General features: G+C 41.1%; 4 protein-coding genes and 1 pseudogene across 6 annotated transcripts; 4 read left to right on the top strand and 1 right to left on the bottom strand.

Annotated features, from left to right (window-relative positions):
• The first annotated feature begins 26,970 nt into the window (after positions 1–26,970).
• LOC119736447 (monocarboxylate transporter 12-like) lies at positions 26,971–33,978 on the top strand. The gene is made up of 4 exons (XM_038210467.1): positions 26,971–27,187; positions 31,594–31,737; positions 32,111–32,926; positions 33,863–33,978. Exons 1-4 carry the CDS (start codon positions 26,971–26,973, stop codon positions 33,976–33,978), a joined length of 1,293 nt encoding a protein of 430 aa, XP_038066395.1.
• Positions 33,979–48,885: 14,907 nt separating this feature from the next.
• Positions 48,886–50,827, top strand: LOC119738499 (E3 ubiquitin-protein ligase TRIM71-like). The gene has a single exon (XM_038213403.1). The coding sequence runs from the start codon at positions 48,886–48,888 to the stop codon at positions 50,803–50,805; it is 1,920 nt and encodes a 639-aa protein (XP_038069331.1). The 3' UTR covers positions 50,806–50,827.
• Positions 50,828–57,736: 6,909 nt separating this feature from the next.
• LOC119738833 lies at positions 57,737–59,672 on the top strand (annotated as a pseudogene).
• A 3,911-nt stretch (positions 59,673–63,583) lies between these two features.
• Positions 63,584–80,485, top strand: LOC119736944 (cytochrome P450 4F4-like). Of its 2 annotated transcripts, none has more exons than XM_038210984.1 (11): positions 63,584–63,638; positions 70,022–70,210; positions 71,753–71,924; positions 72,376–72,560; positions 73,161–73,285; positions 75,468–75,527; positions 75,698–75,821; positions 76,427–76,707; positions 77,568–77,763; positions 78,532–78,614; positions 78,960–80,485. In XM_038210984.1, exons 2-11 carry the CDS (start codon positions 70,049–70,051, stop codon positions 79,129–79,131), a joined length of 1,560 nt encoding a protein of 519 aa, XP_038066912.1. In that variant the 5' UTR covers positions 63,584–63,638; positions 70,022–70,048; the 3' UTR covers positions 79,132–80,485. The 2 variants fall into 2 exon arrangements, with proteins under 2 accessions (XP_038066912.1, XP_038066913.1); XM_038210985.1 differs by having other exon boundaries at positions 63,585–63,638; positions 76,430–76,707.
• Positions 80,209–113,710, bottom strand: LOC119736943 (prickle-like protein 2). Of its 2 annotated transcripts, none has more exons than XM_038210983.1 (5): positions 113,511–113,710; positions 88,854–89,031; positions 87,878–88,129; positions 84,795–84,998; positions 80,209–83,807 (listed from the first exon to the last, which is right to left on the bottom strand). In XM_038210983.1, exons 2-5 carry the CDS (start codon positions 88,983–88,985, stop codon positions 82,569–82,571), a joined length of 1,827 nt encoding a protein of 608 aa, XP_038066911.1. In that variant the 5' UTR covers positions 88,986–89,031; positions 113,511–113,710; the 3' UTR covers positions 80,209–82,568. The 2 variants fall into 2 exon arrangements, with proteins under 2 accessions (XP_038066911.1, XP_038066910.1); XM_038210982.1 differs by lacking the exon at positions 113,511–113,710 and adding an exon at positions 91,291–91,513.
• Positions 113,711–114,969: the final 1,259 nt, after the last annotated feature.

The raw sequence follows: 114,969 nt of genomic DNA, 5'->3' as shown, positions 1-114,969 counted from the left end.
TGTATAACGGGAGCAGTATGATTCGTTCTCTTTTGATCGGATTCAACTTTTAATTGAATATACCGCTTTGGGAAATGCACCCGGGTGACCTTGCATGCGCTAACTAACGATCCGCGTCTTGAACTTTGTAACTTATAGATTATTCGGGTATACACACTTGGCAATTAACTGATTTATCAGTTTTCATTCAATGCAATCTTTCCTATTTTTGCGTAAACTTAGGTTAGAGGATCCTGGTAAAAATTTTCCATTCGGCTTCTGGAATTGGGTTGCCGCCTCACGTGACTGGAAAGCAAGACCACAATATCGAGTAAAATTGAGTACCAAGCTAGCTTTTTTTTCCTTTTTTTTTTGCTGGTCCTAAAAGGCCAGCCAGCCTATACAGGGTGAGTAAAAAAAACGAAACCCAAATGTCGGGACTATTGTTTTAGTGAAGTTCTGCATGTAGCACTTTCAAAATGTGGCATATGAAAGCCCAATTCATAAACCTTGTTGTAGTACAAGAATCATTCAAATCACTCATGTACTTTTCAAGTTATCACATAGGGATGTGTGTGAATTGTTTTCGTGAATTGTTTTCGTTTTGCTGAAAGAACACACACCTTTTTGGTGATCCGTGGACAGAACTTTAAAACGGTGGTTGTGTTTAAAATTCCGTAACTTAGAAATTACATAAGTGATTTGAATGATTCTTGTATTAACAGAAAGCTTATGAATTGGGCTTTCATATCCTAGATTTTGAAAGTGCTACATGCAGAACTTAACTAAAACAATAGTCCCGACATTTGGGTTTCGGTTTTTTTTACTCACCCTGTAGTGTCCTCTTTAAACCTATCTGACTTACTGACTGACTCGCTGACTAACTGCCACTTGTGATCCGGGCAGTGCTATTGTATAGGATTTCACTTTAACACCAATGAATGGGCTAAATCCGGCCGCCAGTGAATAGCCATTTTGAATCAATTGAATAGAGTACTTACTCCAATTCATATACAAGCTCTCAACAAGCACATATACAGAGCAATGCTTTTGAAGTCACGGTAGTGTGAAGAGCAAAATTTAGTTTTACAATTTAAATCTCCCAATGCAATATTCCATCAAAATCAAAAATAAAAACAAATTAAATTAAACATTTGAAATTTATTAAATAAATATTTTTTTGTTGCGATTGAATTTCACGATCCTCCAGGATTGAATATTTTGAGTGCGATAAACTTATAAAGATGCATCTAATAACAATAATCCGCAACTCATTGGTTTCTGCCGAAGTGTTACAAACTTTCCCCTTTCTGTTTATACCAACTTAAATGCTGGCGATGATCGGCACGAATGTAGAAGTTCACGAGGCGAATTTAAATTTGTATTTTTTGGGGGTCGTATTAGCATATCTTCGATACGCCACATAAAATAGTTTTTATTGATTTATTATGTGTACCCTGGGGTATTCCACAGGGCCCGGGAACTCAAACCCATTCAACGATCGTATTTTACAACACATGTGTTGAGCAACCACTCGTGTCAATCCTCGAGCAACGCTGTTTATTGCTCTCTTGTGGTCCTTGAATTGCCATAACTTTTGAGTTTCAAAGATTTTGCTTTAAGATAAAAATCATCGACCGCAACACACGTGGTTGAAAGGTAATACGCTTGATGTTGAACTTGAACATAATTTGACATAATGGACTTTGTAGGAAAAGGTAGACGGCACTTAAAGCCTGGAAGATTTCAAGGTCAATCTTCGCTGGTTCATTTATAAACTTGCGAATTCCACCAAAGTTTATTCTTTCGAATTGCTTTTGATATTAGCCTACATGTATCCTGATATTAAATACTGCAAATGAGAGGAACGTATACGTGTCTGAGAAAAAGTTGGCCTATAAGGCAAATGGTGCACCAGAAATAGGGCAATATATATGACTCAAATTCACCATATGAAATTTAACAATAAGTGCCAGCCGAAAGATGGCACTGAATTCACGTCATTATTGATGACACACAATGTCCATATATGGTCTGATGCAAACTCATTATCACCTATGACTTACAAAAGATGAAGACACTAAAATATCCCATTGAGGTAATCTCGGTATCGACATAGATACATCGATTACGGACTTGCGTGCGCGTGACGTCATCAACATTTTGCTATACTGCATGCAGCCACTTGACACTTTATCGCGACCCGCAGAGATTGTGCCAAATCATAATATCACAAAGGAACACTTCAAGGGATATGTTGCTATTTAATCTGTAGACGTACGGCAAGCCCAAACTTGATCTTTCATATCAAGTGGTTTCACCTGACCCAGAAAGCGTATCAGGGAGTCGCGTTGTGACAGGGATGAACAAGATATGAATGGATTTTTAAGGTTTATTGTATCTTGAACGTCTATTTAGGTCTCGCTATATGTACGTTTTAATTTAACTGAAAGGTACTTTTTACGATTTTAAAGTAACTCTCTAAATATGGGTCAGATGGACCTCGGAATCCGGGTTATATTTAGCTCGATCCTTTTCCGGGTCACAAATGACATTTTTCCGGGTCACAACTGACAATTTCCGGGTCATATATAACACTTTTCCGGTTCAAAATATCCCGGAAAAGTGTCCTTTCGACCCGGTAAAGTGTTATCATACCCGGAAAAGGGTTGAGCCAAAATGGATTCTATGTCAATCTGACTCGGATTTTTTAGAGTGTAACATTCGTCCGGAGATCGCCAAATTTTAGTGGAAGTTTTTGTTGTCTTCTAGTCGTGTATAGGTTCGTCTGAGGAGTCAGACATTCACGTGTGTGGAACCACACGAACGAATGTCTAATATACGTACATGCAAATTGTATGCGAACCCCACGCGCCAGCCAATCGGAGTCGACTTTAGAAACTGTGACGGCATTCCGATCAGAAATGTGGACTAACTGTTGATTGGTCAATTTAGCTGTCATTATTTTGTAAAAAAAACAGCGGGTTACGGAAAACTCCACAGAAGGCGCCCGCTGAATGGTCAGAATCTGAATGTCAAGACGCAGTCTTGTTTTACATAAAATCTCCGAATTGAATATCATAGACGCCTGTATGCAAGCGGCTATTCTATTATATGATTGTAAAGGTCTCGGTAACAGACAATTCACATAATATGTCTTGCATTAACACAGTATGTTGAAAAACATTGGCTCACATACGTAAGTTCCAGCAGCGAATAAAGCCATCAAAGCTGTCAACGTCAGCATCGCATATTATAAAGTGGCAATTGTGGAACATAAATGAGGGAAGCACTGCGTATCTTATAAATGTGACTGGAATCAAGACAATATCACTCGAACAGCTTGATTTTTGGAGACCAAAAGTTTCTACTCGAAAACTAAGTTCTTCGTGCGATATAATTATATGAAACGCAGTCTTTATAGCTTAGTTATGAGACAGAGTTCTTCTATATTCTTCTGTTAGGTAATACACTGTACATGCATCTTTCCATCTATTTTCAATTCGTTCCAGATAAAAACGCTCCTTTAATTTAAACCCCTTCTTTAAATCTGTGAATGCATGGTTTCTATAATAACAAACCTTCGCCAAACTTGTCATTGAAATGTGATGATGCGCAAATGCTGGTACATTTAAGCAAGGTACCTTCAAGTTGCCTTCTCTGTTCTAAAACGAGATTGTCTGATAAGTTTACCACGCTAGCACTTCGCCGTCAATAACGCATACAGAAGAGGCAAAGTTCAAGGGGTGACAACCTATGTACCAATACGAGCGTTATTCTCGCTTCAGTCAATTATTGAGCAGTCATTCAGACACTTGTACGTACGATGTGATTGCGCAGGGTCCAGTGTGCATGTTGTGTTTATTTCATTCAAGTGGGATGGGAAAACTTGACTGCGGGATTGGGCAATGGCCGCGGGCAACGTTCTTACAAGCATGGAATATCGCTCGCTTAGGTATTACGCATGCTGAACGTACATCTCATGTCACATGAAATAGACAGGTCAACCAACCCACCAACGAAACAGACAACCAAGCAACTAACCAACAAACGATCGAACAAAACGTATGATTTTTTTATATTCCAAAATAGGGCCCTCTGGACGTCAGATCAACTGAAAGTCTATTTGATAATTGGCGTTTTTGCTTGGACATTAATTGCTGGACTTGTCACAAGCATTGACATCATGGCGGCATTGGTCACCCCTGGTTATCCGATCCGCGCACTGTGCCCTCTTGCAGTGAAAGGGGGAGTGCGGAGAGAGGGCGCTAATCTGTACGTAGAAAATTCAGAAACCGATCACAAGCAAGTTCCAACTTGAGTAGGGGAGGGGGTGGAGATGCACCCGCCCGTCTGACACAATTTTATCTCTCTATAAATCACATTTTCGAAACGTTATTTACTTCAAACAAACACAAAAAAGGGGTTGATAGATAATAAGACTTCGTCCATGATTAGCACTGGTTTCGTTTCTGATGAGTCACGTGTGTTGTTCGATGATAACTGCGCGATTGGTACGGATATAATTTTTGCTTGGAAACAGTTTCTGGTAGGGAATAATCGTTTCTTTTTTTGAAATGTTAATCTATAGCGTGGCCTTCCATCCTTGAACGTGGAAATGGTTATGTTATGCTCAGTTTCTTTCAAGTTATAACACTTTTTTTGTGATTTAATTGAAGCCTATGGCTCTCAAGCTGTTTTTCTATCAACTCAATGAGATACCTTGTTGATAAGTTTTTGTCTTGACCAAGACGATCTGTTTATTAATATTGTGATATACGAAATAAAATAAATCAAAACAAAATAGAAAACCGATGTGCGTGGTATTACAGGTTTTTCCCTGCTATTTTTTTTAAACGTTTATAATTTGAATTTATCGTTTCTGATATTCAAATTCGTCCATCATTCGATTTAGTGTACTTCCAATGTTTAATTTCGTCTTTAATTTGACAGACAATTTCAAATCCAGTTTAAGCAAATTCAAACAACTGAGCACACGTTTTCATCCCGGAGTATATTCAATTGCATCTTGTTATTCAGAAATCAAATTCGTCTAGTTGATTAATAAGACGAACTCGATCTCTGAATACTGCCATTCGGCAACAGCTTTAACGAATTTGATCTGTAACGACGAATATTCTCGACCCGGTGACTAAAGATGGTGACCAAACTTTGAAATTGAGTTGTGAATAACTATAATTGATTTTGGTAAATTGAATGAAAATTTCGTTTAAAATAGCCGGAAAACCTATACTACAGCTGTAGAGGTTCCTCTTGTGTCACAAGTATTAGCCCACTACACTGAGAAAACTGGCACGTTCAGACCTTTACGTACCGGTAAAGTTGGCCGAATTATATAATTTTGTAACTTCGATTTTTATATCTGTCATGCATTTTATTGCGAAATGTAAGCAAGCCGTTTTAAAAAAGCCACTCGTCTTATCTGTTGAAGTGGCAGACGAGTAGTAGGGGAGAAGGGCGGATACCAGACTTTGCCATAGGTCTGGGGGTAGTACAGGGCCAGTGGGGAGAGGGGCAGGTACCAGACTTTACCCTCCCCCTTTCCCCACCCTCTGGCCACGCCCCCACCCCACCCGCCCCTCCCGATATCTCAGCCCCAAGCCAAAACCGGGGCTCAATATCTCTCGTCTTGAAGATCTCCCTCACCAGCCGGTGAGTCTGATTGCTTATAAATCCAAAAGTCTGACCTCTTAAAAAAAATTTAAAAAAATTATATTGATATATATAAATGATGAGTATGATCAAGCCAATCGTTAAGGGATTTTCTAGATGGAATAAAGCCACGCTGCGCGATTACGTCCAGCGATATAATATACCGTACGATCAAAATGTTGCTCTTACGCGTAAAGTCTACATCAACGGGATAAAAAAATACGAAGCTCAATTTAGAAACTTGAGGAAAAAGAAGCTACATGAGCTCAAACAGATTGTAGACGATTATGATCTAGAATATAACCCGTCGGGTTATAAGGGTCGATTTTTGAAAAAAGATTTACTCTCGGCGATTCAAAACTCTAGGCAACCCGAGTATTTTCAAGAGGCTGAGTTTAGAGCGACGAGGAGATTTAGAAATAACTTTAGAAACTGGGAACTGATTCCTAGACTTTTTAACGACGATTTAGTCAAGTTTTTTGATACGCACAAAGATCAAATTGTAAATAAAATCAAGTCAGAATTGAGAGAGCTGAGAGGTTTAAAAATGGAGCTCACAATCAAAATAAAATACGAAAAAACCAAACCCGATGGTACGATCGAAACGATCGAAGCTACACATTTTACCGATCAGAGAGTCGTTTTAAATCAAAGTCAAATAAAACAGGTTTTAAAAGAAGACATCGACCAGATATTTAGAAAGGATGAAAGGTATACGAATCAAGGATCGGGTTGGGTTTTAAAAAAGATAATGGCGTTGTATATCAACATCAACAGGTTTAACCCTGTGAGAGGTAGTTCTTATATTGACCTACCAAAATGTATCAAACAGAAAACGGCGATGATTAACATTAAAAACAAAGACGACGAGTGTTTGAGATGGTGTTTGAGAGCTGCTCTTGGGTTGTATACGGATAAAGTAAAAAATAACATAAAAAACGATCCTAAATATAAAATTCATAAAGAAGAACCTGTTGTATACACCAAAGACGACGGACTCAAATTTAAAGGCGTAGACTTTCCAACACCGATCGACCAGATACCAAAGATAGAAAGACAAAATAATTTAACGATAAACGTATACGGTTATGAGGGGGAAATATATCCGTTATACGTGTCTAAAAACTACAAACCAGAGTCACGACCTATCGATCTGTTTTTGTTTTCTGAGGGCGACAAGCATCACTACTGCTGGATAAATAACTTTTCGAGATTGATTCACAACGTTACAAAAGATAAAAGTAAGAAATATTTTTGTCGAAGGTGCCTGAGTCATTATAGAACGCAAGTAAAATTAGATAGACACATGGCCGATTGTAACGGTATAGATACACATCCGTCAAAGATTGTATTTCCTACCGCTAAGCAAAAATATGTAAATAACGAGTGGATAGTCGACGAAAACGATGTGCCAACATTAGAATTTAAAAACTACAGGTTTAAACAAAAAGCACCGTTTGTAGTTTACGCCGACTTTGAATCGATATTAGAAAAAAACTCGGACGATAAAAAGAACAACACGCAAAAGACAAACATTCACAAAGCTAGCGGTTACTCGTTGGTAGTAGTTAGATGCGACGGCACCAATGCGTATCAAGAGACTTATAGAGGTAAAGATGCTGTATCAAAGTTTGTAAATAAAATGTTAAAAATACAAAGCGACATAAATTGCATATTTAAAAAACCCCAACCCATGAAATTTAATGAGCGAGCTAAAGAACATCATGATACAACAAACACGTGTTGGATTTGCGAGAAACCAATTTATCCCAATTACTCGAGCAACTGTCAGTGCCAGAAACCCCAAAAACCAAAAACAGAAAAACAAATAAAAGAACATCAGTACGAAAACAAAAATGGATTTACAGAGTCTAAATGCCTCGAATGCAAAAAGAAAATCAACAAATTTAGAAAGGTGAGAGATCACTGCCACGTCACGGGTAGATATAGAGGTACCGCGCACGCCTACTGCAATCTAAAATTACAAGTTAAACCAGGTTTTACCCCCATACCAGTCGTCTTTCACAATCTGCAAAATTACGACGCTCACTTGATCATGCAGAGTATTTCAGAGTACGATGAAAAGGAAATACAAGTTATCGCTAGAAATTCAGAAAAGTATATTTCGTTTTCGATCGGAAATATGCGATTTATAGACTCGTTTAATTTTATGGCGTCTTCGTTGGATAGATTATCTAAAGCTTGTCCGAGAGAGTCGTTTAAACTACTCAGAGAACATTTTAATCGTCAAAATATCGACTCGTTGTTACAAAAAGGAGTTTATCCGTATGAATACATGGACTCGTTTGACAGATTTCAAGAGACCAGCCTACCCCCCATCGAACAATTTTACAGCAGCCTAAAAGACGAAAATATATCGCGAGAGGACTACGACAGAGCTAAACTGACGTGGAACGAGTTTAAAGTTAAAAACATGGGGGAATATCACGATTTGTACGTCACTACCGATACGTTATTACTGGCATGCGTATTTGAAAACTTTAGGAAAACGTGCATTACAAACTACGCGTTAGATCCGGCTAATTACTATACAGCACCAGGATTGTCGTGGGATGCCTTGTTAAAACACTCGGAAATTAAACTCGAACTATTGCAAGACGTAGACAAACATTTATTTTTTGAAAAAGCAAAAAGAGGTGGTATCTCAAGCGTGGGTGGTATGAGATACCACAAAGCCAACAACAAATACCTACCCGACCATAATCCAAACGAGCCGTCGAGTTACATCACCTACCTCGATGCAAACAATCTGTACGGCTGGGCCATGAGTCAATACCTGCCGTACAAAGACTTTAAATGGGCGTCTACAAAAACGTTTACCGAGTCTAAGATATTATCTCTCAGGAAAACGTCAAACACCGGTTACTGCTTTGAAGTAGACCTCGATTACCCGGATAATCTCCACGACCTGCACAACGATTATCCCCTAGCGCCAGAAAATATCGTCATACCAAAAGAATGGATGTCTGATTATCAAAACGAGTTATTGGATACCGAACCTAGTAGCAACGTGCAAAAATTAACGTGTACCCTTAATCCTAAACAAAAATATGTTTTGCACTACGTCACGTTGCAGTTGTATCTCAAACTCGGCTTGAAACTTAAAAAGGTACATCGAGTGTTGCAATTTAAACAAGCTCCTTGGATGGCATCTTACATAGACAAAAACACGCAACTCCGAACAAAAGCGACCTCTGATTTTGAGAAAGACTTTTTTAAACTGATGAATAACAGCGTGTTTGGTAAGACGATGGAAAACGTCAGAAACCGGATTGACGGTTACCTGCTCAGAGACAATAACGATGACGATCGAGATAAATACCAAAAAATTATACAGAAACCGAGCTACAAAACGACGACGTCATTTTCAGAATGCAAATTGTCATTTGTCGAAAAGTACAAGACTAAAACCGTGTTAAACAAACCAATCTATTGCGGAGTGAGTATCTTGGATCTATCTAAGACGCTGATGTACGATTTTTATTACAACCATTTGAAAGACAAGTACAAAGAGAAAATCAGGTTGATGTACAAAGATACGGACAGTTTGGTACTCGTAGTGCACACTGACGACGTGTACAAAGATATGCAGCAAAACGGGCAACAATACGACCTTTCGAATTATCCGACGGATCATCCTTTGTACGACCCAACCAATAAGAAAGTGATCGGTAAATTTAAAGACGAGTTTGGAGGTAAAATAGTCAAAGAAGTTGTTTGTATAAGACCTAAAATGTACTCCATTTTAACCGCTGACATCAACCTGAAAAAAGCCAAGGGTGTCACAAAATCGGTTACCTCTAAGAAATTAAAACACCGACACTATTACGACTGCATCTTAAACAAGAAATCTCATTATGAAACCATGACTCACATTAGATCGGAAAATCACATCCTTTACACCGTATCTCTAAATAAACTATCGTTGAGTCCGTTGGACACAAAGAGGTACATTTTACCGGATGGTATAAACACGCTGGCTTTTGGTCACTACGGCGGTAATTGCGTGTCCTCGGGTACGACTTGAAGCTCTTGTCTCACAAAACTCCTTTTTGGGCCGTTTTGAAGGTAATAAAGAGTAGGACCCGTCGTGACTTTTTTACCGTTAATCATTTTAAATTGACTCGTTCTTTTTTCCACGTTGAAGATGTCTACGCTCCAAATGGGGTCCGTGGCTCTTCTCGAGGTTCCACCCTCTTGCTCGCCCGGGTAATATAAATATCTAACCATAGCATCTTGCGGTAATTGTTGCGCTTTTGTTTTAACGGGGTTAGCCGGCGATTGCCGGACCTGTTCTAGTTTAACCGCCTCTGACGGTGCTTTAGCTATTAATCTCGTCGTTTCATCGTTTACAGCTTTGATCACGCTGGGTAATCGCTCGACCCATTGCGTGTTTCTACTCTCGGGATTTAACATTTCTTGAGCGTACTGATGACCAAACAGTCTCTCGGCTAGCGTTCGATTAAATCTTTCTACGATACCCTGCGATCGGTGGTTTCCTGGTTCACCTACGATAATCTCGACGTTTTTTGAGGTCATCCATTTTTTAAATGCGCCTTTAAATTCGGTACCGGCGTCTACTCTCAACGTTTTAGGGTAACTCAAAGGAGATCTCGCGTAAATCTTGACGATAGCATCTTGGGTGGAATCCGCCGTTTTAGAAACCAAAGGTTCTGCTTCGTGGTATCGACTCGCTACGTCGACAACCGTCAAAGCGTATTTATAAGTCTTGCGTTTTACTTTATCCCAGGGTAGGTATAGCACATCCATTTGGTGAAAATCGTTTGGTGTTTCAAACTCTTGTGATGTACTCGTAGGTCTGGGTACATACGCGGGACCCGGTAGATAAATTTGCCAGATCGCTTGTTTTTTAAGCCAATCTCTGATTACTTTTTTATCGATTTTTGTTTTATCGTGTAAATGGTCGACGGCGCTTTCACCTCTCCAATAACCGCTCGGGCTATAATACAGTTTAGATAATGTTTGCATATTATTTAATATAAAAGACGTTTATAATAATAATATGTCTGGCTTTGCTATGATGGTTGGAGGCGCGATCGTCAACGCTTTAGCTTTTACGGGTTCAAACTTTTTATTTTCAAGTCTGAAACAGAGTGATGCCGACGAGGAGCGTAAGAGACACGATTTAGCGATAGAACAACTCTCGGCCGCCAAAGATAAGTGGCAACGAGAACGAACGAAATATCTAGATTTTCTCAACGAACGTATCAGAAAACAAAATGCCTCTAAAGAAACATTTTCCAACGTAGACCGAGCGTTGCGTTACTACAACGAGGTGAGTGGACAATCTACCAAACTACCCGTAGGACTGCAACGCGAACCCAAACTCGAAGATTTTTACGAGCCTAGCGACCAACAAATAGAAAGAGAACTGGTGTTTATCGCGGGAGGAACGCTTTTGGTGGGTTTCTTGGCTTACAGATACCTTTAAATTTAAAACTCGTATAAATAAAATGAATGCGTACGGAAAAAAGCTCAATCCCAGTAGGCTATTAAAAATACCCAGATCTATCAAGGGTGAGAGAAAAGAGGTGGTCATTACCCACAATCCCAGTAGTATATCGGCGGGGCAAACGCTGAGAGTTAAGTTTCCTCAATTGGGCGTAGACGACGTGATCGTACCCGGCACTTGTAAACTAGCTTTTAGTTTAGAACTCGAAGGTGGAAGCGACGACAATAGAACCATTTTTAGCAATTTGGCCAGAAATTTAGTCAGCGAAATCAGCGTCAGGCTTCAAGGTCACGAAATCGTGAGTTATCGTCACGCCGACGTGTACCACAACTTTAAAGACAATTGGATCAACAGCTCGGCAACTCGAAACATGGCGTACTCGGGCATAGAAAAAGAAAACGTGTCTAAACTAAGAATTGGGGCTGGAGATGCTAACGCGGGCGCCAACAGCGGTAAAGATCAGGCTATCGCGGATGCCTATGGTAACAGATATTGTATTCCCCTAGACATTGACATACTGACTTCGCATCACCCTTTTTACCCCAGCGGTTTAAAACAACCTCTGACGTACGAGATAAAGTTTAACGATCACGAAAAAGTAGTCAACAGTTCAGATACGGCGGCGATGTATTCTATCTCAGACTTGTCTCTCGAATACGAAGTGGTGACCAACAGAGACCTAGCTATCACCATCAGGAATAAACACAAGGGGTTAATGCAATATCTGTTTGATAAAATCCACTCGCTAGAAGTTAGATCCGTCAACAAATCGGACACGCTTTGGAACGTCAGCGTCAATCAACCCATCAGGAGTCTCAAGGGTATTTTGTTTTTGTTTAAAGATCCCGCGGTCAAAAACCCGCAGCGATTTTACAATCCAAAAATAACCAAAACATCAGTGACCGTAGAAGGTAAACCCAATCAACTCTACAGTCAAGGCATGTTTCAGTATCAACACTGGAATGAAATCAACAAGTTCTTTGGAGACAGCGATACCGAAAGCGGGCGCGGAGTAGCTAAAGACTTAAATTTGACGGGTTTTGACCTCGGAGACTACCTAAAAGACAAGTACGGTCTGTGGCTCGATTTTAGAAGTAACGACGACAACTCCGCTCACGGATCTGGTAGGAAACTCGGAGACGGAGGAGGCATCAACATTCAATTTAACAGAGAAGCCGAAAGTCAAGGTGACCTCACGATGTACGTATTTTTAGTCATGGATGCTCAATTGAACTTGGAAGACGGAAATTTTAAATCTCTGTTAAGTTAAAATGACACAACCGCATTGCGCTTTAATCGTCGGCAAAACAAATTCGGGTAAAACCAAATGGATTTTGGATCTGTTAGAGTCAGACTATAAAAATACATTTGAAGCGATAGTCATCATTTGCCCTACCATATTTAAAAACAAAACGTACATCGAAAGAAAGTGGATTCAAGCAGATCTCGAGGTATACCTCTGCGATCCGGAATTGTACAAGATGACGCTCAACGAAGCGATCGATTTTTACAGTAAAATATTCGAAGGTGTTGCCACGCTGTTTATCGTGGACGATTGCTCTTCGGATCAAGAGATTAAATATCGTAAAAAGACGTGCGCTTTAAGCAAGATGGCGTTTAGCGGAAGACACGTAAATCACAGCTGTTGGTTACTGACCCAAAAGTACAACAGCGTTTTAAAAGATTATAGAGAAAACACGGCCTGGTTGGCTTTATTTTACTGCAAAGATAAAACATCGTTTGATCAAGCGTTAGACGAAAATGACGTCGTACCCATTGAAGAACGAGATTATATAAAACGACGTTTGAGAGATGTGAAATATAGTAAATTGGTCGTATACACCGAACCTCCAGTTAGTTACGAGCTACTTGAGTAGCTAGGTGAGTAACAATTAATAGCTAGGTGGGTAACAATGAATAACTAGGTGGGTAACAATTAATAACTAGGTGAGTAACAATTAATAACTAGCTTAGTAGCAACCTATTCAACAAACTACACAAGCGTTACAATTTGTTAATCTACAAACGTCAACAAAATTATATTTTGCTGTTAGTAAATGATAGCAATATTCGAGTATTTGCAGTTTTTGGCTGTTATCGTCATATCGATTAATTTATCGTTTTACACCTACGAGTACCTTTGCCTTTGTAACAAAGTTGCAAAAGCTACAACAAAATTAAATTCGTTTCTAATTAAATGGAGGACCTAAAACTGACTTTAACGAACGAACAAGATCACAACGCAGAACATAAAGATCGTTTGTGCGGTGTCGTAGCAGCTGGAAACTCTAGAAAGTACTTGGGAAAGGAATACACCGTTAAACAAATCGAAGCTCTTGACAGTAAAGAACTCGAAAAGCTGTATCATCTGTACGAAACTAAATTTGGAAATGAAATTGTTAAAACCGTTGGTAAATACACTTTAAGTCTATTTTCGAGAGTGTTAGCTGTGGTTACACCCGTACAAGTTTTAGGATATAACGTCACTATAGATTCTGAAGAAGAACTCACCAACGACTTGAGTTCCGATCCTATTATAAGCGCGAGTATGGCTGGTATGTTGAGCGACGTTTGTTACAAGTACGGAACTTTTATATCACCCCTAGTTGCTACGATAATCACAACAAAACATTTGAAATTTAATAAACCTAATATAATAAATGGAAGATCAACAAGCAGCGATCACAGCTCAACCAGCAGAGACAGAGACGCCCCAACCGATAAAAACAACGTCGTCACCGACAGTAACGAGAGTGACCAAGACTAAAAATCCTAAACGAATTCAGCAGGGTAAAGCTTTAGCCGAGCACAATAGACAGATGAAATTAAAATTAGCAAAAATGAACATAACATCGGACGAAGCTACGAGCTCACCAGACTACAACTCTTGGGCGATGTGGGGAGCTATAGCGTCTATAATAGGAGTGGGGCTGCTGGTACTAAAAAGGAGGGTGACTGCGCCGGTAGTACAGCCAGTGCCGGTAGTCACGCAACCCACTACACCCATCGCCCCCAAAACGCTAGACATGGAATAAACAGCAATTTAAAAACTGTTATATTAAAAACGATGAGTAACTTTGACACAAACGGAATAGCTAATACGATTTATCACGGAGCCGTCATATCGGGTCTGGTGATGGGATACGCCATGGTAGGAGCTAAACTACTCAAAATGAAAGCGCCGGATTTAAACAAACTAAGCGTAGAAGATGCGGCTAAATTGACGGGTATTATAAGTGGAGCTCTGGCCACGCAAAATTGGTTGGTAACCCAGGGTATATTACCGGGTAGTATAATGAAAACGGCATAATTTAAATAGGTTTATTAAATAAATGGATGAGGGAGGATTTTATGATCCAGACTACGAAAGAACAGATGATTATGACGATGATGATGTAGCAGAGACCAATGTAGATGACGACTTTGATACTACTACACCACCGCTAGACACAGAAAGCGTCCTGGGCACGGGTACAATAAGCAGATTATCTATAGAACTAATAAAAGAAGATGTTGATTCATTTTACAAACAAAATAATATAGACCCCGCGTTTATCGACCCCAACGATTTTGAAATTGGTAAAGACAGAAATCTATACGTTAAAACATATAAAGGTCGAGAACCATTATCTTATAGACGAGGTGGTCAAAGAATATATTACAAATTAAGTACCTTACAAAATAAATATGGTACCGCATTTATTCGCGACACCCTCAAAATCGCTGACTATAAACCAACACTACTTGCCAAACTAAAAGATAAACTCGAAAAAGTACAACCCGAGAGTATCCCCTTGACAGAACTACCCAGAGCCACCGATGAGGTAACCGAGATTATAGACGATTTACAACGCGACACCAGCGCTCAAACGGAAGGATTAAATTACAGAGAACTCCAGGGTTTAGACAAAAGTCTTCAGACGTTGAGAGGTAACCTAGAACTTAATTTAGCGCGTCTCACAGAACTAGACCAAGAGATATTTGATGCCGAACATGAATTAGGTGATCATAGGATCAGCGAAGAAGAACGACGAGAGTTAAACGATAAATTGAGCGACTTAGACGCTGAAAGATCCGCCAGATTAGAAGCCGCAAAAGCCAACGAACGAGGACTCAAAAGTCAGATCGCTAGAATCAAAGAAACGATTAATAAAATTTTAGGCGACGACACGACTCTGGCGGAAAAGATTAGAACTCTGTTTAGAGAACAAGGTGTGACCGTAGTGAGTATTTTAGCCGCTTTGAGTTTAGCCATCAGCACGATAGTGAGTAGCATCGTCGCTAGCGTGAGAGGTGCGGGTGCCCCAACCGCGCCATCGCCAACACCAACACCAACACCAAAAGGCGGTATCAAAGAGTGGATTTCAAAACAACTCGCTAATTTTGCATCTGCTCTTCAAAAACTCGGAGTGAGCGCGTTGGGTGCTCTGCCGGGTATCATAGGCAGCGTACTAAGTTGGATATTTAACGCGCTGAGTAAGTCCGTATCGTGGTTGGCCGAACACGTGTGGGCTTTGTTTTTGGGTGTGGGAGCCTTGGTGTTTGCATACCTGCAAAAACGATGGTAGTAATAGTTGTAATCAAGTTTAAACAAAAAAAAATAAGCCTTACCAGCACAAAGTTGGTAAGGCTTATTTTTTTTGGTGAGATTAGAGTGTGACTTATCGCGTTGCCTCGTAAGCTAAAATACCCATGCCAACGATAGCTAATATTCCTACCGTCAACGATAATTTTTCGTCTTGGTGAGTTTGTAGTTTCGTGGGTTCTTGGGTTAAAACTGTAGGTGTTGGTGTTGGTGATGGTGATGGTGTTGGTGTTGGTGTTGGTGTTGGTGTTGGTGTTGGTGATACAACATCGGTCATAGGCTCTGGGGGTGTTGGTGGCGCGACGTCATCGGTGTCATCAAAAGAGTCGTCCGGTTGAGGTTGTGAGTTTAAATCTGGCACCAAACCAGTTTTCATAATCTGGGTAGCGATTTGAAGATTGTTGTTATAGCCGTCGTGCGTTCCAACCCTCAAGTTCATATCCGATGGAATTAAATACAACCCCGGTTTCACGACAAAATTTAAAGGCGTTCTGGCATACTGCAAAGAGTCTTGAAATTGATTGATACTCGTTTCCATGTCGTCTACTGCATTGATGATATCTTCAACGATGACGTTAAATTGTCTCTGAGCGTCTAATCCGGTGCCTGGTGATAATACGCTCGTTTTTGTTTGAGCCTGCGCACCGAGTAAAGCGTACACGTAAGATCTGATCGATTCGTTGATCTTTATGATTCCCGCGGGGGTAAACGAACTCTTGGCGGGTATAAAATCTAACCAAGCCTTTTGTACCGATTCATTTTGTTCGATAAAGGCTACGGTATAATCGCTGTAACGCCCCGAACCCTTGGGTGGATCGTCCAGACCAAACCCCATTTTAGTTCCACTCATCATATCTTTACGATACTCACTATACTCGAGATTAAGGTCGGTTGTATCATAATCGTTTCCGGGTACGGGTACGTAAGACGTGTCCCAGTAATAAGCTATACCTAAACCGTTAGAGTTTGTGTCTCTCGTCTGTTTAAAAGATTTATTTTGATCGATGCCAAACAACAAAGAGGTATCGGTAAATGCTCTGAGATTATAACTGTTGTCTAGAGCTTTAAATGCGTCATCTCCCGGTAAAGGAGCGGCAAAGTCGTACAGGATCTTTCTAACCGTAAAATATAAATGAAAGTTAAAGATGGCCCAAACGTAACGGTTGCTCGCGTTTAAAAGATCGAATCCAACACCGCAGCCCGTAGTAGCGCAGTAGATCGCAAAATTTAACTGATTTTGATAAAACGACATGGGGTGTGATTTCCAACGATCTACATCCTCATCCGTTGTGATGCGAGGCAATTTATAGTCTGAGGTTAAGTCGGGGAACAAGGTTAAAAACCCGTTGGTATTATTAACTATAACTTCCAGTTCACTGGGTTTAGTGCTGTTTAAAAACTTTGCTTGGGGTGCAGCTTGATGCTTTAGCTCGGTTGCCTTGGCTACATTTTGATTTACTTGTTTCGTTACCTGATCGGCTATCGATTGTATCTGCTTTTTTAACGACTTAAAATCACTCATTATTTTAGTTTCAGTTTTAATATAAAAAGACTTTAAAATAAATGCATTCGTTTCACTTGTTTCAAAATGAGCAGACGTTTAAATTAGAAGACGTCGTAGATAATTTAAACGGTCAAAAATCTGTACGCGTAAAAAGGGTGCTGTTTAACCCCGGATATTTTAATATTTCCAGCGCCACGGAGATTGATTGGTTTACGCAAATAGATGGGAGACCCGCGTTTACCACAGATAAACCTCCCCCCATACCCGCGGAGTTTCTTTCAGATGTACACATAAGAACGCCAGATAGAGATTTTATAGAGCGATTGTTACCCGATATACCATACCACTTTTTAATTAACGATGAAAATGTTTTACAAAAAACTATAAACGATCTTATAAAAGCGTACGAAGACGATAGACTAGAATCCGTTTTAGAATCAAACAAAAGAAAAAGAGCTATTATAGCTGAACGGCGAGGGTTGATTTTAGCCGCCATGTCTTCAGAAATACCAAAAACTGAATTAGAACTTAATACGCTTCAATCTTTAGTAAGAATATTATATGTTAGAGAAAGGAAAATCTTTGAAGGTGAGGAATTGGCTTCAAAGTTTATTGAAGGAGAAATGGGTGCGAGCGAGTTGAGCGAGTTGAGAGATAGTAGAGAAGCAGGGGTAATTATAAGGGGAAGTCTTATCGTGACGGGTGATGATTTAGATTTTATTCCTCCGAGTCATTTAGCGCCGTTACCACTCGGAGTCACCGGTTCGGTCATCATAGCACCGGGGTGGTACGACGTCGATTGGTTCGATTTCATTTTAAATTCTATACCCGGGGTAAGTTTTCGAATATTTAGAGAATCTAAAAAGGTGACATTGGTGATAACCGACGTAAATCTCAAATTGCGCTTGAACAGAGAAGTATCTCGATTACTCAATTTACCCAAAGGAAGACTGGTACCCAAAGTGGTGTATACGGGGTCTTACGACGTTAATCCGTTTAAATTTTTGTTTATTCGCTGCCCGCAATTAAGTACGAGTGAAAACTTTTTTAATGGTCGTCCTTCTGACATCTTAAAAATCGTACCCGTGGCTACGCGCAAACCCGATATTGATAGAGCCGAGGGATTCAAAAATCTTAAAAACGGTATAATCGACAAACTGACATTTTCTATCAGCGGTGAAAAAGGACAGGTATTCAACAACAAGGGTGAGGGTATCATTATCGAGTTGGAGATCTTTTAATTTTAAAATCTTTTTATATTAAAAACATGAGTGTAGATGGTAAGGCGCTATACCCCGATATTTCTGGAGATGTACTCCGATTAAATAGTAACGAAGAAACAAAAGTGTACAGACTTAAAAAGATTGAAGAGATTCGATCTTTAATCTTAAAAGAGAGAGACCACCGAGAGCACACTTATAAAAAAATAAAGAGAGTGATCGACACTATTAATTACGTAGAAATAGGATTAGAAGGATTGGGGGCTATAGCGGGGGCTGTCGGTATTCCCGCTCTCTTGGGTGTTATATCAACCCCCGTTGGATTGGTGCTAGAAGGAACGTTTATAGGCGCTTTTGGTGTAGATATTCTGCTTAGAATCGCGTCTAGGCGATTATCCGCCAAGCTAAAAAAGCACGACCAGATTAAAATATTAGCAGACTCCAAACTTAACACGATTGAAGAATACGTGTCTCAAGCCATCAACGACGGAGATATATCGCACGAAGAGTTCTTATTGATTACGAGAGAGCTCGCAAAATTTAACGAGCTTAAGCAAAAAATTAGAACAAAGACCAGCACAAAGCTTCAAAAAATTAAAAACGATACAGACTTTGAAAAAGAAGTTAAAAAACGGGTAGACGAACGGCTGGCAAAAGAAAAAAAATCTCTTATCGAAAAACTTACAAGTTCAAATTCACGGTAAATAAACATTATGAAAGCGATCCGCCGAGTTATACCTCTATTTTACCTCTTAGGGCTACACCCTCGGCCCCGCCTTTATTGTAGTGGTCATCGTATCTTTTTAGTGCTTTATTAAATTGATTTTGAGTCACTTTAAATAATTCTCTAACTCGTTCTTTGTCTAATCCAATGACGTGATGGAAACTCGCGGCTATTAACGACCGTTTGACACATCCGTTTCCCCTCAATGTTTTGTAATTAACGAGCTCGTTATATTTATTGATTGTTTCTTGGACATCTTCTAAGTCTTGCTCTGGACAAACAGACAAAATAAGTTTTTCCACAGTTTTTCTTTTGTTTCTTTTTAAAATTGACCAATTGATACGATCTTCTTGCGCATTTTCTGCCGAAAAATCAAAGTAACGCGAGAGTATTTCACCGCACGTTTCACAAACTAAAAAACCATTCTCGATGATTATATGATGATTGCACTTATCCCCAAGTTGTGACGTCCCAAAGTATTCCATCTATTTAATAAACTTTAAATAAAAATGATTGCATTTTTAAATAAAGAATTAAATATCGCCCTCTGTTTCTTTATATAATTGAAATCAGATCTCTTAGTGCCCGTTAATAGCGCCCTCTGTTTTTTATCGGTACATGAACTCCTTATCATAAAATTAAATACCGCCCTCTGTTTATAATACCTCACCACCAATGAATGGCGCCCTCTGTTGATTTCTTTTATTATAATTGAACTTGGACTCGATAAAACTATCATTCATACGTTCTCTTTATTTGATATTCATATATTATAATTTATACAGTAAAAAGCCACTCGGAGTGGCTTTTTCGTTGTCATTCAAATTAGCTCATTTAAATAACTTTTATTACATCTTAATATATACAGTAAAAAGCCACTCCGAGTGGCTTTTTTGTTGTCATTCAAATTAGCTCATTTAAATAACTTTTATTACATCCTAATATATACAGTAAAAAGCCACTCCGAGTGGCTTTTTCGTTGTCATTCAAATTAGCTCATTTAAATAGCTTTTCTAACATCTTAATATATACAGTAAAAAGCCACTCTGAGTGGCTTTTTCGTTGTCATTCAAATTAGCTCATTTAAATAACTTTTATTACATCTTAATATATACAGTAAAAAGCCACTCCGAGTGGCTTTTTTGTTGTCATTCAAATTAGCTCATTTAAATAACTTTTATTACATCTTAATATATACAGTAAAAAGCCACTCCGAGTGGCTTTTTCGTTGTCATTCAAATTAGCTCATTTAAATAGCTTTTCTAACATCTTAATATATACAGTAAAAAGCCACTCTGAGTGGCTTTTTCGTTGTCATTCAAATTAGCTCATTTAAATAGCTGTTTGGTTTGTCATATATCAACAGGTTTTTACTCAAGGTCCACACTGGCCACAGTTGCAAAACACAGCATGTGTCCATTTTAATCCTACTTCTAAATTACTTGTAAAATAGTTTACAATATGCTTTTTATTTTTTCTGAAGAACGTTAAGGGTAGGCAACAGTGCAGTAATTGCGGGTACTTCTTGACGAGGTCGTAGAAGTCTCTGTGTGTTTTTGCCCAAGTTTTTTTTATCTTACAATTGTTTTTCAACCAAGTGTTAAAAGTTGCTGAATTTACCTTCCCCCTTTTCTTATCCCTTTTGAATGTTTTAAAAGAAACTTCCAGCCAATTACCGAAGTTTGCCGCGTTGTATAAAGCACAGTTTTCCCCTCGTTTACAAACTGCATTACAGTGTTTTACGCGATTTTCTAAATCGCGTAAACTATACCGTTCATGGTCCACCACGCAGGGGATAACACTATCATTCACTCTATCGTCTTTATCATTATATCTAGCTACAATTTCGTTATAAATATCTAGGGGGTCAACGGTTTTCTTTACTCTTTCAGGCTGTTGATCTTCTTCTTCCGGTTCCATTTCATTGCTTGTTAGAATTGGTAGAGGTGGTGGCTGATTGAAGTCTGGCGTTACAGACAAAACTTCTAATGCCATGTCGTGGCGGTGTTCCTCCAAGTGGCGTTTCGCAATCCCCCACTGTTCCATCATGCTGCCGATCTTTTCTGCAATCCACTTTCTAGTATCGTTGACCATACTATTTGCCAAGATTAATGCTTCTTGGCTGTACGTCATGTCAACTGTGTGCGTTGGGTAAGCCATCGTCTAAAAAACCAAACAAACAAAACAAAAACAAATTAAGCATTAATACTCAACTCTAAAGCGTCCCCTTTAAGTTTTAGACTACACCTTTAACGCACCGTATAAAAGTGTTAGTTCAAAGGAAGGTCAACCATTGTGCTAGCACTCCAATTGTGTATAAATTTTGTCACACGCAATAGTGTATTGATGATCGTGATCACCTGCATTCACGGTGTGATCAGTTGCCCAATATATTCATCATCTCAGCCCAGTTTTGGCTGTTTTGTATATAGACGTTCTGGTGAGTTTTTTAAACCTTACTACAACATTAATATAGATGAATTACTAAAGCCTTACCTTTGAAAGCAAAAGATGGATCTTCCTGTTCGAACTGCAGGTTGTAAGGCTACAGATGTACTTTGCAGAAACCAATCTTTTTAAAGTGTTTAATAGACTTCCGTCAAAACTAACCAACAAAATGCAGTATCAGAGACAGCTTTGATGCGATGTGCATGCGATGGCTCAAGCTCTATCTATGGTGCAACTATCACAAAACACTACTTTTATGCTAAATTCTTCCTTTAGAAATATATTTCTATTTTTGGCAGTGATTGACTGATCACGTGTTATTTTGTAATACCCAGTTGTAGATTATGACAAGTAATACCCAGTTTTAGAACTGAGTCATCCTGATTATAAGTGGAATTTCATTTTCGTTTTTTAATACCCAGTTGTAGATTATGACAAGTAATACCCAGTTTTAGAACTGAGTCATCCTGATTATAAGTGGAATTTCATTTTCGTTTTTTGTACAATATGCTAATTGGCTCGTTGCAGGGCTTATGTCAGGTTGTGCAATCAAGAATGTTTACCCAATCTCCTGACGTAGGTCTATAAACAGCCCGACCTTGAATGTGTTGACTGAGGCTCTATAGAATTTGTCATAACAGCGCGACCTGCATTGTTATGACAGCCTGACTTTAAAACACGAGGGAAAACTGAGGTCACTTAAGAGTCAAGGCAAATATAGACTCGCGCACCAGCCGCTGTGAGTCTGTGTTGTGATCTCCAAGGGGGCGACTGTAAATATGAAGGGCCTGGCCTTATTCCGAGACTGAGACATTGGGGCTGAGATATCGGGAGGGGCGGGTGGGGTGGGGGCGTGGCCAGAGGGTGGGGGAAAGGGGGAGGGATAAAGTCTGGTACCTGCCCCTCTCCCCATTGGCCCTGTACTACCCCCAGACCTATGGCAAAGTCTGGTATCCGCCCTTCTCCCCTACTCGAGTACTTTGTATCAATAAGTTACTGTTAGTCACGCGCCCTCTTGATTTTTGATAAAGGTCACATACACCTAAGAAAATGAAGTCCACAACCACTAGGCCTACATGAGGTTAATGTTGATTTAAATATTGCCGTGCAATGGGTGACTTTTCTCGCAGAGATGGAAACTCGAATTGAAGACGGAATAGCGATATAAAAGATGTACAATGCGTAACTGGTGAACACACAAAAAACCCTATGTTTAGAACAGTGTGTTGGTTTAAAAGCCTTTAGCAACTTTAGACCTATTGTATGTGCGGCGGGCGCATCTTTTTTAATCGTGTTGCTTTCCAGACAATCATTAGTGTTATCGAAGCTCAAAGTTCCGTATAATTTGTCCGATAAGAGAGGTAATGATCGCGACGAAAACTACCTTTTAATGCGCACATTATTGAACCGCCCTATGAATAAAGCAACCGGCTAAAAGTGTCATTAGACCTAATGGGTATGTATGTAATAGCTGTCTGTTTAGGTTCGATAAAATAAAAATTTGGTGTCTATTTACGAAAAAAAGGCCGAAATTTGTTATCGGTTTATACTTTTGGTGTATTTAGCGCCAATATACTTCAGGATGACGATGACGGACGATCCGAGGGTCAAATCATACTAAAGTTTAAAGCTCATTAGAAAGCCAAATACAAAGTAACACATTTCCAACGCTTCCAGGGTTCGACCGTCCAGCCAGGCTACTGAAACAGACTCTTATAACGAGCCCGCGGGCATTTTCAATAGCCCGCATGTTTATATTTCTTTTATACTTATATATATAGAGTGTCTCCTAAAAAACAATGTGCATACATGTAATACGTGTATACATGTAGAGCCTGGAAGTTGACCCGTGGTGGCGCGCTTCAGACAGTCCTACTTTATGCGCAAAAATTACCAAACTAACGGACATAAATAAATCCGCCGTAGATTAAGGTCACAGAAATAAGAGGGACAATCAGCGAAAATATGTTGTAAATTCGGCCTACATTTTAAGAATCGTCTAAGTCTCATATTTAAGTGGAGTGCTTCAGTGTGGCGAACCCAGGATTTGGCTTTTGAGGGGGGTTCACAATTTTGTTTTGTTTTGAAATCGCCCCTCCCGGTTTTTGCTCGATTGGCCATTCTAAGCTCCATATATGTTTAATTGTTTACAAAGTAACTCACCCCCCCCCCCCTTCTTCTGATTTCTTAATCCGCCCCTTACGACATAGCAAAAGATGAATCGGGGCACGTGATCACTGTCACGAGGTCTCCTCCAATGAAGAAACCATTAATCTGCACGCTATAAGGCCAAATAAAAAAAAAACATGTTTAGCGTCCTACCTTTTTGAAAAAAAAGGGAAGGAGGAGGCCTTTTTTGCTGTCCAAAATGGCCGCCCGACCCATTTTCCAAAACGACCGGCCGCAACCTCGTCCCCAGTGCTTACTTTATTTCTAACCTCGTTTCCAATAGTAAGCCCTGGATAGGAAACTTTCTTCCTGTATCCTGATTCAATACCGCAATTGGCTAGAAATGGATTTCTATCGTGTACTTGGTGTTGTTATTCACAACGTGCAGTACGTGTTTTCGCGATCATTCGTCCACGCCTTCTCGAAAATATTCATTTCCTTTCCAATTTGTTTATATTATGAAATGTGATATTGCATGTTGTCTCGTTAAGATCGTAACAGTTTAATTAAAATAAAATCGTGTTTCTGTAACTCACGCCACGCTCGCGCTGCTCGTATGCGACGAATTGATTCTGTTTTTACCCCAGACACCGCAAACAAAAGCAAACGCAAATGTAACGTACAGGCAGGCACCAGACTATTCCTCATTTGCATACGTGCTCAAAAATCTTGCACATGCAAATGATCCAATACCAGGGTGAGAGAGCAGATAGTGGTGGGCGCGTACTGCTCGACGCCCTGGGGACGAGGTTGGACCGGCCTGGCTATATTTCAAGATGGCCGCCTGCTTTTCTTTTCTTTTAAATGGCCGCCACTTGGACTCAGGAAATGACATACCAGCTTTGTGGGACAGATACAAGAGACAAAGAGGCCAAAATGATGTCACTGTTTAGAATTTATCATTTGTTTCCGTTAAAAGAACAAACAAACACCCCCACACCCCAACAAACAAACAAACAAACAAACAACCCGGCGGCCTCCAAAAAGGAAGCGGGCTGGGAATCTACATATTTTTTTTTTAATTTGGCCTGATGTACAAAGCAACAACCCCGTGACGGTATTTATCTGAACAACAGCTGAGCTGGCACAATAATTTCGCCATTGAAAGGTCTACAGGGATTGACATTATATTCGAACGCATGAAAAAAAATTGCAACCATATCGAAGGATGCTTGACCTTTCATTAATGTTCTTATCATATGCATAAAATGGTTGCTCAATATTGTCAACAAGAGATGTCATTAATGAGCTAAGAAAAATGTTGGCTGGTCCATTGACGGAATCGATTGATCATTGTTTCGTATTGAAAAGGAGAACTGCGCCGAGGCCTCGATTGAATGTATGAGATGTATAATGTATATAGCTGTACAGTATATTTTTTCTGTCCCCAAATACACTGTTAAAATGGTACGTAGGCCTATAGCTTTTAAACACGTTTTTGTGCCCACTGTTTTTCACATGAATATTCTGAATCGTGTTTAGGATTTTGCACCGTCTGCATAATAGTGCCATTAATAATGACAGCGTGATAAAAGTGTACATTTAGCCTGTCATTTGACTTCAACCCGATAAGTGATTTTAATTTACTTTACAATTTATACCATATGGCACTAATGGGATTTCGTACGCGCCTAAACATGTCACAGACATCCACAAATCTAAAGGTGTCGTGGACGTAAACATGCCCAAAAAATGGGTACAAAACAGCGTTTAGAAATGAGTTTAAACTCTGAACACTTCATAAAATTGTGTACAGTGTGTAGTTGCTGTCTGATCGATTTACATAAATCCTTTAGGCTGAAAATTGAGGGGGAAATGATTGGACTGCTACACACACAATCATCAGAAACACGTTGCTCAAAGTGAAATGTAGGTTTTATTTACTATATCGAGGTTATTTGAATTGAGATGGTGATTTATTCGCGTTCTCTCACACGCGCTGGAAGGTAAGACTAAGAAGAGTTATTCTTATTGTATAGTCGGCAGTGGTAACATTATCAATGCACGTCATAGGTAACATGTCATCAAATCGACATAGAATGTCGAGAAATTGCGATCCTATCCTATAGGGCTGTCAGACATTGAGTAAGTCTTTATCTTGACTTCCTTTCTATTTACCAATAGTTCGATATTTACGAGGATTTGCATCATTCCCTAGACAGTCCAATTTTGCGTCAAACCAACGAACAAAACTAAAGCCGCCGTGACACCCTCGTGCCCCATTTTAACTTTAAAACTTTCATTAAGACAGGTCCGACCACACTAGTAGATTAAGGTCGCGAAAATAAGAGGGACAATCAGCGAAAACATGTGAATTCTGCCTACATTTTAAGAATCGTCTAAGTCGCATATTTAAGTGGAGTGCTTCAGTGGCGAACCCAGAAAACCTGATTTTTTTAATCAAAAAAATTACTTCTGGAAATTACATGGCACAATCACGTGACTCATGCATAGACACGAATTCGTTGACCCGCAGCTTCCGAGATATTTCCGATCGAGTTTAGTGGGAATTAGGGGTTATCGTGCACCCTCGGAAATCAACTTCTAATTGACGTCTCTAGATCAGAAAAATGCGTAGAAAACGATTTGCTATGTTAAAAAATTCAAACATGGGTTAAGACACCTTACTTGTGTAGTTATATATGTGCTATATTGGCCGAGATATGCCAAAAACATGATTTTCCGTTATTAGCGGCACTAATTTGCATATTCCTATGCCACAGACACACGTGGTCGCTTCCAGAATAGTTTTATTGTGATCTCTAACATTGAAAATATGGGTTGAGACACCTAATTCGTTCAGTTATCTGCAGTATTGGCTAAGATACAGTGAAAATAGATTTTTCGGTAATGGCGGCATTAATTTGCATAAAAACAATACGTGGGACACTTTTTGATTTTCTTAACATAGCAACTCTTTTTCCTCGTGGAAGAGGCCAATGTAATTATGCAGTCACGATGCTTATAATTCACGGTCAGTCGACGACGAGCAGTTGGCACGCGGTAGGCCTGCTACCTAATGCATAATGCACACTGCATAATGTTTTACCATTGCAGAAAGAGGCAACTGACATAATTTTGTAGAGGGAACTGCGTTTCATATTTGGTTCATTTTCATAAGATAAGTCCACCCGCGAATAAAGCACCACATTACTAGCCAAACACCATACTGATATGGGTGAAAGCCAACGAGATTCTCCCGCCTTGTGCCGAGAGACATCATGGAGTGGGTGGTTGGCCGTCCTCGTACTATGGACCCACGGCTTCATCTGGGTAGGAATCGTCAAATCCCTGGCGATGATGCTGCCTGTGTTGAAGGACCAGTTTGATTCAGAAACCTGGATCCTTGGTTGGATGATAGCGATGATACAAGCCATGAATGGAATAACAGGTATGTTTCCAAACAGGTGTTATGTTTAATAAATTTACCTCAGTATTGGGTTTTACCCTTCACCTTCCTTATGCTTGATGTTGTCGAGTTCTTGCGAGAAAAAAATCACAAGTTATATACTCGGCGGGCAGAAGCCACTAATTTACATCTTCCGACGCCAAAGTCCATCATAAGAAAGCAAACTATCCCAAGAAGTAACAAAGCAAGTGTTTATAAAACGTACATCCACCACCTACACCCAGGCTCTGTTTCTGGTTCTGGTTCTGGTTGAGTCGGTAAAATTCACTCAAGAATATCACACCAATCACAGTTGCGATATCCCGACGAGATATAGGCCTATATATTGTGTCGCTTTGAAGGACCAACTGTTACATACGATTTCCCCCCATTTGTGTTGATAAATGACTGACCATAAAGCAACTGACCATTAAGGGGCACAATTATATGGAATATAACAGTGTGCCCCAGGCGCGGTTCTACGGGGGGGGGGGGGGGGGGGTCTAGGGGGGGCTGTAGCCCCCCCAAAATTTTGTCTAGCCCCCCCAAAATAAATTCCGTAAAAAACAAATTGCTTCAGCAAAAAGAAGGATTGTGACGTACATGTGAACGGTCTCCCTCTAAAGAAGAAATAGCCGTGACAATGGGTGCATTAGTTAATATAGTGCAAGGGCGGATCCAGGAGGGGGCCAAAGGGGGCCATGCCCCCCCCCCCCCCCAAAAAAAAAAACGAAACCAATTTTTTTTTTATGTGACATCGCAATAAAGGCAGGCAATGAGTACACCACCATCTTTTCCTCAAAAACAATTTGTTAAAGTGGTCAGAAATTGCCTCAGATTGCACCATAGAGCATCTAGAATCCCAAAAAAAATTTTGGCCCCCCACCAAAAAAATTGTGTTCTGGATCCGCCCTTGCTATAGTGTGAATGATTTTAGGATTTTATTGGCGCTCCCCATTGAAATATGGCATGAGCCCCCCCCCCCTATTGATTTTCGGAGGCCTAAGTGTCTGGAAAAAAATAACCGGTCAACATTTCAGCACGCCTCCCTGAAAAAAATTCTCGATCCACCGTGGTAGCCCCCCCCAAAATATTGGTTCTAGAACCGCGCCTGGTGTGCCCGTTGCTATCAGATCGTGGACCACGGTCCGCCGCGCGACCCAGGCCAGGTCGGTGTAAATGTAGTTTCAAAATGCTCTTATTTTTAACCAGAATTAGTTTCCTTTGCTGAAATTTGGAGTTAATATCCCTTTTCTAAAAGTCTTCCATTTGCGACAAACAACATAGCTTGGAAATTCCTAGTTTTTGAGTAAAATCCATATATCTATTTCGTGAAAACCTTGTGAAGATTCATCTATAGAAATTGCCCTGTGGAGACGTATACAATCTTTTGTTCCCTGTTGTACACACGTCTCCAGAGGGTACGGTGTATCAGATCAGACATGTAAATAGGCCCAGAATTGCCTACGCTGGCCAAATCTCGATTTGCATGCCCTCGAATTCTCACGTATAGAGCATTTTGAGGGCCGTGAACTTGAGGATTTGTAAAAAGAAAAAGGGTCAGTGGAGGCATTGCAGAGACTTGCGAGCTCGTATTTCTGTAAAATTTTGATGAAATTATGTCCAAAAATGGCCTATGCAATGGAGCGTATATAGGTGTCCTTTTTCAAAATGGGCTTCAGCATTGCTTTAGGGGTGATCATCTTTGGATGGAATGTTTTTTTTCCCAAAAGTCATCGGTTAATCCCCCCCCCCCGTCAATTAGATGGTATCTCAAACACCTTGGAGAGTTGTGATTATTTTTTAATACTTTTAGGAAGTATACTGGTACTCATCAATGGGGATTATGGGAGTCAATTTGCAGGTCTGCACCCATAATGCATTCGGCAGCCATCTTGAATGTGTGTTTTGTTATCTTGAACAAACATAAAACACACATCTCCGGGTAGCAGATCTGTAAATCGACTCCCATAGACCTCAGTGATAATTACGCGTGCTTCCAAAAAATATTTAAAATACTCGCAACTCCCGGTGTTTAAAACACCCATCAAATTAAAGCTTATTTCATCATCTTTCCTTTTCTGTTAAATTTGTGGGTAGTAATGATTTCCTTTGGGAGAACATCCCATCCAATGATGGTCACCCCTAAACGTAGTCCTGTGGCCCATCGCCATTTAAAAAAAAAATGTTTGCGCTCCATTGCAAAAGTTTAGGGCCCAATTTCATCCGATATTCCAATTTTCACAGAAATACGTACGAGCTCGCAGTCCTGTGCACGGTTTCCACCCATCTGGTTTACACACCTTCAAGTCTGCAGTGGCCCACAAAATGCTCTAATAACAAGGAAATTGAGGGCATATATCGTGATTCGGTCAGCGTAGGCAATTCTGAGTCGACTTAAAGGTCTGCAACCTCCAAGATGGCTGCAATGCGAACAATACGATAAGTTATTTCAATCGTCATATTCATAATTTGTGCCGAAGGTAGTTTGTTAACCAAATACCCTCGTAATAAATTATTTATTATCGATGATGAGATATATCTCAATTAATTTTATGACCAAATTTAATATTAAAATAAGACTTAAAGGTTTGCATGGTGGACACGAGCAAAGAATGGAGGGTTTACTTTTAACTATCTCACTTACATTTAGTTGTCCTAAACCCTGCACCCTTAAATGTGATTGGATTGTTGGACCCTTCTCTTATCCCTGATTGGCTGCAAGTGTCGTGGAGCGTGGTCACTGCACTGTCGGGTCACAAGAGGGCGCACTCATTTCCCCACCAGTGGAAAACGGGATTGACTTGCAGAAAAAATACATGCGCGGTACCGTCCTAGATCCACGGCGCTTAATGTCAAGACTTATAATAAACAATGACATCATAAACAAGGGACGATTGCAGGTCGTCACATTATCTCTTTTGAATTTTTTGGTTCTGAGAAGAATCGGTTGCTTTAACTCGACGTTTCGAACACTGAGCTCTGCTGTTTTTCATCAGGAGACTAATGACGAACAGAGCACACTGTAACAAATAAAAAAATAATGACCATTTTTAAATTGTTAATCCCTTAATCCGAATTGTGTTATGTACGAGTTGAGATCGGGCGAGGTTTGCAGGAATAATGCATAGGCCTAATCCACTTTCAATGATACTGCACCTTTGTATCCCAATTAGTTTAATTTCAATACTCGTATTACCATTTTAAAGGTTGTTTATCGGTACCGGTTTTGGTTTTTATGGTAGTGCATGTCCATATTCATAAGCAAAACTGTTATTTATTCAATGTAGAAACTGCCGTGTTTACAGCCTCTTCAGCACCAAAAGTTGCCAGAATTGTGGACATTTTGCTGTGGTATTTTCTGGTGTTTTTTTTGGTGATGCACTGTTTCAGTCATTACAGTTATTCAATGAGCAAACTTCATGCACAATGTTTCAAAATGAGCTGCACATTTTGGGTTCACAAGTGAAACAGAAAATCCCAAAATGAAATAAATAGTGGGTGCGTTCGTTTAGCTCAGCCGGGTCGACACGGGTCAGCCCCGTGCCGTTCGATTAGCTCTGCATGACGTCATTCTCGGGGCTCACCATCTGCCACCACAGACCCTGCTCGTGGAGCAGAGTCACCGGTGGAAGTACGTCAAGCATGCGCTGTTCGTTCCATGAACGGACAAATATGGCGGCCGGACAGCGGAAATCTCAAGTTGACTTTTAAAAGGTTATCATGTATTTAGTTCATTGCGACTTTTGAGGCTATATAATATATTCAACTCAACTTTTTTGAGTTTTGGAATTGACCGAAAAGTAGTAAATCTCAAACTAAGACCCACGGCTAAGGGCACCACGTGAGGATCGTGATGGCCCGTGGTTGAACGTTCGATTTAGCCCGGCTGTCGTGGCTGACCCGTCTGCCTTACTCGAACGCACCCAGGGTATGCCTTGAATAACGTCACAGCAACAGCGCCCTCCGTGCAAGGGCGGATCCAGAACACAATTTTTTTGGGGGGGGCCAAAAAAAAATTTGGTCCCCCCAAAAAAGTGGGTCTCAAAAATTACGGCGTGGGGTTCGGGGCCCGTGAGGGCCCCGAAAAATTTTTGGATTCTAGATGCTCTGTGGTGCGATCTGAGGCAATTTCTGACCACTTTAACCAATTTTTTTTGAGGAAAAGATGGTGGTGTACTCATTGCCTGCCTTTATTGCGATGTCACATTAAAAAAAAAAAAAATTGGTTTCGTTTTGGGGGGGGGGGCCATGGCCCCCTTTGGCCCCCCCCCCCCCCCCCTGGATCCGCCCTTGCCTCCGTGAAATTCCTCTTGGATTGCTTGAACTTCGGTTTAAATAAACAAATGATAAAATATAATCAACAAAACCGGCCCCTTAAAAAAAACTACCTCTTATAATTCCACTAGGTCCATTTTCCTCGTCACTGAGGGACAAGTTTGGAGCAGCCTGGGTGGTCACTGTGTCCGGGGCTATGATCGCGGCGGCCGTTATCACTGGTTCGTTCGTACAGACTGCACTCCAAGAAGGAATGGTTTATATGCTATTAGCAGGTAAGATCCGAATCAACTTAGTTTTATGGTTAGATGGTGGACATAACTGTGGGACGCAATTCGGTTTTATGGTAGAATCTGTATTTACCCAAATTCAACCAAACTTAAATAGCGCCCTCCTAGTGTGCTCGCCACATCTCAAGAATGAACTTTTCTGGCTTTCAGTTCGTCTTTCATTGTTTTAAAAACAACATTCATTGTCAGTCCGTATAAATGTTGAGGTAATATTCTGCAAGATGCAAATTAAGAGGGGCGCGGTTCGGAATCACAGGGCCGGAGGGAGCACTTATAGACCTTAAATCTCTGTCAAGCCCGCGGAATTGTGCAAGATTTTACTACCAAAGTGTGTTTTCTTTTTCGTGTGGTTTTAAAGGAGCGGGTTATGGTGTATCCAACGTTCTGACCAAGGATGCTGTCGGCCGTCTGTTTGATAAGAATTACGCGACGGCTGTCGGCGTGGCCCGGACCGGCTACTCGGCGGCCCTCTTCGTGTTTGCGCCGCTCGTCCAGTTATTCCTCGATACGTACGGCTGGAGAGGGACCATGCTACTGTTGGGAGGCATCACCATGCATCTGGCGGCTTGTGGCGCCCTCTTGCGAATTGCTGACAAACCAACCCATCGTGAGGGCTATCAAACGCTCAACTCCTCGCCAGAAACTAGCTCGGGACGCAACAACATTTTGAAGTCGTGTGGAAGGTTTCTTAAAAGCATCGTGATGAACTTGAACTTGGGTTTGTTGAGCAAGTTCAGTTACTGGTCGGTGTATGTCATTTATGTCACCTCCAAGTACGCCATCGACTCCTGGGTGATCTATTTTGTGTCACTGTCGCAGTCGTGTGGGCTGTCGCTGGAGGAAGCCGCGACAATTGTGACGGTCGCTGGGGTCGGCAATCTGCTAGCCAAAGTCGGACAAGGGATCGTGACAGACAGAGGCATCCTCCCTTATTGGGTGCTGCTAGCCGTAGCCACTGCCATTAGCGCAGCTGCATTCTGCGCCACTCCCTGGTTGGCCACGTATTGGACGTTGATGGCGTCTGCCTTGCTCATTCTCATCGCAGACGGTGTTGTTAGCTGTCTGAGTGACGTATTGACCAAGCAAGTTATTGGCGTGGAGTTGCTGGCTAGCGCTTACGGGTGGATCGGGATCCAAAACACGATCTGCAGATTCACTCTTGGTTTTATTCCTGGTGAGTGACTTGAACCCGAAAATAATTGAGACATTATAGGCCTAAAAGTCGTTTACATTGTGTGTCGGTGTGATTTTATTCGAGGTGGGGTTCGAACCCCAAACCTCGGTCTTACCTGCCCCAAATTATCCATTTTGGGGCAATCGACGTCTCGGGTTGTGTTGATAAGAGTTGTATCTGCTGTTAAGAGTAATATTTTTTTCTACAATTTCCCATCGTTTCTCCTTATAGTATTTCCGTGTTTGATAAGTGTTTCACACGTTTGGATATGTAGGATGTTAAAAGTTTTCAAACCCCTCCCCCACATAAATGCGCCCTAGACAAAATGTCTCCATAATAATTAGATTGCGTCATTTAATTCTTTTAAAGCTCTGACAGGAGCTTCTACATGTCACTTGGTGGTCTGTCTGTCGGTCGGTCGGGCTGTCTGTCTGTCCCCGAAAATCGACCAAAAAGTTTGACCAAAAACAAATGACTAATTGACCAAATGCCATGCCGTGGTCAGAAAATGCACGAATTTTTTTTCGGAACACGGCGCGGGTTTTGTTTCGATCGATGCGCAAAGCGCGTTTACTTTGCATAATTGTATGTCTGTCGCCGAAAATTGACCAAAATAAGCCCCATAAGTTTCCCACAAAATGTAACCATACCAAATTGAAATGTTCACAACAAAATAAAACTAATACTTAACAATTTGTTCGTACCAATTCGGAAAGATGTTTATGAAAACTGTGTGAATGGAGGCAAAATATGTGCAGTAATGTTATAGTCACGTGGTATTTTGTGTATATAGTGTTGGACGGTATCCGGAAGGAGGAAATGTCCCCCAAATTGACCAAAAGTATGGTGTTCCTTCGGCCCTATGTGCCATCGGCGTCGCATTTTTCGCCAGAGCTTATTGTGCACTCGCACTTGTTTTTGTTTTTTTTCCTTCAGGTTTGATCTTTGACACAACCGGAAGTTACAGCGCCGCCTTTGTTTTCATCGGTTGTCTGCAGCTCATATCATTGAGTCTCCTTTTTGCCCTGCGATATTTTAAACACGTCAAGTGAGCAGGGACGTCGCTACCAACTTAATTTGTTTTGGTGGGGGGGGGGGGGGGGGGGGGAGGTGACAACGAATTCACTGACAGGCCATCTGTGCTGGTAGACTATAGAATAGATATATCGCCCTTGCACAGCAAGGGTCTACATGTATATGATGTGTGAGCAGATGGGGCGATGATAATACAAAACAAGACTTTGCCTAGCCTTGACCAAGGCTATCAGCTTGTTCCCATATGAGCTTGTTCCCGCTACCGCACACTGCGCGCGCAGCGACACAATGTTGTACTATACTATACCGTTAGCCCCAACGACCCTTGCGTGTGCTTTGTGTGCATGTACGTACGCCCCACACACACTTCCGCAAACAGCCATACAGTAAGTCCAGGCGGAAGATATTTCGACTTATTGTACGGCTGTTTGCGGAAGTGTGTGTGGGGCGTACGTACATGCACACAAAGCACACGCAAGGGTCGTTGAGGCTAACGGTATAGTTCAACTAGTGATTGTGTCGCGGCGCGCGCGGTGTGCGGTAGCGGGAACAAGCTCGTATGGGAACAAGCTGATAGCCTTGGTCAAGGCTAGACTTTGCCTTGACCTGATTCTGACCAGTCAGCGGGCGTCTTCTGTCGGGTCTTCGGTAACCCGTGTAAAAACATAACTGCGAAACTGAGCAATCAAAAGTTTAGCTTAGTCCACATTTCTGATCGAAAGGACGCCACGGGTTCTAAAGTCGACTCCCATTGGCTGACACGCGGGGTCGCAAGAAGTGTGCATGTTTACAAAAATCAGACGCTGTTTCAGAGTGGGCTGATCCGTTGAACAACGGATGATACTCAGACTACCGTGCTGAGAGGTCCAGGAATATTTTCCCGGCCACCCAGCCGCCGCAAAATCAAGTGGGTGGGAGCGACAATTTTTGCAGACAATTTTTTTTCGTTTTTGTCGGCAAAAATCGTTTTAATAGGGAGTCACCCCACCCCTCCCCTGCGACACCGATTTTGATCGGACTCAAATGCGGTTAGGACTATAGCTAAAAAAGATCGCCAGTTGAAGTACTAAACTAAACAGCTGATTGACTCTTGCTTACAACCACCTGCTCTATCGCTCCGTCCATTTTGTGACACTGGCAAAAGGAACAATTAGTTTTTATTTGAAAAGGGACATAATTTTGTGGGTTTGTCATAAGAGAAAAGGTCTGAGGGTAAATTTTTTCGGAAAAATGTTGCAACCTGGGGCGCCACATTTTCTTCATCTCAATGAAGGTCAGTCATTGCAAAAATAATGATGAGGCTTGAATCTAGGACTGAGAAACATTTCCAATGTTGTTAGGAAATAGAAATGTTCTTGACTCTCCATAGACTTTGTACACAACCGCTGAAGTGGTGTCATGTTGCAAGTTTGTTTGTGATATTAGGTAACATTTCTGGCTGTTAACTTTATATGACGTAGATGGTTGCCTATCGGCCTTGAATTATCTCAACATCCTTTCCACTATGTTTCTCTAGTACTGCTACCTTAGCCAAGGCCGTAGCATGGGGCCGTGGGGGTTGGGTCGGGGGAGGGGTTGAACATATGCATGGTGGATCCTAGCTGTGCGTTATAATCTTTACCTGTCAAAATAAAACAAAAGTTTTAACAGGCCCCAAAAGTTTAAATCCATATATTGTAAGCATAATTATTTCCAGCATTTTGGCTTTCGGCATTTATGCAGGTGAGGGCCTACACGTTTTAGCCAGCTTACTGATATCATGGAGGTAGTGCTGACACATGTATATACATGCGTTTTAGTAAAAGAGGTTCATTTTTGCTGAGAAAGTCCTACACGTACTTCTTTTTTGTGTGTGGAAAATACCCAAAGACCTGGCCCTAACATTGGGCTAACTACTGATACATCACGGGCCTGCAAGGAGCCCTACGGACAAAAATCGATTTGGGGGTGGGTTATGGCCTAGCCTTGAAAAGGTGAAATTATATATTTTTTTTAAATTAATCTCCAACTTCCATCTTCAATACGAACTTATGATTTTTGATACCTCAAACCATTATTCTCGTCGGAAAGATTCCCATATCTGGCCATCACTTGTCACCCTGTTCACAAACCCTGTAATCGGGGCTGGTATGGAAATTTCTTAGTGTCACGGTTCTCAATAAATACTTCAATATTTTCCCTGCTAACTTTGACTTTTTAGGACATAGTATCTCTTTCTGATGGCTGATACGTCACTGAAGGGAAAAATTAGTGATCATCGGCCAGATGTGGGATCTTTCCTTGTCGTCTTTCCTTTATTATTACCGGTCCCCATGCCCAGCCATAAAATGCAACACATTAACCCTCAGTCAAAGAATGGAGCAAAGGCAGTAGGCCTATGGGTCTATGATAAACAAAATCCGGCAAAATTAGACATCCTGACATCGATTCTTAATTCGCAGTAACCGTTAATTCAGTACATCAATTATTGGACTTTTGAAGGTAAAATAGTCGTGTTCCCTAACGTGGCGCACTTCGAAGCTTACCCAACTTTCCTCGTGTAGTGTTGCCAAACCTCTTTCTTGACAAACCTCAAATTCATGCAGTGAAATACTGGTACTTAATGCTTGCTACTAATCTCTGTGAACAATTTCGGTTTCATAAAATTTAATCCGAAATTCAAAAACGGTGGCGTCCGGAAATTGGGCACAAATTGGCGGAGTGTTCCCTAACGTGGAGCACTTGAATAAATCTCGGAAAATTCCAAATTAACATTTAAGAATTTCTGTAAACTTGATAAATTCTGATAAATCATTATTATCTCTACTTACATAGGCCAGCCAGATGTTTGTCAGAAAATTATTTTCTTATTTTTCGGGGCATTTTCAAAGGGTTCACTTTGCACTTGAAAATAAAATCGTAAAATCACGCCAAAATATTTTTTTCTTCTAACTTTGTAACGGGTAGGCCTAAATCAACTCGCGATCTATGAATGAGAGTGTTTAGAACTTGATGAAATTTCACTTTCTGTGAAATTTCAGTTAAAACTTTTGCTCTACTGCGCCAACGTGTGTGGTGCACTTTGATTTTTCGCCTGTACAGGCGAAAAATCAAAGTGCGACACGCACGTTGGGGGCCGCGCCACAGGGTACATCAACAACAGGCCGCTGTGTAGTGGAGCTGCTTAGGTCCATTTTTGGCCCAAATCGTGCACTTTGTGGTAAAAGCATGAAATTTGGCAGGTGAGGTCCCAATGGGCTAGAATTCATTTTAGGATCGGGACCCATCCTGGATCTTGCCCAATTTGGGGGCGGAGCTTGATTTGTTTTTAAAGGGGATGCAAACAATACAAACTCATGAAAACTGTATTTAACATCAATTTTCCTTGTTTTTCTATGGTTTGAAATAAACTTAAACATAAAATATAACATTCTTGCTTTCGAACACCAGTTAATTTCCACCCATTTTGTGGGCGTGGCCTAAATGTACAAAAGAGGCGGTATATATTAGCAGTTTGGTTCTAATATAGAAAACATTATTCGGTTTGGTAGTAAAATCCTGAAAATTGGCAGGTCTAGTTAAAATGGGCTGAAAATTATTATAAGAGGTGAACACATCTTGGATCTTGCACAATTTTGGGGGGCGGAGCTTGATTTTTCAAAAAGGGGAGTGCAAAAAATAAAAAACTCAAAAAACTGTATTTAACATCCATTTTCCTTTGTTCTTCATGCTTGAAATAAACTTAGACATGAAAAATAACTTTATGAGAAATAACACGTTAAAATTGTGCAGCAGCAGGATCATCGAACCAGTGAGTTTGGTGGTTTGAGACATCATCTTACATTGAAAGACATCATCTTACATTGCCGACGCGCATGGCTATGGCGATGCGCGCGCATACCAGAAACCAGAGCGTTTTTTGGCCTAATAATCGTTTTCTTCGTTTTGTATGAATAAAAAGGAGTAAATGCTTCAGATTTCAAATATGCACTTGTCATTTACAAGGCTGGGTTAGGGCAACCTTGAAATTATAAAGCAAAATAATTCTGCGCAAAAACTACTGCATTTATTAAAGTTCATTATACCATATGTTTGTATGAATAAAGCATGGCATTTGCTTTTTCTACCACTTTCGAAGCATTTACTCGCATCAGTATGAATGAAAATTAAGCAAACACTTTTACTAAATACCATTTGCTCTTGAGTAAATGGCCTGCAAAATGTAAAGCTTTACATGTTTATAAGTTTGCAGAAAATAACACTATCATAACCGAAACGGAAAGCGGCACCGGGGAGGGTCACGTGCTGGAGGACGGATACAAAAAAAGCGCATCAAACGCGACGAACGTAATGCCGTTTACGTGCACAATGCGCTGTGCATCGGCACCCGGTACCCATGATCTACATGTGGATTGGGTTTTCTACGGTGGCCCTGGAACGACATTTTAATATTGACCTTTTTAATGTGAACCTTGTAACCTTTTAATATTGACGTTATACCTTCGCAATATGCACGTTGCACGTGGCTTAATATCGCATTTTGGAAGTTGTTCCTTCTTAATGTGAATGTTCCAACTTGTTAAAATTCACGTTGGATCTTATCAATGTACACCATTGATCATGCTTGATATCAACGTTGCACCTTGCTTCTTCGCAATATGAACCATATACCTTCGCATTGTGAACGTTTGACCTTGCATCTTGTAAATATCATTGTTGAACCGTCCTCCTTCGCAATGTGAATCATGCATTCTAAAAAGTACGAAGTCCTTGCCAAGCCCTATAGTTAGACAACCAGTTATGATGGAGTTTCAATCTGACGGCTGTTTAATGTCACTTAACCTGGGCGTCTACCTTGTAGTGCTTTTTATCATGACTCAATTCTCTCTCTTTTATTTCACTCATCTTTTATAATTCATGTTCAGGCTAACCATAACCCAAGGTTGGGCATACATGTAAAAACATACATCCTGAAGAAAATTTGTCATTGTTTCAAATAACCCCATCTAATCATTTCAACCGTTTACTATACACAAATTTATACCGGTTTGCTTTCTGAATGTTATGATTTCTTTCTTCCTGTACTTTCATCTTTGCCATATCCCAATAATTTTTGACTCGCCAACAGGGCTCCTTACCAAATAGTATGAGGATCCCCGCTGTTTTGACGAGCATTTTGACGCTGTTTTGACGAACCCTACATACCCCCGCTCCCTTTCCCCGGATATCCGCGCCTGACCGCAACATGAAGAATATTCGCAATTGGCTGACGACCAGTCATGTATGCATGAACTCCAAGCAAACAACTTCGTATAGGGTGCCCCGGCAACACGTGATTCGCGCTCAACGCAACGGTGCGGTCGTTATGCGGCGCTCTCTCGCGGTGGCGGGTTATCGCTGCAGTGGGTAATTGCGCATTCAATTTTCAGTCCCTACCTGATTCCGTGGGTTTTCCCCAGACTATTCTTCTGGGGTTTTCCTCCCACCTCTAAAACTGTAATTTCTTCTCATTGTCTTCTCTCTACGTTTTTTTTCGGGGTTTGCGAGCTACAGTGCCTGGGGCATGCACTTTTGAGGATCCTTGGTTTCATTACCAGAAAAAAATTATTTATCGTTTACTTCGTTTCGTATGAATATAAAGGAGTAAATGCTTCAGATTTCAAATATGCACTTGTCATTTACTAGGCTGGGTTGGGGCAACCTTGAAATTATAAAGTAAAATACTTCTGCGCAAAAAATATTGCATTTATTAAAGTTCATAAAGTACAAATGATACCATGTTCGTATGAATAAAACATGGCACATGCTTTTGCTACCATTTTAAAGCATTTACTCGCATCTGTATGAATGAAAATTAAGCAAACACTTTTACTAAAAACCGTTTGCTAAATTCTGAAAATAATTACTTTTACCTTTTAGCTTTTGCTACACTATAAGCGTTTACTTCGTTTCTTATGAATAAAAAGGAGTAAATGCTACAAATTTTAAATATTTACTTGTCATATTTCAAGGTTGGGTTGGGGCTACCTCGAAAATATGAAAGCATATAATTATGCGCAAAAATTACTGCATTTATTAATGTTAATCGCGAAAAAGTACAAATAATACCATACGGTAGTTCGTATGACTAAAAACTGGCATTTGCATTATTCCCATCTGTACGTTTCGTATGAATATAAAGGAGTAAATGCTTCAGATTTCAAATTTGCACTTGTCATTCACAGGGCTGGGTTGGGGCAACCTTGAAATTAAAAAGCAAATAATTCTGCGCAAAGCTACAGCATTTATTATATGTTAATCGCGAAAAATTAATATTAACAAAGTTCATAAAGTACAAATGATACCATGTTCGTATGAATAAAACATGGCATTTGCTTTTACTGGTACTTCCAATTTTGAAGCATTTACTCGCATCTGTATGAATGAAAATTAAGCAAACACGTTCGTGTAGGTTTTATATGAATTAATGCCTAAACTCTATGATCTCAGAATAAATACAAGATTTCTATTGTTTTAGCCACTGTGACCTTGACCCTTGACCTTTCGACCCCCAATGCGATAGGCCTATGACCAAGAACGATCCACAAACCAAATTTGAAGTTCACATGTAAAGTATTTCTCAAGTTATCGCGCTGACAAAATTTCTTTTGTTTTAGCCACTGTGACCTTGACCCTTGACCTTTTGGCCCCAAATGCAAAGGCTTCTTAGGATTGCCAAGGACAATCCACAAACCAAATTTGAAGTTCATATGTAAAGTTTTTCTCAAGTTATCGCGCTGACAACATTTCTATTGTTTCAGCCACTGTGACATTGACCCTTGACCTTTTGGTCCCAAATGCAAAAGGCTTTTTAGGATTACCAAGAACAATACACGAACCAAATTTGAAGTTCATATGTTTAAGTATTTCTCAAGTTATCGCGCTGACAAGATTTGTCCGGACACACACACACCCAGGTTTACGTTACATACCTTGTGTGGACATTCCTTTGTTTTCGTGTAGTTAAGAAAACTCGGTACAAAAAATAACTTCACTTAAACTGTGAAAACTCTTTCAACCCAATTTTTTTCTATGATTCCCTATAGTGTTTCTCTTCATTCTGCTACAGATAAACCTAACCCAAAAATGCCTCTAAACCTGTTTTCCAGAAAGGGCAAAACGTTATGTGGACACGGCTTAGTCCACATAACGTTAACACAACATGCATTATGTGGACATCTTTTGTTCACAAGTCCACATAGGGAATCCCACCCACGGAAGGACAAGGCGGAAACAGTATGCCCCTTCGGCTTCGCCGCGGGGCATAAAAGCGCCTGAAAGGGCACCCCCTAGCACGTCCAAGAAAGTTAGAAGAGCACTTTCAAGAAATCCTTCATTGGGCCGCCCCTAATTCCCCTCCCTCTCCTTGTGATCCCCATAGTGTTTATAATACATGCACAATTAGGAAATGCCGCCATTGTAAGTATGCAGGGTGAGTGAACAAAAAAGGAAACCCAAATGGCGGGACCATTTTCTTAAAGGGAAAATACAACATTTGCAAACATCAAACAATAAAACTACCAAATCATTTTGAAATACTTTGCTGGACTGTTAGTGAATGACAGTGTAAAGCATCCTGTAAAATCATGGCACCTGGTATACTGTCATTTTCAAGAAAAGTGGTATTTTTGTATCAATTTCCAACGCTGATCGGCCGATCAGCGTTGGAAACAACTGGCTTTTTTTTCAAATACTGGCCCCAATTGACCATCGCACTTGTTTGCAATCGATTACAAACCTATGAACGGGTACGAGCCAGCTAGACTGGTTCCCTGACCTTACAATTCCCCAATGTATGTAAACTGCTCTGATTCTTCTTGTATGGAGTCAGGGAACCAGACAACAGGAAAATGATCGTTTTTCTTGGTTTTTATAGCATTTTCGAACCCAAAACCTCAAAAAAGTCAGTGTAACTATATTTGCTATATATTTCCTATCCCCCAATTCCATCCATTTCTGAAAATTACAGCAAAAGCAAATGATGTATATTCCCTTTAATAACGTTTTGCATGTAGTACTTTCAAAATCTAGGATATGAAAGCCGATTCATAAGCTTTCTTTAGTACAAGAATCATTCAAATCACTCATATGTACTTTTCAAGTTACGGAATTTTAAACACAACCACTGTTTTAAAGTTCTGTCCACGTATCACAAAAAATGGTGTGTGTTCTTTCAGCAAAACGAAAACAATTCCAGCGCATCCCCCTATATGTGAATTGTTTTCGTTTTGCTGACAGAACTTTTAAGACGGTGTTTGTGTTTAAAATTCTGTAACTTGCAAAGTACATAAGTGATTTGAATGACTCTTGTACTAAAACAAAGCTTATAAATTGGGCTTTCATATCTTGATTTTGATAGTGCTACATGCAGAACTTCATTAAAAAAATTTGTCTTGCCATTTGGGTTTCCTTTTTTTGACTCACCCTGTGTAAGTTACTTGTAGACAATCATAACAATTTAGATATGATTTTTTAATTAGTTTTGCAACCGTTTAAACTTATGTTTACAGTGTATGGTAAACATAGTTAACCGATGGAAAAGTTGTGATTTACCAGCAAAAATGATGATTTTCCCTCGTTTGAATCAAGCTGCTCTAATGTACCGCCTCTTTACATATTTAGGCCACGCCCGCAAAAGGGTGAAAATAACACGTTAGAATGTTAGAATTTACAAAGTGAATGTAAAAAACAGTTTTCTGAGTTTTCTTTTTTTGCACTCCCCTTTTTGAAAAATCAAGCTCCGCCCCCCCAAATGGGCAAGATCCAAGATGCGTTCACCTCTAAAAATTATGTTCGCCCATTTCAATTGGACATGCCAATTTCAGAATTTTACCACCAAACTGAATGATGTTTTCCATATTAGAACCAAACTGCTAATATATACCGCCTCTTTTACCATTTAGACCACGCCCACAAAATGGGTGGAAAATTAACAGGTGTTAGAATGCTAAAATGTCTTATTTCATGTTTAAGTTTATTTCAAAGCGTAAAAAAACAAGGAAATTTGATTTTAAATACAGTTTTCATGAGTTTGTATTGTTTGCACCCCTTTTTTTGAAAAATCAAGCTCCGCCCCCAAATGGGCAAGATCCAGGATGGGTCCCGATCTTAAAATGATTTTTAGCCCATTTTGACCCCACATGCCAAATTTCATGCTTTTACCACAAAGTGCACGATTTTTCGCTTAGCAGCTCCACTAGTGAGCCTGTGACAGTCTGTGAGCATCATCACCGTCTTGTGTCATAAAACTTCATTGACGCAACTGTATGCCAGTTGAACTTGAAGTTGTCTCACATTTTTGTGGACCTTGCATGTAATTAATGAGCAGGCGCGGATCCAGGGGTGGGCCGCGGGGGCACGTGCCCCCCGTCAAATTAAGTCCACAAAAAAATAAAATGAATAAAACAGGGGGGAAAAGAGGGGGAGGTGAGAGAAATGGAGGGAAGGAGGAGGGCAACCTTTTTAACAAAAATACCGGTGCCGATATTAAACATCAGCGGCCTGCAAACGTTGTGTACTGGCCGTATGACACAGGGAACTCAAGAAGCTTCGAAATAAACAGCGATCCCGGCAACCGTACGTACTCCATACGTAAGTCTGCATAGTATATCGGTTTATGAAATGCGATTCATATGAGCGTTCGTACCGGTACGAAAAACACGCATCACGTGTGACAGCCGATGTGCTGGGTTTAGCGCGATGAGCGCGACACATTTGTACGCTGCTCTTTGTACCACACTATTGGTCAAGGGTACGGTTTTCGTACGAACACTTTGCCAGCATTTCTTCAGCGTTTTTAAGGAGTCCAAAACATATCCGTTTCCGTAGAAAATTTCGATAGAAAATCTTATCTTATTGATAAACTGAAATTTAAACTTGATACAAAACATTAGAAAGCATCCTTGCAAAAGTTTACAAACTAAGTCTATACAATTCCCTTTCAAAAATAAAATGCACGAAAACAATTATGCAGACGAAAATGGTTATCAAGTGAAAAACAGAAAAAAGGCTTGTTAAAGCAAGAGTATATATTAAACCTATGAAAAAAATCCTTATTTTACTTAAAACATTTTGCTCAAATAACTCAGGGAAAGAGGGGCCAGGAATCGCCTCAGATTGCACCACAGAGCATCTAATTATCAAAAAAATTCAACGGGGCACTTAAGCGGGCCCCTGACCCCACGCCGAAAGACATTCGCGCTCCGCATTAGCCCTCGGGGCAGGTCTCCCTAGCCTTACGCATCATTAAAACAGTTTACAAACTAAGCCTATCCAATTCCTTTTCCAAAATAAAATGCAAGAAGCTGATTATGCAGTCGAAAATACTTGGTTATCAAGTGAAGGACAGAGGAAACTTAACTAGGCTTGTATTAAGAAATACAAGAGTACAATTTTAAACTAATGAACAAAAAAAAAAAAAAAAAAAAAACATTACCGCAAACCGAAGCGATAATGAAAAAAAATTCTGATAATCTTCACAACATTTTGCTGAAATGGGGCCAGGAATCGCCTCAGATTGCACCACAGAGCATCCATAGAATCCAAAATTTCAGTGGGCCCCAAACCCCACGCCGTAAGACACTGCTCCGCGTTCGCATTAGTCCTTGGAGCAAATGCCCCAGCGCATCGCCCATTGCAACAGTTTTGTAAATCAATACAATTCCTTTTTCTTTTCTTTTTTTTAAATACAATGCTTGAAATTATGCAGACGAAAATACATGGTTTGCAACTTTGAGGGTACACAGTTGCTTAAAATTTGTAAAAAAACAAGAGTATATTTTAAGCGGGCCCCGGACCGCACGCCGTAAGGGCTTCGCGCTTCGCGCTCGCATTAGTCCTCGGAGCAAATGCTCTAAAGGTGTGCCCCCCCCCCCCCCCCCGTCTAAAGAAATCCTGGATCCGAGCCTGACGGTACTGTATGGTGTTCTATAGACGCCAAATCTGCGTCGCGTCGTGCTTTCACGTCGTGCCGTCGCGTCGTACCGTCGCGTCGTGCCGTCGTCCGTCGCGTCGTGCCGTCGCCCGTCGCGTCGTGGCGTCGCCTCTTAAAATACCGTTTCTAAGCACGTACACTGCGTGAGGAAGCGACGCACCTTCACACGTCGCGTCGTGCCGTCGTCCGTCGCGTCGTGCCGTCGCCCGTCGCGTCGTGCCGTCGCCTATTACCTCGGCGCTTCTAAGTAGACTGCTTGAAGAGGCGACGCACACATTGCCCGTCGCGTCGTGCCGTCGCCCGTCGCGTCGTGCCGTCGCGTCGTGCCGTCGCCTGTTGCGTCGTGCCGTCGCCCGTCGCGTGACTGTATCTTTCTTGGCAATAGGTGGCGCCTTCATTCTTCATGTACTTGTGTTTAAAAGGAAGGGGCGTAATCATACATGTCGCCACTACATTTTAAGTTTAATGGAATGCAGTTTGGCCGCCACCATGCATTAAAGTTTTTATCAGACTTGTGTTTTCTTAAAAAGAAGTGGTTTTCTGGCTAGGAAAATAGCAAGGAAGAACCGGTTTTGTGCGAGCAAAATTCAGGGAACAATCTGTTGATACTAATAACTTGTTGGAAAGTTCCAAAGTCATTCCAAGAAAGTTGCCGCCGTGAATAAGGGTTTAAAACAAGGGAGGAGGATGGGATTTGCTATCAGCATCAGCAGGGCCGTTACTCATTCTTTTCTTTTTATGGGATGTATGATAAAATTGGAGTACGAGGGGCTCTGCGAGCTGATGAATCTTTTTGAAAACATTGTATTTGCAACCAGCTTGGGAAGATTTCCGTTTATTTAAGACTTAGGAGCACTGGTATGGATACCTGTGTAAGTATATGACTAAACTGCCTAGAGCGTATTTGTTAAGGTTTTTTTCTTTTTTTTTGGAAATTCAATACGCATATAGGGAGTAACATCAGTTCCACTGCTGGGTTGCGGTGATGGGTGGGTTACAACTTGTCAACACATACCTCACCAGCGGGCCCATTAGATTGGTGATAACCGGAGAGCGGGAGTTTCAAAAACTCATCCGGTGTTTACGCGACGCAGGGACTGGTTTGTGTACATGTGGTTTTTGTTTCTAGTTCACTTAATGATTTGATTTATACCGGCGATAATATGCCGTCCCACCTGTTTTTTCTTTTTTGTGTGTCGGGGGAAACAGTGCATATTTTCTGTGCCCTTTTTACGCACTTCATCAGTCACCCTTTGTTTAATTCTGTTATACGTAATTATTGCTAATGATTGTTAAGAATATTTTACGCGTTAGCATTTCTTGTAATGATCAGATTAAGTGGATTCCTTATTTTTTATTTTTATTTCGAAATCCATGCCTAAATGACCATTATGTTAGTTCTGTTCTTCAAGAAGTTCCAATAGGACTTGTACGTTCTCCTCATCCAAGTTTTTTTTCTTGGTTGGATGGTGGAGATGGGTTAATCCTTGATCGGACCAGGCCATCTTTTATGTTTTTTTGTCGTTTGTATGCCAGGATGGGATGGGTCGCAAAGAGTGCACTGAGAAAATCATTATCGCTGATCAGATTCCAGTGTTTCAGAAGGGCCTGCTTAAGAACTGGGTGTTTAATTTGTGGGTGGAAGGGTAAAACAAAGACCAGCGGGATATATTCTTTTCGGTTTTTGCACGCTTTTTAGAGTTCACGCGAGTTTCGCCTTTTTGGGGAAGAAGGGCTAAGTCTTCTTGGTTGTATCCGCGTTTTTGAAGTTTGTCTTTGAAGAATTCAGCCTTCTCCTCAAATTCTTTTGAGTGTGTGCATAAAAAAATACGGTCATATCTCATTAATTCTCCCTTAAAGGAAATATACATCATTTGCTTTTGCTGTAATTTTCAGAAATGGATGAAATTGGGGGGTTGGAAATATATAGCAAATATAGTTACACTGACTTTTTTGAGGTTTTGGGTTCAAAAATGCTATAAAAAAAAAACAAGAAAAAAACAATCATTTTCCTGTAGTCTGGTTCCCTGACTCCATTTAAGAAGAAACAGAGCAGTTTACATACATTGGGGAATTGTGAGGTCAGGGAACCAGTCTAGCTGGCTTGTACCCGTTCATAGGTGTGTAATCGATTGCAAACAAGTGCGATGGTCAACTGGGGCCAGTATTTGAAGAAAAAAAGCCAGTTTTTTTCCAACGCTGATCGGCCGATCAGCGTTGGAAATTGATACAAAAATACCACTTTTCTTGAAAATGACAGTATACCAGGTGCCATGATTTTACAGGATGCTTTACACTGTCATTCACTAACAGTCCAGCAAGGTATTTCAAAATGATTTGGTAGTTTTATTTTTTGATGTTTGCAAATGTTGTATTTTCCCTTTAATCAAACCGCCAAACACTGACTCAGCGTGGGCTGAATCTCGAGCAAGATACTGAAAGGTATCAGTTTTTTTGGTTGCTACTCGAGTATCCAGTTAACCAGTTTCCCTTCTTTTTTGAACCGTTCACCTTGGTAGATGACGAGGTCGAGGAAGGTGACTTGACTGTTTGAAATCCCTGACGTGAACATGAGCGTGGGATGAATTTGGTTTAGAGTTTGGACGAGGTCACCGGCTTGGTCTTTGTTACCGTTAAATATTATTAAGACGTTGTCCCTGTATCTCATGTAACTCACAATTGAAGGATTGTGTGGGAGAATAATTTCTTTTTCATATTTGAACAGGGTTATATCGAATATTTCTGGACTGCATTTGCTTCCCATAGCCACGCCAATTGTCTGTCTGAAGAACTTTCCATTGAATTCAAATATGTTTCGATGCATGATAAGTTCCAGGAGACAGCGAGCGTGTTCTCTTGTAGGTTTGGGTTTTTCAAGCACATGCCCGGAATCGCGTGTATATGTGCTTTGTTGTTTTGACAATCGGAAGCAGAAAATAGTCTATCGGACCTCCGCAACCACTAATAATAGGCCTCCCCACAAACCACACGGCGTGTACAAACTGTACGACATAGCAATTTGCAACACTTTCACCGCACGGCACGCATGTCATAAATACACACAGGTACATGAAGAATGAAGGCGCCACCTATTGCCAAGAAAGATACAGTCACGCGACGGGCGACGGGCAACGGCACGACGCGATGGCACGACGCGACGGGCGACGGCACGACGCGACGGGCGACGGCACGACGCGACGTGTGAAGGTGCGTCGCTTCCTCATGCAGTGTACGTGCTTAGAAACGGTAATTTAAGAGGCGACGGCACGACGCGACGGGCGACGGCACGACGCGACGCCACGACGCGACGGGCGACGGCACGACGCGACGGACGACGGCACGACGCGACGGTACGACGCGACGGCACGACGTGAAAGCACGACGCGACGCAGATTTGGCGTCTATAGAACACCATAGTACTGTGCACTTTGAACTTGAATTTAGGCGTTTATTGTGTGCAGCTACATGGAAGGTATACATGTACATGTTTAGTATACAGCACTCAGTATTACTGTGCGACACAAATAAGACATGTTCTTTTTTTCCCACGGTGAGTTATCGCTGCACCATTCATCGCTTTATATGTTACATTGTATATGCAAGGCTACGCTATTGAGTGGTAGTTTTGCCGTTCTTGTGTGTGAAACGGGAATTCTCACGCTTCACATCTGTGTTTGAAGACTTCGGTTAACCGGCGAATCAGCAAGTAGGTGAGTAAATTTTGTCTTAGGTTTTTGTTCTTAGGTTTAGGCCTAACATTTTTGTTTTGTGTGAAATAGCTGTGAATAACATGCATGACATTTGCACGAACAAGTGGCCTTTCAATCAGTGTGATGAGCGAGTGTAGATTGGTTCGCTGGATGGATACCCCCTCCCCACCTCACCCCTTTCCTGCTGTACACTTGGACTGTTTCTTAATGAAATAACAGACACGCAGTTTTTGATCTGTTTTGATTAGGAAAATAAATTCAAGATGGCGGAAGCTGCAGCTCAAACCGTGTTGGACAAGATCAGCCAGGGGCATCTGGAATGTCCGATCTGTTGCTGTCGATTCAAGGATCCCAAGATGCTGGACTGTCTGCACAGTTTTTGCCTGAAGTGTCTGGAAGAGATGATGAGCAAACAGAAGCCAGAGACAGAGAAGATAACATGTCCAGTCTGCAGGAAAGAGACGCAAGTTCCTGATGAAGGATTGCAGAGTCTTTCTTCCAGCTTCTTTTTGATTTCTCTTGTCGATGAAATAAACAAACAGGAACAGTTATTAGGAAAGGCAACTGCTAGTGCGACGTGTGAATCGTGTGAGGATGGGCAGGAGGCTGTATCAAGATGTCTTGACTGCAAGGAGAACATCTGCCAGAAATGCCAAGAGGCACACCAGTTTTTGAGATACACTAAAGACCATCGCATTATTCCAGCAGAGGACGTGGACAAATCAAGATATGTACCAACGGATGTTACCAAGAATGTTGCACCAAAATGTACAAAACACATCGAACAGCCGTTGTGTTTTCACTGTGAAACCTGTGATACACTGATTTGTTCAATGTGTGCTGCAACAGAGCACCGGTCAGCGGAACATAACTTCATTTGTATAACTGACGCCATTGAATCATTTCGTGAGAGTGTCAATGACATACTGCAAAACTTCGACAAAAGCAAGGAGCAATTTGCTTCAAACGAGGACTCGATCACACGTGCACGAAAAAGACTACAAAAGAAACTGGCACGGGCTCGTAGTGATATTTCTGCTCAAGAAGAGGCAGAGATCGCTAAAATCAGATACAAAGCAAAGCTTCTCACCGAAAAAGTCGACGAAATCGGTCAGGAGAGAGACAGTGAGTACGAAAAGGCGCTCATGCACAACCGTGACCAGATGGAACGCGCAGATCAGATCGTCGCGGCCGTAAATGACTTGTTGAGACAAGCCGATGATTTCGAGCTTTTGGAGCTCAGGCCAAAGGTGATGCACAACTTGGAATTCCAGAAGGAGCTCAAGTGTGAACCGGCAAGGCTGGATGTGGCGTTCATCGGGGTCAAATGTCAAGATGTCGTCAGTGACACAGATCTGGGAGAAATACTGCTCAAAGAAAACTGGCGGTTGAAGGAGGAGTTCGGCAAAGAAGCCAATGACGGGGAATTCCAGTTGGCCTCGGGAGTTGCATGTTTCAGCAACGGTGACATCGTAGTAACAGACACAGAGCTGAATCGGTTGTCATTGTTTACCTCCAATGGGCAGTTCCAAACATCGGTTGATCAAGGAACTGATAGCAATCAGCTGGAAAATCCTTGGCGCGTTGGCGTAAACTGTGATGATCTTCTTTTCGTCGCGGATGAAGATAAAGTGAAGATTTTTGATAATAAGCTGCAGTTTGTTCGCGAGTTTACACCTTCGGTTGACGACGCAGAGGGGCTATCAAAGAGTGACCTCAGTGGTATTGCTGTGGACAAGCAACGAGTAGCAGTGGCTGATTGGGGGAGAAAGGTCATCAGTGTCCACAAAGTGGATGGATCGTTGATTGCAAGCACATCAAACAACATGGTTTACAGTGACTTGGCAATGAGCAACAAAGAGCAGCTGATCTTCACAAACTACGAGGAGAAGAGGTTGATGTGCGTTGACTTTAAGGGCAATGAGGTGTTCAACGTGATGACCTTACAGAACGGAAACCCAGCGAAACCGACTGGTGTCCTGTGCGATGATGATGGGAGTATTTATGTCGCTGTTCACCCCGGTAACGTGAGAGACTGTGAAGTGCATCATTACGACTCGAATGGTGCATTCATCGCAACAGTTGCACAAAAGTTGTGCAATCCGTTAGGAATGGCGTTCACCCCCGCTGGTGACGTCGTTGTCGCAGACCAACTCTCCGTCAAGATCTTTGAGCGGATGTAATCTGTTTCACACAAAAAAACAATCATGACCCTCTGGAAGCCAATTGCTTTGCCTGAAATAAAAAAAAACATCTTCCTCAAGATGTCTGAACAATTCGTATAGACCAAAGCACATTATTTCCCAGAACCGATTTTTTGTTCAAAGCGAAAATAAAGGTGAAAACCTTCATTTATAAAGGAAAACGTATTTAATGGTTTCCCTTTCACTGCTCGAGACACTATACTAATTAAAGTACCTATATTTTGTAAATATATTTTTGTAACTTCGCTTTACCTTAGTTTTTAAACTTCGTATATTTTCCACATAACATTGCATCATTGACTACGTCCGCTTTATTTGGAGTGTTTTCTGTGTAGTTTCTAGTTTACAATTCTGATGATGACATTCTATGGAGAGATCTTGGATTAACCAGAATCTATGATTAGCTCTGTACATTTTGCGTGTACATTGTAGATGTTTCTTTTTACCAATGAACAGTGAAAGAATAGTTTAAAAGTTTCCTGACAGCGACCCGTTGAGGTTTCCTTTTCGTGTAAAGTCAATTTATTTTGTCAATAATTAATGCATTGGCAATTAAAAAAGCTGTATATAGTAATCGTCCAAATGTAAATAATGAATGCAAACAGGCTGATCATCAATTTCAGATTATTAAAATGAAACTGATTTTATCTGTATCACAATATCATGTCAAATCACAAGAGATGAGAGATGCTCTCGCACGTTTTCCTCAATTTCAAGAGACAATTCTACCGTGGAGAGAAATAACATGAAATGCCCAATTGTTTTCAAATCCAACCACTGCTTCAAATGTCAGCTCTTTATTAATTCCCGTATTACATTAGTTTCGTTTTGTTTCCTTACAGACCACAGCAGGTTTGAAAAGAATAAAATAAGAATGAAATATTATGTTCCTTTATCTTCAATGTGCAACCATATACATGAGAAATGGTCTATATTTAGAAAGAGAGTGATTGATTTACACTTGCCGTGCTTCGTTATAGCAGAGGCATAGTTTTTTACGACAGATGGGAGCTGGATGAAGTACATTTTTTTTTCAAATCATTTTGGAGATTCAGTCAAATCTATCACAAGTCAATCTAAGGTCAAATCACAAGCCATGCCACAAGCCAAGCCCCCCCCCCCCAAAAAAAAAAAGGGGAAAAAAGGAGGAGGGAAGGAAATAGCAAAAGAAAAAGAGGTGCGGAGTATTATTGCTGTTAATTTAATGGGTTGGGGGGGGGGGGGCAAATGTCCCTACCCACCCTCGAAAAAATGATAAATTGAGAATATGCTGGAAAAGTACAGGAATTTTTGGGGGAAATGTGCTTCGCCCCCTCTAGAAAAAAATTCTGGCAACGCCCATGACTTTAATCCTTTTTTCCCCTTTTACATGCACTCTACACACTAACCCATTGAGAGAAAGTGATGAGAACCCTACGACATCGATTTAAAAACAGTCGTTTTCACTACCCGTGCTCTTGTATTATTAACAAAAGAAATTGATTTTTATTTTGTGGTGGTGGTGGAGGGGGGGGGGGGGAATTGAAAAGAGGCAAGCCCCAAGTAGCCTAATTGGTCAAAAGTGGGGTCGGGAAGAATCCCTCCCTTGTCTAAGGTTGGAGGGGGATCCGCCCCATCGACCAACCCCCTTCCGCCGCCCCTGGGAACTGCACAAAGTAATTTCTCACTGTGTATTGGCGGGTGAATTCTGCGCACTGAGTGCCAATTACTTCTTAAATTTGATTTCCGGGTGTGCATGTGATATCAGGCGGATTGATTAATCTGATAAAAAATCAATAGCAATATCATTTGAACTACTTGGTCTCAATGAAATATGGGTGTACTTCACGATATAAACGTTACTACGTCTCATATAACCAGATTAAAAAAACTCTTATCCAAACTACGCCTCGATTACAAATTCATGCTGCGCAGATTTCATAAGACATCATTATTTTCCTGTGTGCATTATTGTCCGTTTTGAGCTTCCGTATAATGTCACACAGAGAGCGGCTGCTCGTTTCAACTTTGAACTTGAATCAGGTGCATTCATTTGCGTTGGTTCCTGGGAACTGTCAACCTCGTCCCCAGGGTGTCGAGCAGTACGCGCCCACCACTACCTACTATTGGAAACAGGTTGGAAATAAAGTAAGCACTGGGGACGAGGTTGGGGAACTGTACTAGTCTGGTTCCCAGACCAAAAGATTCCGACTATTCCTGATGAATCTTAGGTCCGGTGTCACGGTCTCACTTCTCCGGCGTGCTAGCTTCTCCGGGTTGATATGGCGGATAATTGAGCACGTTACAGTGCACGTTACATGAGCACGATACATGCTCATGTGTCCGCTGTGCTTACTTTTCTTCGGGCTGTTTCCTGAAGTCTATCAAGCCCATTAATAACACAGCGAGGGATACCCAAGAATGTGTTATGTAACACTTCCTGTGGGTCAAGTCATTCCATGGTCTTGCAAGCATTCTGATTTGTGTTCCCAGCGTCATGCATGTGTGTGTTCATGGAGGAATAATTAAGAACAAACTCCTTGGTCCGTGTTCCTTGCTCGTTCGTGGTCCATTTTGTCCTTATTTTTGCAACCACGGCTTAAAATAAATGTGCATTTCAAGTCTTTAATATTGGGAGTCAATAGTGCGCGCCATACCAATATCTTAAGATCTTACGTACACAAGTACAGCCCCGAAGAACTCAGCACACTAATACAGTGACGAAAATGTACACTACTGCGCAATTTTGTGCATGCGTGTTGAAGCGAAATTTCCCTTTTGGAAAAGCTAGCACGCCGGAGAAGTGAGACCGTGACACCGGTAGCTTCCCACGTATGTTTCAGCCCCATAGACCGTGCGTGCATTTAGTTTCGCTCGTACCCCCCCCCCGCCCTGCAAACAGGACGCTGGGATATTCTGATGAATTCAGGCTCTGATTGGTTGGATTTTGCGTGACCAGTGACCTGCGCGTCATCAAGGTCATGACTCTGCAAGGTTTGAAACGGCCGTTAAGACTGATTCATTACTCTTTTATTCCAGTTTAGAGATGTTTTTTCTCCTTGAAAAAGCGTAATATTGTAGGAAATCCTGTCACTTGCTCAGGCTCCGTTTCGAATCACGAACGGTCGGATTGCATTACGCGACGCTCAAAATTTTGTCCACATGGTCCGCAATGAAACAGAAATCACATCCGGCATGGAAAGCGCGCAATTCTATGGAAAGTTTCGGATAGCATTTGCGCACGTTGTCTAAATGCGGTCTTGAACAGCTGCATCCAGATGCTTTATACATAGGTCATAGGCCATTTCCTTCAAAATTCTGTGAAGCTCATCAGAGTATCCCAGCGTCCTGTTTGCAGGGCGGGGGGTACGAGCGAAGCATTTATTTCGTCTTCTCACGCATGCGCAATGGTTTCTCCGCGTCGTCGGCTTGCAAACAGCGGTAGCAGACGACGCACTGAACGATTGTCTGGTTTTCATGTCTTAAAATGTATCCTCCTCAAACGTACTTAAAAGATGATTCAAACCAAAAATTATCAGAAGACCAAGTGAACAAAGATATAAATTGTCTCTACAGTGTGGTAACGGCGCTAAAAACCTTTTCAAATATATAAAAAACAATAATTATGGACAAAAAACGTACAAAATGAAAAGGAAAAACATCGTTCGCTTTTGAGTTTGGTTTACATATTTGGACAATTCAGTGCCGGGTTTACCTTAGATCAGCCGTAGTACCATCGGAAAGGATGATAGATTATTTTCATTTTACAGGTGATTTGATGTAAGAAGGAAACCTGTAGCTTATAAAAATCGTCATTTTTCGAGTAAGCCCATTTTGAAAGCTTCGTGCACAAATACACTGGTCCCAGTGCCCTCTGTGATCGTACTTAACTGCATTTCAGGGCCGGAAACCAGTCAGTTGTAAATCGTTAATTAGTTAAATGTATACATTTCCAACACGTCGAAAGATTACAAACGGAGCGCCGCGGCGCGTGGCGCGTGGCTAGCCATGTTTACGGGCCAGATTCCAGGGTCTGTGTACAGATACGTGCACACTAACGTTACATTCAACGAAAAAAACGTATAACGTGAGACCTTACTTTTCTGATTGAAACGGTTTCCGACTTAAATGATATTTATACATCGCACTTTCCGTGGCATCCTTTACCATTTCGTCACCGACACCACGAAGTAACACTTTACCGTGTTAAACCATATTTTTTTCCGATTTTCAGTTTTTTGGATTTTTAAACATTATTCATCAAGGCCTACCATTGCACGAAGTTTCAAAGCTTCAAGAGCTTTACTTTAATAATTACGCTAAGTATCCATGGCAACTTTTGTGCAAAAATGACAATTTTCGTTTCCACGAAGTAACACTCAAGTTCCATTTACCATTGCAATGCATGGCGCGCACTCTGCTCATAAGTGAGCAAAAACGTTTTTACGAAGTAACACTCTTCTTGTAATAAGTTGTATGAGCGCGCTCGCGCTGACCTGAAGTTGCACTTTCCTCGTGTTGAATACATTGAAGAGTGTTACTTCGTGAAAACGAAAATTTACAGTTTTGCAGCCTTTTCGGTTTCACGAACTAACATTCATCTTTTTTCTCTTATTTCTTGTTTATTAATACACAAACGGATGAAAAACAACAAATTTAATAAATTCAATTCATCAAGTGTCCACAACGAGAAACCCAAGTGAAAATACTCTGTTGTTTTGACGTACAGTGTTGTTTTAGAAGGCGTTCAACTTTAGTTGCCGTTTTCTCCGATTGCTAGTTTTTACTGGTATGTAGATGGGTGTTACTTCGTGGTGTCGGTGACGATTTTTCAGTGAAGACAAGTGTACAATTACTCAGCAAAACTGAAAAATTATCCCCTAAACTGTCGCCTGTTTTGAATTTGTGACCCAATACTTTCGTACTACACGACACGGAAAAACAAAAAAAATGCATCAAATACTCTGGGTTTTTTTGCGCTAAGGTTTGCAAAAGTGACTTTGATTGCCTTAAATTCCTGTCCACGTGGAAAGAAAAATTTATCAAAGTACTTTGAGCGTGATGTTGACCGATACTTCAGTGGCTCAAACTGCGACTGCAGGCATCCATGTTTGCTGATTATCAGTATTTCATATTTTGAGTGCGCATGCGCGCAAACTAAATGAGCGGCTGAAACATACGTGCTCCGGTAATACAATGTATTACAATTTACGTCACGTGACTAAAACGGAAGGAATTCCTCCTTTTTCCGAAAATTTCCGAAGTTTGCCGAAGTCGTTTCGTCGACAATCGGATAGCACCCGAGAATTTCCGAGCATATAATATAGGTTTAATTAACTGCTAATTGCTTATTAATTTTATTTTAAATGAGTTGACAATTAATATTCATTGTTTTCATTTACAAAACTTGAAATTCAACGACGATTTTGTGCATCAAATATACTCGGATCGTACGGGTGAACTTTTTGCTGCGTCATGTACAATTTTGAATTTGACGACCGTTACCGAGATTTTCCAAAACTCGGTCTTCATTCGGCTCCGCCTGCTAACAGTGCTTTTTGGTTCCCTAATTTTGAAGATTCCAGATCAACATTACTCAATGTTATCTTACAAAAACATCAAACTGTATTATCATAACTGTATGATATAATATATTACGAAGCAAGTGATTTATTTAAAGATTTGATCAGAACATTAAAAGCTACAAGTGATAAAGCGAAATCGGAAACGCAGCCGCGCTTTGAAAATGGGCCATTAATGTCGTCATGTTTATTTTTAGCCACCTACCTGACCTACAATTTATGACGTGAGCGTCCAACCTCGTCCCCAGGGTGTCGAACAGTACGCGCCCATCACTACCTGCTCTCTCACCCTGGTATTGGATCATTTGCATGTGCAAGATTTTTGAACACGTATGCAAATGAGCAACAATCTGGTGCCTGGATATGCGTTACATAAGCGTTTGTTTTTGTATGCGGTGTCTGGGGTAAAAACAGAGTCAATTCGTCGCAGCGCGAGCACGGCGTGAGTTACGAAAACACGATTTTTAAAATTAAACTGTTACGATCTTATATCGAGACAACATGCAGTATCATATTTCATATTAATATGAGCAAATTGGAAAGGAAATTAGTATTTTCGAGAAGGCGTGGACGAATGATCGCGAAAACACGTACTGTACGTTGCGAATAATAGCACCAAGTACACGATAAAAATCCATTACTAGCCAATTGCGGTATCGAATCAGGATACAGGAAGAAAGTTTGCTATCCAGGGTTTACTATTGGAAACAAGGTTGGAAATAAAGTGAGCACTGGGGACGAGGTTGGTGAGCGTCGGGAATAATTGTCAGGTCTGGAGCTGTGGTATCCGAATACTGCAGCACTGTGTACTTTGAACTTGAATTTATGCGTTTATTGTGCAGCTACATGGAAGCCTTATCCACGAACATGTTTTGTATACAGTACTCCGTATTACTGTGCGACACAAATAAGAGGCTTTTTCCCCATGCCATGGTGAGTTGTCGCTGCACCATTCATCGCTTTATATGGTAAATGTGCAAGAATACGCTATTGAATGGTGGTTTTGCCGTTCTTGTGTGTGAAACGGGAATTCTCACGCTTCGCATCCGTGTTTGAAGACTTCGGTTAACCGGCGAATCAGCAAGTAGGTGAGTAAATTTTGTCTTAGGTTTTTGTTTTTAGGTTTAGGCCTAACATTTTGTTTTGTGTGAGAAAGCTGTGAAGAAGTTAACATGCATGATATTTGCACGAACAAGTGGCCTTTCAATCAGTGTGATGAGCGAGTGTAGACTGGTTCGCTGGATGGATACCCCCTCCCCACCTCACCCCTTTCCTGCTGTACACTTGGACTGTTTCTGAATGAAATAACAGACACGCAGTTTTTGATCTGTTTTGATTAGGACATACGTTTAAAGATGGCGGAAGCGGCAGCTCAAACCGTGTTGGACAAGATCAGCCAGGGGCATCTGGAATGCCCGATCTGCTGCTGTCGTTTCAAGGATCCCAAGATGTTGGACTGTCTTCACAGCTTCTGCCTGAACTGTTTGGTAGAGATGATGAGCAAACAGAAGTCAGAGACAGAGAAGATTACGTGTCCAGTCTGCAGGAGAGAGACGCAAGTTCCTGGTAAAGGATTGCAGAGTCTTTCTTCAAGCTTCTTTTTGATTTCTCTTGTCGATGAAATAAACAAACAAGAGCAACTTTTGGGAAAGTCAGTAACTTCTAGCGCGACGTGCGAATCGTGTGAAGAAGGACATGAGGCTGTATCAAGATGTCTTGACTGCAAGGAGAACATCTGCAAGAAATGCCAAGAGGTACACCAACACCTGAAGTCACTCAAAGACCATCGCATCATTCCAGCAGAGGAATTGGACGAATCTAGGTTTTTACCAACGGATCATGCCAAGGTTGTCACACCAAAGTGTAGGAAACATAATGATCTTGCCATATGTTTTCACTGTGAAACCTGTGATAGTATGATTTGCCCAATGTGTGCTGCAACAGAGCACCGATCAGCGGAACATAACTTCATTGGTATAACTTATGCCATTGAATCATTTCGTAAAAGTGTCAATGACATACTGCAAAACTTCCACAAAAGTAAGGAGCAATTTGCTTCAAACGAAGACTCGATCAAACATGCTCGAGATGGATTGAAAAAAGAAACTTGCTCAGGCTCGCAGTGATATTCATGAAAAGGCAGAGGCAGAGATCGCTAAAATCAGAAACAAAGCAAAGCTTCTCACCGAAAAGGTCGACGAAATCGGTCGTGAGAGAGACGGTGGGTACGAAAAGGCGCTCATGCACAACCGTGACCAGATGGACCGCGCAGATCAGATCGTCACGGCAGTAAATGACTTGTTGAGACAAGCCGATGATTTCGAGCTTTTGGAGCTCAAGCCGAAGGTGATGCACAACTTGGATTTCCAGAAGGAGCTCAAGTGTGGACCGCCAAAGCTGGATATGTCGTTCATCGGGGTTAAATGTCAGGATGTTGTCAGTGATACGGATTTTGGGGAAATATTGCTCAACGAGAAGTGGCAGTTGAAGGACGAGTTCGGCAAGGAAGGCACTGATGATGGGGAATTCCAGTTTGCAAGGGGCGTTGCATGTTTCAGCAACGGGGACATCGTAGTATCTGACACAGACTTGAAACGGGTATCGTTGTTCACCTCCAGTGGGCAGTTCAAAACATCGATTGCTCAAGGAGCTGAATGTCATGAATTGGAAGAGCCTTGGTGCGTGGCAGTGAACTGTGATGGTCTGCTTTTCGTCACGGACGAAGATAAAGTGAAGGTTTTTGACTCTGAGCTACAGTTTGTTCGCGAGTTTATACCTTCGGTTGACGACGCAGAGGAGCCATCAGATAGGGACCTTACTGATATTGCCGTGGACAAGCAACGAGTAGCAGTGGCTGACTGTGGGAGAAATGTCATCAGCGTCCACAACCTGGACGGATCGTTGATTGCAAGCACATCAAACAACATGGTTGAATATATCATAGCAATGAGCAACAAAGAGCGGCTGATCTTCACAAACTACGAGGAGAAGAGGTTGATGTGCGTTGACTTTAAGGGCAATGAGGTGTTCAACGTGATGACCTTACTGGATGGAGAAACAGCGAAACCGACTGGTGTCCTGTGCGATGACGATGGGAGCATCTATGTCGCTGTTCACCCTGGTAACGTTGGAGCCTGTGAAGTGCATCATTACGACTCGAATGGTGCATTCATATCAACAGTCGCTCAAGGGTTGACCACCAATCCGTTAGGAATGGCATTTACCCCCGCTGGTGACGTCGTTGTCGCAGACATGCACTCCGTTAAAATCTTGGAGCGGATGTAATCTGCTTCACTAAAAAAAACAATTTATCCCTCTGGTAGCCAAATACGTTGCCTAAATCCACAAAACATCTTCTCCAAGATGTCTGAACAACTCGTGCAGACCAAAGCACATTATTTCCCAGAATCTATTGGTTTTTTTTTTTCAAATCGAAAATAAAGATGAAAACCTTCATTTATAAAGGAAAACGCATTGGATGGTTTCCCTTTCACTACTCGAGACACTTTACTGATTAAAGTACCTATATTTTGTAAATGGATGTTCGCTTTACGTTAGTTTTTTAAGTTCGTATGCATGTATATATTTTCCACATAACATTGCATAAGTAATTGCCTACGTCCGCTTTATTTGGAGTGTGCTCGTGTAGTTTTGAGTTAGCAGTTCTGATCATGACATTCTATGGAGAGATCTTGGTTGAACCAGAATCCATAATTAGCTCGGTATATTTTGCGTGTATATTTTTTTCACAATGAAGAGCGGAAGAAACGTTTAAAAGTTTCACGACAGTGACCCATTGAGGTTTCCTTTTCGTGTATATAAAGTTAATTCATTTTGTCAATAATTAATGCATTGGCAATTAAAAAAGCTGTATATAGTAATCGTCCAAATGTAAATAATGAATGCAAACAGGCTGATCATCAATTTCAGATTATTAAAATGAAACTGATTTTATCTGTATCACAATATCATGTCAAATCACAAGAGATGAGAGATGCTCTCGCACGTTTTCCTCAATTTCAAGAGACAATTCTACCGTGGAGAGAAATAACATGAAATGCCCAATTGTTTTCAAATCCAACCACTGCTTCAAATGTCAGCTCTTTATTAATTCCCGTATTACATTAGTTTCGTTTTGTTTCCTTACAGACCACAGCAGGTTTGAAAAGAATAAAATAAGAATGAAATATTATGTTCCTTTATCTTCAATGTGCAACCATATACATGAGAAATGGTCTATATTTAGAAAGAGAGTGATTGATTTACACTTGCCGTGCTTCGTTATAGCAGAGGCATAGTTTTTTTTTACGGCAGATGGGAGCTGGATGAATTATACTTTTTTTCAAATCATTTTGGAGTTTCAGTCAAATCCATCACAAGTCAATCTGAGGTCAAATCACAAGCCATGCAAAAAGTCCCCCCCCCCGAAAAGGGGGAAAAAAGGAGGGGGAAAATGAAATAGGAAAAGAAAAAGAGGCGCGAAGTATTATTGCTGTTAATGTAATGGGTTGAGGGGGGCAAATGTCCCTGCCCACCCTCGAAAAATGATAAATTGAGAATATGCTGGAAAAATACAGGGATATTTTGGGGAAAATGTGCTTCGCCCCCCCCCCCCCGGAAAAAATTATTTCTGGCAACGCCCATGTTTTTAATCCTTTTTTCCCCTTTTACATGCACTCTGCACACGAAGCCATTGAGAGAAAGTGATGAGAACCCTACTACATCGATTTAAAAACAGTTGTTTTCACTATTATTAACAAATGAAATTGATTTTTATTTTGTGGTGGTGGTGGAGGGGGGGGGGATTGAAAAGAGGCAAGCCCCAAGTAGCCTAATTGGTCAAAAGTGGGGTCGGGAAGAATCCCTCCCTTGTCTAAGGTTGGAGGGGGATCCGCCCCATCGACCAACCCCCTTCCGCCGCCCCTGGGAACTGCACAAAGTAATTTCCCACTGCGTACCAATTACTTCTTCAATTTTATTTCCGGATGTGCATGTGATATCGCATGGGTGTCGCCAGGATTTTTTCTAGAGGGGGGCAAAAAAAATTTTGCCCAAAAATGCTTGTATTTCTCAACACATTCTCGATTTATCAGTTTTAGAGGGGGGCAGGGGCATTTTGCCCCCCCCCCCAACTCATTAAATTTACACCACTTTGTCTTCGCGCCTCTTTTTTTTTTTTTTGGTGCTTTTCCAGGGGGGGGGGGGGGGGCAAGTGCCCCCCTTGCCCCCCCTCGCGACGCCCATGGATATCAGGCAAACTAATTTAAACCTGTCGACAGAGGTACTGTACAGTAAGTTTATTGGCCCTCGACGCATTGGAATATATATATCTTACTATAATTCCAGGAATCTCTGTCTGTCTGTCTGTCCGTCGATTATCTCCAGAACCGGGCACCGTATGAAGTTGAAAATCGGCGGGTATATTTTTCGGGACAACAGAATGTGCAGTGCAAAGTTTGAAGTTGTTTGGACCAGCGGTTCTCGAAAAAGCTGAAAAAAGCAGTATTTTCTGAGGCAAACGTGGCAGTATATAGCTTAGAACATAACACCCGCACGCACTGCCGTTCTTTTCAATTGTTTACGTCATGTTTAAGCTAAAGCGCGCGTGCTCAATATGACGCAAACAATACAAAAAGGACGGGCACGCGCACGTGCATTGCAGGGCGATACATTGTCCAGTATGGGTGAATACTAATGGATCAATGGGTGAATAGCACTGCATGCCATGTTTTCGTATGTGCACGGGCACATTATTTTTGCAGTCGACTGAGCGACCATTGTAGGTGGTCGAACTTCAAACTTGGCAAAAATTTGACGTAAGTGTGCGTTCAACCTGTGAAAACAACACCATTGAATCGCGTGCGTTGTTTGCACGAGCAGTTCTCCAAAACTCTGCAATTATGCAACCTATACCAGCGGCAAAGCAATTTGCGTTTCCCGAACATGCACATTTCAGACGGGCACTGCACTAGTTTAAAGAATGTTAAAACAATAATGGAATTAGTTAAAAATATGAAATCCAATCATGTGATAAACATTTCCCGGTAAATAAAAAAATCATCAAAATATCATTTGACCTACCTAGTCTCAATGAAATATGGGTGTACTTCATGATATAAACGCTACTACGTCCCATATAACCTGATTAAAATACTCTAATCCAAACAACGCCTCCATTACAAACGCATGCTGCGAAGATTTCACAGGACAACATTCTTTTCCTGTGTGCATTATTGTCCGTTTTGAGCTTCCGTATAATGTCACACAGAGAGCGGCTGCTCGTTTCAACTTTGAACTTCAATCAGGTGCATTCATTTTGCGTTGGTTCACGGGAAGTGTACCAGTACCGAGCGATTAAAATAGCAACTGGTTTTTCCCGTGATGAGTTACTGGAACTGTGGTATGGAATGATGCAGCAGTAGTTGAGGGCCAACTTGAGCCAAAGACCGTCAGGGAAGATAGGCACTCCGCTCGGAAAAAAAGTTTTGAAGCATTTTTTTTGCACTGGTGTCTATGGGAATTTTAATTCAGGGCCGGGGGACCGGGTACGCGCACGCGGCGTGAGAATAATGTGAACCGCCACCAAGTGTTTGAATGGGGACAACATTAACATGTAGCCGCGCCGCCGCGGCCAGGGTGACTGTTTTAGCCGATTTCCGGCTAACTTTGACAGAACATTTGTAAAAAAACGAGTTTGACAGAAAATTTGACAGAATGGAATTTTTTTTGGCAGATTTCTGGCAGATTTCTGCAAAAATGGTTATTTGACAGAAAAACAGCAAATTTGAACAAAAAAGTGTACATTTGTTTTAAAAAAGCTTCAATCCTTTCAAACAAACCCTTGCATAATGGGGCAGGTTGGCTGGTCTAGGTGCTGAGGTTAACTGGGAAACGGACTTCGTCGTGGCCGGATCCGCGTTTTGCCTGAAATTTACCAATATCATAACACCTTTATGTGACTATAGATTGTTTATGATGTAATTTGAACCTTAATTAAAGCAATACTACCAATCTGCATGTGAGTTTAAGTGTTTATTGTGTATTTCGAATAATTCTGGGGAATTTGGCAGATTTTTGATAAATCCGACAGATTTTTGATGTGCATTTAGCAGAATTTGGCTCTGACCTTACGGTCACCCCGGCCGCGGCTGCTGCTAGCTGATAGCTAGAAAATGCATGCTAGGTGTCAGCTGCAGCTAGCTGGCCGTAGTCATGATAGTGCAAAGATCGCTCGACAGCAATAATTTCGAGGTACGTAGCCGATGATCAAGTGGAAATAGTCTAGATTTTAAATGAAGGGAACAACAGTTTTCAGGAAATTCAGTACGCATCGCTGCGTCATGCGTGGCTCATCACATCATGCTGATCATCAGACTCGGTACAGTCCGAGTGGACCACTTCTAGTAATATCGCCTTTTTAACATTCGGACATGGTCTACCATGTTTATAAATTATAGCTCCATGCATGGTCTGGCGTAGCCCGACTGCGTCTGGCCGTACAGTACTATCGCAAGCTCTGTAGTACGGAGCTTGCGATAGTACTGTACGGCCAGACGCAGTCGGGCTAGGTCTGGCGATACTATCGCCAGACCTAGCCCCACTAGTGTGGCCGTCGGTATGCTGCGCTGAGCCCCACTAGTGTGGCCGTCGGTATGCTGCGCTGAACCTCTGGCCACACACCGTGGTACCGCGCGCTACTGAGGACGAAGTTTCATAAAATCTGCGGTCCGTTTCTTACATTCTCAGTTTCTTTCTTTCTTATGGTTGTATTCTATGATGTCTCACCTATCACTTCTGGGATGCTTAGGTCTAATGATGTTCCATTTTCCGAGATATTCTTCAATCTTTCTGGAGCCCATATGCACTCGTGAAACGTCTGGTGATGGCAGCCATTTTGAATGGGACAAGAGATGACCTCAAGCTGTGACGTCGCGTTTATGCAAATTGCTTGTCGAGCGCGCGAGGGCACGAGTTGCAAATGCGACGGCTGTTTCCTGTACCATGCATTTATCGTCAGGGGGCCACGTGCACCGATCTCTATTCAGGATCTACGGGCACAGGAAACAACCGTCGCATTTGCAACTCGCGCCCTCGCGCGCTCGACAAGCAATTTGCATAAACGCGACGTCACAGCTTGAGGTCATCTCTTGTCCCATTCAAAATGGCTGCCATCACCAGACGTTTCACGAGTGCATATGGGCTCCAGAAAGATTGAAGAATATCTCGGAAAATGGAACATCATTAGACCTAAGCATCCCAGAAGTGATAGGTGAGACATCATAGAATACAACCATAAGAAAGAAAGAAACTGAGAATGTAAGAAACGGACCGCAGATTTTATGAAACTTCGTCCTCAGTAGCGCGCGGTACCACGGTGTGTGGCCAGAGGTTCAGCGCAGCATACCGACGGCCACACTAGTGGGGCTACGCCAGACCATGTCCGAACGTTAAAAAGGCGATAAGTTGGGTCCAAGTTACTCGGACTAGCTCATCATAGACATAGACTATGGAGGTTCAAAAGTGGACATCTGCTTTTCTGCTAACAAGATAACAAAAAAATTAGATTGAACGTTTTGTTGAAATGCGTTTTTCTTCTTTTCTGCTTTTCTGGTAGAAGAAAAGCACATTGAATGCTTTGCTAAAATGCATGTTTCTACTTTTCTGCTATTACTTTTTTAGATGGAGTAACCCAGCCCTAAATTTTATTATTGGGTTGTCATTTAAAGAGGTTGTGGAATGCTCGAAGACGTTTCCGTCATTTTTCGGGTATATGTAGCCTAAGGTGTGATGAAATAAAAACGACTATTGTTTCTGTCATAAAATGAGTACAAAAGGTACTTTTGAGAGCTGTTTTTCAAGTCCTGTCATGCCTGTTTTGACCCGAACGTGCAATTTGTGTAAAAGTCGTCGTTGAGGGCAGCAAACAAAACAGTAAATCGTGACGTAATAAACAGGACTCCCGATGCAGAGTAGCATAAAGGAGTCCTGTTTATTACGTCACGATTTACTGTGTTTTGTTTGCTGCCCGCAACGACGACTTTTACACAAATTGCACGTTTGGGTCGAAACAGGACCTGAAAAATAGCTCCCAAATGTACCCTTTGTACTCATTTCATGACAGAAACAATAGTCGTTTTTATTTCATCACACCTTAGGCAAAAAAAAAAAAGTCTCCGGTTTCTGGTATGGAGCTTGCCCCAAAAGTGGTGCGGCGACGCGGCTTTTTTTTTTTTTTACCTGTTTTTTTTTGGGGGGGGGGCTTCAAATGTCGGCTGATGACTGCAAATGGTGCCCGACTAAACTTAGTGCAAATATATGGGAGTCCAGAGAGGCCACATAAAGCTTATTCTCGATCATAACCCCATCTAAAAACACGTTAAAATTGTGCAGCAGCAGAATTCCAGCCAAACCAGTGAGTTTGGCGGTTTTGAGACTTTTTCATTTTGCCGACGCGCATGGCTGCGGCGACGCGCGCGCATACCAGAAACCGGAGACTTTTTTTTTTTGGCCTTAGGCTACATGTACCCAAAAAATGACGGAAATGTCTTCGAGCATTCCACAACCTCTTTAAAGGGAATGTAGGCCTACATCATTGGCTTTTGTACTCCTAGAACTATGAGGCTCCACGTAGTGGAGCCTCATAGATTTAGAACCCCGCAAAATTGTTGTCAGCACAAAACACTAATTAAGTACAAAAACGTCCATCCCAACCAAGCTTTTTCCCACAGAACCGCTGCACAGTTTGCCCCTAAACTCCGTACAATACCTCATGACATACTCACGTTATGTGCACCAAACAAACATCGGTGGATTCTGTCGGTTTTTCGGCAAAAATGATGAAAAATATGCCCTTTCTGCACTGAGCCAACCTGACACTTGAAACGTGCACGCGCGCAGAATGATCGCAGTCATTTTCGGGTTCGATCGCTCGGAGCGCGCCGCGGGGGGTACGTACTTGCACTTGTACGCATGTGCATACTATCGTTCCGCTCCTACACCATACCCCCCGCGGCGCGCTCCGAGCGATCGAACCCGAAAATGACTGCGATCATTCTGCCGCGTGCACGTTTCAAGTGTTAGGTTGGCTCAGTGCGGAAAGGGCATATTTTTCATCATTTTTGCCGAAAAACCGACAAAATCCACCGATGTTTGTTTGATGCACATAACGTGAGTATGTCATGAGGTATTGTACGGAGTTTAGGGGCAAACTGTGCAGCGGTTCTGTGGGAAACTGCTTGGTTGGGATGGACGTTTTTGTACTTAATTAGTGTTTTGTGCTGACAACAATTTTGCGGGGTTCTAAATCTATGAGGCTCCACTACGTGGAGCCTCATAGTTCTAGGAGTTATGGCTTTTGCTGTAATTTTCAGAAATGAACTATTGAAGGGGTTAGTATAATAGCTCAAATACTGTTTAACTGACATGTTGGAAGTTTTGGGTTCAAAAATGCTTGAAAAACCCAGAAAAACAAAAATGTTTAAGTAGTCCGGTTCCTTGACTCCACTATCGATAATTATAGATGTTGGAAAATTGTAAGGTAAGGGAACCGGTCTAGCTGGCCTGCACCCGTTTATGAACATGTACATGTAACCAATAGCAAACAAAATTTGGACTAAGAAAATTGTAAAATTGGAGCAGTAGTTGAAAAATAGTTAGGTTTTTCCAACGTTGGTCGGCCGACCACCGTTGGAAATGTATACAAAAGTATCATTTTCTTGAAAATGACTGGACACCAGGTGCCATAATTTTACAGGATGCTTTAAACTGTCATTTACCAACATTCTAGTAAGGCATTTCGTAAAAACTTGGTAGTTTTATTTTTCGACGTTTGCAAATGTTGTATTTTCCCTTTAAATGACAACCTAGTCCGAAAATTTGGGACTCTCAATACTGTGTGTGAGAGTCCCAAAACGTAAGGTATTGAAAACATGCAAAAACAAGAAAATAGACTGGCACCTAAAACAACCAGTCCAAGACAGCTTCAGTACTGCATCAATCAACCATGCCAAAAAAACTTAAAGGGAAGATACAACATTTGCAAACATCAAAAAACGAAATGATCAAATTATCACGAAATGCCTTACTGGATTGTTAGGGAATGACAGTCTTAAGCATCCTGTAAAATCGTAGCTCCTGGTGTGCTGTTAATTTCAAGAAAAACTGTATTTTTCCAGCGCTGGTCGGCCGACCAGTGTTGGAGAAAACTGGCTTATTTTCAAAAACTGCTCCTAATTATTCATATTTAGTTATTCCGCATTTTCTTTGCAATTGATTACACACCTGTGAAGGGGTACAAGCCTGCTAGACTGATTCTCTGACCTTACAATTCCCCAAAGTCTACAAATTGCTCTGTTTTCATCATAAGTGGGGCCAGGGAACCAGACTACAAGAACATGATTGGTTTTCTTGGTTTTTCCAGCATCTACAAGCCCAAAACGTGAAACAAGTCAGTTTAACAATATTTGCTATATAACATTCTAATCCTCCAAATGCATTTATTCTGAACATTGCAGCAAAAGCGAATGTTGTACATTCCCTTTAAGAAACATGTGGCATGAAGCGGGAATTAGTCTCAATTTACTACACATTTCTCCATAGTCAAGCCATCAGACTATTGACACTGAATGAAGAGGTCAGTCTTTTCAAATAGTTGGACCATGGTTGGACATGTACCAGTCTAGTATTTAGCCCCATTTTGAAATCACTTGACTTCCCTCTCTCATGTGCAAAATATTGAAAAAAAGGTCTCCTTTAAAAATTGAATTGAGTCTGCAAACTTGGTTGGTGAAATACTGAGGACATTTTCTTTGCCCTTGTGGAATGTTTGGAGAAATTTGCTGGCTAAACTGTGAGTAAAGTGGGCCTGATTTAGTTTTGCACGTTTCAGAGCACTCTAGGGCCCTGTCTGATGACAACCCCATGATAAAATTTAGGGCTGGGTAACTCCAGCTAATAGCAGAAAAGCAGGTTACTTTTTGCTTTACACTGACGGTTCAAAAAGGGACATCTGCTTTTCTGCTACCAGAAAATCATATTGAACATTTTGCAACGGTGGTTCAAAAGTGGCCATCTGCTTTTCTGCTAGCTACAGAAACTGAGCAGATGGAACGTTCCCGAACGCAACAATGCCACTCTAGTACCCACCAAAAAGTGGACGATTCCAAGTGACTCCGCCTCCGTCATTACGTCATCACAGCTTATGCCCGAAACTCTGTCCAATCCACAAACTGTTCTATTCACATAGCCAGGCAATGAAGACTTTCTCAAGCTTCACACTGGTGATGGACACCATTGAAGACCAGGATACCGAACTCGTTAGCCCGTTAGCCATGGTGAACAAATTTCCAGTATGATGGGCGACTGGGGGAGGGGTGACAATTGTTTTGGGGGATGGGAGGCGTGCGCCCCCACACCCCTCCCCCCGGTTTATCTGCCGATACCGTCAATTTTTGGGTAAAGAAGTTATGAGGTGTAACCAGTTTTTAACCAATCAAAGACAATTTTGGGGAAAATTGAAGTCTTTGACGTGTGTTTGTGTCGACACATCTGTGGAGTTTCACCGTGAAATTGAGAGCAATTTGAATTTGAATACAAAACCAATAGGAGCAGTTGCAACTGCAACTGTAACATACAGCCCCCCCCCCCCCCCCCCCCATGGTGACAACCCTCAGAGTTTTGGTTGTAGATGGTGTTCCTTCGCCAGGAATTGGTTTTCGGTATTTCTAATCAAAGAGAAGCGTTAGAGACAGCAGTCGGCATATATATGCATTCCGGTAATCAAAAGGAAATGTTCCTCCAATTTGGTTCATTGTGTGAGCCGACTTTTTTTCCGTCGAGTTCCGTATCCTGGGCTTCAGTGGTGTCGATCACCTGTGTGAATCTCGAGAAAGTTTTCATTGCCTGGCTATAATACTAGAAAAACGGTCTAATGATTGGACGAAGATTCAGGCATATAAGGTGTAATGACGTAATGACGGAGGCGGAGTCACTTGGAACCATCCACTTTTTGGTGGATACTAGAGTGGCATTGTTGCATTCAGGAACGTTCAATCTGCTCAGTTTCTGTAGCAAAACAGCAGATGTCCACTTTTGAACCACCGTGACAAAATGTTTTATTCTGCTTTTCTGGTAGCAGAAAAGCAGATGTCCACTTTTGAACTGTCAGTGAAAGGCAAAAAGTAAAACCTGCTTTTCTGATATCAGAAAAGCAGAAAAGAAGAAAAATGCATTTTAGAAAAACGTTCAATCTGCTTTTCTGGTAGCAGAAAAGCAGATGTCCACTTTTGAACGCCCCCTCCCCTTTGTCCCATCCTGGTGACGCCCATGCCCATAGCCTAGGTTTGTGCACAAATTGCCTGGTTTGTTTGACATATCCATACCCAAGATGCATTGCAGATATTGGGAATGTTTGGTAGGATTTTGTAATAGGTTGGTGTGGACATCCAGGAAATTTCCTTAACTCTCGTTCCCAGACCTGTTGTCATGAAGTTGATTGGTTCCTGAGTCTGTAGTGCTGAATGGTAACACATAGCAACCGGTGAAAACACACGTTATAATGAAAATATATGTTTTCATCAACTGACATAATGCCATGCCGCCCTGTTTTAGTATCTTTTCTATATTTTTGTCCCCAGATTTAATGACATGATATAATCGTGATCATGGTGTCCAGTTCAGTTGTTCTCACAGCTGGAGCAATCACTGCAATTTGCTACGTCGTCTATCTGATTGTGGGGTTACTACAAGGCATACGCAAGCAACGAGCGGCCTTGAAACAATGGCCAGGACTGCCAACACACTGGCTGTATGGCAACATTCACCAGGTAGTACAACAGTATTCATGAATAGACCTGAGACAGTTTACCCATTCCTATCGATCGAGAGGTGTGGGTGGTTTTAAACAAGGAAGAAATGTGTGTTTGGGGGTTGTTAAACACTATGTTTAAGACCGGTTGGAGTCTGGACTGCTGATAATTATCAGCATCCAGCTAGACTCCAACCAGTCTTAAACATAGTGTTTAATACCGACCAAGCACATATTTATCCCTATTCATAAATACCTTTTCGGTCAAAAAAAATCAGAACTTAATTTTCACCCCTCTAGCTGTATAATGGAGTGTCCAGCTCGCGAGTAAGACGTAAACAATGCCTTCTAAGGAGATTGGCACGCGTCACGCGTACTGAGTAATGTTGCGCAGATGCATCTGTGGCGAGTGCGTTCAGAATTTAGGACTATGAAATACTGACCCACTGGTAGTATTTTAATAGTCTACGTGAGGATTGTGAACGTTCAACCAATAAAACCGTAAAAGGCACTGGATTTCATAGGAGTCAAAATTTCATGTGACAAGTGGACCAGCCAGCCATGTCTTTATCGTCCGTTTAAGACCGGCCACGTAACAGGAATGATCAATGGGAATGGGTCTTAGGTATTTATGAATGGTTGATAAAAAACCGGTTGGCTGGTTTTAAACACTTTTCCAGTGTCACGTGAAATTTGGACTCCAATGCAATCTGATCCCTTTTACCCTTTTATTGGTTGAACATTCACAGTCTTCACTTAGGCATGCGCAATTAGTCTATATTTCATAGAGTCCTAAATTCACACTACACCGGCACAGCTGCATTCTGCGCCACATCGCGCAGTACGCCACATCTCATACAAGGAGATTTTTAGTACTAGCAAGAGGCGCATATAAGCAAGAGGGGTGTTAAAAAAAACGTGAAGAAAATTTTTGAACAAACACATTGGAAATTTAAATGTTTCACTTGTTATGACTTTTTGACCCGCTGAAAGGTATTTATGAGTGAGTATAAATATCTGCTTGGCCGGTTTTGACAAGTACATTAAAACCGGCTCAGGGGCCTGGACGCGGTAAACGATATACCTTTCAGTCAAAAATGATAAATACCTTTATGTCAAAAAGTCAAAACAAGTCAAAAATTCACACAAATTTCCAATGGTTTTGTTCAGTCATTTTACATCATGTTTTGTTAAGCACCGCTCTGGCCATGTCTAATGTACATGTATGTGCCTCATGCGCGTAGTGCTAAAAACGCATTGGCACTCGCGAATTCATTGGTGTTTTACCGGTGGCTGAAAACCACCCACGTGACAGGATCCCGACCCATAGGAATTGGTAAACTGTCTCAGATATTTATGAATTTCAAATTGAGCCATGAAATGTCAATACATCACGATAAGAGAAAATTTGCATCTTTTTGTGAGGCTCTGAAAATATCGGGGGGAAAGTCCTGATGCTGCAAGAAAAATGTAACTTGAACAAGGAGCTCTTTGATTTTTTAACATAGGTAAAAATACTTGGAAGACTTGTAAATATTTTGTACATTCTTTCTGAATTTAGCATCCAATGTTTGACGCCAAAGTGCGCAGTCAGGGTGGGGAGGAAGGCTTTCGATTTCATCGGGAGCTGACAGCCCGTTATCCTAGAGGCTTCTACTTCTTCCTGGGCCCCACACGCGGCATCTTGACGGCCAACCATCCAGACATCATGAGACCAATTATGAAGAGTGGAGGTGAGACGAGAAATTAAAAAAAAAAACCTTCATTGAATAAAGCAAAGAAAAAAATCTGCGTTTCCGGTTAACCAACCAAACCTAAAAATTCAGGTAGAACCTAACTCCTTTTATTAAAAAAAGTAAATAAATAAATAGATGAAAAGTCATGGTACTGCCCCCGTGCAAAAACAAAAAAACTATAACAAAATTTAAAATGAAATCCACAAAATCTCAGGGAATGGACTTTGTGCAGCAATTTGTCCAAAATTCTGCCGATTTCTGGGGTGAAAGCAGCCGTGATACCGAAGCCTCTGCCAAGAATGAAATCACTAGTTTGCTCATGAATGTGATACTTCACATTACCTGAAAAACAGAAGGCGGCAAAAACACCTTAAGAAATGGCAATATGAAAAACTATAACAAAAACCCAAACCAATTTTACACCTTTTTCTCTCCTACCTTGAACTAGATCCGAAGCCACTCGAACAAGGCCAGCCCAGCTACCACTTCGCCGTGCCCTGGTTAGGGGAAGGCTTACTCATTGCTAAGGGTGACAAGTGGTTCCGCAACCGACGCCTACTCACCCCGGCCTTCCACTTTGATGTGCTCAAGCCATACATGGGAGTCTTCAACGAAGCTGTGGATATCTTGCTGGTGAGTTGGAACCAGTTTGCGTCGGAGGACGTGATAACACGCAATGGCTGTTTTTATACACAGGCACGGCTGACGGGTTAAGACGTCAACATTGCCTCGCCTCGCCTCCAGGTGACGTCTAAACACGCCAATCCCTTGTGTCTTTAAGTCCGTGAAGTCTGTGGAGGCAGACCGTGTGTTGATCTTGAATTGGCCGTTGTGCACAGCCTATTTTTGTACAATTTACGCTCCAGTGCACACCCCAGAGTATTGAAACATATGAGGTTTTGGTATTAAAGAAATATCGTACAAATACTGTTGCAATTACTCTTGCAAATCAGTATTTGTGGCATTTGGCTGTATATCAGAATTTGGCCGGAAAAGTTTGCCTTTTGTGAAAATCACAATTTTCGGCAAAAGTAATCCCCGCACAAAGTGGTTAAAGGCATATAGGATCGTTTGCTTTTCATGCATTTTGTTCGTGTCCAATAATACCATCCTTCAAAATCCATAAAAGAGTGTTCAAAACTTAACCCATTGAAGTTTCAGCTCAGTGTATAGTACACTTTTGGGTGAGCAGTTTCCTGTCAAATTTGCCTGCTTGTCGGGTTGTCTTCGCAGGACAAAATGGACAGTTACGCTGAGAGTGGGGAGAGTTTTGAAGTGTCCAAGAACGTCAGCGCGTGCACCCTGGATATTCTCCTCCGATGTGCCTTCACCCAGGAGATGAACTGCCAGACCAGCGGGTGAGTGGATCAAATGCCCAAATTGTTATGTGCCAAAGAAAAGGACGCTAGGAGCACATACACGTAGAAGTTAGTTTTTGAGATAATCAATTTTAAAGGTTTTAGTGCTCCCGTTTACTTAAAATCACCAAAGGCAGAAATTTTGACTGATAAAATGTATTAATAATTTGAATAATATTTTGCATTTTTAAAATGAAAATTGTTATTTTCAAGTTATTTACAATGTTATCAAAGTAACCTCTTGCCAAGGACACCCTGCTTTACCTCTGCCCTTCAGGGGGACGTACACGCACTGGGAACATATTTTGTATTACATCATAAAGCAATTGAAAACATGATTACGTTGTTACGCTGGAGAAAGGTAATGAACAACTGCCTTCCATCTTTAGTAATGATTTTTTTTATAGCTTTTTGAGTCAACATTGAAACCAAATCAAAGATTTCCATGCACTTATTGTTTACCCTTAAAACCCTGAACTTGCCCTTTCGACACCCTTTTGACCCTTATGACCTAAAGGGGTTATTTACACCCCCCCCCAATATTTTGTAACGACCGCCCTTCTCCATTGAAATGCCCTTTTTTTACCAGCTCTTAGGCCAAAAAAAAAATACTTCTGCTTCCGATTACACGTCTTTCAAAAATAGGGTCGGTCGGTAGAATTTTTTTTTTATGCTGATTGAATGGGGTATTCAATTATATGCGAAGTTTTAGCCTGAACTACTTCCATTGCACTACCAAAGCTATACAAAAAGAAGGCCACAAAAAGTGAATAAAACCTACTTTAATAATTGTCAATATATTTACGTTCGATAATTTTTTAAGAAATAATGGGAAATTCAGGTCGTGCTGACCATATGCACAATGCTAGTCAAGACGGGAAGCTGGCCAAAACTCCATGCGTGATGCATGCACTTTACGGGGACAGACCTCGTTTTTACTGTAAATCATTTCGGGGAAACACGCTGCATCGCATCACTTCAAATACGAGTAGTGCGATCTCAAAATGAACTCTTGAACATGGAAAATACATGCACAGACAAGAGAGATCAAGTTCTGTGAATTAACTTGCAAAAATGTTCTTTCTCCATCAGTGTTTTCTTGGCATTTTTACGATGTCAAATCCGAAACCGCACAGCCTACCATGCATAGCCATGCACAGACTGGTTACCGCATTTTCATCATGTTCACCTAGATTGGCCCCTGCGCGGCGCGGCGGGAACAAGTCATCGCCGCATTGAGCTAGCATTACTCACGTGTAACGTCACCGCAACATTGAATTGCGAAGTAGTTTTTAAAAAATTTTTTTAAAACAATGGAGGTTTCTTTTGAAAATCAAATAGCAAATGTAAGTTTATAGAAAACAATTAAATACAAGCATTTTTGATGCAAAAGGGTTGTTGAGAGGTATTTTGTAAAGACAGAAAAGACAACAAGATGTTTTTTTATTTATTCAATCATTAATTTTTTTTTTGGGAATTGCCAATAAATTTTTTTAGGGTTGTAGCCTAAAAATAGGGTTGGTCGGGTAACCGGAAGCAGAATAATTTTTTTTGGGCCTTACCACCCCCCCTCCCCAATTTTTATACAGAGTACCCTTTTGTTAACAAATGTCCTTTTTTTCTGAACAAGTGCCCTTTTGAAAAAAAAGTCACCCTTTTTGTGGCAGCGGTATTACAAGTGCCTTCTTTTTTAATTTTGCACCTTTATCTCCCGGAAAAGCGCCATTGTCTGTTTGTGTGCATACTGGTCAGTTTTGAACAGTGCCCCTATATGATTTGTGTCCGGAGAAAGCATTTCAGCACGGATGTGCAAGTGCCCTTTTCAAGAAATGTTTAACCCCCCCCCCCCATAAAAATAACCTTGCTACGCCCCTGATTACAATACCACTAATCTGGGTCTTGCATTTGACATTGGTCTTTGACGTGGTTGATTTATCTTGTCTTTTTTCAAAAATAGTGTTTTTTGGCCAAAAATAATCCCGGCGGCAAGTGGTTAAAAAAAAAGTTATGGGAAAGTAGATTTGGTCAGGTCACTTGAGTTTAGCAAAACAATGTGGAAATTTAAAATTAAAAAAAAAAACCCCACAGATTAGAAACAAAATGTTTTGGATATTTATGTCGTTTGTGCTCGATTTTAGTATAATCAAAACTGATTTTGGACTTCTTTTCTGTTTTTTTGCAGTGATCACCCTTATGTACAAGCTGTGGGTGAGCTGACCGGAGATATAATTGAAAGATGCTTGTAAGTATATGTCGGACAAAACATAATTAACCTTGTGTTTTGTTTCAAAATTGGAAGGAAAAAAAAAAACACAACCCGTAGTAAATTTCACGAAGCTTGGGATTTCCCAGTTACTTGTCTGTCAACTGAATAGGATTCTTTTCTTTTTTTTACCCCCGTTTTTGGACCAGTAATTTTTTGTACTACTTTGACGTCTTCTTCAACTTGTCCAGTCTGGGAAAGAAGTTCCATAAGAACTGCGACCTTGTGCACCGATTTGCTGACAATGTCATCGCTGGTCGACGTGTGGAACTGGTAATGATTATCATGCTTGTGCATCAAAATGCTTAATTCATTTAACAATTGTTGACTGCTGTGATGTAGTGTTCTGCAAACCGGTCAAGATCGTAAGTTGGTGCAGAATTCTCAAGCCTTTTGGCCTCAAGCTCCACCCTGAAGGATATTTTGGAGAATTTTAAGGGGATCGAAGTGTCATCTGCAACATCAGCCGACATTTGTAGAAGAAAAAAGTAGGGGCAAGCTCCATACCAGACACCGGAGACTTTTTGTTTTGGCCTAATGTGTCCAATATTTTTGAGGGGTTATTTGCACACTAGAAACCATGAACAGTGTGGTACTCTACACTGTTACCAACAATAGCATACAGTATACCAACGCTGCCCTCACTGGGCAGATAGAAGCAATTGAGGTAAAGTGTCAAGCCCAAGAACACACGTGTTTAGTAAGTCTGATGCTAAGCAAATGTTCTTGAAGATGGTGTCATGAGTTTTAATATCAAACTCAACCATTCATCCACAACACCTCGGGGTTAATTAGCTCCTAGTTAATACTCCATGACATGGACATTTTCAATGTTTCTTAAAAATTCTTACAAGTGCCCCTGATCTGATTTATAAATGAAGGAAAAGGGCCAAGCTGCCCAGGCTGACAGTTCTTCCAGACGTAAGTACCTAGACTTCCTGGACATCCTTCTCTCTGCTCGCGACGAAGACGGCAAGGGGCTGACGGATCTGGAGATTCGTAACGAGGTGGACACGTTTCTCTTCGAGGGCCACGACACCACAGCCAGCAGCCTGACCTGGATCCTGTACTTTCTAGCACTGTATCCTGAGCATCAGGCAAGAGTCCAAGAAGAAATTGACGAAGTGCTCTCGGGACGTGACTCGGACAACATTGGATGGTAAGCAGTGGGGTTTAGAGGTATGGTAGATCATTTTGTCATTTGTGCATTTGTTTGATTGAAGCAACAAAAGTGCTCAAAATGTAAAGACAGATGCTTAACAACTAACCTGATGAAATTTTAGCTCAGCGAATGCTGTATATTCCGGGAAAACTATTCTAGATAGGATCTCGGTTTCAATTCAAAAGTTGCCGATTCATGTTTTCAATTGCGTCCGAAATCAGCATCCAGGACACATTCTCATTCAGCCGATTGCAGCTGCGTGATGTCACGCACTGAACTGACAGGTAATAGCAACCGTGCATCCTGTCAACGCTTGCGCGCACCCATTCATGGATTCGCTGAGCTACAAACCAACTACTAACAGAAATTTCCAACAGTGAGTCACTTGACGCATCTTTGCCAGGAAATGGCCTTCTTTAATTGTTTTTTAATTGTTTTTTAATTGATTTCTTCAAAATGACAGCATGCCAGAAAGAATAATTTCACAGGGACGGTATTGCCATTACTAGGGAATATACAACGGAATATACAACATTTGCTTTTGCTGTAATTTTCAGAAATGGATGGATTTGGGAGACAAGTATTTATAGCAAATATTGTTACACTGACTTGTTTGACGTTTTTTATGCATAGATGCTGGAAAATCCTAGAAAAACAATCATGTTATTGTAGTCTGATTCCCTGACCCCATGACATAAGATGAAATTGTAAGGTCAGAGAACCAGTCTAGCTGGCTTGTACCCATTCATAGGAGTGTAATCGATTGCACAAAAATGCGGACTATTGGGGCAGCATTTTAAAAAAATTGCTGTTGGCAAGTTTTAATTTTTTTTTTATTCTTAATGTAATTCTTTCAGGGATGATCTTGGTAAGTTCCCGTACCTTGTTCAGTGTTTGAAGGAGTCGTTGCGCATCTACCCACCGGTGCCGTTCATCCAGCGAGTTATTCAAAATGACGTGGAGATTGACGGCAAGATTTTACCGGCTGGGACGACACTGGACGTGTCTGTGTACAATCTTCATCACAACCCGGAGATATGGCCCGATCACATGGTAAGAAACAAAGCGGTTTCCTTCACTTGAAGGAAAAAAAAAATCTTTTTGTCCTCATTGTGCAGTTTCATGAAAATTGAAATTCATAAGTACGTATGTGTTTACCCATTTTCAGTTCACAGATTAATAAAGCCTAGGAACAAAGACATAGAAAAGCAATTGTTAATTGTTTAAGCAATAAAGGGCCTGACCAAAGAGTTCACAATCCACCTCCACCCTGTTGAAACAGCGCCCTCTTGGGACGGTCAGAAGAAAACTTGTACTGCACAATTTGATTTTTGGGTGTCAATTTTGAACTCATTATTACCTTCTCCAAGGAGGTTATACAGTCGAGTCTCGTTAATACAAATTGTTTGTTATATCAGAATTTTGTATTAAGAGGAACATCAGTCCCATTCATTGTGCACATAAATGCACAGTCGGGACCAAGGCTTTATGTTTGTTATAACCGGAATTTGTATTAGCAGAGTTTGTACTAACGAGAGTCAACTGTATTTTCATTGGCATGGGTTAGTATGTTAACAAGATAAATCCAAAAGTTATGGACCGATTTGCATGAACATTTTTTTAGGGGTGGTCCTTGGTACAAGGACAAATCCATTAGATTTTGGAAGTGATCCGGATCTGGGTCTGGATCCAGGATTTTTTTTTAAGGATTCTTCACCATTTATGCGAGTATTCTTTTAAGTGTACTGACATTATGGGGGTGAATTGTTTAGCCTTTTGCTGTCTAGTTTTTCAATTGTTTTCTTCTGATGTTACTTACAGGAATACATACCAGATCGCTTCTCACCTGAAAATATCCAGAAGATAGACCCCTTCGCCTATCTTCCATTTGCAGCTGGACCTAGGTGAGTTTTTATAAAGAACCCCTCAAAATTGAGAGTACATCTACTTGAACAAAAGTACTGGGTATGAGGCTTTCGAGTCATAAATCACACATTGAAGTGCTTGGGTGCAGGAGTACTGCAATTGTACTTCCAAGAGCTTAGTTGAGGATGGAGCACAAGTGGTGCGAATACAGAACATGCCAGGACGCTTATGGTGCTGTGGACATGGATGAGTATCAACGAAAACTACTCCTGAAAGCCTGCAAAAAGCCCTACTTTTATCCTGATTTTGTCCCCCAAACACCTGCTCTTGTCCTGTCCTGTCCTGTTTGAAAATAAGACCGTTTCCCTCCTTTCCTCCCCCAGAAACTGCATCGGGCAGAACTTTGCCATGAATGAAGAGAAGGTGCTCCTGGCCCGACTCCTGCGACGCTTCCACATCGAGCTGGACCCGGACCACCCTGTGGTCCTGTCCAATCACTTAATCCTCAAAGCCCACCACGACATCAAGATCAAGATCACCAAGAGGAAGCTCTGATTTCTAATGCCATCCACGAGGAAATCTTTCAACAAATCCATCCACTTTGCTTCAGTAGTTCCTGATCCTTGTCCATTCAGGAGTTGTAGAATGATGCTAGAATGTTGCTAGGATGACTAATGCAAACAAGCGCCTTCCAAAATCAATTGACAGCCATGCGAATGCATGCCCTCTCTACTGACCAATTTCCTTTCCAAGACATTTGTCAATGCGCCCGTTTGTTTCATTCCAGATCCTGTTCGATATCATGTGATCCAGCGCCATGCAAAAACAAAGGGAAAAACTTGCGTGCCGAACTCTTTAGGGCACACACGAATGTCCTCTGCTTCGGATTTTGAAGGCAGAAAGGCTATTTTGTTTATAAGCTATGATTTCCAGAAAAAGTAAATCAATTGTACTATATTTAATCCTGAAAATACACTCTGAAAGAATTATGAAGAAATATTGCTACAAAAGCTCAATTGACGCTTCGAATCTACTAAATAAAGTTATGGTTTCTCCTGTCCGTCAAACGTCAACATCTTTGATTTTTCGAACCCACCTTGCAAGCAGGGGCCAATTTCACGGAGCTGCTAAGCACAAAAATTTGCTTAGCGTGACAATTTTTCCTTGATAAAAACAGGATTACCAACCAAATGTTCATGTGTTGTATATTGCTTGTGACTGGTGTTCAGCTGCTGTTCGCTTAACATAAACAATCCCATGGAATTTTGGCTGTTAACCTGTTTTTCTTGAGCAAGACATTACTGTGCTGAGGGAATTTTGTGCTTAGCACCTCCATGAAATTGGCCCCAGGATCCGTTAAAACGTGATCTGGAGCAGCTACATGTATCGACGCGTCGGATCACCGATCGCGATCCGGATCTGTGAGAAACAAACAGGCCCAAAGTATTTGTAGCTTGGAGCTAAATAGATATTATATCATCGCAGCACTATAGAAAATATTTTATCTAAATTGCATAGTAAATAAACTGATATTCTCAAACATAACTTAATTTTGATTTTACTAAAGATATATTGTACCATAAGATATACTCGGTCTGAAAAAAATGTAAACACTATTGCGAATATTTTTTCTCAAGTTCTTTAGTTTTTTTTTAATAGTTTCTACAAACACAATACAAATTTACAGTGACTTTACAGTGAATGTCAATAGTCGCTTTTTGTAAAGGTAATATTTAAGACCAATTAACAGTATATAAAACATTTGATTTAAGAATACAAACACAGAAAAGTTCAGATTAATCATTTGTTAAGCACCAAATTTGCCTTAACAAACGAAGTACAGCAATTCACTATGAAACTTTGAAATCAGTACTGAAGTTTGCCAATAAACACACATTTTCTTAAATTATATTTGTGTATTTTTGAATCAATAATTTTTTGATGATTATTAAGTACAGTAAAAAAAGTTCTAGTTAAACATTGTGCTAGACCGTGAAGCATAAAAGTACTTTTAGCAAACAAGCACTGAATCGAATGCCTTAAAATTCAAAGCACTATACTGAACTGTAGAATTGTGTCAGGCAGACAATATTTACTGTAAAAAAGATATTTGAATATTTTGTCGAATACAATAATTTGCAACGATGTGTGTAAATTTTTAATAGTACAGTGCAAATGTGTGTGCTTTTGTAGTCAATTGTAAAAACCCACAACAGGATTTTAACAAACTGAACATTCACTGTCAAAAGTTTGGCCAACATCGCACCAGCAGTGATTGTGTAGTACAGAGATAAAGGCTTCAAACTGTGTGAACCATTTATTAAGCCTTAGTTTTAAGAAAAGTACAAGTAAAAGATGTTGTGAATTGAAAATGTGATCAAACACAATGAGAACAAACTATGTACATGTACACCGACAAATCAAGTAATAAAAGCCTGAATAAAGACAGTGACATGAAATACTCAGTTGTTTGGTTAAGTTTTTCCATGAGTGAGTAGAGAAAGCCTCTATTAAAGACAAACCTTGTTTTTATAACCCCAAAACTTCAGTTTCCCCACAAGCAAGGGTAGGATGATAATGATATAAAGCCCTTTGACTATATCGTCTTTGCTCTTACCCCCCGCCCTGCAAACAGGACGCTGGGACGGGCTGATGAATTTACGTTCTGATTGGATAGATTTTGCGTGACCTACAGGTCATAACACTGCAAGGTTTTAAACGGCTGTTCAAACCGAGTCACTACTCTTTTACCGGTAGTATATTAATTTTAAAGCGTATATTAATGTAGGAAAATCTGTAAAACTTATCTGTTTTGTAAATTTTCAATTCCCGTCACTTGCCCAGGCTCCGTTTTGAATTCACGATGGGTTGCATATTAAGCGACGCTCAAAATTTGTCCACATGGTCCGCAATGAAAAAGAAATCATATCTGGTATGGAGAGTGATAGCATTTACACGCATTGGCTTTATACTGCGTAAACAGCTGCAGCCAGATGAATTACCCAGAATGCCACCCCCACTTCACAAGATTCTGTGAAGCTCATTAGCCCTTCCCAGTGCCCTGTTTGCAGGGCGGGGGGTAGGAGTGAAAATACTGTGTTGAAATCAACACGGGTCCACCGTACGTGTAACCCGGGTTCCATCGAATATGGGTAGGCAAGGCATACCGTTCACACTTAACACTGTGTACATGGGTCGGCTGTGGATTTCAGATTTTCTACCCGGGTAGAGCATCTCAACCCTGGTCCAAACCAGGGTTAGATTTTACCCGTTTAGAGCGCCGGACCCGTGTTGAAAGTGAAGACCCTGTTGAAAGACCCTGGACAGTGTGAAAAGGGTTCCCAAAATCTCAGTGTTGGACCCCGGGTCCAACACAGTGTTTGTGTGTGAAAGGCCCTAAAGCTCATTTAAATTGCAGCAGACACTTGATGTCAATCGTCAACTACGTGTAATTACAACCATGAAGAGGCTTCTCAATTTAAAAAAAAAATATTCACAGCTTATAAAAGTGAGTGTTGCATTTTTGACTTTGCCATACAAAATGTACAAAGAGAGACAGGTTTCACTCAAAATGCACTCAGAATTAAACTAACATACATGTAGTAGAAACACCATGGCAAAAGTACCCCAACCCCTACGAAAAGTGTATTTCACTCCTGCAGTCTGAAAAAGTTAAAGCTTTGTGCAAGAAAAAGTCCAAAATGAGGACCTGAGTATGGTGTTGAAATGTACTCCCTAGGTAGTTTTTAAGCTTAATATGAATTAAATGGTGTCATAAAGCCCTCAACACATTTTGCAGACACATATAAAAAAATGTTTTTAAAATTGTGAATGACATTGTAACAAATCTTGTCACAGGCAGAATACCAAGTTATACAAAAATATGTACTGAAATGACAGACGTCGTCATTAATTTGTTAATTAACAAATCACTTTATTTATAAAAAATTACATAGCACAAACTTGATTTGATCTGTAAGCAAGAAGCCACATCAAGACACAATACAGTTCTTTCCTTTCCTCTTGGATTTCTTCCTTCCGTTGGACTGCTTTTGATTGAACGGTTGGGATTGAGACCGAGTTCTTGCGTAGGTCTCTACGTAACGAATTCTGGGCCCCAGCTGACCCTTGCCGCTGGGACTGAAATAGTCCTCGTCTTCCGATGAGGATGAGCTGGACATATAATCGTCACGGTAACTTCGCCTCCTCCCACTGGAGCAGCGATCCATGGCTGCTCGCTGATCAAGCGTGACCTCGGACCGCGAGCGACCGGTGACTCGCTCCGAGTGATACACGTTGGACTTCCTGTCAAAATGGTCTGGATCCCGAGGATTCCTGGGCTGTGTTGGATAGTGTCCCATGGTTTCTGGCCTCCTCATTCCATTGTGGTAGTTGGCATTGGTCTTGGGTACCAGACCGTGCCTGTAGCTATTGTCCGATTGCGGCATGATGTAACGTTCGTCGTTGACGCTGTGAGTGGACTGTGTTCGCTGGGATCCCCCGATGGTGTTAGTGGCTGTTCTGACTTCGCTGGCTGCGCGTCTTTTCATTTGATCAGTGTTTGGTGGCTCCTTATACCTCCCCTGTACGGCTTCGTTCTTTAAGGCCCGGTTCTGTGCCGAGGTGGCACTATTGCGTCTCCTCTCAGAGGCAGTTCTCATGCTTGCCCGCCGCCTTTCTTCGGCTGCTGACTGTGACTGTCGTCTGAGATCCGGCAGTGAGTGACGCGACAGGTTGCGTGACCGATGAATAGACTGCTGGGTCCGGTCCTCCGCAGTCACAGCCGACAAGTTATCCAGATTGAGCTCTTCAACATTGATCGGTCGGCGGCTGCGACTCATATTGGGAGACCCCAACCCCATTGGATCGTCCATCTCTTGTGGGGCTTTCTCCCCACGACTGCAGTTTCCACTGCAGTAGATCAGTCCGTGCTTTGGCAAGAAGGGACGGCCCAGTAGCGATATCCCGCAGGTACAGCACTGGAAACATTTCTGGGTGGCGTGCCAGTGTTGGCCCTCGTGGGACATCTGTCCCTGGTCCACACCGATGGGTTCCCCGCAGGTGTCGCAGTACTCGGCAAACATGGTCTCGAAGCAGGTGCAGCAGTAAGGCTTGCCCTCTCTCATGATGTAGCGCTCACCGCCGAGCTCCTTGTCGCACTCAAAGCAGCAGAAATGCTTCATGTGCCAGCTGCGGCCCTCGGCCTCGGTGCATTCATCAGCAAAGATGATCTGAAGATTGGGGGGAAATAAGACACAATGAAATCATGAGACACAATAACATGCAGATTAATCAACCAAATATACCTCAGGGTTTAATAAGTAATTCCTTTTGTATCCCATGTCAACCACAATCTAGCTCCTGGATCCACTTTTATGGTGTGGCTATGCAGCAAATTTGGCCAAGTACTGTGTAAGCCCTATGAAAAATGAAGCATAAAAACAGTCGATGCCAACAGGGCCAGTATAGCATCCTGCAGATTATAGAGCTCATATCCGACTCATATCTTCACTCTGAAATTTTAGTCGTAGGCAAGTTCTGTTGCATTTTGATGATCAGAATGGTACACAAAAATTTAATTTTAATTGAAAAATTCTGTTACATTCAGCATTGCCCAATTTCATGGCGCTGCGTAACAGCCGATTTTGTGCTAACAGAGCCTCTGTCTATTTCATACAGACTGTAAGCAGTAAGCACAGCAAAAGCACGTTTAACCCCGGAGGAAAAAGTTGCTTAAATTAGCGATGTAACATAGAAATCTCCATGCACATGCAACCGTTAGCACATCCACGTCATGAAAAAGTGAAAAACTCAGCGTGATTTTCTGCTACAGTAAGCACAACTTTTCTGCTTACTTTTAAGCAGTACTATGAAATTGGACCCAGAGCACAAGCAACTGTGATATTAAAACAAACAGTAATTTCTTCAAGCAAATGTGATGCGATCAAGCTACATGAGTTGCTTGTCAGGAATTTTCATTTGGAGATACAGGGCAAAATAGGGCCACTTCATCACATCTCTTGGTGTTCTGACTTCCATAATTTTTGAACTAATGATGGTATCAGCATGCAGTTTTCACAGCAGTAATGCTGAGATTGTGCTTATATAATAAAAAAAAATTTACAGGGGTCGACAAAAGACTCATTCAGCTTGATCGCATCACAAATACTGAAGTGTTTCGGAGGGTGAAGTACCACAAACGTTACATCAATATATACCTCATCACAAGCAGCACAGCGCGGCTTCAAGGTCTCGGCGTTATGCCTCCCGCAGTATATCTTGCCCTCTCGGTAGAAGTAGATCAGATCAACCAGTTGTTCGTTGCAGACCGCACAGACGAAGCAGGCCGGATGCCAGCAGGCGTTGGGACCAGCCCGGGAGGCAAAGATGGCGATATCCCCGCCGCACACAGCATTGCCACACTGTGGGAGAAAACAAAATCAGCCAGATTTGAAGGGTTAGCTTTGACATCGACACCCTAAGCATTTTTGAAACTTCCCAAATCCTCCCAAAATCCAACACTAGTGGGAAATCAATGGATATCTCGGTAACCTCAAGGGTTGTCAGGCCCTGTGGAATGAACTGAACACTGGCTGGTTGCTACTGGTACATTGTACCATCCTCAAGCCTACAAAATCCTTTAAAAAAAATGATGGATTTGGCAGGCTGTGCAAAAAACATGCGAGCTGAGTATGCTCTAACACAATTGGAACTCACTGCTTATTTTACCCACCGAGTGTGCAAAAACAAGCACAAAATGCCAAGAGAATGTTTCTCAATCGAGCGGCAGCCATCTTGCTTGTCATGGGACTGGTCACGTGAAAACAAGTGAAGATGTTTTTACTAGAACAGTTCTTAGATTGTGTCACAATGTTACAAAATCTAAATTGCACTGAAAACCAGTTACTAAAAAATAAATGTGCAATTGTACTTCAGACATCGCACAAAATATTAAAAACAACTTTTCAGTACCTCAATATTGTAAGTTGAACAGAGAAGTCATACATATATCCAGGTTTTTGTTGTTAACAAACTCTCCCCCAAAATCAGTAATATTTAGTACTAATATCACAAACTGATCACACTGCACATTTACTGAAAGATGATCTGCTGTTTGATTGATTATGTTTCTTTTGTTTATCTACTTTTTGGAGGCATTTTTATTGGGGCCAAACCTTTGCAATGTTCCACTCTACTCGCGGCTTTCTGCATAGGATACGTGTAATACAAGTGCGCATACGTCATTTATATTCTCACATAGACTTTGACATTCGGTGTATTAATCATCAGTCTTTACAAATAGCCATAATTGCATGATCAAATACAGCAACATAAAAAAATTCACTTTCGTTCTGTCCCTCGGCGGAATTTGAAGTGGCATAGCTGTTTGGGGCTGAGTGCGCTGTATTTTATCTGAGGGTTTGTGGCGTCACACGTCGAGTATCCGTTGCTTGGGTGCGACAATACATAATTGGAGACGGTGGGTCTCCACCCACTCCAGTATTTACACGCAACTAGCTTATTCAAATGTCGTCACTTGCTCTTCAGTTAAGAACCCGCCAAAAATTAGGATGATAAATTGAAAGTTGGTGGTCACTTTCTGAGGAAATGAGACATTCCAGTATAAGGGATGAGAGTGTAATTTAATAATATCAAATGGTGTTGGATGGGGGAAGGGGGGGGGGGGCTGTTTGTACACTGATTTTGAGTGTCTTGAAGAATATACATGCCGGTGGGAGGGGGATGGTTGTTTGGACAGACTGGAGTACAATTAGCATTTACTGATTTCCTTTCCTCCGTAGTGAACACTTTATGGGTTTAATTTGAAATTAATTTGGAATTGATTGTTGTAGTTTGTAGTGCACTTTAGTGGATTTTAAATAACTTTTATCTGAGGTTAATACTGTTCATAATGTAGGGCGCTTAACAATTTTATTTGGAAAATGCATGGTAGAAATGTTATGTTTATTACCATACACTTTTTTTTGGTAATATGCAGGATGGCAAGTATATTGGAAAGCAGCTTGCTGGTATTGCATGTTTTCTTTTTTGAAGAAAAAAACAATAATAACAAAAAAAGAGTACTTTTTTAGCACAACTTACTTTCCAAGTCAAATCCCCTCCCCCTTAATCCCCTCCCCACAAAAAACCCATACAAATGAGACAATCAATGGTGATAGAAAGATCTCCCTTTACTGTTTTGGACTACTGAAAATAGCTCCCTTACTACAAACATGGCTTTTCATTTTCAGACCCAGCAGTTAGCTCACATTTATTATGTATTTTTGGTGCGACCGTTTCTGCATGCCCAAGTACTCTCTACAAATGTGATGCGTACTTGGGTATCCCTGCATTGACTTCACAGAATGAGTGACGGTAGGAATCCGCGGCGTCCAGCCGGGCCCCAGCATTCTGACATGAAGCCAATGTTATCCAAACAGCCCAGGGTCCGATCTGTTACATACAATAATACCGGCCCAGCGTGTAGTCATAACCGTGAAATGAAGCCCACACTGCATGGGGTCGAACAAAATCCAACTGATATACGATCGGGGCCCGCACGTTTTTCTTGCTTTAAACACGGCAAGCAGCGCCGTGGAATTTACACATCACATTGGCAATGACGACTCAAATACTGTACATGCATCATGCACACGCATTGTGTGAAAAGGCATTATTTTGCAAGTGAACAAAATGACATGGAATGCCTGTAGTATTACAGTTTGTGATAATACAGGGTGAGTCAAAACAAACGAAACCAAAATGTCGGGACTATTGTTTTAGAGAAGTTGTGCATGTACCACTTTGAAAATGTAGGATATGAAAGCCCAATTCATAAGCTTTCTTTTAGTACAAGAATCAATCAAATCACTCATTTGGCATTCCTGTTATTACATTACAAATATTACAACTGAGAAAAACTTAAATAAAAACAACCTGAGATTGCCAAAATATTTTAAGATTACAAATTTAAAATGGATTACTGTTCTGTCAAGACTCTTCCAAACAATCAGCCTCTCCCTCCATCAATCTCTGACTCGCTAAGTCTCGCCATTTTTCAAATCTCGCTTTTGTTTTCGGCTTTGGCTTCATCTCCGGCTCCAGAAGGATTTAGGAACCATTAATCCTAAACCCAAACAAAAATCCCAAAAGCTGGCTTCACATCAGGATTTGAAGTCTGAGCAGAAATGGGACATGATAGCTCAAACCTCATGGGTCTAAAATCATTTCATAATGAATTTGGAAGCCGAGCTGAGACAAACCCAAAGTTTAAGATTCATCTAATCGACCAATGACCAACCTGATGGCAGACGCATCCAGCCAGGGTCAGTGGCAGCGGCCTGGCCGTCCCCCTCCCCAGGGCCTCCCTCTTGCGCTGAGAGCTGAACAGCTTGAGTTCTCGCTTCTCCTCCTCGCTCAGCCCGTTGCAGTAGCGCACCTCGTTGTCGTGGGGTGGCAGCTGCTGCATCAGGGACTTGATGCGGTATTTCTCCCCGCCGCTGTTGACGTAGGGGATCTTGTCGTCCGGCAGGGCGTTCATGTACTGGTGAACCTTTGGTGTCCAAAAAGAACAGATTAATCAATCTGCCATGTTTTTGTCATTCAGTATCACATTACAGGTTTAGCGCAACAAATTTCAATCAACGTTTTTCAATGCACACGAAGGGCCAGCCATAATCCTTTGACTGACTGAGCGACTACGTCTCCTGAGTATACAATGAACACAGACTTTTGGATCCAGTTTCGACTAGTAAGCACGCCAAGTCTCGTTTTCGTAAATCCATCCTTCGGAATTACATACAAGATTCATTGAAGCAATTTCTTATTGACTTCCAAGCTGTCTAATTTAACCCCAACCCTTTTAAGATCTCCTCGCAGATAGTCTTGTAATGTACATCCTACTAAACAGATGCAATTTCAGCTCAGAAAACGTCGCGGATGGAAAATTGAAAATAGAAAGTCGTGACGTTTCTCTGACGGCGGTGCTGCGTGTATTAAACCACCGAGGAATAAGAATGAACATGGAAACTTCAGTTTGCTTACGTATGCCTCACTTTGATTTCCAAGATGGCGCACCCTGATAAAGGTGTATTTAATACCAGTTTTAGATACCAGGCAACAAGCAAACAAGAGAGGCCCCAATCCCAATATTCACACATCATTTTGAAATACTGTTTCCTGCACACTGTCTGTAACTGATCTCACTTGAAGCATCATTTTTTTTTTTTACGTCATTTTTTTTTTTTACATAATGCCATCCGATCTGGTTACACTACCTGTTCCGGCTTGAGGCCCGGAGGCACCCACGTGTACTCCTCCAAGATGCAGCCGCTGTCGTCGTCGGAGGTGGAGTTCCTCTGGAAATCCGTCATCATGCGGCTGACTGTCTTCTCCTGGTCCCCCGACATGATGTAATGGTCCTCCCGCGGACACTTGCAGTGCAGGCAGATCTTCCTGTGTTACACAGCCAAAGGGGGGAGATGGGAGGGGGGGGGGGGAGGAGTGGAGAAAGAAAGGCAGACCATGAGACAAAGTAATGAACGGTCCCGGGGTTTAATTACAAATTACAAATTACCCTGCTAACCGGTCCGTGGGGAAGGGGGATTTTGATTGTGATATTAGTCATGAAATCTGAGGGCAATGAACATTGGGCTGAGGATTTTTTTATTTTTAAAGTATTTTTAAAGGGACGCTCTGGTTTGTTGGACTTGAGGTATGGCACCTGTGAATGGAGATCATTGAGATAATTTAAACCTGGGCTTATTTGTCATTAGCTACTTGAACACTACATCCGCCTTTTATTTATCCACTCCAGAACTTCAACAAAGCAACTGGGCTTAATTTATATGGAGCTGCTAAGCATACAAAAATGACGCTAAGACATTTGAAGAGCTAAAAATGTTCACTAGCTATATTACGTGACCTTTAGTTTAAGGTGATAACCTGTTCTTTTAGCAAGGCAAAATCAGGTATTCAAGGTAAGGGACTCCATGAAATAAGCCCCAGCTGTGAGTTACATGTACGGTGGTCCAGTTCACAGAAAATAATACTGGAAAGTATTTTAAGGTTGAACAAAGAAATTGACTGGAGCGGGGTTCGAACCTGCGACCTCTGGATTGCCGTTCTGGTGCTCTACCAACTGAGCTATCCAGCCCTATGTTGGCAGTTTCCCCTTTTTGTCAATGTCTTTGTTCAAGCGGCGCTATTCAGAAGCTATAAACCAGTACAATGTACATCACGTAGCCAGGGGTCACGTCCAAAAGTCACGAAGCTGGCAACATTAGTAATGCTGCAAACCCGGAAAAATAGCAAATGGGGATCACTCAGAGAGGATACTGCTTTTTGTATGGCTTCTTTGACAGAAAGTCCACAGAAAATGTCTATGGTTAAACAAGCAACATGAACTACATGTAATGAACAGTGCTGGCATTGCTGCCAAGCCATGGTTTGGACCAGACAGTTACAAAATGTACATGGACATCTCATGAAGAATTAGGCACTCTAAAATGAGTGATAAATTACAACAGTAGGAAATTGGGCAATTGAGATCAAGTGCTATTCAATCTGAAATGTCAGTATTAGCTCAATAAATTGCAGCCCTCAAAAACATTACGACATTTCATTTCTTGTTGCACATCATTTCCATAGGTGTACACGACAAGGGTATAAATCGCATTTGTGCAGACAAACTGGGAAAACTGTATGACTGGCTATCAAGTAAAATATTGATTTATTCATTTTCCGAATCAACTGACATCTGTAGCAAACCAAATTAATGACAGGGAGAAAAATACTTTATGAACCGTACCGTACGCTGAACCAATCCCTATACAAAGTGCTCACATTCTGAGTCACAACAATGTGCCCTTTTTTATGAGGCATGAATTTCTTTTGATAATTTCACAAAAGAGAATTACATTGTTGGGTTCTCAATAGCTTCAGCCACAGGGGAGAAATCCTAGTATTCACTGGCGCAGCACAGTTGGCCAGGTGTTGAGGTGACAGGTCTATACGAATGACATACATGTACATGTATACATGTCTATTACAAAGTAAACTCGAGTATGTGTACATGTATGCACATGTACATGTAGTTGTTTCAAGCAATGACATTGCAGTTGGCCTATTGTTTGTAAAAATCAAACAAATCTCTGAACAAAAACCAAAATAGGGGCCCCCTACTGCACCATATTTCCAACAGTTTGTTTATAATTATATTTGGCACATACATGTACAATACAATACAACACCACACGTCTTGAACAATTCCATACACACAGAAAGAGAGATTTATAACTTAATCACCACTGGGATTAAGTGCAGTTCGTATTTAGTACAAACTGCATTTGCATAATTTTCTTACAAATCACATACCTGTATACAAATTCTGTCAAAGTGAAGCCAACCACACGTCTCCAAATATATTTCTAGATCTAGGTCATGTAGGTAACTATTTCTGTGCTTCAATGTACAAAGCAGAAGCAAAGAATATAGGGCTACCTGACACTTTAAAAACATCAAGCAGACTGATGCTCACTCACTGGCAAGAGATCACTTTTTGAAGGGTCGACAAGTACCACTATGCTACTAGTGCTTAACTCCAAGTCACCCTTTTCAGCACACTATTTAGATATCCACTTTACAGGTTGTTGTGTGTGTACTTTTCAATCCAGGGACACGACATACGTCACAAAGTCTTACTTAATAACTCACCGGCTCCACAAATACGCAATTCTACGAACTACCTCGATCAAGCAGACTGTGAAAAGACACTGGCCCCGATGTGTTTGAACAACTAAAAACCATTCCCTCTCGCGCGATAACTCTTAAACAATCGGGCAGGGCTAGATTGACAATTTAAATGCACTGGTTACTAGGCTTTGGCCCCCACCTTTACTGTGTGCCGGTGTGCGTGCATGTTGTTACAAGTAATGATGTTAAACACTGCAGTAAATTCCTCTCATTCCTAACATGGCTGAGGGTAATAAATACTACAGGTGATTCCTATGTTGTGACATGTGTGACATGCAAAGTTAAACAACGCAACTCCTTGACAGCTCATGTGATACAGGAACATTCCAGATTTAAAAGATGTGTGTACAAGTACCATACATGTACATGTACCGGTACATGGTGGCTCTTAAATATTTTTCTAATTTCTAAGGCGCATGCTTAAACCTACACATGCAGTGTATTAAAATGTAAAAATTGTTCACTTCTTTCTATAAAAGTTATTACACAATTCTACAAGCATGTTTTACCTGACAGTCCAAAACATCCTGTACTGTCATTTTCAAGAAAAGTTGTATTTTTGTAGGGAACAAAACCGGCCCTTTTTTCAAATACTGCCCCCAATTTACCATATTTAGACCACATTTTGTTTGCAACCGATTACACACCTACGGTACATGTATGAACGGGTACAAGCCAGCGAGACTGCTTCCCTGACCTGACAATTCCCTGACGTCTGTAAATTGCTCCGTTACATCTTAAGTGGGGTCAGGGAGCCAGACAAGAGGAACATGATTTGTTTTTCTTTGTTTTTTTTTCAGCATCTACGAACACAAAACTTCAAACAAGTCAGTGTAACAATATCTGCTATAAAATACTAACCCAAAAATCCATCCATTTCTGAAAATGACAGCAAAAACAAATAATGTATATTCCCTTTAAACTTGAGAAAATCGACCCCCCAAAAACTACTTTTTTTTTTAAAGAACGTTGTACATGTATTACATGTGATTGAAATTTTATCCCCCAAAGTTTGATGGGTAAAATGGTGAAGGACTACTCTGAATGAAAAAAAACTCTGTTGGCACAAGGGACTGATCCCTACAACCACTTGTCCCTGAAGCAGGTGGTCAATGACTTTTACAACTGACCAATCAAATCAAGTAATGGCCGTGGTCAGTCTGTGCACTGACCAATCCCATCAAAGACTCCACGCGGTGGCGTGGATTGTTGACCAATCAACAGATTAACTCTTTTTGTGTGTCTGGCACTCAGTCAAGGGGGGTCTTCTCAGGAAAAAAAGCTCAAGGAAATCATCCCAAATACCAACAGCTGCTGAGATGATAAGGGCGACTTAGCTGTTCTCATTTCTACCATGTTTCGATGAAAAGTTAGAAAATGTAACAATGAAATAAACAATTTGTAGATTGATTAACAGCCTTGGAGTTTTTATTGCCATGACCAGAAACATTTCATTTTAAAACCCCTAATTATTTTTGTCAAAATGCAGTTTCTGAACGAAGAAAGAATCTGAAAAAGAAAATTCAATTTTCAAAATGAACAAAGAAAAAATGGACAGAGGCAGGATTTGAATCTGTGACATTTGGAATGCCATACTGATGGCGTACAGACTTAGTTACTGTACATTTGTATCTACCCGTAGCCATTATGGGCAACTCCAATTCATGTAATGACTGTGACAAGAACTTTTAATTTTCAGAGCTCAGTGAATAAACTGAAAATGTATTATTCAAATCGTATACATTCATCATCTGGTAGTGGTCACGAAGATTACAGATCAGGAGTTTTGGATCATTTCTCTGAATCATTAATTAGATATCATGCTTTATAATTGGCCTTGTTGCAGACATTACTCTTAATTGTTTCATAAGGCTGGAATTGGCCCTATACATGTACAACTATAGCGCACAGTGTCCAGATAATAGTCAATGTCTTTGGGGATGCATGTTTCTGACAAGGGTACCGGTATTATGCTGCATATTAAAGGCAGTAAAAGACAAGAGTAGGGGTGAAATTATCAGATCATGATAATCCAGGACCTTCAAGACTGGGTCTGATTTGAAACCCAAGTGAAAAAGCTTGAAAGTAAAAGGAAAAAAAAACACCACTTTCACAAGAAAATGTATTTGCATGCACAAAGACAACAATGATGTACATGTACACAAGTCTTGTAAAATATCACCAACAATGGCAAAGCAAACTGCACGCTGAAAAATATTGACATAAAGGAAGCCTTGAGTAGGACATTCCAAATAATTAAAGGCAGACACGGGCACTTTAAGACTTCTAGCAAATACACCGACTATGATCGCAATTCTTTAATGTGGGTTCCATCCGCGGATGTACGGTGTACAACCCAATGCACTCACTTAGCCCAAGACCTGAAAGCAATATAGGTTTTCCGAGATAAGGAGATCTGGGGACAGGGGTGACTGCCCGCTGAAGCACACATGCCACGGGGACGCGTGAGTGATAACTTGATAGCTCCAAAGAGGTAGCCATGTTCATATTGTTAAAAAAAAAAGGGGGGGGGGAGAGAAAACTGCCTTGGGGTTTGGAAGGGATAGGACTACGGCTGACTCGTATTCCAGTCTGCCTCCCACTAGCCACTTCATGCATTATGGATGAACGCCGACTGACTGTGGCTTTTTTTATATTTTAGTCGGCCAGCCAACAGGGCCAATGTCCGAGAGGCCTCTGCAGCACCAAACCGTGTGATCAATCACTGTAGAGAGATTCCCATCTCGGTTTATATTCATCCATTTATACCGTATCTACATGTATGGCATTGAATTATTCGTAGTTTTTTTTTTTACTATTTGAGTGTTAACGTTGGGGTCAGGGATTTCGTATAGAAGGGAGAATGGAATAGTCGGCTCCCTTTGATCATATATTCATGGTTAATGGCAGGTGAATAATAGAATACATTCTCAGTTTCAAAACAGGTTATTTTGTTATAAATTCATAAGAACAATGTAACAGGAATCGTGGACCGAAATTTCGAATTCTTTGATGTTAAAATATATGTACACATATTGGCAAATACAAAGTCTGAGACTGAGGATATTAAAAAATACACCTACATACATGTACACGTATGTACATCACCCGGTACTTGGAGGAAAAATTTGTATCCTTTTAGAAAACTAGATATTTACAGCTCCAATTTCAGAAACTATATACAGCTCCATTTTCTTGGGCAATACATGTACTTAAACAATTTTCCATTTAAATCCAGGCACCTTAACCATCTCTTGACAAGTAGAAAAGATTTTTGTACACAAGAGGAAGGGTATCATAAAAAAAATTGTATTTAAAACAAAAACAAAAAAAAATCACAAAACATTAACTGCACCAACATTCACCAAAAGATTGACCCAAATATACATTGTACCATCAGCTAAAATCCTGGCCCATTCTTCTCTTATGTTTTACCATACGTCCACCTTAAAAAAAAAAAAATTGTCTCCCGCTAACACGCCAGGGGGAGACACCGTACATTATACCCACGATGCACCTGTACCTTTAAGCCTAACAAGCTCCTTCACATTGTCCGGGGACCAATTACAATGTTCTTTGGATCCATGTTTGGCTGGAGGGGAAGTTGGACGGCCATGGTATACCATCAAATTTGTGCATGTAATACAAAATTTTGTCGTTTTATTTTGCATGTACAATGTGAGCGTGTCTGTAGTGTGTCCCTGGGCTGTCCTGGGATGTTACTGGCAAGGTAATTACACGATACCCGTCCCCTATAAGAGTGTATCATTTCTTGGGGATTGTTCGGCGAGTATCGCCCAAGGTACAATGTGTGGCGGAGGAGGTTTGCATTGTGTGATGAGATTTTAACAAATTATTAGCGGGCTTGGCATAATCACGTAATTGCTAATGTGGTGTGAAAGGCGAGCTGTACATTCACCGATGCACAATGAAGGTGATGTACATGTACACAACATGTTGAACACCACTTTTGAGTTTAAATTTCAAACAGAAATCACAAAAGAAAGACAAAAGAATCCCAAGTCAGCAAATGCACACAACTGAACACTGAGTGACTGTGACTAATTGAACATGTGTTCATAAAATATAGAAATGCGAGACAGGTAGGGCCTACCGGTAGGCCTACATGTACCATACATGCACGTGTGGTACAGTGCACATACATGTTCTAATGAATTTGTGCACACTGAACCATGTTCATTTACTTGTACATGTATGTTCTGCCTCATTTTGCTGAAACTTTTACCATGCAAGTAATTTGGGCTATAAGATTGATCACTAACACATGACATATGCATTATCTACTACCGGTACGTGTACAACCTGATGGGTACAATGACGTAAAAAAATTAGAATTAAACAAGTCATTTACCCACCAACACAGAGCGGAGAAAGTAACTTCTGGCAAGCTGTGATGCACAAGTTCTTCAACTTTAAGGTGCGGTGCAAAATCTCTACCGAACTCACAACAAAATTTATTTTGTCCTCAAAAGATGTACATATGTACGTATAATGAATGTGATGTACACTACACAGTCCATCGGCACCGACATCAAAACCCATTGTGACCGCACAAAATCTGCAACTGTTTAAATATTCAGTTCACAATGGAACCCTTCCATTCCAACCACTGCCTCATTTCCCTCCCATTTCACAGAAAATTCTCCCCTTTGTAATTGTACATGTATTTGCAACAATAACCTTGCTACAAATGAAATTGGGAACCTTCAAGTTTTATGGCAGGAATGCTTTTTTTTTCTCCAGAGTTCATCGGACCAAAACCAGCCAGCATTGAGACTTATTGACTGCGCTCTGCCTTGCGATGAAATGGCCATTGTTCTGAACAGTGGCGAAGTACAATACTGTACATGTATGAAATTCATTATTGCGGTTGACAAATCCAATAAAAGGTTACAATGTACACCTGCAGTCAGTGAAAAAAATAGTTTCATCGTCACTAAGGTTCAGCACAAGGCAATATGAATACAAAACCAATCCCAAGTCTGGATTTTGTCTATTTCGGGAACTACACATTTTTAAGTACCTGTAAAATGTGTCACAGCTCATAACAGACTTGTGCAAGTCTAATCGACAGTCCCAAACTGTGTACAATCTCCCTGGCCCCTTTCATATAAATGACAAATGACAGTTCGGAACTGAGGTTGCAAACCTGTCATTACGTTTTCACAGTATGGACCAACCTTTTACCTCGGGGTGCTGAATGAGAGCTATTAAACGGCTAATGAAGTTTATGGATAGGCCACCCGTGTGTGAATACCAAACAAGTTTGGGTGGTTTGGACTGAGCAATCAATTTTATTTTATGATTCTTGGTAAAAGCAAGCCCCAAACTAACATAATTTGATCAAACTTTCTTTCAAAAGGTATGGTCTCTTACTGCAATTGATTTTAAGTGTGTTAACTAACTCCCTAGCCTCTTTGCTAGGAACTGGACCAATTCCATCAAAATCCATCAATCACTGTGCGTCTAATACAAAACGGTACATGACATTTATAGAATCCACCACTGGCGCACTGGTTGACATTCATGGACTTGCTAAACATGGCTTTTAAGACAATAGTAGTATTTAAGATTGGCAAAATCAATCGGATACCCCTAGCACTGCTTGAGGCCTGCAGGCCCAAGTCCATCGTACTCCATCAATATTTAGTCACGCCAGGCCTGCTGGATCAAGTCCCCCAAAATCCACCAAAATGGGGGGATGGATTTTGATGGAGTTGGGCTGGTTAGGGTTAATCATACTTTCCCCAAAAATCTACTTGCAGCTGCATCATGCAAGTTTATGCAAACTCCTTTTTATTCTACCGGGTACATCAGACAATTACATTCCTTTTAATCTTACTAATATGTGTTGGATTGCAGTGCCAATGCCAACACTATCTGAAATCTCCTCTCAATGAAACTAAAACAATAATCAAACCTGTACAGCCGAACAACGTCCGAAATTGTCGCCGAAAAACTGGCAAGAACTTGCTTCAACTGACAACAGGAGTTACATCTACTCGTTACAATGTTCCCTAATTGTACATGACGCGAAGCTGCAAAGTTCACAACTAATATCAGCAAATGCTTCCTGTCCAGAAGCAAGAGCGCTCACAAACCCTAATCAGCTCCCCCTTCAAAGTAAGGCTTCCTGGGTACGCACTTCAATTTAAAAAAAACCACACACTGCGACACCTCCAGCAGAAAAGACACTAATACCAGTGCCACTGGGTGAACTCCGCTTTAAACCCATTACCTGAGCCCCACACCTGTACCCCCTTGCCCGAAAAAAATACCCATCTTCCACCCCACCCCCGTGGGCTCTGGGCGATGCGACTGACACCCAAGAAAAAAAAACACCGCACGGGCTTCCACACTTTGCCGGTCATTACACTTGTTGTTGTCCTTCGTCTAATTACTCCCTGTTTACGCCGGCGCAAGGGAATTCGACCGGACGTGGGGGCTCAAAAAGCACGCCGCGCTCCTTTCACGGCAGAGGGGTACACAAAGAAAGTCTGGCACTCCACAACGGTTTTGGGGAAGCTCTACAACGGGATCCGTGTCATAAAGCTTGAACACCTCCGAGATGAATAGGAGCATTCACTGCAGGAATGTACCTCCACCTTCTGAAAGGCGGTGTTACCGTTGTAAACAGGTCATCCATCAAGCCGACCAACAAAACAGTCAATATTAGTGTTCCTATGCAACCTCTTGAGTTTATGGTGGGTAGACCGCAAAAAAGGGAAGTTTGAAATGCTGTTAAGGATGAGCCCCAAGTGGACTTTCATTTATAAAACAACCACAACATTTCTGTCCCTCTTGAGGTACAAGAGAACCCCACTGGGAACACACAGGCACTCAGAAGTATTTTTCCGGGAATAGTCTAGCAGTAAAGACAGTTCAATCTTTTGTAATTGAAGTATAGTTTAGTGTTTCCAGAGGAAACTGGTCCTTAACAGTCTACCACTAACAAGGGTTATCAACAGAGTGTGAAGTTGTAAAACTCAACCACTTGAAGCTCTACCAAAAGAAGCAAATTTACTGTTGGCATGGGTAGAGACAAAGTTGGGTGTTGAAGAAAAATTTGTCAATGCATATTGTTTGAACAGGTACCGGTACATGTACATGTATATATGTATACTAGACACACACAAAATGTACGTGTAATTGTACATGTAATGTAGGCCTATGTACCGGTGCTATGCTGTGCCACTCAAAAGTTTCGAACTGTTTCTTTCGTTTTTTTTCACCATGATAAATGTTCCAACTTCTGCAGATGTATGATAACAATGCATACATGTAGGCCTACGTATCTTTGCAAGGAGGGACAAGTTAAAAGTATATGCAAATCTCTGAAACTCCAGTAAGCTTTGCAATCCATAGAACAATCTTTCTGGACCTTTGAAAGATTTGTTCTAGTTTAAACCACTGACGGGGAAAAAAACCAGGAAAGTTGTTGCATCACTTGTCAGACATTCCAACCAATTTGAAGTAAACAATTTCTGAGAGGCATACACACAACTGAAGCCATACCCTGCCCCCTTGAAATCCCCCCCAAAAAACCCAACTTTTCACTTCCCCCTTTCTGATCCAATAGAAGCTACAGCCGCAATTAACAGACAGGTACATTTGCAAAAAACCTGGTATTGTCACCACTGGGGTGCTGGTAATCTTTTAATTATTGACTTGGGAAGTTTGCTGTGTACATACCGCCAACATCAACAAGTTGGTGAGGGGCTTGTCCATTGAAGGGAGTAATCGTTCCTCCAGGGGATATAGCCATGAGATGGGTTTCCTTGAAAAACAGGACATCTCTTGACACTTTACATACGTGTACCATCTTGTGTGATGTCTTAAAATTCTTCTCATTCATCATTATCATCTGCAATTATCATCACTGGCCAACTTAAGGATTCTTGTCTGCATATACTTCCTAAGAGGTTCAAAAGCTAACTCCATACAGATATAGACTTAAAATGACATTTATAACACTTTAAAAGTTCAACCTACCCGGTACATTATAGTCTAACATATTACAAGTTTATACAAGAAAAAATACACAAGACAAAAAAATTAATTAAGATTAAAATGTAACTTAAAATCATTTTTATAAAAAGCTATTTTTATTTTACCTCAAGTTTACTACACAAAAAATAAGCAAAACCTGTCAATCATTTTTCTACAAAGTAAACCCCTAGGGTATTCGAAACACCAGACCAGGTGTCAATCTGACCATGACCTACGACCCACGGCCCTCCAGGTACAATAATAACAAAAACAAAACAGCTAAAAAAAAACTTAAAGCCAAAACCTAGCAGAACTGCATGAGTCTATACAAAAATTGAATATTAATATGATTAAAGCCTTCAAAGGGAATTGGGTGCTTTGGTTTTTGGTTCGTGAGGGATGACTTCTATAACTTCTGAACATGAAAATCACACTACAATGTAATTTTCACGATGTTCAGAATTGTAATATCGCTTCCTTTACCCTGCAGAGTGTTGTCATTAATTTGTCGCCGAAATTACAGTTATCTACACTTGGGTACAATACGATATGTTCATGTACCGGTACATGTGCATTGTTATTCCTTCCAGTTCCAGTGTTAGACCAGTAGTGGTTAACCACTGAAAAAAAGCAAAAGCTCTTCTTCTCTATTTAATGACATTAACTAAGAAAATAATCTCATCTATTGTTCTGCATGTTAAATCTCCTGAGACGGTACTAGATGACAATGCCATCAAAAAACCAGCAGCGTGATCCGCTTAAATAATCAATGCTTTCCGACAAAAAAACCCAAAAAAAACGCACGCTCCGCAGACATTCTTAATTGTTGAATACTGAGTTGATAAAGTCAGTATTATAAACCCTCAATATCTTTTCCTTGATTCACCAAGTCCTGCATGCATTAATGGCCCCAGGATTTGTGTTAATTGACATCGCATCAAGCCCTAATGCCTCGTGTCAATAGAGAAAATGCACTAAGCTTTTGACAAGCACACAACATGAGGCCCAGCAAATGTCTACACAGCTGACTCTAGAGCACCCAGTGTTGACATGTCTATTGCTTTCAGTAAATCATTCATCATGTATGCAATTCCTTCCATTGTCAAAATGCAAACTGAGTGGAAGCAGGACCTTCATTTGCATAATTTCTCTGGTGAAAGTGATTCAAAGCCTTACACAATAGATACTAAATGAAAGAGTCCCTGGTTTCCATATCCATAACAAGAAGTGGGGCCAATAAAACAATTTGTCATTTTATTTATTTAAATGAGTTTTTTCATAAATGTTGCCTTCCAATGAAAAAAAATCACTTCTATCATTGTGCATTCACAGTAAGTGACAATAAAATTAAAATTTCTAAAACGGTACAATAGAACTTGATTAAATTAATAAATAGTTTCATACATGTACAGGTAAGTCATTTGCATCAAATAATTACGGACAAACACATATGTGCACGGACACGTGCACATGTACAATTTTACAAAATACCATACTGTCTTATTTACAATTACCATGTGACATGAAATCTTTTCAAACATGTTGGTAAACAAAATTTCATACATGACACTGGTACAAAAAGGTACCAGCTAAACACAATGCCAGTCAAAATTGAGGAAAATTGAACAGCTGCTTACCTTCGCTTTTATTATCTGTAAAACTGATTGAGGAATTGGCAAACAAAACCTCTAAATCAACAACACTCCACATCAACAGCAGTTTTGGCAACGTCAACAAATCCTCCCCTCCATGCACTATTTCAAATTTGTCATGAAGCTTGAGACATCACAAGTTCAGAATCAGATATCCAGTTTATGCCGAGCATGAACTGTATGCACGGTGTGCATGTACGGTACTGTAAGATCCATACAATCATCAAACGGAACAAACAGCGATGAATTCATCCGCAGAATGCCCGTTACCGTCTTGACACAGCCTTCACCTGCGCACGAATACTCAACTGTCACCGTCGGACCACTGATCAGGCCGAGACATGACGAACGCCGGTCAGTGAGTAAATAAGAAGGCTACCCACGTACCCTCGCTGGCTAAGCACGTACCCAACCGAGAGACTGGCACGCACGATAATGCCACTGGCTCTTTAATTGACATCAGACATACATATGTATACAAGTTGGGCTCTCTGCACCTGGCTTAATTCAGAGCTGGCAAATCACGGTGGGAGACGGTGGCTTTTAATCAAACGAACGAGTCTGATCCTAGCTACTCCAAGCTCCAACCAACGAGCAAGACCACCCCCCCCTCCTTGACAGGCACACTGGTTGTGGTAAAACAAACACACCAAGTCTGTCAGTGGCTGAAGGGGGGGGGGGGGGAGGAGGTAGGGACGCAAACCCCCACCGGGTGAAACAAGAAGATTAAAATGATTTACACACAGTCAATGAATAGCTGTGATGCACTAATTAAACCAGATAGGTCGATGGAAAGGAAAACAAAGCTCGAGGACCGGCCAATGGCGGTGCTCATATGCAAATGAGAACGCCGGGAGTACCGAGGGGGGTAATATTTAAAAGCCCGTCTCCCGCATCTAATCCTATCAATGTACAGATATATTACACGCGCGGAGAGCAAACTCAAATCGTATTATGAAATGTCCGAAATCTGAGCCGACGTCTATGGTTACGGCATCAACATATTTTATTTTATTATCCAGGGTGTTGATTTAATAAGTAAATCTCCAAATATACAAGAGGGTGTTAGCCTTATTTTTCCGCCATCCCAAATGCAGTTTTGAGGAGGAATCGGGGCGGCCTGCCTTTGAGCGATACACGGATATGCAACACGATATGCCCCACAGACAAGGGTCGTCAGGGTAAAAAAGAAAAAAAAATCTTGTAAAAAAGACGACCCAAATTAGAAGACGGATTTTATAAATATTGTGAAGTAGGGTGGAAAAGTATTCCTGCCTCTGAGGATTTTTTTTTGGAGGGGCTAAAGATGACTCATTTATTCATAAGTGATAATGAAATCATTGTTGGATGTCTAGACTTAATTATGACCACGTTATGACACAACAGAATAAAACGTAAAAAACCCATCCCGGTTTTTCCAATTATTTCCCTAAACCTGTGATAAATACATGTACCGGTACATACGTCCATTTGTTTTGGCTCCCCATGCATTCCGATCCCTGTGGAGATATTAGAAAGATGCTTTGGCCAACCAAATCACAATTTCCATTGTCAGTAACCACCACTCACGGGGAGGAAAGAATATATCGGTATTCTATTAATCTATATGCAAATCATGACCATCGCTTCACCAGGTATAGTCCTAGCTACAGAATATTCAGTCACACTAATGGCTTTTTCATTGTCAGTCCCAAGCAACCGCATCGTAAAGCTTTGATCTTTGAATTACCACAGAGGGAACTGGTAGCATTCAGACAATAGACTCAATCTCAAAGATTGGCATTTCCTCATGCCATCGGAATGTATGACATATTCTAAAAGTTATAAAGTGCCTGGATTTTGGAAGTTCTTTACAATAAAATTATAGGCCTAAGGGCTGACATCAGCTAACATTCAATCCCAGACCACAAAATGCATCACAAAACACCTCCATTGTGTTAAAATTCAATAAAGGCATTTTACTTACAATGTAACAAAAGGGAACAAAGGAAAGGGTGTCTCCAGATGTTACAAGAGTTAAATTTAGCTGGTACTGTATTTGTACAATTGCACCTTCCATGATTTGAAACCACCGTACCGGTACATACCATAACTTACATGATATTGTATCAATTGAATGGACAATTTCTGTGAAGAAAAAAAATTAAAGCACAGTCTTAGTACAGAGTTACATGTATGTACATGTACCGTACATGTACCTCCACTCACATCCAAATGGTCAAATACATTGTGTACCATGTACAAATACAAGTATTTTAAAAATGGTAATGATCAAATACAAACATGTCTGTGAACATTCACATTAAAATGTTCATGTACACGTGGCTTATCCATGTGAACATGAACATGCTTGAGCAAACACAGAATCAAGGTACAGTAGGCATGTACAGTACATGTACATGTACATGTACAATGCACACAGCAGACTTACAATGTACCTGTATGACTACTGGTCAAGTTTTACCCGGTATAAAAGTAAATCTGGCGACAGCCATTCTCTGCGGTGGCACCAGACTCGCGGGAGTCGCGCTTTGTGCGCACGCACTCCGGGCTCCTTCGACCAATAGGGTTACCAATACCAAGATAGGATCGCGTGCGGCATGCGTGTGACCGTGGTGCCACTTCAAACATGGCTCCTACTGGTACTTTTGTCAGGCGAATTCCAGTATAAAAATGTAGGCCAGCCCAAATGCGATCTTTAGTTTGGAGTGTGAACCGAGTTACAAATGTATGTGAATTCAATACTTAGTTCAATGCAGCTCTAATACATGTGAGGATACTTTGTTAAGCTTAATGGCACTGTGTATTACAGAAAGAACCTTGCCCAGAACTAGCTATCGCCAACTCAACCAAGAAACAAGGCTCTCCAAATTCGCCAAGCATTCATAATGATACTTGCATGGTCAGGTCCTATTACTGGACAACAAAATCCACCGTGGGCCGAAATACGAAAAGGAGACGGGGCGCTGTATAAATAATACGAATATCGCCATTAAGCAATCGAGAGATGGTCAAGCTGAGTGACCACTGACGTGGAAGGGGCTATTACAGCGTATGATTACACTGAGTCTCTAGCCAAGACTGACCCCCTTGAGGATTTTGTGCAAAAATTTGTCGTCCAAATTAGCGAGTGGTCTTTGGTGATGTCTCGCAAATTTTGTAATGACAGCTGCAGGGATGTAGTTGCTGTGGCACCAAGGCGTCTACATTCTTTCCCTAATTACTTCATTAGCCGTTCTACTGTAGATTGGAGTTTTTGTTGTAGCTATTTTTTTTTTCATTTGAAAAAAAAAACAACCCAAGTTCAACGAAGTACAAGTAGAATTGTGTATTCTACAACAGGGTCTTGTATTTGGTGAGTCTAAAACAAATGAGTTTGTAAAGATGTTCACAGATTGTTTGAATAGACAAACAATTCATTTACATGTACCGTAAAACAAACAAGCAAACAAAAACATGTGTACAGAGATTTGCCAATATTTCTCTTATGCTTCAGCTTGGGAAGACTCCCAATATTGAGGCTTGAAAAAGAAAAAAATAATTCAGGAATTTTACGCCAATCCAATGTTGTGATTTTATACACATGGAAGATGATCTCTGATGACACCCTAACGAATACAGGAATGGACAGAGCTATGCATGAATGATATAAATGTGATTTTAAACACATGGAAGAGGATCTCTGATGACACCCTAACGAACACAGGAATGGGCAGCTATGCATGAATGATGCACAGGCAAGTGTCATCACCTAGGCTCATTAACAGGTGTGAGATCTCTCAGTGACAAATGGTCTCATCACCTAGCGCAGCGCCAAACCAGCAATAATGGTCCTCCCTTGATTTCCATCATTTCTCATATCGGACAAGGTTTGTCAGGACTGAGTCCGTATTAAGGAGGAAACAGATAGGTCTACAGGTACATTATTATATATGCATTGGTGACTTTTAATCTATTTTTTTTTTTTTTTAATAGAATCTTTCAATTCCCATATTCGCAAGGCATTTTGGATTGTGTGCAGATAAAAGGATTCTGTGCCGACACGGTAAGCTAAAAAATCTGTGCTTGTGGTGTTTAAAGTAACTTATGTGACGGTCACAGCACAGTGGTGCTTACAGGTACCGGTACAGTACATGTACAGTACATACATTACAGGTATGTAGTCAGCCCCGTCCCTAGCTCAGGGGCATTGGGGGGGGGGGGGGGGGGAGGAGGGGGAGAAACAGTACAAACAAGGAGGGGCACACCACAAGAAACAAGTCAGGTGTGTTTACAAACACAAATGCCCCGCAACCGTGACTGTTTCCATGACATAACACCACTCTAACATCAACTTACATGTACCTTGGTCAAATGGAACGTTCATTGACAGCATTAGTGTCTTCTGTAGGTTTTATATGAATTAATCCCTAATCCCTATGATCTCAGATTAAATACAAGATTTCTATTGTTTTAGCCACTGTGACCTTGACCCTTGACCTTTCGACCCCCAATGCGATAGGCTCCTTAGGATTACCAAGGACAATCCACAAACCAAATTTGAAGTTCATATGTAAAGTATTTCTCAAGTTATCACGCTGACAAAATTTCTATTGTTTCAGCCACTGTGACCTTGACCCTTGACCTTTCGGCCCCAAATGCAATAGGCTTCTTAGGATTACCAAGAACAATACACAAACCAAATTTGAAATTCATATGTAAAGTATTTCTCAAGTTATCGCGCTGACAAAATTTCTTTTGTTTTAGCCACTGTGACCTTGACCCTTGACCTTTCGGCCCCAAATGCAATAGGCTTCTTAGGATTGCCAAGGACAATCCACAAACCAAATTTGAAGTTCATATGTAAAGTATATCTCAAGTTATCGCGCTGACAAAATTTCTTTTGTTTTAGCCACTGTGACCTTGACCCTTGACCTTTCGGCCCCAAATGCAAAAGGCTTCTCAGGATTGCCAAGGACAATCCACAAACCAAATTTGAAGTTCATATGTAAAGTATTTCTCAAGTTATCGCGTTGACAAAATTTCTATTGTTTCAGCCACTGTGACCTTGACCCTTGACCTTTCGGCCCCAAATGCAATAGGCCTCTTAGGATTGCCAAGGACAATCCACAAACCAAATTTGAAGTTCATATGTAAAGTATATCTCAAGTTATCGCGCTGACAAAATTTCTTTTGTTTTAGCCACTGTGACCTTGACCCTTGACCTTTCGGCCCCAAATGCAAAAGGCTTCTCAGGATTGCCAAGGACAATCCACAAACCAAATTTGAAGTTCATATGTAAAGTATTTCTCAAGTTATCGCGCTGACAAAATTTCTATTGTTTCAGCCACTGTGACCTTGACCCTTGACCTTTCGGCCCCAAATGCAATGAGCCTCTTAGGATTACCAAGAACAATACACAGACCAAATTTGAAGTTCATACGTTAAGTATTTCTCAAGTTATCGTGCTGACAAGATTTGTCCGGACACACACACCCACCCACACACCCACCCACCCACACACACACCCACCCACCCACCCACCCACCCACCCACGGAAGGACAAGGCGGAAACAGTATGCCCCTTCGGCTTCGCCGCGGGGCATAAAAAACACATAACTTTGTACACTCGGTTTTTGCCGATGGGGGGGGGGGGGGGGGGAGGGCAGTTGCTCGGCCTTGGGGACGGGCCTGTATGTAGTGCTTAAATACTACTTGTCCCCAAGTACTTCACAATTATTACCCCTGTTCATTGGGCCATGAGACCATTTTTTTTTTCTGCAGCAGCTTGAGATGCTGGTTTGTACCTTCACAGATGCCAATTTATACCCCTTGGTGGAGAGAGTAGTACTAGGAGAGAGGCAAATGTAATCACATTGTAAGTGTCTTGCCCAAGACCATAAGCACCATGTTCCCAATCAGGGTTCGAACCCAAGTACCGGTACCACTGTGGTACAGTATACAAGGTAGAGCCATGATACTGGGCCCTGGATCTGCAATGGTACGGACTGGGTAGCCTTCAACGTGGGAACTCAGGGCAGGCATGCTCAACACCTTGGAAAGAGAGTTAGAGATACCGGTACACTGGAGAGAAATAGTGATGACGTCATCTGGAAGACTATGGGATACTGGAGAACAAGATGAGGCCATCTCAATGCTCAATGGGCATAAAACAAGATTACCAATGTAATCACCCATGGTTGAGCCGTCACGCACTACTTGTAGGGAGACGAATCCTCCAAAAGGAAAGAAAAAAGTGTAGGGGAATAAGAAAAGAATGAAGACAGCTCTTCTCGGCTGGAATTAATTCATGGTCGGGATTAATTGATGGATGGCGCCTGGCGTCGGGCCCATCGTTTGGCACGCTTCACGTCAAGTTTAGAAGCCCCGGCGACATGTTGACCGACTTGGCCAAGCTTGATCAATAATTTTTTTTTTTTAAACGGAGAGACAGATCTTAGGGGCACTAAGCCTCCCAGAGATAACTTGAGTTGTTGATTCAGAAATATGCACGCTAGAAAGAGCCGACGAAGTGTGACGACTTCGAACATCCGACGTGTCAGGTTTGTGGAGAGTGTGTCCTTCGAGTTCCAACAGTGGCAGTCCCAAACCTATCATTATAGATACATGTACCAGTACATGTATGTATGAATCTTTAAAAACGGTGGCATATCCTTGGCAATGCTGACCAAGCTTTGTTGTGGGACACAATATTCTGCTCTGACACTTGCCCACTGTGACTTGATGGCAAAAACACCTGGCCAATATTGAATTTAAAACTGATGAAAACTGAAAATTGAAATTCCTCAATAATACTCTTTAAATGTCCATTAATCTGTAATTACACTGTGTTCCGTCAACATAGAAATTGCATGGTGTTAGCCTGTTCATGGTAAGATCATCAAACAGATGGGATCACCATCAGGGAAAATTAGGGACTTGGACTGTCTTGGCCTTCAAGACAATACTAAGTAACAGTGAGCAGATCTAGAGTTATGTCTACTGTCAGCATATTGCAAATTTTGTACATGTATACTGACAGACATGCAACAAAAGACTACCAGTACAGTGTAATTTAAATTTGTAGTGACATTCATGAGAAGTAAAAAAACAAGGAAATCAATGGATCAGTAGATAGGAACATGTAGACTGCATATTGTTAAACCATGATGTTCAGATAAGGGCAACACAAAAATATCTTACACGTAAGATGGAATTGTGCATTCAGAAGATGAAAAGACATGTGCAGTAGTAATCAGGAGGTTGTGGGTTCGAGACTCACCCGACCGACCAAGATTGTGAACTTTTTCTTGCAAGCCCATACAATTTGAAAGGATGCCTTGGGAAATTCTAGAATTCCAAAAGTAATTTTGCTTTTAATTTTAACTCTTTTTTAACCTTTTTTGGGGGGTACACCAGCTGTTGGCATACAAAGGGCACACAATCGATAATGTTCAAATTGTTGGGTCTGCTGAAAGTTTGCACTGGGGGAATACAGAAACAATCCACAATTTGGTCACCTTGAAAACAAACATTTTCAGAGTTTGGAGGGGGTCAGGAGAAAGGGAGTGTTGTAAACTGTGCAGGTGCCATAAAAATAAATGTCTGGCATGATCATTACATCTTCATCTACCACTTGAAACTGGGCAGGAAAATGTAGTGGAGGTCAGAGAACAAGGTCAGAGAACGTTTGGCAATGAGTTATGGAACAACTTGACAACACCAGACAGTCATGTTGGGACAACATTCCTTTCCTCTCTTTTTCGGTGTAAATATATTCATCCTTGCAGTTTCAAACAGTTGTAAATTACAGTGTCTGTGTTACGCAGACAAGTGGGCACCACGGCACCATAAAGTGAAAGTGCCAAGGTTTATTTCCCCCTTCAAAAGATATTTCCAATTTGGAGAGAATGGCACGTTTGATAAGACTACACACTTTTCTTTGGAATTCAATTTGTAGGGCAGGTGGTAATGTGAACACAGGCCCATTACAAATAACAAGGGAGGTTGGAAGATAATGAGAAATTTCATCATAAAAGGGGAAAATAAATTTGATTTTGTCCTCAGATAATGAGTGCTTACATTTGTACAGGATCCAAGCTACCAGTAACAAGAAAACAAACTGACAATAAAAATTAAGTTTTCCCCAAACATACCATGTACATGTATACAGTTGCCCCCACCCCACCCAGAACACTACACACCCCACCCCGCCCCCAAAAAAGGAAAAAAATCAGTGGCCTGAGAATTGTAAGGTCTTAAATCTCAGTTGACACCAATGACCCAAAAAAAATGAAAAGCCAAAACAAAATAAAAAATATTGGACAGGATAAAATTACTAAAAAAATATTCTTCCACTACACTACGTCTAAAATTAGAATCTCATAATTTAGCGCCTGGGTGTTTTCGCCCAAGAAAAAAAAACACTTTCCTCTTCTCACGCCAGGGATATTTGGACAGCGAAATAGACTATTAAGGCCTTTTTATATTATTTCTGAGAGGGGTATCGCTGAAGAATTGGAAGGGAATACTCTAGGGTAATGACCAATGTCCACAGACTCGACACGCAAAGAAAAAGGGGGGAAAAAAAGAGAATGGTTCCGAAAGGAACTCTTGGCAATGGTTGACACAATAGCAAGAAAGTGTGGAATGGCCCGGGGATATGTACACAGGGACTGTACAGCCAGGGTGTCGCTGTTAAGGGGAGAATGGCAAAACTGCTAAAAATGCCTTCTCATCAATGGGATCTGTAAAATGAGCTGAAGGAAATCAGGGGGAAGAAATGGAAGGCACGTTCTAGGTGTTTTTTGGGGTTTTTTTTGGAGGGTAGGGTGAAAAATGTTGTTTTTGCAAACAGGAGTAAGAATTTCTACAGAAACTGTTTGAGATTTTTCTTTTTGGGGAAAACAAGGTGAAAAAAATTTGGATCTGCAGACAAGACAAACTATCGGACTAGCACCTACAATGTGTAGAGGTCTGGTGCCTGCACTACATAAAATTGTAAGATAAGATCTCAGAGAAAGTAAAGGAACCAGTCTTGTCACAAACAAGCCCAATCTGTCTTTAGACTGATTACATACATACATGTACTTGCGAAAGCATCTGTACAGTGGTGACTAATCACAAGTACTTGAATGCATTTGAAGATAACGGTATATAAGAAAACACTGGATTAATAGATTTTTTTTCCATGTCAACTTTGTTAGAGAAACAGTCGGACAGCAGTCGATACAGTAAGAAATTTGGATCAAGTATTTTTTCTTCCCATAAAAATGTAAAGGTGTTTTAAAGCAAGATTAAAGAGAATATACAACATTTGCAAACATCGAAAAATAAAACTACCAAGCTTTTACGAAATACCTTACTAGGATGTTGGTAAATGACAGTCTTAAGCATCCTGTAAAATTATGGCACCTGGTGTGAAGTCATTTTCAAGAAAATGGTATTTTTGTATACATTTCCAACAGTGGTCGGCCGACCACCGTTGGAAAAACCTTACTATTTTTCAACTACTGCTCCAACTTTTCACTTTTTTTCAGTCCAAATTTTGTTTGCTATTGGTTACATGTTCATGAACGGGTGCAGGCCAGCTAGACTGGTTCCCTTACCCTACAATTTTCCGGCATCTATAAATTGATCCATTTTATCTTTAGTGGAGTCAAGGAACCAGACTACTTGAACAGTATTATTTTTCTTGGTTTTTCCAGCATTTTCGAACACAAAACTTCAAACATGTCAGTGTAACAATATTTGATCTATTGTACTAACCCCTCAAATAGTTCATTTCTGAAAATTTCAGCAAAAGCCAATGATGTACATTCCTTTTTGAATATGCAACAGTGCATTGTGTATGTAGAACGTGTGTGACAAGTGCATAGCCCCTATACCCTATAAATGAAGGTTTAGAAACAAAGTTTACCAGACAAATTTATAAAAATCTTGATCAGGCAATGTCTTCAAGTTCAGGAGCATAATTACACACCGCTCTTTAACACAACAATGGAAAGCTTTCTTCCAAACGGCCGATTTAAGATTGTCTGAGCCGGGGGGCGTGTCCATGTGTCCGCAAAAATAAAACAAAATCCCCTGTGGATTGATCCATTAATGCGCGTACCCAAGATACCAACATGTGGCACGCCGCGCCGCGGCACCGATCCGTCGTGAAATTTCGAGCAGATTGCGTGCCCGCGACTCATCCTCTTCGGGTCCGTGAGCAATTCTGGCACAGATATTAACTTTCTGTCGAGTGCTGAATCCCGCCCTCGGGGCAACAAAACTGCCTGCGACTATGAGGCTTCAACAGCCCAGACAGACAATAAATATTAAGGTGACAAGAGTAGCATCTCCATACAGTTACACGAGTTTAAAATTAATGGATCTCTGGCTATATGAGAACAATGATCCAAAACTGCCCACAAAAGTGCCCAGTAACCTCCTGGGGGTACACGTATGTAAAACAAAGAGCAAACAATGGAAAGTGTCTGCAAACATTAGCGCACAGCACAGGCCAACTCCGACAGCAATTGCTGCAAGGAAATATTCCGATATCCTCCAATTTCCAAATACTGTGCATGAAATCTGAGTTGTGTCACAATTAATTAACTGTTAAAATAAAACGAAAACAGTCAAGCTCTCTTGTTGGACAAAAAAAGGGGGGGGTGGAATTGGAAACCTGTCTGCAGGAAATGAGATATCTCTATGTTAGCATTCACAGAAAGATTTATGACTAAATCCTCACCAAGGCAAGTGCACTATGCGCAATCTTGAACATATGTAATACTAAACCATGTTGGGTAATAAAAATTGCACTTGTGCAGGAGAGGACCGACTGAGTTTGTTCTCACTGTCGGGCCAAAATAACTGACTAATTATAATTTTGGCGAGAAATTAATCAGTAACCAGTGTACACACTGAAATTTGACTCATGTGAGAAATCATGTCATATCGCTTCTGCACAAAATGTGGATGTGAATTCATGTTTGCCATGTACATGGACATTGTTAATTATAATGCAACTTGAATGGATGCTAACTGAATACGTACATGTACGATACCATAGAGCAAGGAACAGCATGTACATGTACTACCATGAAGCAAATAGCCACAGACTGCGTACAATGCCTATGATAGTATGTATTTATACATGTACAGGTACATGTACAGGTACATGTACATTGTACGTGATATACCCAGAGAGCAAATAAAGTCAAACTTACAAATGTTCCTGCTGGTTAAAATAAAAATTGAAATTTGTAAAATTTCATTCTCTGGTACCGGTATGCTCTTTGCTGTAAATGAAGCACACTTATAACAGAAAATTTGTCCAAAAGCTAACAGCAAACAATTGCCTCAAATTCAATTCTGACAACAAAAATAATTATGAGGTGTGCATCACAACTACATGAATTCCAAATTTTGAGGGGATTGTTTGAACCTAAAGTCCCCTTTATAACATAAGTCCAGAAAAAAACAATCCCCAAATTCCATTCCTAAAATACACGTAGATCTTCCTTTATTATTATAGGGCTTCTGGATGTCAAAAAAGAAAAAGGTCTTCTAACACATTCAATTCAAAACTGCTCCTATGTGGTAGAACGGTGAAATTCACTACACTGATCCAAAGGGAGCTTATACCATCACACACGTACAACTTTTTTAACAGTGTAGCTATTTTGGGCCCAGGCATTCAGCAAGGCTTGATGGAGTATAATCAGCTTTTGCTTCGGTTAATTTGCTTCTCGGTCAGGGGGAATTAGGTTATATCACGTACGTGTAAGGCCGCGCAGGCATGGTGCTATGGGAGAAGGGAACAGCCAAGAATTTGAAGAAAGCATGGGTGAAATTGAACCCGGGATAGAGAAAACACGGGGAAGAAATTCAATATGATGCCCATTCAGTATACTCTGCAGTGTTCAAGGTATTGCGTGCGCATGTGCGTTCCTGTCTAAAATATTGTAAAGCATTTCGTACAGCTGGTGATGGCATTTTTTTAAACCAACTCCTAGAATTTGTACAATCTCACAGAGTTGTTTATCCTTCCAGTATGTACTTGTACAGTGACACACACAAAAACTGCGTAAACACATTTACTTTAGGCTTTGAAAAAAGTGCATTAGAATTCACAGGTACAATTCTTAATTTCATAAGTTTGACTTTATAATTGAAGGAAAGAACTATTCTCAACAAATGAGGGCTGTGTTTCCCACCTCACCAGATTAAATGGGAAGCGACACTGGCAACATAGGCTCATGGAAAAAAGCTCAACTACGTATGCCAAAGGAGACAAAAATAAGAAAAGTGAATGTGTGTTTCAAACTCTACAACACGTACAATGTATAAAGTTGATAGCAGGGAAAGACCAATGATAGAATAAAGATCTTGAGTCAAAACATCACTCCAAAAACACTTTAACACAACAGTAACACAATAATCATTTACTTCATAAATACGAACAGGAATTTAAATGATTTAAAAAAATGCAGTGCACATGTACAAAACTTCATACAATTATTCAAAACAATTACAAAGCAATGAACTTACCAATATAACTCAATGTAGGAAAATCCTCACTTCTGAAAATATCACAAATAAAGTCCTGGTTATGGATATTTCAGTCTTGTGGTGTTTACTCTCCAGTGATAATGCAGCTAAACTGTGCTGGCATTCAAGCAACTCCACAACTCTTTGCACTGCCTCCTCAATGCTGATAAAACCTCCCACTGTTTCCCAATCCCAATGTTGTGTGCACAACTCACACCAAAGAGCCCATGCACCTGTGAGTGACTCACCACATAAACATCCCTGCTACAATAGAACAGTCTCATGTAAGAAGCATAAATATGCAAATCTGGCACTGTCCATTCAGTAAAATGGGGAGGAAGCTAAAACCACAGGTTTATTTGGGAGCTAGCTATTAAATGGGGGATTAAAGACCTTGATTTGTACTTGTCCAACTTCAAGCTGGTCAGAGGGATTAAAACTCAGATTGTATGTTGTGGGGATTAGGCTGACTGTACAGGTGGGGTGTGAGGTGACAACCTTGTCTGAGTTTAGGGGATTAACAAAGGCTTTTGTTTAGTGTCTGGCCTTCACAAAGTAAGCAATGAGGGTTGGTGGGGCAGAGGAAGACGCGCATAGGCTTGCCATGCTGTGAGCAAGGAGCAAAGAACATGGAATGACAAGGATATCATGTCTGTGTTAACACTGATTGGCCTTCTCTTTTTTTTTCACAGTAAACTGCTACACAGACCTTCTCATACATGTGTTACAGTGCAACCGAGAAACATAGATTATTTTAACGCGTTCCGTGTGTTTATTGTGCCGTGCGAGTTGTATGTTTTTTATGAGATAACAAAGGTATACGGTTACACCCCGCATCGAATGGATCCGTCTTAAAGTTTTTTAACCAATAACGTATTACTCAATTCCCGCGTAGACTTTCCGCAGCCACTTACAACCTAGGCGTAGTCGAGTCGCAAAAACCCCATCCCATCTTACGTAAGAACGTTTTGTACATAGGCCATGGTAATTGTTATAGAAAGCGCATCTTAATCGTTGAACAAAACCGCACCAATTAGTAGACAACAGATCGTATTGTATTGAACCAAACGCAGCGTTTAGGACTTTTTCCATGTTGTGAAGTGAGTGAATTTTGTTGAGAGAGAGAAGACATTTTAGATCTGATAGAGAGACGAGAGAGTGAAGGTGGGAGAGAGAGTGATCGTGTTTGCCAGACCGGTTTCAGCTTGCCCTGCATCTGAAATCTGATGACAGCAGATTTAGCTTTTGGATCCGTTTGATCCTGCGGGAACACGGAAAGTTCAGTTCCGATTCCCAGAATTTGGCAAATCCAGACCAAATTCTAGCGTCCCGGTCGTCTTGACATCACATAGCAACCGTTCACCTCCCCAGGTATTCGCCCAGCTAAATTACCATGGCCTCTTTATTTGGTATTGATGAGTGATCCGTCGGCAGTAACACCGACTGGAGAGGAGTCTAC

The sequence above is a fragment of the Patiria miniata genome, unplaced genomic scaffold, assembly GCF_015706575.1.
Source record: "Patiria miniata isolate m_02_andy unplaced genomic scaffold, ASM1570657v1 HiC_scaffold_3, whole genome shotgun sequence".
Classification (NCBI taxonomy): Eukaryota; Metazoa; Echinodermata; class Asteroidea; order Valvatida; family Asterinidae; genus Patiria; species Patiria miniata.
The sequence above is the reverse complement of the archived record's forward strand: the minus strand, read 5'-3'. Positions and strand labels throughout refer to the sequence as shown.

Coding starts and splice junctions, on each gene's coding strand:
- LOC119736447 (XM_038210467.1), top strand. CDS start 26,971: ATGGGTGAAAGCCAACGAGATTCTCCCGCCTTGTGCCGAGAGACATCA. Junction 27,188..31,593: donor AGCCATGAATGGAATAACAG/GTATGTTTCCAA, acceptor TAATTCCACTAG/GTCCATTTTCCTCGTCACTG. Junction 32,927..33,862: donor CACTCTTGGTTTTATTCCTG/GTGAGTGACTTG, acceptor TTTTTCCTTCAG/GTTTGATCTTTGACACAACC.
- LOC119738499 (XM_038213403.1), top strand. CDS start 48,886: ATGGCGGAAGCTGCAGCTCAAACCGTGTTGGACAAGATCAGCCAGGGG.
- LOC119736944 (XM_038210984.1), top strand. CDS start 70,049: ATGGTGTCCAGTTCAGTTGTTCTCACAGCTGGAGCAATCACTGCAATT. Junction 75,822..76,426: donor CTGGTCGACGTGTGGAACTG/GTAATGATTATC, acceptor GATTTATAAATG/AAGGAAAAGGGCCAAGCTGC. Junction 76,708..77,567: donor GACTCGGACAACATTGGATG/GTAAGCAGTGGG, acceptor TAATTCTTTCAG/GGATGATCTTGGTAAGTTCC.
- LOC119736943 (XM_038210983.1), bottom strand. CDS start 88,985: ATGTCGGGGGACCAGGAGAAGACAGTCAGCCGCATGATGACGGATTTC. Junction 88,130..88,853: donor CGGGCCTCAAGCCGGAACAG/GTAGTGTAACCA, acceptor TGGACACCAAAG/GTTCACCAGTACATGAACGC. Junction 83,808..84,794: donor GCTGTGCTGCTTGTGATGAG/GTATATATTGAT, acceptor CCCAATCTTCAG/ATCATCTTTGCTGATGAATG.